Source organism: Hyalella azteca, unplaced genomic scaffold (assembly GCF_000764305.2).
Source record: "Hyalella azteca isolate HAZT.00-mixed unplaced genomic scaffold, Hazt_2.0.2 contig5366, whole genome shotgun sequence".
Classification (NCBI taxonomy): domain Eukaryota; kingdom Metazoa; phylum Arthropoda; class Malacostraca; order Amphipoda; family Hyalellidae; genus Hyalella; species Hyalella azteca.
In genome coordinates, this window is record NW_025935560.1 from 923836 (window position 1) to 1068014 (window position 144179).

General features: G+C 38.4%; 1 protein-coding gene across 1 annotated transcript; it reads left to right on the forward strand.

The window, feature by feature from the left end:
* Positions 1-32881: 32881 nt before the first annotated feature.
* Positions 32882-111660, forward strand: LOC108681145 (neural-cadherin). Its single transcript, XM_018170140.2, has 30 exons — positions 32882-32939; positions 66305-66427; positions 68285-68400; positions 71278-71442; positions 73225-73362; positions 73619-73784; positions 74139-75467; positions 75659-75783; positions 78559-78667; positions 80132-80307; positions 80891-81235; positions 83311-83487; positions 88323-88610; positions 89024-89150; positions 92814-92896; positions 94698-94817; positions 95446-95609; positions 96042-96210; positions 96415-96858; positions 97722-97862; positions 98621-98805; positions 101248-101659; positions 101950-102219; positions 102363-102710; positions 103009-103363; positions 103692-103881; positions 105857-106464; positions 107207-107569; positions 109025-109180; positions 110330-111660. Exons 1-30 carry the CDS (start codon positions 32882-32884, stop codon positions 110659-110661), a joined length of 7782 nt encoding a protein of 2593 aa, XP_018025629.2. The 3' UTR covers positions 110662-111660.
* The last annotated feature ends 32519 nt before the right edge of the window (positions 111661-144179 follow it).

Here is a 144179-nt window from a genome sequence, read left to right on the forward strand (position 1 = left end):
TAGGACGTTTTCGACGAATAATTTTACTCAACCTTCATCTCGAACTTTATCGCCTGGAATATACTTAAATTTTCCTGAGATTCACGTTACTCGTGAGCATTTAACGCAAGCCCAAGAGGTCGACTTTAAAAGTGAAGCGCCGTAAGGCTCTTTACTTACGGTCTCGCTGACGCTCACGAGCCGCTATTTTACCACGAGCTAAAAGAAAACCCTCGCGTCGAAGAGAATTAACACCCGACGTCAGAGTGTTGTGCTTGCTGTCGAATATTCCGGACTAAAATGAACTGCATATTTTATATTTCCGGATTTTCCCATCCCTCTAGGATGATTATTAGTACAGCGTTTCCTAGAATTTTTTATCGCATGCACATTTTAGTTCGACGTCTTTCATTCCAAGTAGCTTTTTTTTCTGTTAGCGTCTCCAATTTGTGTGCTTGCAGAAGTTTCTGTTGAATGACTGCTAATGCCTTGGTGGTTATTCTTTTAACTGCGCTTGCATTCGCGGCCCACGTCCAGGTTGTTGACAAATGACAAGTTGTTATTTGGCTTCTTTGATGGATTCCGCAGCCTTGAAATCATCTTAAGGGTATTGACCTTGGTAAAAATTTGTATTTTAGCCTCTGAAATGAAACTTCCATATTTGCCCCAGCTTTTGTGTTTCGTAGTTTTAATGATGCATATCAAAGCATAAATTTAATATGTTGAATTTAATTTGAGAATGAAAACATTAGGATAATTTTAAAATATAATTTTTCGGTGATCAAAATTTATTTGTTCAAGTAATAACTCAAGACAGTCTGACCACAATTTCCCTTTTATTGGGACCCTGAGAGCATCGCAAGCATCCAAGGAACTTGCCGCCAAAAAGATATCTTCAAACTTCCTATAAACGAATTTTTTGTCATTGTTTGAGTGCATCCCAGCTTCTAAATCCACGGTTTAAACACGCCGGGTTTTTCTTAATTACCACCGAAACTGCAGACATAGAAGTTGGATAAAATTTCTAGACTTTTGGTTTATCTTCAGTGCTATCTTGTCTAATTTCTCGCTTGAGTTTTGAAAGCCGCCACCGTATCATCAAATATTCAAAGACACTTTAAAGATTCCATGCACTTCGGCTTGCCTATCAAACTAGAGATAATCACAGGAAAAAAATAGATCAAATTAAGAAAGTTTTGTGGTGAAGCGAGCCTCGTTGGCGTGGCTTTAAGGCGAGTCCGTGCCTCTCAAGTGCCGTTAGAACAACGTGAGGTTCGCATCTTGACCTAGGCAGCTAAGCCTGCTTGCTCTATCCTTGATGAAATTAATCCGCGTAAATAAGATAACGGCTTTTTCGCTTAATTAACTTTTACCTACTTATTTAGACCATATTTTATTGATAACCTTTAACTATCCCCTGAATCAGTCTACACAATTATGATAAATCTTATAATTAAAGAACACGCAGTCATAAGGTCGATGAAGCTGAAGCGAGCGCATGCATTGCCCCGACTTCCTCGTCTCTAACATGTTGATCCCGAAGTATGTAAAGACGGTGAAGCTTTCTGAGCTCGAATTATCCGCCTCTTTGAAACAGTTGTAAAATTCTATACATATAATCTAAAAACACGGTTAGGTTGGCTGGCAGTATTAGTATGCGATAATGGGTGCTACAAGTGAAATGTCGAATTCTCAATGTGCTGCGCTCAAAACTTATTCGTTTGCGCATACTTATCCCGCTGATATAATAATTTATATTTTGCGGGAACAGTTTATGTCATCGTTTTCTGTTAAATTTATTCGTAAAATCTCACGGCAAACAATATTCAAAGAACAACAATTTTACTAACTTTCATCGCACACATGTTATAGTTATTGCTGATTTAAAATCAAGTAATCAACGCCAAACCAAGAAACATGTCACTCGAGTTGTAGCTTCGAATAAAGTGAAAGTATAATAAGTAATACTCATTATTATTCTAACCTTTGGATCGACGTTTATCAGAAAGTACGCTCGCCATCTATAACTTCCAAAAGCTCCTGATAAAATCCCCGTTAATCATCAAGGTTTCAATTTTATCTCGTGTAAGATTCTCATCAGTCAATATTGACCTCGTGTGAGAAATTAATTGATGTTCCAGGCAATCTGTTGGACCTTGCCAGGGTCGATGGCGTCTCAGAACAGCCTTCACGGGACCCGGCAAGAGGCCCAGCGTGGGCGTCAATGGACTTGCTACCGTTGAAAAATGGACACGAACGCTCATAGTTTCCACCTGAGCACTTCTTTTGAACGCCTCACTCCAAATCGCGCCTTCCAAGAGCACAGCTCAACAATGGCCGGTTCCAAGGGAGAGGAAATTTTCCTGGCTGATAACTCACTCCCAGCGAGCGTTGCCTCGGTAGACGTACAATAAAAACAATATAATGTTTAACAGTTTTTTCTTGTACTATTTAGATGTTATGAATTTCGTTGACTTTTTTAGGCTTAAACCATTTGAAATGAAGTTTTACCCGGGTATATAATTTCTGATGCTCTAACATGCGCTGTTAAATATGCCACACTTAGTTTAATATCCACGTACAGCGTTGCATTTCGACGAACTGTCGATACCTCTTTCGGATTGCCGGGACATTTGCTATTCTTTCCTGGTAGGGAATTTCGGGGACCATAACGAATGGTTATATTGAAGTTCTAGCTTCCTCTCACCAGTCAGTTGCTAATTAATGAATTTCCTGGTCGTTCGTGTTGCCAATATGCTTATAGTTTGAGATACTCATTAGCGCAACACGGCTCGAATTAAGGTGCGCGTTCTGCAATGTCGGCGGCACTCCTGAGTCCTGCCGCAATACCAACTCCATCATCCATGACACCATACAAGCTCTGAAAAGACTCGCTGAACCTAATGTTCAGTAAAAAATACGAATGAAATTTTATAGTGCACGAGCGCATAGAATTAATGCAATTCTTTAGTTATAAAATCTTATAATTTTAAGTAATATTTACTGAAGGGGATTTTTTGACTATCAGGATGTAAAATCAAAGGTATCATTTGTATCATCTACATCCGACTGAGCTTTCTCGTACAACATAAATCATTTTCAACTCATTTTTGCACGAAGCCTTGTTGTGTTGTTCAATTGTATCTGCGTGAGGCTCCCTTCAGGTTGGTGACCGCGCATGCCTGAAAAAGTTCAATGTCAAATAACTTCTTTCGTCCAGCAGCTGGAGTAAATTTCCAACAAAGAATAATTTTTAGTGCATTTGCTATTTTTAAAGTAAGAATGTTAAATGGAGAGAATGGAATGAGTTCTCAAATCGGTGTATGTCTAAATCGTATAATCAATCCAGACTTAGTAATCGTTTGACTTGAATACAAAATTTTCGTTAACTTCTAAAGTCTTGTTCAATGGCTACAAGCACGCGACCCCAACAAATTTATTTCGGTTGTGATGATCTCAACTTCTGGTAATTAATTCTTATAATCAGCGTCCCGTCTATGTCTATCTCTAAATTTGAAATTGCAATTCCTTCAAGAATTTAAAATTCTCTATCGTCTGAACTAAATGAGCTAACATAGTGATACTTTTAACTCCCTTGTCCCTCATACAGTCACTTCAGTGCAATATATAAGAGAGTGTCTATCACTTGAAGCTTGAAGGAATTTTTCAAAACTTCGGCCTCGTGTGTCAATAGAGCCTATAATTAATGACTCTGCAGGGATCTTGACAATGAATTGAATTTTCTGCGGGAAGCTTTTTACGTGAGCTTTCATTTTAAAGTGCAAGGGAACTTGATTTGCTTTCATCACTTTTATTTCCGAAAATTCATAACGATTGTTTTCGAATGCATTGTATGATGGCAGATAAGTGATAAGGTTCTACAATTTTGGAACTAAATTGCTTCTACAGAATTTGAAGTTTCTGGTTTGCTTATGAATTTTATTAACGAATTAAATAGTGTGAAATATTTTTCACGGTTACGATATCATGAGTGAAGAAGTCGTACCAAAAGTAACATTGCTTCTCTACGAAAGTGTTTTGCACGAGTCAAATATTTCAATAAAAAATTGAAATGTTTCTTAATTACAAGCTGCCATTTGCTCCTATAGGCTGTATAATTTTTGAAAGGAGTGTACCGGCCTTTTTCATCTTTAAAAATATAGAAATGAAATTCTTTTACTACCATCACAAGTTTCACACGAGCTTCATGTTCGCCGTGCTCGGATTTTCTGAAGAGACCATAACTGAGTTAACGTCCAGAAAACTAGAGCAACGACGTGAAAGATTACCCGGGCCGTTCACCGGACGAGAACTTTTCCTTAATTTGCCGCTTTCCACTTTATAACTCAAGCTATCTGCCGACGAGCACAACACTTCTATAATATGAGCCAATTTTTTATTCTTTAAAGAAGCTATACTGAAAATAATAGTGTTTTAATCTGTGTTATTGAAACACTCGCATTAATGAATTATATCATTTCACGTCTACGCAGCATGAGCCCGTGCATTACGGAGGTCCCTATAATACTGTCAGAGAAGGGCGTTGAACCGAAAGAAATGTGAGTTACGTATAACTGCACCTTAAGCTGAACGTTTTTTGTATCCGTAGGAAATGAACTGAAATTGATTCAGTATGCCAAAAATATTAAAATTTATGTTTTTGAGGAAAAATTTCGCATCACTTAGTCCACTTACCTGGCAAATTGCTACTTTATGATGCAGTAGTAGTAGTTCGTCCAGTGAAAATTTACCAATAATTCATGTTTTTTGAAGAATATATATTGAATAAAAACGTTGATATTGTATAAAAACCTGTTCCCTGCAAAAAACGATATGTATTTTAGGGATGATCATTTCAAAAATTTAAAGAACACGATTTACATATTATTAACTTTTACTTTTTTTAAATTTTCACGCATTTTATTGTACATACATAAGGTAATTTTTAAAACCTGACCTAATATTCTCAATCCAATGATCATGATCAAAATAAAACTAAATTTCCCTGCACTACTATCATAATTTTAGCTTCTTTGTTTTAAATTTTCATCAGCGGTAATTTTCATCCCTCAGTGATGAATGAATTTTTTATTCTCTTTCCCAAAACACGCACTCAGCAAGCCAGAAAGTTAAGCGCTAGTTCCATCGTTAAAATTCGACCTTCTGGTCAAGTGCTCCATGAACTCTGAATTGTTGTATAACTTTCAAGGATGCGCAGCCAAATGACTTGGCCGCGGGGGCTATATGCAAACGTCTGAGGTTAAGTGTCTCGGGGCTTCGGAACACTGGTCCTTCACTGAGAGCATTTGAGCAACGACCGGGCAACTCTACGCCGCCTCAAGAGGTTTTTCCAACAAAAATGTCGCTTAGAGCAACTTTTTCTCCACTTTACAAAGCATTAAAGTCTTCGAGCGAGTTGCGTTTCAGAGATTTATTTGACCTGATGCAAGTGCTTGCGTCAGCCGTCGTGCTACGATGCATGCGCTTTTGAGTGACACAAGATGAAGGAACAAGTGTCATTAAGTTGTGAACCGCAACCTAACCTAGTCCTAAAAATAAGCTCGTAAAATACAAGGGGAATGAGTGGCATGGCAGCCATTTTTCTAAACGGGCGATGCTGGTACCATGATGACTAAACGCATGCCGTATGAGAGCATCAATCTTGAACAATGACAGAATATAGCGTATCTTGTAAAGAAAGCTTCTATCCCTCAAATTGGTAGCATTTAATCAAAGCCTGGCGGTTTTCCGTCGATGCTCTATTGCAGAGTGGCTGCCTCAAGCGCTTGTTTCTGTGTATACAGATTAATTTCTGAGTACCCATGCACTTTTATAATGCCTGCCTGCCTGTATGCACATTTCATGACGACAGCCTGCATGCACGTTTCTTAACGTTGGCCAGCATAGACGTTTAGCAACGTGGCATTCAAGTCGAGTTGGCGTTCACCCGGCGTCGCTTAATATCGCTGCTCAGCTAATTGAAGTCATCTATCCTCGTCTCACGATGGCTCCACCGTCGCTCGTTTTCTCCTTCTAATCAAAAGCCACTTGAAATATCCTGGCGTTCGATGAGCCGCGCCGTGATGAAGCTTGGCAGACTTCGGCTCCCCTCAGCCGGACGGTAACTACTTCAGGCATCGTCGGATGACAGCGCATTTTGCTGAGTTTTATCAAATCCGCTGTGATGAGTTGCAGGAATAAAATGAATAATCTTATAGAATTGTTCTAAAAATCCTTCGATTTCTAGTTTTGATTGGATAGTCGCATCGAGTTTTTCAGCTGTGATGAACACTACTGATCAAGAGATTTATGCAAAGACGCCTTTCGGATATGTAGGCTTTCAGTGTCATGCACTCATGAAGTACTTATTCACGAATGGTACTCATAAGCTCGTTTAATGATACTCACACAATCGTTGAGTGGGACTCATAAATGAATGGTGCTCATACATCTGCAAACAAACTAATAATCTTGTTCATTATTTAACAATTAACTAGTTGACATGTATGTTGGACAATGCTTCCATATCGATAAAGATAACCAGCTTCCACGCGGTCCTCAACCAAGTACAAATTTAAAGCGTTGCCTTAGAAATAAAAATGAACTCGTTTGCTGGCAAATAATCAGCTTCCTGAAACGATAAATTTTCACTCTTACAGCAGAACATTTAATCAATCTAGATGCCAGGTCGAAAAATTGATTAATTTTTCAGAATATAATTGACTACTAAAAGAATGCTTCGATTATATTTGAATTGTGTTAAAAATTGTAGGTGGTGACGATGTGAATGCAGCAGCGCCCACCAAGGTATTGGCAGGAGTTCGTAAATCTTGATGAAAATAGGCAATGCTGATATCGAGTATGTTCTTCGGGGCTCTCCGGACTTTGGCCGTTACTTAGAAACGAAGGGGAAACTTTGAGCTCTGCCTGAATGGCGCGCAACGGAAGCGGTGAGAAGAAATCTGATCCGAGTGTTTATGGATGAGGCGGCGACTGCGCTTTTGATCGGGCAGGCCTTGTGGCTTTGGCAGCTCTGAATTGCATTGCCTGTGCTTAGTATTCGCCGCCAGGCTCACCATAAGAACTCGGTAAAAGCCCAGATTTCGTGGGTCGCTCAAGGTAAATCTCAGCGTCCCAACAAGAGTACAGAAATATTTCGTCTAAATTCCTATTCATAGTTTTTTTGCAGGAATAGCATAGTTTTTGTTTCAGGATTTTATTGAGTATCAGTATAAATATACTTTTTTCGTAGTGAATCGCGATACGAAATTCGGCTCTTTTAAAGTCTCTTAACACCCAATCAATTCTTCGTAATGAGCTGAAGTTTCTTAAATTTGAGGAAACAAATTTCGTGCTAGCGGCGCTTGTTTTTAATCTGACAGGAATAATGCAGTTTCCTCCGGACCCCGTCCTCCATCAACAGGACGTCTTTACTTTTGTCTGTCCATCCGTGATTTCCGAGAGGTGCTGTTAGGCGCCGCAGAAGAAAAGAATTTCAGTTGTTCAGGGGGACAGCATGTAATTTTTCTGATGACGTCAGCATAACGTCAATCGTAGATGAGTTTGAAGTTTGTTCATTGTTTCGCAATTACTGACGGTTGTCAAATAATATTTTTTTTTGTTTTTTTTTCTGAGCCCGATAGCGTTCGTAGAAAACATTCATTTTTGCCTAACCTTGTCGCCAATTACGGTGATAATTCGGTATTAATTATTCTTATTAGTACTTAAAATTTCCACTATAAAGAAGAAACGTAAAGTGAACGAGATCTACAGATCTCTGAACTTTGCATATAGATCACAATCGATTAACGATCTAACGATATATTGGAAACCAGTGGAATCTCCGAAAAAATTTTATATTATCGATTGAAAGATTTCTCATAAGGTTCAAATTTTTTACTGCAGTCTCAGAGTATTCATTAGAGCAGCTTCTAAATAACCGCCCTGCTGCAGCTAACGAACGCAAATAAAACATATGCGATCTAAAATCTAGGTCTTTATGATTGCTTGCGGCTGGATGGCGCTTCTGAAAGAAAATGATATCGAGAAAACAATTTGTTCAGGAAGACCCAAAATGAATTTTGCAGTAAATCTGTTGCCAATATCGATAATGCCTTACAAACAGCTTCATGAGACCAAACCATGTGACTGCTGCATGGCCTCTAACTTTCCATGGCCCTCCTCCAATAATTATTTATTAATAAAAAGTCTATTTTTTTAGGCAGCGAGATACCAGCTAACTTTGCGAGAATATTAGTACGGATTCTAAATTTGTCCAGAATGAGACCAACTGCAAATTAGGAATTAGCGCGAGAAACACCGAGCTCGTGGCGAATGTGATCGTGGCTTTACTGTCTAATGGAGTAACCCTGCACTCACGGTCGCAAAGGATTCAATTTAATCTTATTATACAGGGCGATTCTCACGGAAATTCACTGTTGTGTATTTTGCGCCAAGCAGCTAGATATTTTATGAATAGGTCTTGCAGTATTTCTTTTGAAAGATAATGTCATGAAGACTTGTGTCGCGCCTAGTCAGTTGACAATATGCATTGGACAAGTGAGCAGCGTGCGTTTATTGTCGAGGTGTACGTTTCTAATGGCCGTTCCATTATCGCTACTCAACCAGCATTTCGTACCAAAGTTTAACAAAAATTTATGTAATGTTTTTTTCGATAAAGTTTATATTGTAATGATATCTTCACTAGTTCTTTTCTGGTTTAGCTTTCAAATTAGAAAGTTTTCGTGAATCATCTTGTGCATACCATCTTAATTTAAATGAATAGTGACTTATTCAATTCATCATTTTAGTCATGAGTTTTATTTATTTATGTTCAGATAATGAAGTGTTTCAATCAGACTATTGACGAATGACAGGTAGAAGTGAAAGCAATCCGGTTACGGTTACTAGGACCTGAAGCAGACTAGCAAGCAGAACTACGGCAGGCTGGCCAGTCAGAGCAACAGATGACTGGTGAGCCAGATTTGCAGTAGGCTGTTGAGTGTTGAGTCGTACCTGCATCTGGCTGTTGATTTGAGCCTCCAAAATGCTGGCAAGTCGGACCTACGACAGGCAGGCTAGTCGGAGTTATAGCTGACTGGCGACTCGGTTTGTGAAGCAATGTCACCTTTAAATGGGTGAACGCTTAATTGTGGCCAGAGTTTTTCAACTCATGTCTTGAAACTTCGTTAATTTGATTTCATTCCGTATTTTTTGGAAGGCTCGGTATGCTCCAATGTCCGCTTCACTGTCATCGGAGCCGTCCGATCGAGAACAAATATATAAAATGACGCTTTAATGGCCTTGATCATAGTACAGCAAACTTATTTGACATTGAATGAAAGTACAAACAAAATTTTACAAGTAATGGGAATAATAATGAAGAAAATTTTATGTAAAATATCGGTGTGTTCGCATCGACAGAATCACTAAGAAATTTTGCTTCTTATCAGCGCGAATCTTGTGATGCTTTCTGATTCCAGTTTGGTGGCAGCAGATATCTAGCAATGCAGGATACGACATGGAATGCACAATACCAAGAAATTGAGTAAAAAAGTCACTAGATTGCTTTAATCGCAGATTCACTAGAAATTTAAAAGCGAAGAAAACACCACAAAAATTTAGCATATCTCTATTGAAAACGTTTCGGAGACCAGCTCCATCGTCAGTTCGATAAATCTAGAACACTGATAAAGGCAGAAAATTAGTTTGGAGGTAATAAAAAAACACAGAAGTTAAAAACCTAAATTTACAGACAAAGGGCATAATAATAAAGTAAGTACCTATCTATTCATAATTTCTAATTGATAAGAACTATAGGCAGCATTTAAACTAGTCTTCTCTTTAAAAATATACAATGATTCCAAAATACGCAGATCGGAAGCACCAGAACTATAAGCTAAAACCTTAAAGTCTGTGTCGGACACTGGAACGCTGCACTGTTCGGCGTAAGTGCGCACAGCCGAATGAGGGGGGCGCGATAGTAACTGCTCAGTCCTATAACTCCTATATAACTTGCAATATAATTCTATTAAATTTACCATGGAACCTGAATCGAACAATAGTTTGTCCTTTCTAGACTGCAATATTACTAAATCTAATGGCCGCTTTCAAACACCTGTTTACAGAAAACCAACTTTCTCCGGCCTAAGCACCAGCTTTTTTAGTCTTTGTTCTTTTAGAATCAAGTTAAACGGGCTTCAAACAACATTACACCGCGGCTTTCGTATATGCTCGACTTTCCATTCCATGCATTCTGAATTTGAATTTTTGCTCAATATCTTCTCGCTTAATGGATTTCCTTCTGGCTTGGTGTTTACCCAGATTAAGAAATTCATGTCTAAGCGATACAGTTGTTCCAGAGCCTGATAGTAGAAGCGTTGTTTACTGTTCTCTTCCATACTTCGGCCATGCTTCCGAAGTTATGTCAAGATAATTAAAAGTTTTGTTTATGAAATACTTCCCGGACATTAATCTTCGTATATTACTGGTGAATAATTTCAAAATAGGTTCCTTTTTTAGGTACAAAGATATCCTTACTTCTCATATGCGATCGTCCCTAGTTTATAAATTTAGTTGTGTACGATGTGCATCTGCGTACGTTGGGATGACGGCACGCAACTTTTACACTAGGGTCGCTGAGCATAGAGGGAGGAGTTATAGGACTGGGCAGTTACTATCGCGCCCCTCTCATTCGGCTGTGCGCACTCACGCCGAACAGTGCAGCGTTCCGGTGTCCGACACAGACTTTAAGGTTTTAGCTTATAGTTCTGGTGCTTCCGATCTGCGTATTTTGGAATCATTGTATATTTTTAAAGAGAAGCCTAGTTTAAATGCTGCCTATAGTTTCTATCCATTAGAAATTGTGAATAGATAGTTACTTACTTTATTATTCTGCCCTTTGTCTGCAAATTTAGGTTTTTAACTTCTGTGTTTTTTTATTAACTCCTAACTGATTTTGTGCCTTTATCTGTGTTCTAGATTTATCGAACTGACGCTGGAGCTGGTCTCCGAAACGTTTTCAATAGAGATATGCTAAATTTTTGTGGTGTTTTCTTCGCATTTAAATTTCTAAAGAAATTGAGAATCAATGTGACTAACAATTAATTTTTTTCGATCACAACGTTAGTGGCTCCGCAGGCGCTGCCTATGACATATTTTAATGTCTTATTTATAAATATTATATCTTGTAAAGTGATTGAATTCTTCTTTCTACTCTAAAAACAGCTCATTGGAAAATAATGTCATTCGTGAATTTCATATTAAGAATGAACCAATATCGACTAATCTTCGCTCTTCCTTGAAACTCGCTTCTTGAGCCGCTAAGTCACGACATTGACCTTTTACATTTGCATCCAAGCCGAGGGCGACAGAATATTCAATGCGTGAAGTTTCACGTTTGGCATTAATGTGGTGTAAACTTTCGATGTTGATTGCTACGCCTCCGCAGTGCCATGATAGTTTCAGGCTTGTTTTGTCTCCTTTCGTAGGTACTCAAGGAAAGCATTATTATCATTCTAACGTCACTGACAATATGTTTCCTTACAGAGTGTGGGTCTGCTTCGCTCCTTTATATAAGGACATGATAAATGGCTCATTTCTAGGCATTGGAAATTTATATCGAAACAGCGGCTAGCACTCGATAAATTTTTGAATCTGGGCTACCGGAGAAGGCAATTTCGCCCTCGATCTCGGGCCGAGGCCGGAAAATCTTTGATGATAGGCGCTTCAATGTTTCTTCGGTGTTGTTTGAACAGTTCTAATGGTTCAGTCATCCTTGTTCTTTCCGGGTCTCTCCGATGCTGTTTGAATAGTTCCAATAGTTTTCCCTTCCTTGTCCTTTGCATAAGACTACCAAAGCTCAATGGCTGAACCCGATAAAGCCAGCCAAAATGAAACAATAGATTTCGCACTTGCCGGTGTTTCATCTAGAAAAAAGCCGTGAATTTGGAAGTACGAAATGACTTTAAAGAGCCTATTCTTTCTTAATGATAAATTCATTCAATTAACTGACATGAAGGTATTGCAATCCGCCTTTAAATTGCTGACGTAGGCTCTGATGACATTTTAGTGGATTATTACTTTGTCCTTGATGAACATGAATGTCAACATGAAAGTCCACTTATAATTAAGGAGAAGTTTATGCATTGCAGTATTTCTTAAAGTTAAAATTGACAAGGTTATCACGAGTAATCACTTGCCACGTGTAATATAGAACTTTACGAGAATTTTCAAAACATTGTAATTTATTAAAACAATTATAATTAAGTACTACTCCTCTAAAAGCAATTCTGCTAATCAATCAATTTTGCACCATTCAACAAATATTTCTATCAGAATCATCTATCAGTAGATTTGTGATTATCATTTATCAGTAAATATATAATTCCTCCTGTACGTGCGTGAATACAACATGTTAAGCCTCACTTGCATGTTTGCTCACAGCGCCGACCGCTCGGTCGCCGGACGTGAGGTCGCCCCGGTGACCGGAGGCCGCGCCGATCTTGCCGTGGTGGCAGCAAATCTTTCGTTATTGCCTCATTATTGGCAAGTCGCCTTCTTAGAGACCCTCTTGAGCCTTCCAAATGCTTGCGCCTGCAGCAGTATCATTGATATTCCTCCGTCTCCGAGGTGCCTACTGCCATCTCTCTAGACTTCTCGATCTTTACTTAATTATATATTTTATTGGCTGCCATTCTATTTCATCTTCGCTATGGAATTCGAAAATTTTGTTCATAGAATAGCCAAATTCAGAGTATCATACAAGAGGTCTTCAGATTCCAATTTCACACACATTTTTTGTTAATTTACTTTGCATTATTTTTTGTGTGTTATTTTCACTGTTATTTAATTTGTAATGAATATTTGGAAGTGAATACCAACATTGTTTATTCACCAGCAATAAATCTTGGTTTAATCAAGAAATCTAATTATCTAATTAAGCCTTTCTGATGATCTTATTTACTTTACTTGAAAAGACAGCTAGAGATTGGACCTCTTTACACACACGAGACGTCGGGCAAGCTGCTCACGTCGCACCCAACGTCTGCAGACAGAACTGATTTACAGATACGATGGCTCTGCGAAAGCTCATTTTCATTTCTGTAGTACATTGCTGTTGCTTTGTCTTACTCTACAATTTTTTTATTTAATTTTTATTTTTTTCCTTGTTGCACTGGGTAAACTGATTTGTATGCTAAATATTATGGCCCGTCACTTGTTTCATAGGCTTTCATGAAATGAATTATAAATAAATTGAGCGGTCTCGCCAGTTAAAAAAGCGTGTATGCATCATGCTTCTAACTCTCTGAACATAATTTGTCTGAGTTACAATGTTGTTTAAATGACAAACAATATTCAATACAGATACTTTATAATGATATTATGTATCAAGATTCCAAAAAAATGTGTTTACTGGAAATTTTTCCTTCCGGTTATTTTTTAACGCGCGAATTTAATTCTAAATTTTCAAATTTCTAGGCCGTTACCTAAGTGCATTAGAAATTAATACAAAATTATAATGATTGCTCTGTTCATTCTTATAATAGTTATTTTGTTTTGTGTCGATCGTGTCTGAGACGCCCATCGCAATAATCATCCCTGATACTCCTCCTAATTAAATATATATATTTTCTTTTCCATCCTGGCACCTGGCAAATATGGCCTTTCATTCTCGGGATATTGAGCAGAGAAGAATAATAAGTTACGATTAATAAGAAGAAGAATAATGGTAATAATAAGAATGATATGTTAGGATTGAAAAAAAATATATGAAGAAATTTTCATTTTAACGGAGATATTTTGTTTCTCATTGAAAAATAAATTTTTGGATTTCAGCTCATGCGATAAAAGTGATCTCCTGATTGCTTTATCAAAAGCCGCTTTGGAAGTCGAAAGCCATTTTTTCATCAACTTTCATTATGAGTCCAACTTGTAACACTCTTACTATGATAATTTATAAAAATATATTAGATAACTCAATTGTTTTGTTATAGGATTTTAATACTTGCGGTATTAATAGGTCACGTGTCACGAGAAAATAATTTCAGAAACTTGAATTTACAATATTATTTTATAACACAATACCAAAGAGACGGCTAGAAGTTAATGGTCCCTCAAGTGATAATCGTGAGTAAGCAGAGCATCGCAAGTGTTGGAACATTTTCATACTTCACATCCATCATCCACAAGCATTCGTATTTTTTTTAGATCATTTACTTCAACAAGACGAACGCCATTTAGATTAATTATAAATGGGCGTAATTTTAGAACTAAGATTATGCCTGCAATTGATGTGGGTTGTTGGGATGATATTACCGCGAATTATGCTACCATATGACGGGCGCTGCAGTGAGTGTGTATCAAAGACAGTAGTTACTCCTGGCGCAGTGCAAGACATAGCGCAATATAGACCAGCAACACGAGCGCTACACGACCCTTAATTCTGCTAACACGCGGGCTATCCGTTAGCTGCTGGCAGTGCCGGCCAATGTTGCTCTAAGAGCCTCTTCCTTCGACACAAAAACCTCCTCACAAGATACTTGAGTGTTACACAAGCTTCTTAAGAGACTATAATACAGCCTACTGTTCTCTAATTCTTACGACCCCCTCTCATACTATACTTTACGAGGAATTTCCCTGACGGCATCTGTCGAAATATCTTGAACAGTATCATTCAAATTTGCTAGTATGAAAATGTACCAAGCGATGCGGAGCTTTGTTATTTGTATATATGATAAAAAATTGCACTGTATCTACTATAGTCGTATTATGACATCCACTTGAAGAGACTTCCGCATGAAAATTTGGCAGAAATTGAAACAATCGCCTTCTATTTGCTACAAACTTCTTCTTGAGAGCGCTAGCCTATTGGCGCGCTAACTTTTGCGCTTGGCTTCCCGTTCCTTGCAAATTTCTTGGCCTCTTCCATGCAAACTGATATTGGATGCCTTGCCTGGAGTAGACGCTCCTCGAGGTGACTTCTCCTACGATCTGCTAAGGTGTGAGATCAGGAGGTGGCTAGTCAGAAATGTAGCTCTACCTAGACTACGGTCATGTTGTGTTCAAATTAAAATATCTACTTGAATTGAGAGTGTGAATTTCCACAAGAGACACTAAGAGTAGAATATAAATTAAGAAACTATAACTATTACTCAGAACCACTAGCGGTCAGTTGGCTGCATTGACCAAGTTTGTGTATCGTGATCAAGTATTGTGAATCGACATGGATTTTCTGTTGTATTTCGGAGGTACTCATCGTTGTGGTTCTGTATGAAATTATATTGTGCTGTTTCTGCTTTCACACATGGGTCCAGTAATTCTGGGTGTCAAAATTAAGTTATGCACGATTCGTCGAATTATTTCAAGTTCATGTCGGATAATCAGTTGAACAATTTGCCGTCAGCTATTACAGTAAAACAAAAGGGCACAGTTTTTTTAGAATGTTCGCAGTATTTTTCCGGTAATGATGTTAAATTTTCCGCAATTTAATAATATTTGACGTGTTTTACGTGCATACCCTACAAATTACGTATTTTCGCTATGAGGGAATTTGTGTTGGTCGTGTTGTTTCATGTTTGTTCTCAACAAACCCAGAAGTCCTACCAAAAATACCAGCAACTAGAAATTTTGTGAGGAAAACATTTTGTGCCCAGTTTTTGGAGCCTTTATTGCTCTGGAGAAGAAATGCAATTCGAATTCTACTTTGGTTTACGGCGCTCACGTTTCAACGCTGAACTTGGGTGAGGTAGCATTTTTTCACTGAACCCGGCAAACGAAAAATTTTACTCAACGTTTGATTGTAACTTCTTTTATAATTTATAGACCCATCGAGACCCAATAAACGATTGATTATTCACTGGCCTGGAATTTTGTTAGAGACTGTTATCATGAAATGTTAAAGTGTTTGACGTTTTTATTCTTAGAATTGAAAAAGATTTTTTCAGTCGTCTCCATTATAGCTGCATGTCCGAAGATTGACAACTTCGTAGTGTTCGAAACATGCTTCTACTTCGCCAGAGGTATACTGCGCTATGATGATTCCCTGTAAAATAATGGTTTCCGTACTATATTCACAAAATACGTTGGCAATGCCTCAAAAATTCTACTGAGATTTATTTTGCTTAGAAGTATAGTTTTCCAACTGTCTTCAAGAATTAAAAAAGATTGGGTTAAGGGGCGATTGTAATTTTTGAGCAGCATAAATCCTTGAATTTTTGTTGAAAACCCACAACCTTGAATATCAGGAGCATCTCATTCAGTTTCCGGAGTTCCACTAAATGATAAAAGAAGCGGCATTGTTTGTACTGCATTTGATCATTGCTAATGATATGCTACAGACTCAAAGCTTTTTGATGCTTATTGTTATGCTGTTGAATACATTTCAATGTATTGTCGTTAATCTAGTTGAAACAATGTCTGAGTAGTCTGGAAATCCGGAAGTGCTAAGTGAAATTTCCTAGCTTGTCGACATTCACGGATGTGACGTCTCTAATTCGCCTCGCATGCTATCCTGATTCTCGAGCTTGTGACTGTAGATCGTATCTCTCGTGGTGCTAAGGTCGTTAATTTTGTCCAGGGGCGCCGTACCTCCGCCGCTCACGCCCCGCCTGATGAAGATCATGTCCGTGCCCAGCGCCCGTTACACCGGCAGCTCCCCAATTCGCCCGGGCAGAAGCAAACTAATGACCGAATTGAAGACTTTCCGAACATTTTCTGAACATTTTCCCCTTGTTTAGAACGATTTTCTCAACAATATTGACTCTCACAAGCCCTCATAAGCAGAACTTTGCCACGGTGCTCACTGCTTACGCAAAGTAGCAGTCGGTCGGTTTGGGAGACCATTGAATTCCGCTCGTTCAAGCAGATTGAAGAATTAATGATAGCGAACGAATTATGTAGAAACTAATGCACCTGCGTTCATCTATATTGTATTAATTAGTCTAATTTTGCCAGTCAATATCAATCAAAAATGGGCATTACTGCTACAAGACTGTCAATTCCAAATAAATCATTCTCTTTTACTCCTCATATATATAATGAAGCTCGCCCAGTCGTATTTTCAGTTTTTCGTAGTAATGCAATTTTTGCCAAAACGAAGTTAAAATGTTCTTCCTTGCCGCGAGTAGAAAGAGCTTCTACTTGTTGGATGTGTGATTGGATTGCTTTTCAATTTGGTTGGGTCTAAGTGAGTTGTAAAAGACTGTTCGTCAGCGCTGCCAAGTCACGCTCTTGGCCGCTTCACGGAAACTTCAAACTGTGTGCCTTCAGCAACTTTTTCTATCAGGCTTTGCTGATTTGCTATGCTAACGATGAAGGAAGACTTCCTTGCTCTGGTCTAGCCACATGAGCTTCCTCACGAAGTTTACTTATCTCATCTAGAAAGCAAAAACTCACAAGTACTGCCCACGTCCAGGATAAAACTCGCCTAGCTGTGGTCTTATTACTCGATCTAGAAAATTCTTGAGCTAATTATTTTATAATGTAACTTTTTGTTAAGATTAGTGTTACTGGCATCTTTTGTCGTTTTAGACAACGTAGCAGCTAAAATTTTATTTCTAGTGTAAAGTAATAACTGGGCTCTTCCATGTATGGTGTCCAAAAATTTTTTGTCCTGCATCGCATGTTGTTGCATAAATCATGTTGTTCTTCATCTCATTATATTGCAAAGCCAATAATCTTTTTCTGAAAAAAAATGAATGATCAAAAATGAAACCTGATCCAAAAAATCAAATTTAACCGCAGGCACCGTGAAAATAAACGTAGCTGAAATGGGCGCTTAGAAATCGTGTCAAAGGAGCACAGCGTAACATGTCGATGTGATCTTTACGGTCGCCTTTACGATACATTTTATGGGGACTGAGCGAGGCCAAGTCGTCGCAAAGCCTGCCTGCTTCTCAGTTGTTAATCCATGTATGGCGTTTAGAAGCACTTGAGAGCCGCTTGGTGTGTGAGCATCTGCTAGGTCTGGGCTATCAACAAGAATTGCAGGAGGTTGATCCTCTTGCATCTACCATCAAAATGCACCAAGCTAGACTCCCAGGATCTCGTTTGCTGTGAAGAACACTGAAATCCTACTGAGCATTATTAGAATAAATCTGTGTGAACAGACGAACTGAAGAACAGATGGAACTAAAAATATTTTAATATCTCTAATGTCTCAATGGTCTTGAAGAATAATTCTTCGGTGAACTAGGCCTCGTTATTTGATATTTTAGTAGCGTTGTCCAAAACATTTTCTTGATAATATGCTCTTTTAGACAATAGCTGCGTGACTTTTCGTTAATATGTTGAGCTTGACGAGTAGCGCTTACTGTATGAATTTTATCACACCTTCTTGATTGCGGCGCATTTTTGTACCTCTCCGTTATAATGAAACTTCCTTACGACGAAATAAAATTTAATTTTATAAGAAACTAGCAGGACTAACATTCATGTAAAGCTCTTAACGGCCTCTCGTTCTGAAGCTATAATGACTTTCCACAGAGAATATTATTGCGTTAAATCATAACGACCTCTGTAAAATGATACTTTAACATCTAATTGCTGCTCAAAGTTTAATATGTGTGGGAAATTTCCCATCGTTCATTAAATTTCTACTCTTTAAACTGAATTTAGTTATAATTTATGTTGGGGTAATATTAAGATAAGTCTAGGGTAAGTTTTAAGCCACACCAAATTACATTATTTCCAACCATTCAATATCTCTTGGCTTTACCTTATTGGCACAATTGAAACCGACCCGGCTCCAAGAATTCGATATTGAAGATTTCAAGCTTAGTCAATGTTCAGACTACTAAATTCAACAAATTTACTTGAATTTATTTATGCTTCACTACCTTGAATAAAGATACGATTGTATGAAATTATTCATATGTGAAGATGAAGACTTTTTTAATTTTTGATTCTTATTTCTATTAGCCATTATTTCTCATGAAATCATTAATATATTTATTTCGATGCAATTTTCAATTGCACTCGATATTTATTTCCTTTCGAATTATTATTACTTTACTTCTTATATATTTTAAAATACTTCAGCTGAATATTCATCTATATAATAATATTCATCTTCAGGAAACACAGACTGACATTTATATTCTACTGAAAAATTCACATTCTCGTCTGCAGTCACATGCTTAGAAGAGATCGAATGTTAATTTTGATACCGGAAAGACCCTCTTTTAGCAATTGTTTGTGAAGCGCATTGCAAGGCGTTGAGAGACTTAATTTTTCAACTGTGATGCTAATTCCACTTGGAGAAATGTTTGAAAAAATTTGCTAAAAAGTTTTAAAAAAATGTGAAAAAAGTTTTGAAAAAAGTTTTGAAATATACCCAAGCATTTAAAATTTCTTCGAACTGAGTTTTCCAATCATTTCCATGCGACTTATTGCCTATATATAATGATCTAATCATTATCTGTGATGTAGGAATTAATCTCGATAGTTAATTTCTTGTCACATCATGATTTATTCAATTTATAAAAACACATGCGCTTGTCCCAGGCTAGTATTATATTATTCAAAATATCAGCATGCAGCTCACATACTCCATGTATATTCCATGCGTGCATGAATGTTGTTCAATAGGACAGCTCCTTTAGCTGCAACGTGCACCGAGTCTCGATGTTCGCGTTAATATTTGATAGCGCCTAAGAACCTCAGGATGGCTTGTGCTACGGTTTTATACTCCGTTTCTTTGCTCTCTGGTAGCGCCTGAGTCTCTTCAGTGGTGCAAATAGCGCGTGTACTGCAAGATTTATGGCGCATAGGATTGCATGATTGCATGCAAGCGTTTTCGCATTCTTTCTGTCGCGTAAATTCGCAATTCATGTGAAGAATTCATACGACTTACTGGGATGAATGACAAGCTTGTAATTGTCAATCATGATCAAATCGACTATTTTTTTATTCATTTTATCGTTTAGAAAAAATTTTGATCTCCACCTTACAAAAAGCTCTTTGGTTGGGCCCATTTTATTTCTTTTCCACCAGCGAATTTAACTTTCAAACAATTTTGGCTGCAATATAGAGCACCGTACGTGTTTCAGTTAAATTTTTACCTGACATTCTATTTTCCTGCATTATTTCGGTGAAATTTCCTGTAAAACATTCAAAGATTTGTAATATGGCAAATATTTTCTTTAAGAACACTATAAGACGAACCATTAGAACTCGGGAGTGTTAAGTGAGCGTCTCGTGAACAGAGACGATCTTTGGTCGTGTTTGACAAGCAGTCGCGTCCACTGCAGGCTCGTAAAGTCCGACTCTTCATATTTGATCAGCGGACGAGATTTAGAGGCTGGCAAGCGTCTTAACTGCCATGCGGGCCCCGCTCGATACAAAGTAGTTAAGTATCCTCGGGACCCCTCGTACGTTCGCTGTCCATCGTCGCATATGGAAAGGTGCACATTTTTGTCGCGGCGCAGTTTTTGTTGCGCTGCACCTTTCGTGGTTTGATCATGATTAAAATCAAGATATTAATGTTGTGTATTTTATCTGAAATTGAATGTGATTATTGTACGGATTCGTTTTTTCGACTACGATTATATATATATCGTTTTTTGTTGAAAAATTCTGCATGAATCTAAAGTTTGAACTAATGTCCCAATTCAGATCTTAATTCAGCTCAGCTAATTTGTATCTTTAAGCCGATTCAGGCTATGTAGTAAATTTTCATCCTCTCTAATGTTGGGATCTCGGCTGAGTAATTAGAAGAGACTATGCATAAATCACTTAGAGAATAACTGCTGTGTTCAACTTCGTTCGTTACCGCTGCTCTCACTGCAATTAATTATTCAGCTCTGATCTTCCCGAATAAAAAGCTAAATGTTCGCAAAATTTTGTGAAGACCTCTACTTATTTATCGCGCGACTCATGATTTATGGGCGTTCAAAATTACCCTGGTGGCGGTTTTTTGCGACTGCAAAAAATGCAATATCTACGATATCACTGAAGTACCGTAATTGATGACAATTAATTCAACGCTGAAATTGTTACAGTGCATCAAACTACAAGTTACGGTCTTCAATGAATAATTCAATCTACTTCGAGGATATATATCCTCGGGAGAATATTATAAAAATTCAATATAATTTACGTTATAACTACTTGGCATTTCTGAAACAAACGTCATCAGAAGGACAAAATATGTTGTTTTCGTATGTAAGCTGACTATGGACCGACTTAAGCATGCAGTTTTCTCTATGCTCCGCGTTGAAGAGGAAAGGATTGACATTCGTTTCTTTTAATTCAGGAAGTATTTTATATTAAAATTCCTTTCTACGTAAACTGACGTCCATGTTGCTCCACCAACGTATCACGGAGGCGATTTTCATTCATTGGTCGAAGATTCCAAACCCGCCACCCGGCGCACAAGTCGTGTAAGTTTTTCCAGCATTGGTGCCTCCAGAGAGAGTGTAGAAGAACAGCCCTCACCGAGAGAGATCATGAGCGAAAGTTTTTGCACAATAGTGCTGAGGGACGCTGCAAGTTGGCAAAGTTGTGCAGGCCGCCGCTCTCAGGAGTGTGGTCGAATTTATTGAAGTTTCGGACTTGTCTCAGCATTGTCCCTCGCCCGGACTTCATCGGAACTTTCTAGCCTGAGGTCATTAAAGAACTCTGCTTTATAGGACGCTGACGAAGACTAAGCGTAATTAGAAACATGCCTTGCGTAACTTAGTTTTATTTCTATGTGAAATTTAGATCGGTTTCAGATGCTCAGATTCATGACTAGCTAAGCATACGTATAATTGCTTTGGCTTATTCAGATGTTAAATACTTTACTGATTTTGTTCCTGCTTCTAGACCCGTTTGCCGATAACGCTGTTTTTAAAAAATTTCTACAGTAATAAGAACCACTTTTTTCGTATTGGTTCTTTCTTTGAATGACTCTTTCCTGTGGTAAAATTGTGAATGCAGTTCCGAAACATTATTGTATGTAATTATTAATTATAAAATGCGGAAAAAGTTTCAAAAATTTTCGTTGTATAAAAATAGTACTTCCATTCATCTTTTTTACCGGTTTTTGAAAGTTTCTTTCTACAATTTTCTTCCTGAAAATTAATCAATTTTCTTGTTTTCATTAGTCATCAGCATCAATGTCAAGTTTGAGCAACCATATTCATCTCTGGAAAATAATTTCAATTTATTCTGTAGTAAATATTATCTATCATGCACTGGCTCGGAAAACAAGCCGGTATCCTATGAATAAATTCTTCTCTGTGGCGTGGTCTGCTGGGGTCTACGACGTGCAGCTCGTGAATAGCGAGCCATGAGATGTCGCGTATATCGCTCGCATGTGGACGCGGGCCTTGGTTCTGTGACATGGCGAGACTCGCGGGGCCTTGGTTCTGTGACATGGCCAGACTCGCGGGCCTTGGTTCTGTGACATGGCGAGACTCGCGGGCCTTGGTTCTGTGACATGGCGAGACTCGCGGGCCTATGTTCTGTGACATGGCGAGAATCGCGGGCCTTGGTTCTGTGACATGGCGAGACTCGCGGGCCCATGTTCTGTGACATGGCGAGACTCGCGGGCCTTGGTTCTGTGACATGGCGAGACTCAGCGTCACGACGCCAACAGCGGCCGACATAACAACCATGGTGGCGTAACCATGTATGAAGGCGGCTCAGGCATGAAAATTAACTGCCGTATCAACATCCTCGTCGCGTTGTCTGAGGCTAAAGTATTACTGACGGTCACACATTTATTTATACGCATGAGCTTTTAATGTACTAAAGGTGATCGAAATTGTTGAGGTCGCAAAATAATCAGCTGTCATACATCCTAAAGTTCTGTGCAGAGAAAAATGGGGATTATTATTTGCATCTATTTCGTTTGTTGGTTTTGCAATTTCTAGCATATCATGTGTCTAATTTGTTACTGACAAAACTCAAAAGTCAAAAAAACACAACTCCATATATCTGTTCTGTACGCCATCACCCACGAATCACTCAACGAGCGATGAACAAGCTTCATCATTTGATTGTGTTTTACTTATTTCCCGCTCTCTAAGTGATGACGAAGTGATACTGAAAACGTAACTGCTTGAAATACGCGAGTTCTGCGCACTCATTCAACTAAGCAAATACAACTTTTTTACTAGCGCGACAAGGCGGAAACGAGATAAAACTAAGAAAAATTCAGCTTCCAGGCACAAAGTCATTGTGAGGAGAGGCTCAGCCATATAACTGTGGAAATAAAAATACATTTCATTGGATGCTGCCTTTGTGCTGAAAGACTGGTCGTTTATTTATATCCGCTGAACGATTCAGTTGATAGTTTGCAGACGATCGGGGTAACTGTTTGGAGCAAAATAAATCCCTTGTGATGGTCCGGCATTCTTGGCAACGTCATAAAAATGTGAAAAGTCAAGGATTGGCCTACGAACCAATCTTGTTTGAATCCCGCTGCAGATTGTCTGATTTTGGAACTCAAATGAAAACTCAAGTATTTTTCTTCTTGCATTTATTTAGAACTAGTCGATTTTTTATTTAGTAAATGTACTGAATGTAAATAATAATTAGGATCTTACGGATTCATATCATACTGACTTTACAGTGAGAATTATTTAACCCCTAATTAAAACTACGGTAACAACCATTGTCAATGCAATTCTCACTACGCACAAGTGCTCTAAACTTATAGCAGTAAGCGATTTCTTCGTTTCTTTCCACCAGAGATGATAAAAGTCCAGCTTAAAAACCTGCCTCCTCCCCAATAATTGTACTTGATCCACATTAATGACGATTCTCTCTATATTTTCTACCGTAATTTGGTGTATTAACATATAAGTCACCTCCTAAACACTGAATTCGTAACAGTTCACGACTGAGATGAACTTCAATATAATAGAGAATTTTCACTAGACTTTTAATGCAACAAGCGCATCATCACTCGCGTGATCTAAAATGTATCGTGCATCAATTTCTTGTTGGAGGTCAGCATTTTTTCCACATTCTTCGGAGGCCGCCGAAGGAACGATATTTATGGTCTTCAGCGACCGCTTCTCCTTAAAGCGCTCGACTTTCTGCAGGTGGAGATTTATGGCTTCGGCGTCCAGAGCCCAATGCCCAGCGGTGATTTTATAGCTTAGCGATTCCATCAGAGATTCGAGGTGTGGAGTCCCTGACAATTTGTTCTCTGACAGCTTCTATTGACTTACTTTGGAGGACTCAAGTGTCACTAGCGTTATGATTTCTCTCTTTAGATTTAGTCTACGACTGAGTTACTTTCTTTTTTCGCTACGTCTCCGAAGGACGGAAGAACATGCATTAAAATGATTTCAGATAGAATTAAAATGTATGGATTCCGGTTCAAATTCATCAGTTGTATACAAGTGAATCATGCAGTTTATATTCTTCTTTGTTAACTGATGCTTTATTTTAGACTTGGATTAAACATTGCACTTTTTACTCCGAACACGCTTAATAATTGTAGTCTGTTTTGTTCATCAAAATTGTAAGTTCATATAAGCATTTTTTCAAAATCTTTCATTTCAAAGCAGCAGATATTTATCATGTCAGTGATGCGCATTACGCCGTACGTTTCTACATTGTTGAAAATACAATTAATGACAAATGAACTGAACGAGTGCGTATGTTTTCTTTCATGTCACGGCTCTGTCGTCGGGTTTTCTGGAGAAATTTGTGTCGTTCTGGCATTCGAAAGTTTCTAAATGAGGTCGAACTAGTGAAGTTTACGAACATTTATTGAGGTCAGAATATTGTGGTCAACAGTGGGGCCAAAATTTTCGGTCCGTATGTGATCTCCGACGCAATATTTGCCACCGCCAAGATATTGTTGTGCAGATGCTGACAATTTGGCTAACTTTTCAACTCTACTGCGTATCTCTATATATATTACGCTCTATTTTTTTCTACCACCAGATAGGCTTCTATTGAGATTCTTCACTCATGCTTCACTGTCTGGTGCAGAATGGACTCGAGCTTCTTCTCTCATCTCTACCGTGTGGGATAATTTTGATGCTACTTTGATTTTCACTTTCACTTCTTTGATACTTTGATTTTCAATTTACCTTGTATTATTCTCTATTGAATTATTTTGTACTCACCTAACTTATGCAAACACTGAGTGTGTCTTTCAAGCTTTCAAAAACAACATTTACCTGCAGGTTTATATCAATTTGTGTGATGAACAATGTGTTTTCTTATAATCATCTTAAAATTGTATTTTTTTAAGGTTGTATAATGTCCTCGTCCGAATATTCAAATAATATCGTTTTAAAACCTGCCGATTAATATTATATCTTCCTTGAATTATGTTAGTGAGTTATGGTACGTAAAGTACAGAATTTTTCTAGGAATATCAAATATCTCTAGATTACTATCATTTCCTAGAACTCCTCTAGAAATTCTGAGCATCCTTTCTGTCATTGTTCGGGATTGTCTCCCGGGATAGCTGCGATTGCTGGCATGGACTCAGGTGTATAGGACGCGAGGGTAGCTCATTTGTTCTCTTGTTTAACTTTAACGTGGTTCTTGTGTCGCAATACTCCGTAGACGAGGATGACGTTGCCGTTGACGATGGTAGACGGCTGCATTACTCCGGAGACGAGGATGACTTTGGTCTTAACGATGGTAGGAAGTTTCTCATCGTGTTCCTTGCTCTCACGCGTCGTGGTGCTTAGTCCGTTCAACTGTATAATGTCGTTCTCTCTATATCGGCATGGACATCATTTCTGTTTTTGACAGTATTGTTCACTTGACGTGCCAAAATACTGCAGCATTGAATTTTTTATTGAAAGCCCGGTGGTCAATCATTTTGTATTTCTTAGAGAAAATTCTGTGTAGTTATTAAACTATCTATAGCAGCTGCACAAATGATCATTATTAATTTCGTTGGAGAATTAAAAGTATTTTTCAATCGCGGTTACTGTGATTTCAAATCAATTACTGCAAAAGTAGAACTATCATAAATCTTAATTAACCTCTTTTTCAAAGTCAATGCGCGTGTGATTATCTGTAAAAATGCTGCATTCCTGCCGCTACTTTTCATCTGTGGTTGTGGATCAGCAGCTTTGACTGTGTGGAGGAGGGATCACTGTGCGGCAAGGCAAGAAAAATCATTGACCGTCGATGATGGCGCTGGAATTAAGAATACTCTGCCTGACTCTAGCTGATATGATTATTGCTGGTTGAAGTCATGGTTACCGTGTCTTTACATTACTGTCTTCTTTTCATCTGAAGTATTGAAATATGAAATTGTCATTGAAGAATGATTGGGTATCAATATAATAATATGCTAATATCAAATTTATGATCCATGGTCACTGTTGCAATGGTATAGTATAGTATTTTATAGTATAGTATCCTCGGCATTGAAGAATAAGCCTTGTTAGGCCTGTCGCCGATTCATGTACTTTTCTTGACTAGTTCGCAGAACTAAATGACTGGCCATTTGATCAAATCTTTTCAACGGACGTTAGGTTTAAAGTCGTTTCTAGATTTCAGTTGTTCCGTAGGATGCTTGGCATTTCAAGACTAAACATATGCTCCTGCATGGCCTTGTCTAGTCTGTTCTTGAACGCGTTCATACTCGGAGCGTCAACAATATCTTCAGGGAGGCTGTTCCACATGTCGGTGACTCGAAGCGAGAAGAAATGTTGTCGCATGGATGACTTTCACCGCAGGTTTTTTAAGTTATAGCTGTGGCCCTTGATGTTGGTTCTTGTTTCAAATTCTCGTAATCCTTCTGGGACCTTGTACAAACCATATGTATACTTGTATATATACTTCAATGAGGTCACCACGCAGGCGACGACAACAATATGAAGACTGGGACGCTACATGATCTTCAATCTTTCTTCATAAGATTTGCTCTTTAAGCCTGGAATTTCCCTTGTTGCAAGTCTTTGAACAAAACTAAACTAAACTTTGAACTAAATTTTTGTCCTTTTCAAGTCTCAGTGACCAAACAACGTTTCCAAACTCTAGGTTACTCTAGGTCCGGGCGCACGACAGAGGTGAACAACAGCTTCATCATTTCTACATCTAGGTACACGTAGGAGCGTCTGATCAGCCCAAGCAGTTTAATGGATGTATTAACTTTCGTTTCAGTATGCCTAGAAAATTGTAAAACTCTTTCCACGCAAGACTTCTCAATCATAACCCTCTCGTTGCAACCATGTCTTCTCATGCTGTAAGCTTGCTGTTCATTGTTCTTGCCGAGGTGAAGTACTTTACACTTGTCAGCATTGAAACGCAGCTGCCACGCATCAGCCCAGTCAACTAAACTATCAAGATCATTTTGCAGTTGCATTTTATTTGTCGCATCCTTAACTGCATTATAAACTTTTGCATCATCTCCTCTGACTAGACCATGCATGCTGCTAATACTTTAGAATTGATAAAAAAATACCGGTGGGTAATACTTTTGTATCATTAAAGAATACAGGCAGCTAATAATGTGGTATTATTGCTTCAGAAAAGCAGGCAGAGCAACTTTGACAACTCCATCTATCCACATAATTTAATGAACTCTATGTAATCGTGCCAAATGGCAAGGATCATTCTCCATGTCGTGAGTACTCTTATGGGAGGGCATCTGTTTCTGAGCGCTGACACTCAATCCTCTGGCAAAGTGCATTGCAATTCCGTCTCGATTTTCTGTTCGTAAACGTAACGACTTGAGGAACAGCGTCAGATAAAAGTAGGCGTTTTTTAGATGTAAGTTTGTGACTTGAGAGAACTCTGATGCATACCTATCTATATTCACTATCTCAAAAAGAAATAAAATTTTATAGAAATTCTAATTTATACGAATGTTTCTTATTTACTTCTTCTAAAATCGAAGAAATCAGCTGGGACTATCAGGGAGAATTTTACTCATGGCTGTAATATACTCGTAACATGTTTAGTCACAGTTCTCTATATAAATAAAAAATTACCCTGAAATTGAAAAAATCTAGGAAGGCGCCTCAACTTTTCTTTCAATATACAGATTGCTAAATTTAATTTCTTTTCCTGTAGATTCTATTTCTGATAGCTAAAGACGCTTGACGCTTTCCTCGGGGAATTTCTCTTTCAGCTCGCGCGTTAAGTGTCGCACGAAGTGTCCGTATACAATCTTCTGAAAGATGGTAGATACAATATTTTTGTTGTACGGAAATTTTGCTCATATTTATTCCAATTTAAAAAAAAAAACAGTTCCTCACGATACGATACTGCATATCACTACATGTGATACACCTCGTATTCAGGAGATGTTAATTTTTTTTAGTTTCGGCGTTAACTCTAAAAGCACCTTCTAAAAACATTATAAACATCATTGCTTCACACGAATCATTCCCCAAATTACACGTGTTTCCGATAATAATCAAGACACTACCATTTGAAACGTGTTCAGTATGTAAAACCAATATGTAACTTAATGTTCTTGTCCGTCCACGCCGCGTGACGCAAACACGAACATTCTTGTAGCGACGTCTCGTCATCTGACTAGTCAAGTCGCCGCCCCTCAGCCAGACGCAAAAATCCAGTCTCTAGTTTCCTGTCTCGTCGTGCACAATGACCTGATGAGCGCAGGCCTCTGACGACGTTATGTTGACGAAGCTTAAATAATATAGCGCACAATTTTCACCAGGAATGACTGGGGTCTTGATTGCGTTGCTGGCAAATCTCGTCCTGATCGTCGCCGTCGAGTCGCATAACGACAATAGTGTTGTAAGCGCGTTCATAACATTATTTCTAAGGTAAATAAATTCCAAAAATTATTGCCAAATGAACAACTACTACTGAACAACCTGTATGCTTGAATTTTCAGTTGTCAAATCGTTTTATTCGTAATTTTTTTAGTTGCATTGAGATTTTTGATTTTAGAATTCAAATGTGATATTTTCGATAAATTATCAATCAAATAAAATGTGTTGCGTAATGCTTTTCGTTCATAACTTTCCAACAAAAATTGTCGTTCTGTCTTAATTGAACAGACTGATATACTTTTAAAACTCACGCAATTAAGTATGATGGTTTGATTTTTAGGCCAATAAAACATGCGTGCGCGTTTAACCTGAAAACCACCCAACGTTGATTTGAAGGCCATTTTTATTATTAATGCTCGTTAGATCCTCATTCCGGGCATTGTGTGCATGCACGCTTAAGGAGGCGCATCCTAGCACGTCCGTAAATCACGTTAAGTTGCGCATGCTGAAGCGTTTGTCAGCACTGAGGCCGAGGCACATTAGTTTCTTTTAACGGCCCGCAGAGCATTACTGAAATGCTCCCTAAACAATGACGCCATTACCAACAAGGCAGCAAACTCCGCTCATTGTGGCTGCCTCCGCCTTTTACATTTCAAAGTTAGGTGATCGGCAGCTTACTTGGAACATCATTTGTTTCGATGCAATGGAAACATAGGATGCGCATGAAATACATTTCGATATATTGCAGTCGACAGGACTGCTTGTAACGACGAGAAAGTGTAACACGGAGGATACAATAAATTGCGAACAAAAATTTCTTGTGCTTCCGGTTTCTGTGAAATAAGACATTTGCCTTACAATAACTGGAGAAACTTCGGAATTTGATAAAGATTCGTTGAAATGGATGGAGTAAAGTTCAGCCGGGATCGGTAGAAGTACATGGTATACATTTGGCCACAAATATATTCTAAAACAACCCATGACAAAGTATTTATTATTCTATTGTTTTTTTCTTATCTTGTGGCCAAGCGATTATTGTCCAGACGATTTTTTTAATATGCGAATCAACTGAGCAAATGTAGTAAAACTCAAAAGTCATTCTCCTGATTGTTCTAAATGCCTTTTGTTTGTTGCAGTTTTTGAACTAATGTTTTGTGGGATTAGTCGAGCGTTTTCTTGACGACGCAACATATCTGCTGGTGTTGCTTGAGCTGAAGCCTCATTACTCGGCGCGATGAAGGTGGCCTCGCAGCGTCCGCAATTTGCTCGGCTCCTCTTGGCGCCGCCGTCCAAACAATTCCTGGCAGGACGAGACGCACTCGAGCTTGAAATGATTGCATTGGATTTTGTTTGTGTGTTGGAGGTGCGCGATGGGCGTCCGTGATTGCTATTGAGACGTTTTATCTCATCCAGATGAGCTGCCATTACCTTTAAACGTTTATTTTTACGGCTGCTTTGTTTTTCTCTATGGGATTGGGATCTGGATGATTCAAAATTATGGGAGCCTTCTGAGCGCTGTTTTATTTTATTACATTTTACAATAAATTTCAGAAGATTTTAGCCACTTTTCGCCCATAGCCCATTCTGTGACTTACTTACGACACATGTAACCGAATTATCAATGTTTCAAGAACATTTTTTTTACTCCATCAAGAATTTGATCTCATGAGATTGTCGATTAGTATTTGAAACTTTTTACAGATCAATTTTTTCGTGGTCGATTCATGTTTATTATTATTTTAAAAAGAACTCATTCAGGTCCAAACATTTTCCGGAAAATACATACATTAAATCACATATCAATTGGGTATATTTTTACGCTGCTGCCATGAGCAATTTCTACTACAGAAGCAAACCTCGTGCTACAGAAAACAATTTTTTCAGGCAAAGGAGCACGGCCCTCCATACGTCCGGCTCAGCGATTACGCTGAATTCCTGCAGCCTCGGAGTACTTGGAGTTTTTGGTAATGGCCAAACTAATCAGTTTTTCCGGCCTGGGTTTGGGTGGCGGAGGCGTCTTGTAATTCTTATGAAAACGTCTTCGTGCATTACTAGAAAGAACTGTTGTTTCTTGAAGCTGTTTCTGTCGTCTTGTACGTGGGAAATGTTCTATTCTTAGGAAATGTTTTAATGTTGTTCTATTTGGTTAGCTAGAAAAAGCACTTTTGAAAACATTTGCTCGTGCGGTCGTGCCGTTGAAGTAACCAAAATATTAACGAATTCACTTTCGTAATCATTACAAATTAAATCTTAAAAGCCCATATATCAAAACATATTTTTGGTTGTGCAGCATTTACATGAACATGGAAATTCGCAGCTTATGCTTGTGTATGGTCTTGTCCGATTCCGATGCGAGTCGTTTGTCCAAATAACTTGATAGGTTTTGTTATTGCGGAAGCAATTGGCTCCTAGGACCAGATTGGCGTCCTCGGCTGCCTCAATATCGCGCCGTGTAGCCAAGTCTGAACACCCATGCAAATCAGCGGCATGGCTGGCATGCAGACCGCTATACAAAGGCTTTAGTTGTCGGCTGCTGATTGTGATGACCAAAGCGACTTACTACTCGGCTGACAATTCAATGAATCCCGTCACGGCTGATTGCGCAGACCAAACCACTGACATCTTTTGATCATTCTTGTCATCATAACGAGGATGGTGTGTGAACTGACAAAACAATAGTTCCACAAATGGTTGATTGTTCTGAGCTTTCTAAATTTTAGAGTGATATTTCAATCAGAGATAATATGAACTATTGTCCCCATAATATCTATATTTTGACCATAATATCTCTGAACTATTTCAATCAGAGATATTATGGGCTGAGTTCGTGATAGACTACGAGACTCTAGACTTGCTCAAATCGATGACCTAACAACGAAGCTTTGAGCCGCTGCAGTCTCGCCGACGGTATTGCCTTCGTCTAACCCGTCTATGTGACGGTATTGTCTGTCTATTCAGACGCGTGTGACAGCATTGTCAATGTAACCCGTCACATCAATCGCCCTTATCTGCTCTTCGGCATCTGTAGGTAGGCTTCTCAAGAGCACAATCCTGGTCTCAGAGAAATGCTGCAGACGCCGTAAGTAACGCACACAAAGTCCTGCCAATCCATCGCCTCACGTGGAGCAGCAACGCCACGTCAAGGCTGATCTGCAGATAACCTGCGCCTTCGACGAATCCAAGACTTAGGGCCTGATCGCTGTGAAAATCTTTCCATTCTGAGAGATATAATCATGGTGGAGTTATTTCTATTATTCATCTACTAATTTCGTCGGAATAATATCACATTAAAACAAAACTTTAAGACTCATCGAATGACAAGTCTCGTCAAATTTCAAGAATCAGATTTAATTTTAACATGCATTGAAATTAAATTCTCTACTTCTTTGTTGGATGTCATTATTATTCGAAACATGTTGATGTCGGGGTAGCATGATATTTAAGTTTGTCGCTTAATGCATGCGATGTGCCCCTTTAATAGAGCAATTTTAGGACCCGCCTGCGCTGGTAGATGCACCGAGCCTCGACGTCCCTGATTCCACCAGACAAAGTTCAGAGGGAAGCGGCGTGGCGCGCGCCGACCCTTGCATACTTCACGCCGCCCCAACTGTAGAGGGAATTACTCCAAACTACATGAGCTTTCAAACTATTTCGCCTTTATCGGGGACGCTTTTTCATCGTTTTCCGTTTTGCTGTAAATTTATTATACACGTAATCCTGGCTCTCTTGCATCTATGAGTCATTTTAATTATTTGTTCGGGAGACTTTCTAACATAATATATTATTTCACTATTAGGCTACACTTGCTATATTTAAAATGTTGAATATTGACTGGAGTTAGCAAGTAGCTGCATTCAAACTTGAGTTATATGTACATATATATAACTCGGGTATAACTTGAGTATATAACTCAACTCATATATGCTTTTTTAATGTTATAACTATAGCATTGACGTGAGAAAAAATAGTCGAAAAATCAGAACAGGATGAACATCTTAAAATCATGTTAAGAGATTCATATCCACGAAAGTTGCTCCTAAAAGTATCCTGCTCTATTTTATTGGCGTATTTGCTCATCCACACATAATTGTGTATTTCTTATAGCACCTAATCTTTCCAGTAACCTCAGTCCTGTCGCCTGCAGACTGAACTTCAAAGAGCCTCTATAGCGTTACCGAAGCCTCGGTCAAGTCTGCGGAGGCCCCTGCCTCTGTGGCTGCTGCGACGCACGGCAGGCTGACAGCATGGCTCTCAATGTGGTCATCCCGCTGCTCATCCCGCTCGAGGAGAACATCCACAACGGTGAGAACATCGATCTACACTTTACATAGTAGATAGATGTTATTGTGACAAATGCTATAATATCTCTGCTCATACTGCTCGAGAAAGTCCTAAACGGAGAAACATCTACACTTAATACGGTCTATAAATGTTAAAATCGTAAATGTGATCGTCCCATTGGGCATTTGCTTGAACTAAACATCCTCGACGGCGATAACATCCACGTACCGCTTTCATTGCATTTATTATTACCCTAACCCTCCTCATCAACTACTTTAAGATAGTCCATATTAAACCTGTTATGCACATGTTAGTGCCTTGGCATGTTGCCATCCACGTACGACGCGCCATGCATTTTTACTGTCATGAATGTCGTCGTGAACGACGTCGGGAACGACTTGCGATACGCACCTGGTGGTCTCATAATAGCGTATCGCCGTCATTTGATTTCTGCGTGATGTAGAGTCATGAGATTAATTTTTGATGTTTCGATATGCAGCCAAAAATTTTACTGCAAATATAAAAAGTAACGACGCTGCATTTTAATGGCTCACCTGTTTGTTAGCAAATATTCTAAATTAAACAAATGTCAGTTCATCTTTGAATGTTGCGGCTTTTCCATTGAATTTCCTCACCAAATTTTCACAACAGGCTTCGGTACATCATTGGATATTTAGTAGATTTTCTCTACAGCTCTGTTAACTACAGCGTTTTGATATCGAGCTATGAGTTGGATGAGTCCATTGCTACATCCCCAGTTTTGGTTCTCTCGCCAGTACAAAAAGTTTGAGTTCGATCTATTTTGATTATTCTAACAATTACACTAATTCCTCTTTCTCAGGTAATGCTCTTCCAAGTTTCCCATGTGTTCTTCGTAAATGTAAGGCAAAAGACTCTAGGTAATTTATTTAATTAATTAAATTTATCATCACGAAACACGCAAGCCAGTTTATCTATTTATTACGGAAGACGCAATATTAAATTGTGTCTATTTATTTTTCCACCTGGTGACTGATGATCTTTCGAAAATAACTGGATTAAGTGTTTCTAAATCTGGTTTTTAGGTAGCATACTTGATTATAAATCCTTTGATTGTTCAGCTTACATGTTGACTGTGGCGCTTAGCTGCGCAAGTCCACTCATGACGTCCATAACTATAATGAGACGTAATAGTTAATGTTTTAACATACCCGAGTAAAACCTCCGAGAATACAATTGAACATTAAGGCTAATCTATATAATCCCAATCTTCTGAACACTTTCAATAAATTGTGTATCATAGTATATATAAGTTTTGTAAACGCAGTTAAAACTTTAACTCAATATGCATGTATGTTGCAATTATACTAAGTTAGGCAGGAGAACCTGCGAATTTTGGGCAGGAACTGTGCGGGTCCCGGAGGAGACTCATAGGCTAGGTTGTATTCTACAGGTTAGGCTCATACAATTCATTTATCAATGATGAGTTTGACCAGTGAACATAATGGGTTTGTTCTTTAAGCTATGCGGCGCGGTAAGCGCCGCAACAATTATTGCAGCAATTATTGCAGCAGGGTGCATTCCTTCGAGGAATGCACCTGTAACAGTACGTGTTATGATTTTGTCATGTATTTATTTTAGTTTGGTCTATATATCTGAAGCGATTACACCCATATTGAAACTAAAATCACTTGACAGACCTTACGGTTAGTACGTTAGAAAAATTGAAAGCATGGAAGAGAGTTGCAATTCAGTATTCACTAATGCAACCTGTTCGCAAGCATGACATGGTGCTAGGGATGTCAGATCTAAGCCTAAGTAAAATTCTGCATGCCAGTTCAAAACTGCATCTTTAGTTTACAAAATTGATGTTGGCTCAGGAATTAAGTAATCGAGAGCCTGTCCTGATTTCCGCCGTGCTGCTTGAGATGAACTAACTTCCGGGAACGTTTATAGAACCTTATTGCTAAAGATGCCGGCCTTCCTTTTTCGATTCTTTCATGCTTTTATACCCTAACAAAATTCGAGGCAGCTCAATGTCCCAATCACATAACTGCATTATACGCTACACAATTGTCTCACTTATGCATCGTTGCTGTCTTTGCACGAGGTCTATGGTTTAGAATACTACATTTTTATAGAATATAGATCTATACCTACACCCAATATTATGAAACATCAATATTCAGATACAAGCGATTCCAGTTTGAAAACGTTGAGTCTCCATCTTGAATTTTATTTTTCTTCTCAAGTTTGTTCTTATCCTTGCATAAAAGGGAACCAAGCCATCCGAACGCAATCTAGACGATCAGGCTACCCAATTTTTACCGCTAAGTTTATCTCTCCTCGCATTATAAAGAAAACTTTTAGCCCCTGCGTTCAATAAGCCACTCCACAAAGTTCGGTGCTTCAACGACGTTGATATTTTTGCAAGTTTCTTTTTTGCAAGAGGCCTTTTGCTAAGTTGTAATAAATTATCCTTTGATGTTGCTATCACAGGATAAAAATTTCACTGAATGTCTTCGTTGCCAGCGCTTATGAGTCGTCTGGTAATTTAAGTCAAGATACGATTCCCGTCACATGCTGTGACTCATGCTTGTACCGTGCAGTTGAATGACCAGGAAATATTTTGTCATCCAGCACCGCAAATACCGCGTGCATTCTTGCAATATAAAAAATGAACATACATGCATTGGAAATCGTACAATAATAACGTCGATATTATGTGCGCACGAAAAAAATAATAATGAATTGTGAACGGCGAAGAAAATTGACCTTTTATTTCAAAGACGACTGGTCCAAATCTTGAGAAAGCAGGCGCATTCTCAGAATATTGAGGATAGAACAAAGTCCCACAAATTAACGCTTGGTAGCGGTTTCGTAACAGGTTATCGATGTTATACCGACGAATAAACCCGGCCCAACATGACTGTAGAAGCAAGAAGTACCCTTTAAATTTTACAATTCTGCATTACAGCAATAATATTCCAATGTCGCATTAAGTTTCAATAAATACATTCACAGAAGCCAATTTAACACACTATGACAAACTGAAGGCTCTGTATATCGAAAATTGTGTCGCACCAGAAAGTCCTCAAAAAATCGAAGGTTGTTTCCCACCAGATCCGCAGTTATTCTATCGAATAAAAGAAACAAATAGCTGTAAGATAATTGATAACCAAAATTAAAGCTCTAAGAGCATAAATGTAAGACGCACTGTGTCAATATATTAACAGCCTCGGACCAACCTTGAAATCTTTAGCCACCAAGCGGTTAAGCTGTAACTCTATGAGGCAAGTAAAGAGGCTATGTAAAGAGAAATAACGAAAGTAGAAGAAAGAGAGGGCATACTCCTGAATTGACAAGTAAGTTTAGCTTAGGAAAGCACCGAGCTTTCCCAATAGGTTAGGAACAAATATTAAAGTTATTAGAGTAACAAGCCGAAGCTCAAAGTTAAGGTGGTCGAGCCACAAGAAAAGGCCAAGCCCAAATTTAGCACTGGAGTCCGCCCTTTCCTAATCAAAGAAAGCGCAAACATGCATTATCAACGTAAATAAATGAAACGAAAAACAAAGAGTAATCACTCAAAATAATAAATAGCAATTAAGAAGGAATGGCTTTATACACTCTTAACGGAGCAACATTAATGGGATTTTCTCACCACTAAGTCTTACTGCCAACTCTTTCTATTTACAAATTCATACCAACAATAGGTATGAAGAAAAAGAAACTTAGAACCTAAGGAATGGGGAAATTTCTAACATACTAAAACCATGCATCAACGCCACCTACCGTGTCGGCCACCACGCTCATCGCAAGTCAATTTATTTGGACTGTCGCGATATGAAAATCTTCCTTTCATTTAAAAAATCGCATTTACTCCTAACTGGAAACTTTCAAATTACAATAAAAAATTAAAATTGGCTGCCCATGTGGAAATGAGATTGTGAATTTAAAATTAACATTTCGCTTGAGTTGAAACTTTGATCGTTGACTCTCGATTCCGGTCTTTGTCATAGAGTTTTATGGAATAAGACACACAAACTTATTTAATATTCACGAAAATCGGTGCTTCAGTTTTTTGTGCTTTTTATCGTGCCAATTCTTTTTGTTTATGTTTCAGCGCAAACGTATCTGAATGCTAGTGACGAAAATCTGATGTAAATCTGAAATCAGTTCCTGCCATTCCACTGACGAGTCTATATAGTCTTATCCTTCACTTGCGCTTTTGGTTGTCATAAGATAGACAACGCGGTAAGAAACTCCCACAATTCTGGCTTTTCTTACATAGACACAGCATATGCGCTCCTGAAAATACTTCCAATCTCACGCTAATGAGGGATCCTGAGATCTGGGATTACGTTTTTGTTCCTCTCACATGGTCGTTGTAAAAAAAGCAGTTTTCATTGCAGTGGGAGTAAAAATGTGAAAAACTCTGTGTGTGTTATGGGAAAATGAAAGTTTTGAGGCTTTGAGATAGGGTAGACTCCCATGGTTGTTATATGAAATGGGTTAACTTTTCCATAAGTAGCACGCTCGGGGAAACTTTCTCCCTTTCTAAATTTTTCAGAAGTTGGCAACGTGAGGTGAATGTGGAAGGGATCGGGCAACGGAAATGCTTTGAAATGTTTAGGGGTTCGTCCAATAAACGAAATTTCTCTCTCATCATACAGGGGATTTAGAGATTTAACTCAAATAATATGCACGCAACGTAATGAAATCCCAACACGAACTTCATGAATAATTTCCTCTGTTAACGCAGAAACTCCCTTGTATAATTAAAAGGAACAATATGACCGCGTATTGCTCTTGTAATATTCAAGCTCACTGTCGGCCGGATGATGGATGCGCAGCAAGATTATTTATATGTTGAGATTATGAGTCATTTGCTGCCGTGTCGTGCCTTGAAGATTTGCCGCCTCCTAGACACCTGAGTCTCGGAGCTCGCTTCATTTCTACAAACGATGTACAAAACAAAACATGTTCTTTTATGCATAATTAATTTTCTGAATTTGCGGATTAGGAGCAAATGTCCATGTAAATACGTTTCATATCTTAAACTCCTATTTGCATTATGTTGTGCAGCGCAAGTTACAATCAAAGAATGCAAATCAAATTGCCTTGATAATTTCATTTTAGGATGTGAAAAAATTATATCCCATAAGTTAGTGGAGCGCCACTTAAGTTGTGGTTTATGAGTGTCTTTAAATTTTAATTCAGTTAAATTGAACGTTTTGAAGTCAATTCCTGAACTATTTTGTGGTACTAAATATGTGTCAGGGTAAGGGTTGGTTTCGGGGTCCAAGATAAGTAGACGCGACTCTAGTGTAAGAGACATGCGAACATATGAGTAATCAATACCACGTAATATGCAGTGCTACGCGCAGCAATACCTAGCTGTATGAAATTAACAACGCGAACTGCACAGAGGGATGAGTAACTCTTTTGTGTGTTCCGTGGCGTTTGTTACTTTTTCCATTGTTTTAACTGGCTTAGATAGCGCTTCTCTCTGTATTAAGTGACATGATTGTATTTTTCCTGTAACTTCAGTGGGAAAGGTTACGCTACTCAGAGTGTGTTATCGGTGGTAAAAGTACCTTGAACAGTGGCAATAGTAACGCCTGTTCTTGCGTCGCGATGTAGTTGCTGTCGGGATCAGTATAGCATAAGTAATGTGCAGACTATTGGCAGTTTATTGTCCTGGCTTAGAGTGGCTCGGTAATATCTGCCGGCGCTGCAGTGCAGACTGCACACGTGAAAAATAGGTTGCCTGCTACAGTAGCAGGTTGCTAGGGAGCCTACCTCGCCGCCAAGATGAATGGAGGAAGCCCGGCCTGCACCAGCATCAGCCTATCATGCACGCGAGTCTACCTCCCGCCATGATGAATGGAGGAAGCCCAGCCTGCACCAGCATCAGCCTACACGCGAGCCTACCTCGCCGCCATGATGGATGGAAGAAGTCCGGCCTGCACCAGTAGCAGCCTGCACGCGAGCCTACCTCGCCGCCATGATGGATGCTTTGTCGTCTGCCTTCATAACATCCCGCAATATAATCTCGGCTCAAAGGGATTATACTGCGGTGTATTTCACTATTAAATGTTCCATTTTATAGCAAAATAACGTCTGAATAATATCAGAACCGAGGTGGGAAAAAAATTATCGTGCGTCAGATGATTATTAAGTACAATAAAATTCGCTCAAGAAATTAGTACATGCAATAGGTTATTTGCCTCAAAAATGGTATTTTTTAGTTTAATTTCTATTTTACGTTATACCGTCCCTGATCTTATGGATTTGCACAAAAAAGCTAACGTCAACATTATTATTTTTTAATACCCAACTGTAAATTTCAGACGTGAGACGCCATTAAAATAAATAACTTTCGTGGACAACCTTCCTTTTGCAGCCAATAAGCCTTCATTGGTGTGTTTGGGATGGCTGCCCAGGGCCTCGTATGTCTAGACCGTAAACAATTTTTTACAGAAAACTATTTGTACAGTTTTTTCGGCTGTTTATTCGTTTGTTCGTGAACACTAAAATCCATTAATTGCTTGACCTTGATCTTATTTGTACTTTTTTGGCCGGGTAACAGATTTTGTAATGATTGCGACCTTGTCGTTAGATCAGTGCACCTTAAGGATGTAATTTAATATTATTTATGACTGTCGACATCTCATTAGTGATGTAATTGCGTGCGCGCACTATTAATTTCATAATAATATGATTTCATATGACTCGTAAAATAAGGCAAGGATTCACCGAGTCAACAACGATTGATGTAATAAAGCAAGAATTAAACAGTCAAATCCCGAGTTAAAATCCTTTAATTAGATGTCAACCAGCCATTGGACTAAATTTTCCTGTCGCGCAAAAAAATCTTGATGGACTGCGCCGTCTGCCACACTCTTTCCTCACCAACCTTCCTGCCTTGGTTGCCACGCGACGTCTTCCTCTGCAAAATTCCACATTAGGTGGACAATGGCCCTCAATTTCTATTTTTTGCTTCTGTGGCGCCTTGTAATTCTCGGTGTAAATGGCGGTCGCTGGATCCGAGCAGAGGATATTTTTTCTTCTAAGCGCCTATAGAAAGATTAACTTCATAAATCCAGTGGTTTTGGGAGCCTTGGCAACGCAAATACTAAACTTATTAGATTAGAGGACGTAAAAACAAGCGGGTTTTCTCGTGTTGTTCCAGGCAAAAGATTAGGGCGACCTGAGAGCGAGGTCAAATTAGCAAGCTTTTCGTAACTTCGTCCGGAAAAGTCTTAGCAGAAAATGTAAGCAATGTAATAATTGTTTGGAACACAAATTCAGTAATGAGACTCATGGTAATTAGAACTCGGTGCTCTTTAAATATCAGCAAGTTACTCATGCACCTCATGCGACTTAGGGAAAATAATTTTCTTCTTTTTTTCAACTGCTATACGTTTTTTGTTTTTCCTAAGTTCATTTCTTGAACTTGTATGCAAATTCCTAGAATATCAGGAACACGACGTAGCAACGTAATCATTGATATTCTCCTCCACTGTTGAAAAAGAATCCTCCTTTGAAACATTTTTTCTTGCCATCCTAATCAAGTGTTTTCAATGCATTTTTTAGGATCGGTCGAAAATTAGTTGGAAATTTGTTAAAAGTCAGTTGATACAAAAAAGTAGTTATATTATAAAAGGAACACAACATTTTATATGCTGTATTTGATTTCAGTTACTACACCCGAGGGTGAGCCACTAGCTTAGACTACGTTACTATTCATTTTTCATGTCTAATAATTCTTAATTTTCCTCATTCATGCATGTTGCGACACTGGATTTAAACAGCATGATCTGTTCATGGGATCTCCGGCTTTAGTTGTGTCACCCATAAAATCGATTGCTCGCAGCGAAAATAATACACTTCTCTAAAGAAAACGTTATTACCAGGTACTATTTTATTTTGAAGACTGATGGAAACTTTATCAAAACTGCTGTTAACAAAACAATCAGACCCCTATATCCGTTTAATTTCTCTCATTTTAACATATGATCAAGATCAGCTAATTATATCAGAATTTTTCGTTGCGTTATGTTAATTAATTCATAGAACTTCGTTATCAATGTCAGGTCTAAATAAATAATGAAAATTTATCGTCGAGCATTTGAACGTTGATTGCCATGCTGAAGTCTAAACTATGTATATATATGCAAGGCCACATTTGAAATTGTACATGGTCCAACCAATTCCAAAAAGAAATATTTTTTAGTCATTTTAGGGGAAGAATCACGAAAATAATCCACTCATAGGTTAGCCAAGCTCTGCTCAAGCCTCAAAGTCGTTTCTCAAGCCTTTTAGCACCACAAATAAATAGAGTATTAGAGCGCGTCTTCACATCGCCTGGCGAGTTTTTATATTCCATCGAGCTGAAATTTGATCTTATTTGGGAATACTCGTATTAAAGAGTAGCTAATGGGAATGGGTGATATGAATATACAGGGTGTTTCAGAATTAAGTAACCCTTTTAATTTGTTAATAAATAAAAAACTAAGAACGTTATGAAGTTGAAACTTGTTTTATTTAAAAGAAGAACATTTTTATGGTAATATTGTATCCTAGTTTTTAAATATAATATCTTTTAAATGCCCACCACAATTGTTTGACAAAATAGGGCTCTTCTCTTCGTTGCTTTCATAACCTTCATTAGTGTTTCTGACAAGAGTGCAAATTTTTGATATCCGCAAATTTTCGATAAAGATATTTAAATGTGTTTTTTGAAGGATCCTTGTTTTGAAATGGATCCTGTAATCACGTTGAACTTCTGTTATTGACATCGTTATTGACTGTAGCGATAATTTTTGTTCTTTCTTCTTTGCTGTAGCGAATCATGATGAAAATTTAAGGCTTGATAATTAAACACAAATTTAGCAAGCTATACAGGATAATGACGTAACTATGATGCAATATTACCATGAAAATGTTCTTCTTTTAAATAAAACAAGTTTCAACTTCATAACGTTCTTAGTTTTTTATTTATTAACAAATTAAAAGGGTTACTTAATTCTGAAACACCCTGTATAAAGTTAAATTCAATTTCTAATGTGTCACGTTCAATTTTTCTTTAAGTGTAAAATTTCAATTCCTACCAATGCCGGACTGGGCGTCATATGAGTTCCATGCTAAGTTTTGATGGGAACTGGTCTTTCTTTGACGTGTCATGAGTCCCAAAATTATTAACTGGCGTGGCGATGACGAGATTCGTGATGACGTAATTCAGCCTAACGGGACCGTCCAATTTCAAGGATCATCTATTCCAGACAACGCTGGGTTATCCTGATGTAACTGTGAACTAATATACACATACATATATAGATATATAGCCTATGTAAAAACAGTAAATTAAGTCCGTTTTTTAAAGCAGGTTTTTACGTTTTATTGTGCGGACGCACTCATTTCAATGAATTTGATTTTCAAAAAGCATTTCGAATTAAATCTATTTCACTCGTTTTAACCAATACTTTTCACGATGAGTTTTGATTTGGCGTGCCGGGCAGTCGGCTGCGTTCGGTGCCGGCATTGCGGTGGATCCTGGCGATATTAATCATGACGGTTTTCTCTCATAGGAATTTATTTGACTCAGGACGCCTGGGCAACTTGATGCGTGATTTCCAGTACACAATAGAACGCTTCAAACTAAAAAAAAAATACTCGACACTTGTACTGACAAATTTTGCATTCGAAGTATAAAAAGCTATCCAGCATTATGAATATTTTACGTGTATACTTCTACCTTGATCGAGGCTTAGTGTATATTTTGGAAATATGATAAATAGTCTATGCGCTTATTTAAAACTGTAATTACAGTCGCGACGAAGGAATAATGAAAATATGAGTACGCAGTTTTCGTCAGTATGTGGAAATTAAGTAAAAAAGAAGGTTGTTCACTTATTCCAACTCCAGTGGTAATTTTATACAATACACTAACTTATCCTCTCGCTACGCATTTCGGCCGAGATTTTAAATAAATTTGGAATATAAGGTATATAAAAATTTCATGATTACCAATATTGTTTTCAATAATAAATTGATAAATGCATAAATAAATAATATATGCAACAAATTGATAAAAGCATTTTTGATTGATTTCAAGACTTAATATGAAAGTGTGAGAAATTAAACACATAAGACCGGACGTAACCAGTGACTTAAAGGCTCATTTTTATTTTTACCAACCAATACTGTGAGGTCATAATTCAAACCCGTTCCTGGTCCACAACCTCATAAAAACTATAAAAAAAATATATTAAAGCCCGGTTTCTTGCATTGCGTGTTCCAAAACAGAGTTGATGTCATCATTTGGAATCAGATTTTTGTGCTCTTAGTAAGTAAACATGAAATGATTACGTCTGGATCCACGCTTTTCTCTTTGATAATATCCGGGCTCTAGCAATAGCGCTTAGCCGAACCTCGAAAGCTTTCCTCTTTGTGACAGGTTCAAAGCCTGCGTCAGAATCGCTCGTTAGAGGACCTGATCCTATATCTAAGCTAGACACAAAGTTCGATAATGACCAGCGTTGACGACATATCTCGGCGTCAAGCCGCGTGCAAATATTAGAAAATAATGACATCAATAGCTTCCGCAGCACTTGAAAATCTTTTTTGCTAGCGGCCCAATGGGTACAATGGTAAAAGAAACTTGGCTTGTTTACTGGCAGTTTTGAGACACGCGTGTTTTTCGACTATGGCTAGCACAAAATTATCGAAAATTACTGCACGAAACTGAATCCATTTGAGTTGATTTTTTGTAGCGATCAGTACCTGTTCGTATTTGAGTAATAATTAATTTGACAATTTTGGATTTAAAAACCTTGAGCTGATCTGAACATCGTTAATGTGTTGTTATTTTAACTAAAATTGATGCGCCGTCCTTTGATTCAAATTCACTCGCAAACGAAGGCAGGTTTATTGGTTATCATTTATTCCAAATATAATGGAAATTTATTAATGCTCTTTAGCATTATCAGTCACTGTCACGAGTCACGAATTTCGATTCCGCTAAAAATTCAATCTAACCGAACTTATCGTTGATATTCGCTCAACTTTAAAACTTTAAACTCCCATCCAATCGTTTCCTTTTCTTCGATAATTCATTACCTAGAAATACTATATTATAAATTCTAGAAAATTGCAAATTAATAACAGAAACTTGTTCGTAATTTTTAGAATCTTCAATATTGCGCTGACAAGAGACATTAAATCTCAATTCTGCTAAAAACTCATTTAACTGGAATTATCATTCATACTCCCTGAACGTTGAAAATTTTTAATCCTTTTAAACTTTTTTTTTTTGCAGTTAATGAGCTATGAATATTCAGTTGCTTATTACGTAGGCAGCAAACTCTCCCCGTGGCGTAGCGTGCAGCTTGAACTGTATTGAGTGGCGGGCCATTCCATCATTTTTGTCGGCCCCACCGACTCCGCTCTACGCAACTGAATTTCGAGAATAAAAAAAAACCTAACGACTATATCCTCCATCCTTCGAATTAAATTTCAGTATTGTGTCCGTTTGCCTCTTTTATTCTTCATTCGCTGATAATTTCATTCGGCAACTGTTGTTCAAAAATCACCAGTGTAAGACGAAAACCATCGATCGCATAAATAAATATTTTCAATAAAAAGAAGTAGGTAATCTTTTTGTTTTGTAGTAATATTGATATGGAAAATGAAAAGAATCTAAAAAATTCAAAAATTTTATCCAAGAAAAAATTCATTTTTATACCCTTCATGTCATAAATTTATTCGCTCGTCAGTTTCTAGAGCGCGAGTGGAAAAGTTAGCTACAACTTACAAGTTATAACCTCGTAGGATATCATAGAACCTATATATATATTAGCTACAAGTTATAATTTCGCAGGATATCATAGGACCTATATAAATATAGTGTGGCCTTGGCACACACGTGCAGCGGCAGACAAAATCACGCTCCATGGATAATAAGGCACGCAGCAATCCATCTCACTTGACTGACGGAATTGCAGGGATTGCAGGATAAAAGGAACCAAGAAGCCGCTGATTGCTTTACATGACACATGCCCTAATGCCGGCTTGAAGTCCAGCGTTATGAAATGACGTTGTAAAATTAAATGCCTCTTACCACTTTGTTTTTCAATTTTGTGAGCTCTTCCTTGTTTGCGTACCGCAGCAATTCAATTTGTTAGCATCAATTAATGCCTAAACTGCCCATATTAGTTCCTAACATTTATAAAATTTCAGAAAATAATCGATTTCACTGAATTCCATTCTATTATAAATTTAAAAATATAAAATTTTTGAGTGATCCCCCATCGTGATTATGTACACAGTTCTTGTACGAAAATCAAAATCGGACTTAATACTCGATATCCGTCTACTCTGGTTAGTGAAATATTCGCTCAATATTCCGTAGTCTTTTCGAAACCTTTCCATCAAGCATTTTCACCATCGAAACAAGTGTATAAGCTTGGATTTAGTGGAAAAATTGAAACATGAGTATATAATACAAATTTCACGTCCATAAATCCACTTACAATTAAATTTCTTATTTATTTGCGTTTGATATAATTTTCTTCACATTTCTTTTCATCGTTTATCACAATGGATTTATCGTCAAGTTTCATTTTCACCTATGCTTTGGCAGTTCTGCATTTAAAAGTTCTCTTCTACTGATCGGAATGCCAGTAACTGTGAAATATTATGAATATGCATTCAAATTAGAAGACTACAAAATGTGTGGTTGAGAAATCGCTAACAAAATATTGGACATTTGTCAGAAAGTCACAATTTCGCTTCAGTAAAGGCAGTAGAACAATACTACGCGCTGACTCTCGCTTCAGTGAAGGCCCGTCCAAAAATATTCTGCGCGCACTACTTCGCTTCAGTACAGTAAATTCCTTACACATTACTCATTCCTCACTCTTTCGCTTCAATAAAGTCCTTACAACAATACTCTACACTAACTCATCCGCTTCAGTAAAGGCAGTAGAACAATACTACGCGCTAACTCTTTCGCTTCAGTAAAGGCAGTAGAACAATACTACGCGCTAACTCTTTCGCTTCAGTAAAGGCAGTAGAACAATACTACGCGCTAACTCTCGCTTCAGTAAAGGCAGTAGAACAATTACGCGCTAACTCTTTCGCTTCAGTAAAGGCAGTAGAACAATACTACGCGCTAACTCTCGCTTCAGTAAAGGCAGTAGAACAATACTACGCGCTAGCTCTCGCTTCAGTAAAGACCGTCCAACAATTACTCGATGTTCCGTAACTCCGCGTATCCAGGCTGGATCATTTCGCCATTACGGCAGCGCGCCGCTGATATGCGCCAACTATTCACCGCAAATCTCTGCTTCATCAGAAGTGTCGGAGCTGATGTGGTGCAGGCAATGTTATCACTGCTCGATATTCTTACCAATGCGGGTGAGGGCCCTGATCTTTCAGATTACCTCGATCGAGAAATGAATTCTCTGTCTGATCGATGGAATACGGAAGACGAAGAATTGTAGGATTCCATTTTTTTTAGTAATTATTATGTTTGCATTTTTCAATGCTAGTGCAATATTTTTGTACTTAGGAATACTACCAGATTAAAAGGGAATTGAGGTTTTTTCTTGCCCAAGAAGCTGGCATGTATCGGAAGATCCTAGTATGAATTGTCTCAGAAATTTTTTCTGTCACTACTGACAAAACACTAGTGTTCGCGTATTTTTTATTACAATTATTATTATCAATTTATTTTAAATTGCTGTATTATTTTAAAAATATTTTTCTTCTAGTTTGCTTTTGGGTTTCTACCATACAGCCAATTTTGTCCTCCTATGTTTCATCTGTAATCGTTTTGTTCAGTTCGAATTTCGAGAAACGGACCTTTGAATGTCCATTTTAACAACGATCTGATGCTCTCAACCCCACGATGTTTCGAAATGATCTCCATGAGCTTCGAATGCGTCACTCGTACTAATTGTGACGCATCATCACAGATTCCTGCTTGCATTTGATAAGTTTGACTGATGGTGCGATGACGCTTCTGATGGATGAGGACCAATGGCGGCTGTGTGGTCTGCGTCGCGTCAGTGCTGCCCTGGCTACGCTGTGGTGAGGTTACGTCCGCGCACCACACGAGTTTTACTGGAGCTTTTAGCCGGCGGTTCTTCTTTCTGGATCACATTTGTTCGTAATGGAAATTATGAATTTAATTGGCTCGTTGGAAAAAGCTGGATCTCTTTAACAAAGATTTTATGGACGTATAAGATTGAATATAATAATATTGAAATTTTTATTTCTCATATACTTTTTGCGTAATTAGACGAAAGAGGAGGAAAATATTCTATTTTTCTATGAGGCATAACATAATAAAAGGTTTCGTTTAATTTAGTTTCAGTTTGTGTCAAATTCATCCAAAGAAAATCTGATTAGAATAAAAAAATATTATCGGGAAAATAGTTCGGGACAAGTGCATTGATTTCATTTGAAAAACATTTATACAGAAAAAGAATATGAGAACATTTCTTCATGCTACATAAAAGATATTTAGGAGATTTTAAAGGAAATTATCTCATAATTCATTCCTCCATGTTTTATAATTATAAAAGATCGCAAAATGGGCGCTGCTTTTCTAATTTTTAATAAATATTGTAAGATCTTCATATCCATGAACTTCATCGGCACGAATGATCCATGTATGATTCTTTTTTATTGTATTTAGCTCAGTGCAGCATATTTGAATGATGGACAAAGTACGAGTGTTAGTCAAAATAAAAATATATTTTACACCCTTACTTTCATGCAAAATCTATTCCAAATCTTGAATAATGTCAATTGATGTAATGCTGCGAATTGTATTAATCTATCGTTAAAATATTCCGGTTACCATGGGAATAAATAGATATACAAAGTAATAGTTTCCAATGAAGGTCTATTCCAATCAGCATTTGCCAGGACATAAAGAAAAAGCGTTCGTTGTTAAAACTTTGCTTCAGCCCCACGGCAATGTCTGCAATTTGGAAGGCTAAATTTCTGGAATATGTGATGCTTGTGATGCTTGAAGCTTTTATCAGACGGGTTGGATGATGTTAATTTGATGATTATGAATTGTTTTTGCTGTACTTTTATGTAATTTGTGGAGTCAACAACAGCGCATTCATTATGATCCTTGCTGGAATTTAGCTGATGCGACGTGAAAGACAAGTTTCAGTTACGCGTTTATTGTGAGAGCTATTTATTTCATTGTTAATCTATTCAAGCGACTTATAAATGAGTAAAAAATTTAAAATTTTAGAGGCAACTCATAATTTAACTAAACTAAATTTATGATTATTGTTTTATGAGAAGAGTATTGTGAAGCATTAACTTTACTGGAACTGTAAATTTCTGTGATTATGAGGAAATTTACTAGCCATTATTGGCAATGAAGGAAAATTGTAGCTGAAATTCCAGTTAATCTCGTGGCAGCCATGGATCCTGGGCAGCTCCTGCGTATCATCACGAACAGCACTTTGCTTGGTGAGTTAATTTTTTGCATCTATTTATTTCTTCTTGAAACTATTCAGCGAAACGGAGGACTTCAAGATATAATTAACGCAAAACAAATTTTGAATAATTTTATTCATATTCATTAAAGGACATGCAGCTTCAACTTACAGCAAACATATGCGTGAAGCGGGGAAAGAACGATATCACGATAGATGATGATATAAATTTAATCAATTTTTGAAGGTTTTTTGTGCTATCATTTAACACTGCAATATTTACAGTACTGAAATCGGTCAACTGGCTTTTTGAAGAGAAATGTGTTTACTGTCTGGCGTCGCTGCTATGAAAGAATCCTTTAACAAAGGAACGTTTTATGGGATTGTCGGACCCGTCCACTTTCCGTTTGAAATTGGATAGAAGCACCACAAGTCAAAATGTTTTTCATTTTTATCGGTGATGTCTTGCCCGTAGCAATAGCTTGCAGCTGTCATTCTTGACTCGCCTTAGTGTTTTGCCGTTGACAATAAAAGGCAAGTCATGGCCGCTGTGGCACTGCCGGGCCAAGGCAATGACTGCGGCCGTAGCAATGCAACCGGGGCGTTCACTTCAACAATAGTAATAATAAGCTAAAGCGGGCCTTACCTCGAACTTGCTGCCCTTAATTATCGCCTTATTGTACTTTACGCCTGTTTTTGTTTATCAATAAGCTCGACCCTATGTAAGTTTTGTCATTACCATTATTGCTATTACTACTTTGTAATTGCTATTATTACTATTACTATTACTACTTTGTCATCAATCTTATCACTATTACTATTACTACTTTGTCATTAGTAATTAGTATTACTATGTTTGCCCTCATTTTTGCAATATGTTGATCAACATATTGCATCACAAATTTACTATCGTTATGTGTATCCTAGAAATATTTTCGCGATTTGTACAGCTTTCAATTGATGAAAAGCAACATTACGAAAGGCTTGATTTTTTCTTCGAGTTATAACTTCTCACAGCAGTTTCCGCTATGTATATAGGCGCGTGCTGAATACTTCTAATTGCATTTCAATCACAGATGTTGAGCGTTAAATCGTTTCAGATTAATTTTCTAAAAAAAGAACATTAATTAAAGATTTACTACGACTCATATCTTCCTCCGGCCCAAGAAATTAGCGGGAATCCCTGAGCAGCGCCAGTAATTACCGCGCGCTTGAATGCCTCGTCGGTCCTCGGCTCGACCGGCCCGCGATTTCTTTAGAGGAAGGATTTGTGCTCACCGAATTAATGAATCGCACCGACTAATGCCCGTTAAAGTCACTGTATTATTCCACCCGTTTTGCACAGTTGACCTTTTTTCGCCAACGAATGGATTTTGCACGGAGGCTCAAAAAGTTTCCACTGGCGTTTATATCAAGAACAATTGTATAGTTAACGACAAAGTTATTCGTGCACTCTTTATTTTCAATGTTTTCTTTAATAACTCGCAAATTGGAGAATGTATGAGCCTGATATTGATTGGACTAAGCAATATGTAATGTACTCGTTTAGGTAAAATGTCACTCGTTTTCAGAACAAAATGTAATTTCAAAACGTTTTGACATGCAAAAATTCTGTAACACCTTCAGACAAATACTAACATACTTGCAATAATAATAATCAACGGCATGTCCTTTCATCTTGACTACCTTCAGAATTCTCTTTCTATAGTTTTTGATGAGATTGGAAGTGGCATCCGGATTGATATTATACCGTAGGACATTATTATCGGTGACGTCATTCCAGAGGTGTCGGTTCCTGACATTTGACTGCAAACTTCTAGATGGGCAATTAAGATGAAGGAATTCAGTGTGCATTTGAAAGGTAAATTATTGACTTACACAAATCTGGCAATGGCTATGGGTGCATCTTGAAACGCCTCTATATTACAAACTACACCGTATTGTCGGTGATAAAGACAATAATGGAGTTTGGTAATGCACACATGTTGCCTGGATGAGGACGGAAGCCGAAACTATCTGAACGATCAGTTGTAAAACGGTGTCGTTAGGTAAATATGAATTCAAGAGTGGTGTTGAAGAACATTGCCAATATAGTCAGTGAGGGAACATGCATGAGTCAGCGCACCATACAGGCGTCGTCTCAACAATAATGGCCTGCATGGACGCAGACCTCGACCAGTTCCACTTCATACACGACGTCATGTTGCTGCTCGTTTGACATTCGCAAGCTCTTATGTAGACAAAGAGGAAAGCTTTTGAGATCAAGTATTATGGAGGGACGAGACGATAATGAGCTATTTGAAATAAATAAAACAAATAATATTGGGCTCAAAATTTTAAGGGCTTTCCTTCCGAAGAAGTCGAAGTCGTGCCTGGGATTTGATCGCTGATACTTAGGGTTTTTTACTCAAGTGGCACCGGAAGTTAATTCAAATTGATGGAATAATGAACTCAGATGTTTACATATTGATTTTGAATGAAAACCTGCAAACATCCGCTCGGGCATTGGTTTTGGACGACTATGGATATTTCAGCAAGATAATGATGCGGATCATAACTCGAAAACTATACGGCTTAATAAAACGAAGGTCACTGTTCTAACATGGCCAGCAAATAGCCCCGACTTGAACCCGATGAAGAATTTATAGCAAGAATTGAAAGTTATAATCAATAATCGGGCTGCAAAGAATCGCCAGGAATCAAAACAAGTCGCAATTGAAGATTGGTATAATGTCAAACCGGATGCCACTGCGAATCTCATCAAGAACTATACAAAGAGACTGTTTGAGGTTATCAAGATGAGAAGACATGCCATTGATTATTATTAATGCAACTATGTTAGTATTTTCCAACTGTACGAATAACTGTGTCAGAGGATGTCGGGGAATTTTTGCATGTTGGAACATAATAAAATTACATTTTGTTCTGGAAACGTAGCGCTCTTTATTACAACACTTCCCTTTAACTTCACTTCTTGTTTGTTTGTTTGTTTATCTGCTGCAAATCTTACAATCGATATTTAACACACTTCTACCTGTCCAATCGATCTAAAATTTTGCACACTTGCGTAAAGTCGGAGAAAATGCTTGAATCAATTGACAGAGTAAATAATTTAAAAAATCATAAATTTTTTTTCAATATAAAATTTTTTTATGATTTTATTTATATTAAAAAAATTGGACAAAATATTTTTTAATATTTAAAATTAAATTAGAAATTTATTGTACCTGTGTAACATTGGAGACACTGGCTTCTTTAGAAGTGTTGCCATGTAAAACGTACTTTCTACCCGCATATTATCATATTACATACTGATTAGTTTAATCAAATGTTAGTTAAAGGCGCCTGCTTGCATTTGTTGGTCGTGAGGCTGCGAAATTCAACGTCACGACGTTTATCTAATTATAATTTTTTCTTATGTAACGAATCCATTATTTGAATGATGAAAGATACTAGAATTTAATTTGCTTTCGGTTGTACCATCTGCTCTGGTGATCATCTGGATCGTTATCCTCCAATTTTTAACTAAAAAACATTCAAGTTATTAGATTAGAATGTGACTAAGTTGAGATATCATCAATTTATTTATGTGGCTTTAATTTTTACATCTTTCATTTTACTTAATTTATTTTTCACGATTGCATTTTTCGATGCGGAGTTTGTTTTGAGTAATTGCATGCATATTGCACGTGCTCCATGAAGCTAGAAAATTGTCATATATTTTCATAAAAAAGCAGCCTATGCAAGCACAAAGCGTTCGGTTTTATCATGCGTAAATTTATCATATGTATTTTATTCTTGATTTTTTTTAAGAATCATGTATTAAATTGTAGTGAACTCTGAAAGACTTTGTTTTCCATATTTTTTACGTGTTAATCAAATTTGTTCTGCTGAAATTGCCCCCAACACTGCATAATTTAAAGGAGCGAGGATGAGCGGAGTGACTTGTGACGAGATTGTTGCCAATATTGCTGTTTTTGGGTAACTCGACGGTAATGCTGTCTCTCTCTTTACTTGACGGTAATGCTGTCTCTCTCTTTACTTGACGGTAATGCTGTCTCTCTCTTTACTTGACGGTAATGCTGTCTCTCTCTTCACTTGACGGTAATGCTGTCTCTCTCTTTGCTCGACAGTAATGCTGTCTCTTGCGTGGCAATTCTAGCTCGTGACAAGAAATACTGGAACCAACATGTCGATGCCTTAGCTTCTGATATTTCAAGAAGAATTTCTTAGTAATCTACAGAAATTGTCGATCAATATTAACAGGTTATTTCGTAACCTTGTTAGTACATTACTGGCCAGTATATAGATTTCAGTGAGTCAGTTTAGTGAACATATTTCCAGTTGTCACTACGTAAATTTTCCTTATAATTGCAAAAATTTAGTTTCAAAATGAAAATTCAATAATTACTTGCTGTTGAATTTAAATTTCCGTGGCTTAAGAGCACATGCAAGTCACATATGTTGCGCGTGGCTAAATTGCCTCGGAAATTCACTAGCCGAGTTTGCCCCCTGAATCTTTCTTCACAAATTCCTCTAGTGTTCCGCCGCTAATGACGTTAAAGCCTTCAAATTCGGCACGTAATGGCGCTGAGAAACAGAAGAGCCCACGGGAAATCATCGAAAATTATGTTGTTGCAATGACGCAGTAGAACTTGCGCTTTTCGATCCTTCCTGAGTTCGCTTTTATTTTTCGCATTGCAGTCCCGTTGCATGAGCAATTATCCACAGCGATGAGAGGCGCGAGAATTTGTGTTTTTATATCAGAAGTACTTTATTGTTTACTTATGTTTTTCATGCTCATTATGTGCTTTAGTGTTTATTTATTATTCTTTGTATTGATAGTTTTACTTCTGAATAAACAAATACCCAGTTTCTTTATTTGTTTATTCTAACTTTGCATTGTCTCTTGTGAGGCGTAATCATACAGCGAAGACAGTTTAATGAAGACAGACTTTAAAATAAGTAATAATCTGTCTTACGCGCCGTCCAAGTTCCCATCAGTCCCGTGTTGTTGAACTTGTGCAAATATTCGCTGTCAAGTCGTAATGACAAAGCCATCTTTGACGGCCCGTACGAGGTCACGCAAGCTCTGCAATGTCACTGAAATGCACATCTGTCATTACGCTAACATTGAACTACACAACCCGAGTTACATAACAATTGATGAATGTAGCCAATTTAAATTTGCGTTTATTTTGCTTTAATAAAATTTATTGTGTTGGATGCAACGATGAAAATAACGAGCATGGTTAAATATATGTACCAATACCACCTCGTTCTATTGTACTTTTTATTAGACGTTCATCATTCCCTCGATATCATAGATTGCGATGCTCTAAATACTATTCCATGTTTAAAGGTGATTTATATCAATGATTCAAATCATAATCGTACAAGACAGCTTAATATTGAAATTACTAGCTTTAATATTTCTCTCTTCTTGTATTTGTAATAGTCAGTTGGAGTTGAACACGTGGCGCTGAATCATTTACATGCAGAGATAAATCATAGCCGAGCGCTGCTGCGAATGAAATATTTATGCAGCTGGAGCATCATTTCATGGGATGAATTCGCGCTATGGTTATGGACTATGCACGATTCATTAACAGCTTTGCGCATTTTTCCTCGTAATTTTATGGCTTGAAATAAAAAACTTCTTTCCCTTGCCCTGACAATCACGCAGTATTCGCCATTCATTTCATTCTACGTTCTCATTCTTTAGATAAATCCGACGCTTGCATAGAGAACAAGACTCTGTGTCACGCATGCATCGCGTGTCAGCTATCCAGCCATCTCTGAGCAGAGGCACATTACAAAAAGTGCCTCTACTTAAAATCACAAATGATAACCGCTACCCTAATGCTTAAAAGCACACGAACCAGAATCTTTTCAGAGGTTATTATGGTACACAATTGAAAAATTATATGCTTTCAGCATTCATTGAAGAAACTGAACAAGATCGTGTCTTTTTAGAGTTAGTGGCATGTCTGAATATGAACATGATCCCTTGCTTTTAATTCTACTGAAATTTCTGAATATTCTAACCAGTTTTTGGATGAACTAGACAAGAAGTTAAGTTTCTTTCTTACAAGAAAAAAGTTTCTTACAATTTTTTTTGTCGATGCGCTGACAGGGCAGTCGTATTAGCATTGTAATCTTTGCTGTCGCTTGGCCGGCCACGAATGTTCATCTAACCAGCAGGTGTCCTGAGGCAGCTCACCTGTGATCGTATCGAGCTGTCACCGTCAGTTTAATGACTCCAACGATTCCTTTAGATTAGACTTCTGTAAATTGTGCCTACGTCTTGAAATGAGTGAGTTTTCTTGCTGTAATGGGCCTCTGACTGACCTCGTCGAGCTTGCTGTAATGGGCCTCTGACTGGCCTCATCGAGCTTGCTGTAATGGGCCTCTGACTGACCTCATCGAGCTTGCTGTAATGGGCCTCTGACTGGCTATTGAAATGTGTGCCCCATGCATAAACCAAAATTAGACTTTCATTGAACCCGGAATTATAAAATTGTCAGACTATCGACCTCCAGAACTCCACAGCAGTAAAAATGTTAAAAGTGTAATGAAAATGTTGTCAATATGAGAATAATTTATTTTCATTTGGTGAAGGGTTTTTCCATGCTAAATAGCGTAAATTTCAAAATGAATAATTAGGCATAACTAAATGATTAAATTCTTCTAGAACGTTTTGATTTACCTGCCCCGTGATGTTGGAAGCAGATTTAATGGACACGCTAGGTGCGGAGTATCAGAGTTAGCCGGCAGTTCTATAATTGATTCCGCAGACAAATAGTGGGCAGTTCGAATTGATTCGCAACAACGGATGTAAGTTCATTGAATGATCATAATTAAAATTGCGTTCAACAAACCTTGAGCTCGTTTCGGGATGAGCTGCAATTCAAATGAAATTTCAGTAGACCGAGTTTGATAAGAGAGACTGTTCAGATTGAAAAATAAGCACTACCATTCTATCTAATAATCTATTACAATGAAAATCTTCTCGCCTAATTATTGTTGAGCTTTAAATAGATGAACTGCAATCATTCGGATTATTGCTGCAATTTTCGAGTTCGTCAAAGAGTCATTCTTGTACCGGCAGAATTCGTGGGAAAACGATAGAAATGGGATATTTTTTTTTGTTCGACGAGGCATTCAAGCATTTCACCATGAATTTGATATATGTGAGTTTTCTCTTATTATAGAAATAGTGATAACACCGCAATTATTTACAGTTGCGAAAAACATGTATTGACTGTATTGACCCAAAAGCACTTTTTTATTTTATGCAGTTTATAGTTTGGACGAACGTAGTCGCCTGCTGAGGATTTTAGAAGCTGCGACAGCCAACTTGTCGCCGCGACTGCAAAAGAATCCTTGCTGGAACTAAATCCTTGAATCTCAACGACGCCGTTCATCCGAACTTCTGCCATTGCATCCATTATTGATGCTCACTTACGGCATTGTGGTCACTTTTGAATGACGCTCTCGAATCTTTCGGATTTGGAAAGCAATTGGAATAGTCACTAGACTGGACAACTTTTTCGTCGCTTCTAGAATTCCCCATAAATATTTTTCTTTGCTTCCCTGAATGGCTCGGCATTGCGTTTGGACTTTATTGCAATTTCAGGTCCTTGTCTAAAAGACAATGGTCAATGCATAGAAACGCTGCTACTTTCAAGTTGTTTTCTAACTTTTACGATTGAAATGTTGATAATATAGTTTGATATTCTTTCCTTCGATTTTTTCTCTTGAATTACTTCATCTGAATTTGTCCCAGTGGTCATACTCGTACATGAAAATTCGTATGTTTACTTCTCTCCTACACACAATCATTTCTACGGACGAACAGAAGTATTTATTGCAGGGTTGCCTTCCATGGGGCTCATAAATTTCGTTCTCCGTCGTCACACTCGTTAATCTCCACTAGCAAAAATTGCGAGAAAAAACTGAGATCATTTTATAAACCTCGAAACTTCGCTTTCTGTTCCATAACAGTTCAGAATAGACATTCATACGCTTAAAATTTCAGCCGCTCACATTCACACTGTTTAGTTTATCGAAGCCCTACGTTTTCATTCATATAGTTCTGTTTACAATCAAGGCATAGCTCGTACTCATTCATAAATTATTTCTTTGTTGTAAACTCCTTCACGCTTAACTCCTTCACACTAAACTTCTGCACGCTTAACTCCTTCACGCTTAACTCCTTCACACTTAACTCCTTCACACTTAACTCTTCCCCCTTAACTCCTTCACGCTAACTCCTTCACGCTTAACTCCTTCACGCTTAACTCCTTCACACTTAACTCCTTCACACTTAACTCTTCCCCCTTAACTCCCTCACACTTAACTCCTTCACGCTTAACTGCTTCACACTTAACTCCTTCACACTTAACTCCTTCACGCTTAACTCCTTCACGCTTAACTCCTTCATAAAGTTATTTAAGGCTTATTTTGACCGCCTCTGCGGTCATTTTCCACTTGAGCGACCGCCTGCCATAAGTTGTAGCGTGCAATTTTGCAATACATGAGCAGAGCTCATCGTCCGTTTCCGTTCGGCACAGGAGCTCTGAGCCGGAGCCCGCAGTGTCAAATTTGTTGATGTTTTGTGGTGCATGAGCCCAATACGTGAACTCGTAGTCATTTTTCTGTTTTTTTTTTTTTGGTCCTCAGGTGAGTGAGCCGGTACCTGAGCTCGTAGTCTTGTACTTTTCCCGTTATGGAGCTCGTGGTCACTCTCGGTTGCCTGTCGTGGTAGTAGACGCGGTGTTTAAGCTCGTAGTCCTTATGGCATGACAGTTGCACGCAAGTGCCCCGTGCCTGAGCTCGTCGTCACTTTCTGCTGTTTTTTGTGGAGCAAGAGTCGAGCATCTGAGCTCGTATAAAACTTCCGAGGCCATATTTTCAAAACTCGCTAAGTGAACGCAAATACTTACGCTCTATTTTCTTGTCTATGATTGGTGGATTTGGCTTGAAAGGCCGTCAATGATTGGCTGATGAACTTACGATCTCTTAACTTTTTTTGAAAGTATGGTCCCTGGTCTCTTTTTATAGTTCATCTCACTCGAATTATCTGACCTCATATTATCTGACCTCATATTATCTGACCTCGTATTATCTGACCTCATATTATCTGACCTCATATTATCTGACCTCATATTATCTGACCGCATATTATCTGACCTCATATTATCTGACCGCATATTACCTCATATTATCTGACCGCATATTATCTGACCTCATATTATCTGACCTCATATTATCTGACCGCATATTATCTGACCTCATATTATCTGACCTCACATTATCTGACCTCGTAGTCATTTTCTGTTGTCTCTTACAACCTTTGAGTCCAGTAGCTGAGCTGACCCCCCTCCCCGCCACTTTGTTTCTGTCGTCTTTTTATCTGGCCAGAGACTGGGAGGTTCCACGCTGAGATAAATTGTTAAGATTTGTCGGCTGCTGCAGTTCAGACAATGATTGCTTTAGCAATCGCTGTGCATTTTACTCCACTGTCCTCCCCGGTATGTGCTTTACTTGTTTCGTGTCTACGTTAAACTTTGTAGACTAACTAACTGGTTCTGAATAGCATTTGGTAATGAGCGTGGTTTATATATTATATCTGTTGTAAGACCGAGTTGGTTAATTTGGTTTTGATCTATATATATGGGACTATTTGCGTCTTATTTCCGATTGGAAACTTCTTGGATATCCTAAACTGCAGTTGTAAAGAATTTTTACTGAACATAATTCTCGCGTGTTCATAAGGTTGGGACCTTTTAGGCAGGACCAGAGTTGATGAGCTCAGGCTAAATTCAGTTTTAACCAAACTTGCCCCAGATTGTTCAGCAATTTGGTACGTTATCATTTACTCATGTTATGTTTATTTTTTGTGATTTTTTCTAATGTGACTAAAATGTTTGCAAGTATTTTATCGTTGCAAGAACCCTAAATATATCAAAATTTTTGTTATTCCAGATATTGCAACGGCTTATTCACAATGATGTTGGTAATTGCGTACGATCGAAATTCTCCCGTTTTAAGAAAGATTTTTTAATCGGGTATCTGCGCAAAAATGTTTTCCTCTCCGTTTCTTTCGCTAGGAGATATGCTGTTTATTACAATGCGCGGGTTGGATCATCTAAAAAACTATTCCGCCTGCTAAACAGACCAAAATCTTTTAATCTTGAATCCAGCGCATAATTGGCAGGACGTTTTCTCCGATGCATACGATATTTATATTATTTTCCTTACTATCATAATTTGAAGTTGAGGCGACATTAATTTGTTGTCGGCCATTCGATGACTGCGGACGAGTGGCAGTTTATTGTATCGTCTTAGGACATATAAAGAATGCGAGCCTGCGATGAGTTTCGCTGTCCCTGCTTTTTCCGCCGGCATGTAGCGATAAGAACCAATATCGGAGCCACCGAAATATTCGTGATATATGTGCGCTTATAGATTGCTATGCTAGCCAATACATTCTTTCGCTATATTGACCAATGCTATTAGAATATATGGAGCTTCGCGCGAGCGCTGGTTTGTTGCTCGAGAAATAAATTTGTATTTTGTGTATTATTACACAAACTACTATTATTCTCTAATTTAAATATTTTTTGTTTCTCAATTCAAACAATGATTTTTGAAAATCGTTGATTTTGTTTGCTTCTGCAAGTCGTGATAGGACGGCTGGAACTTTGGTGATTTACAGGCAGATATTTTAAAGAGTTTTCCTCTACGGAAATTGTATGTCTTTTCTTCATAAACAAATGCGAATTTATCACGAAACTGATCTCGTATCCATCTTCTAGCTGGTTACTGTATTCTCTTTTCTTCTTATATAATTAGAAAGGCGCTTTCTGACTTCTGACTGAAATTAAACATATGTAAATGAGTTAATAGATTCAGTGATATACTTCACAACTTATCACATCTGCAATCATGCTCCAATACATTATTACAGAGAACATCATCAGTTAACTTGTTCCCGACCTCTGTAATGTGCTGAAAATGTTATGTTCTTATAATTTGTTAGACTCGTTATTTGGACTCGCAAAGAGCGATCTTGCAACTCCTGAAATTTCTTTGTTTGTCTCTGTCTGATTAATGACGAGTCCTACGACATTATTTAATAACAAATATTTAAGCAGCAATTGCTAGGATCGTCAGATATTATACGGTATTTAATTGGGATTTCAATAATTCACTGCGTACAAAAATGGTTACCCGAAGTAGCTTCTTCTTGATCATGCATAGACTGTTGTAATACTTCTCGGTTGGTTCCCCACGTCAGCTATATATAACAAATCTATAAGGAATAAATCATGCACTACCATAAATTACTTTATTAAAGTGGCAGCAATCCATATGTACACGTAAGATATAGATCAGAAGGAGACGTCCGACGAGGATGGGAGCTTGGAGTCAACAACCCTACTGCAAATAATAACTAGTCAGTCTTAAGCTCCGATCCCCAAAACAGTTGCTACCGTAATGTTGGAATCCCCGCTATTTTGTCGTAACAAATTCCTTACAGCTGGTAATTTTCAACGACAACGCTATGTAGAAATTGCTGCAATCTTCTCCGTTTTCAGTAGCGAGCTTCCTTTTTAAAATCTCTTGATTTTATTTTGTTGTGATATCCTTTATTTCTCCTTCTAGACATTGTTGAGGAGGAAACCTGTTATCTCTGCAATCCAATTAGATTTTACTCTCGCTATTTATCATTAATTAAATGAACTCTAAAAAGATGACGATAGTTGACCAGCGTCTCTATAGCACTCCGCGTATTTAACGCAGGCTGAGCTGACTGAAAGTCTCACTAAAATGCAATTAGATGAAAACTTCCTCATAAACTGCTCAAAATTGCCCATTGACTGCAGATGACCTCTTCAAAACGGCAACTGCTCAGTCCCGGAGAAGATACCGCAGTTGTATCAGCTTTCAATGGAGCTGAGCTCGAGTTGGGAGATTTAGGAGTCATCTCTGTTTTTGCTCCAAAAAATGGCAGAACTCGGATGAAAATGCTCGAGATCTTCCGGACGCGCAATTAAGTTGGTCCGCGCTTCTTCTGCGGAGGAGTTTTTGTCAAGAGATTTTCTCCCAAGACGAAGCGTTAAGAGACATTAATTTTCCCTTGACTAATGTGCCATTTGTGTCGCCGTTAATTCTACAACATTTGTCACTAATCGCACTGGTTTGCGCCTCATCCGAACGCTACGTCTTGGGCTCAACTGGAATGTGCACAGCAGCAGCATTGGCAAGATTTACGGTGCATGCTTTGGTGGAAGATATATGAGGCTTGACAAATTGTGATGCCACTGTTAGGCTGTAGCATAAATGGCCTTCGAATATAAGATGAAGATCGAGTGCACCTAACTCCCATTTCTATTTCTAATTGATGCATGGTAGCTTGCTTGCAAAAAGTGATGTCTTGGAATACAGAATTGAAAATGTTCTCTAGTTAATTTATTCTCCTCTGAAAGTTAAGAACAATTCAAACTTTTATTGAGTAATCATTAATATTCAGGCGTTTTACATGAGTAATACGAGCTGCATGAAGAAAAAGATCATTCACAGCACGAGTCTGAGTAATGTGAGCTTTCGCGATCAAGTAAAGCATTTCGCACGATCAAGTGCGAAACATCGATTAAGGCTTAATTAGCAATGAAGACGGGACTTATTTGGATACGAGGAGACTCGCTCAGCTTAGTCAAAGTTGTTGCAGTGGAGATAAGGCAAGTTGTATCATAGTTTGAGTATGAATGGTTTTAGTATGAATACCTTGTAGTGGTGATAGATTCTGGATCGCCTTTCAACCAAATAAAAATCATCCAACGACGAGTTTTGCCTAACTGAAATGATTTTTACGATGCCATGCCGTTTTACAATTCGCAGACAAGTAGATGCAAACTGTTGTTGAGTTTTCGAGGGGGAATTTTAGTTGTACGTACGCAATTTGTTTCGTTTCAAATCTTGTCAATTTTGTATTGTACTCGGTTCAAATTGCATGGACTCAATTCAAACTTTGTTGAAACTGCAGAGCCAAGGAATTTGCATATTATTTCCTCTTACCATTCTTTTGTCTTCCAAAGCCGACGTCTCTTTTGTGGAACCTGCACCGACTCCTGTGACCGCACAGCACCGATTCAATTTAATTCCTTAGATTTAAAGCTGGAGCAAGACAGGCATGTGGGGCGGCACTAGCCACTGATTCATAATCTAATGTTATCTGCAGAGTGTCTACTGCAGGAGCGACGAAGCAACCACTGGCGAGCGGTCGCATTCCACTGAAAAATTTCACCTCAGCAACGCGACAGCCGCTACTCGCGAGGCTCCGTAGACTTAGTTTTTCACGTAACTGAATGGCTGACCTTCGAAAACATTTCGAATTAGACTCGTTTGAATTCTTAATTCAATAAAGGTTCTTTCAAATCTTCGAAAATAGGCAACAGTGTCCGGAAAACTTGGAATGAAGGCGTCTGCAAATTGAAATATGCAAATTTTCATACACATCTCTAACAAATTTATCAAATGTACGGTATCAAAATTTCTCCTATTTGTTGCTTAATTTTGTAAAATATTATTTACATGCGTATTTTATTATGTATCAGATTTGTTTCATATCGTCACATCCCAAAGCTTAAACGAATCTATCGCTGACATTCACGAATTTGCGATCGCGCTCCGGGCTTGAGCACAAATCCTCATCTTTCCTCTAAAGTGAAGCGGCTTCTGCAGCCCAACATTGCAAATACCGAACAAAATACGTCGTATTGTTGTTTATATTCGTTTTACTAAGATTAATTTGATTGCTTGCTTTCCCACCACCATTTTTATACGCCTCTAGAGCGATGGCATTTAAGAAATTGAAGTGCACCGCATTCGATGCCATCAGCTGAACGACGTGCTTCAAGTCCACAACGACTTCAAAATAAGACTCGCGGGTGCGTTTCTCTGCTCAGAGTCATTCGCCGCAGTCAAACGCTGAGGCTGTAGGGCAAATTCTCGACAGATGTAAACACGCGCTCCAAACAAGATGTTTAGCATAAAATTACGCAAAACTGCGTCTGGAACAATCTGCTTCGTCTTCTTTTGTTTTGATTTTCACCCGAGTTAACATTGAATTCTGATGATTTCGTATCTGACACAGAATAAAATGTCCCACAATACGCATGGAAGATTTAAACGCTACAGCTCTCGTCTCGCCAAGTGATGTCGAGGCACACGACTCGTGAGCAGATCGTAAAATATTTTAAAGATCGCACCTAGAACTAGCAACTTTAAAATCCTTGTTATATGAGTTGCTCCACGTGTCAGATAATTCCTTCTTTATTATCGGGCAAAACATTTTCGTGATGCCTCTATGGAGATGTTCTTTTAATTATCGCGAGCGATTTATTCTTTTATGAACTCTGTAGGCAGTTCGCAGTATATATGCAATATCAGCAGAGTCATATCGCTCAATCCCTCGTCAGGTAGTAACAGACATAAAATCTATAAGAAATTCATACAGATACCGATCGCGCTTCTGCTCTGCGAATGTATAACCTTCGTTAATGCCGACTCCCTCAATTATGCCGGTCGTAAGTGCACAATAAAGTTTGAAAGAGTCTCTAGCGCAAGTGTTACAGAATTCAACGTAACTGCGAAGGTCATTGCCATTGTTGCCAAGTGGCTTCATCCAAGCAATTCCGGCCTGTTTGCACGCAATTCGACTGCAATAAGAAGGCTCATTGCAGATAGCTAAAAAAAACTAGTTCAAAGATTATGACGAACATAAAATGCGTAGAATTAAGTAGTGAAGATTGCACTGTAAGATGACTTTTCAGCAGATTAAGAAAATTGTTAATCATATCGAGACAATTTTTATGAATTGAGGAGCATGTTTGCGAAATTATTTGAAATTGTTTAAAAGTGTGAGTCTAAATTAATTTTGGTTTATTATTGTTATTATCGTATATTTTAGATAAATGCGTACAGGAACACCGGGTCGCACTGGATCGCCTGATAAAGTAGAAAAAACCCTGCCTTTCATACGAATAATTTAATTTCATATGTCAAAAATTAATATAATTTTTTTAAAACACGTTTTTCTGGTTTTTACAAAACTAAAAATAGTGAAATAAAACAAATAAAAAAACTTTTAAAAACCACGTTTTCTTAATGGACAAAAAAGAAAAACCTTTTACTCTTACATAACATTTAAGTTGTGTAAAATGTTATGTAGGAGTAAATGTTTTTCTTTTTTGTCCGTTAAGAAAACGTGGTTTTTGAGAGCTTTTTATTTTTTTTATTTCACTATTTTTAGTTTTGTAAAAACCAGAAAAACGTGGTTTTTAAAAATATTTTTTATATATATTTATTTTCTACGTTTTAGTTAGCAATTTTAGCAATTAAAATCAATTTCCAGGGTTGGCAAGTGTAGATGTTCGAGAAAAACTCAATTCCAAACCGTGAATTTTTAGTGTTTTTTTTTATTTTTTAAATAAAAAAAATTTTTATTATTATTTTTGATGATCAAATATTAAATTGTTAGGCAGCATAAGAATGCATGCCAAATTTCAACTTACTAGGGTGTTTAGAAGTGCTCTAAATTAAGGTTTGAATTTTTGATGACAGACAGACATACGCGATGAAGTGTACCTAAATGGCTTCACAGTACGCTAAAAATCTTATTTATGTATTATTATGTTAGGCTTGATACAAACACAAGAAACGAACTGAACTTTTATTTTAAAACTTCATCCCATATAGACGACCGGTCCAAAGCTTGGGAAAGCAGACACATAAAGAAATAAGGAACGAGACCAAGTTCCTGAAATTAAGCTTCGTAGCCTGGTAGCCTGCATCTTAGCGGCATCATTATAGGTTCGCCGACTTTAAAGACGAATGAACATAACTCGAGAAATATAACCCGGCCCAACATAACTGTCCAGAAATAACAAAAACCTTGGTAGTAATAACTTAAAACGTATACTAAGGCATAGCCAAAAAACTATCAAAAATTTTAGTAATTGGCAAATTAATACAAAATTATGAAGCAAGAATTTTACACTCTCCATAATAAGAAGAATCTCTTAATTGCTCATTTTGAGTCGCCGAAAGCCGCCCCCCAACCCCCTCAAAAAAAACAATTGACCGAAGTGTCCCGCCAGATTTGCAGATATTCTATAGAAACGAAATTGAACTAGCTGTTGAATAACTAGGTAACAAAATAATAACTCGACGAGCCTAAAGTTTTGTCTCACCATTTCAGTATTTTAACAGCCTCGCACCCACTTAACATATTTTATCACCAAGCGATTAAGCATCAATTTTGCGAGCCAGTGATGGTCGTAGAACTACCAGTGGCATTAGTGCCCGAAAAGACTGACCTATCACCCCCTCCATAGTCGCCACTACCAGGATGGGCAATTACAACAACAATAAGCGTCAATTTTAAGAGGCAAAACTGGGGCCATATAAAGGGAAATCATGAAAGTTGAAGTAAAGGCAGACTCCAATAGAAATAAGTCAGTTGATCATTGAAAAGAAATAAGCCTCTCCATAACGTTCGGAACATTAAATTCAAATAGGAACAAAAGCTCAAAAGTTGCGCCTTCGCCACAATAAAGGTCTAAGCCTAAGATTTGATCTGGAGTTGGCCTTCTTCTAATTAAAGAAGAGCGAAAATGCACTTACGAAAAATTAGAAAAAACAAAAATCAAAAAGTGATTAATCCATATTAGAAATTGAATTTAGGAAGGAATGGCTTTATACACTCCCACGGAGCAACATTAATATTGGATGTTGTCATCACTGAGTCTTCCTGTTGACAACAACCCTATTTACAAACCCAAACCTATCAATAGGCATGGAAAAATATAACTCAAAATTCACAGCCTAAGATATTCGGAAATTTCCAACAATTTTGAAGGATATCTGATATTTCTGATGTTAATTACTTCATGAACAAGCCTGTCGGCCATTTACAGAGGTCGATTCATCAAGCCTCAGGGCTCAAGTAATTAGCTGGCGGGTCAAGGCTCCCTCCGTGCCATGACTTACCGACGAGACTTTGCGATATTTTATACTGAGCAGCTGAGATTGCTTTCCGCCACATTCTGATTGGCGTGATTTTTTTGATTTTCCGAAAAATCGCAGATTTTTGCTTTTTCAGGATAAAACGGGTCGCGGACGAGATGTTGAAATTTTATGATTAAAATATGATTATGATAATAAAGTCTCAATCTATAAGTGCCATTAATATGGCGCGTAGTGACTCGCCTATCCTGTTTTTCATTTGAGAATAATTGGTTTCTTTCTTGAATATACTGAATGAGCAATTTATTTTCTGTCAATTTATTCGCTATAGTATCGAAACGCTTCCCTATTATGTCGGTTCATCTCACTTCTTTGGTAAATTCGTTGAAACTCGCAAATTTTTATGCCAACAGAATTTTTTCCCCTGCCATAAAATCTCAATTAAGGACCTAATTTCTTAATGGAGATTCGGCTTTTTTTGCCACTCGACATTAATGAAATCTTCTAAGAAAATCGAGTGGAGTTCGACGAAAAGTATCGTAAATCTATAGCTCAAACGCTCACTTCAGCCCTGAATTCGTTATCCGTTCCTGCTACTACGACTGAGATGAGCTCGTATTTTAGGGAAGATCTGAAGCCCCGCATCCGGATCTATTGTGATGGACTGCAAAAGAATCTTTTGTACCTTATAGTTGAAGTAGAAAAGGAAAACTAGGCAAAATACTTGAGAATGTCTGATTTTAATATGCTAGGAGAGTTCACAACAGTTTACCAATTCTCTTCTCCATCAAAAGGAATTCCCGTACGAGTCCCGTGTTTGTTCATAATCAAATCTCATTTAAGTCTTCAACAGTACAATTATTAATTTATTCCTAACGTTCATTTCCCTCCGTTTGCCAGCAACGCGGCTGTTCTCAGAGGACGGCCCTGTGGTCTTCGCAGAACCTGAGTATTGCGCCCTCGTGTCTGAAGACTCACCAGTGAACACGACAGTCACCACCGTCACGGCGAGTCACCTGAAAGGTGAGTGGATAACTTAGTCCTCGTGTCTGCAGACTCACCTTCAGTCATTAACGATGATCTGATCGAAAAGAGGACTGTGAAGTGAGAGGGAATAGACGATTTACGATTTCGTCCTTAGCCAAAAAGTTTCCTGCTGTCTCAAGAAGTGTTATTTATGAAAGTGTCTTATTGGGTTGTAAGCTTCTTCGAAGATGTCATATATATGCTACTCCCACTGCTTTCAAGGCAATAAATTATGTATGACAAATATTATTGTATTTTTTATGTCAAAACGGTACTTACATTTAAAGCACTTTTCGCACTTTAGATAGCGAGCTTTCCCTCGCATTCAAAGAGTGTCCGCGACAAGAAACGTGTTTGGTTCGAACTTACGGCGCAAGGTCTTTTTGTATCCCGAGACTTCAAATCCCGAGATTTGAGTCTTCCTATTTTGCCATCCAATTTGATCTTCTTTGACTCGACTTATTGGGGAAAAGATGAAAGGATGATGATGTCTTATATAGCTATAAAGTATAAACTCTGTTTTAACGTTATTTGCTCGGTCGCCTCGTAGTCTCCGTCGCAGACTTTGGGAATGCGAAAAGTCTGGATTTAAAACAAATGGCATTTTCGCTCGTAGAAACGTTCCCTGTTGCTTTCGGACACTTGTGATGGCCAACTTTCATCCCTATATAATAGCATATCAACGATGCAGCGTGAGATTGGTTTCATTCAGATTGAATTGACCAGTTCTTAATGACACGGCAAGATTACTTCAATTCCGCAATAGCAATCATTATAATCCTATTACAGTGACCGCAACTCAGGCCATTTTTGTCAAACTATAATACGATTTTTTCACTTTCAAAATTGTTTCTGAAATAGTAAAAAGCGTCGAACTTGTATAAATGAAAGGCATTAAGTTTTTTGTCCATTCACATTTATATTGCAACGCGTACGAATAATGCCCAGAGAATGCGTTATATTCCAATTTTCAGGTAATCAAAAATAATCTTCGGATGACGTTAACATATCAAAAGGCAGGTCTCAGCAAGGCGGGTCATCTGAAGAATTTTCGATTTCCTGAAAATTCGAATATATTGCATTCTCTGGTCATTATTCATACGCGTTGCAATAAGAATATTCTGCCATCTAATGCTAATTTATATTTATGTGTACCTTCTGAAATTTCGCCCGTTGAACCAGTTAAATTAAATATTAAGAGGCCAGCTATCTCTATCGTCGCTGAATCTTAATTCTAAAGCGAGGGGGAATTTCAGCGGACTCAGCAAACTCTCATTCATCTTGCTTCGTCCGACTAGTAATCACCCTAAACTAAGGTGGCTCTGAACGCGGGAAGCTTCAAAGACCGCGATAAACATCCTTACATTTTGTTAGAACAAATTTTAATGGACTTTTCATCCTCATTAGGCCTGCTAATATGCGCTCAATTAGTTCCATTAGATAGCTTTTTGTCTCGTGCTGTAGCAGCAATTATGCACTTCCTGTGATGGAGCTGGTACCTCAAATTGAAGTAAGGTAAAATGATACACCGACTCATTCTGTGAGCATAATTTCATTTTCAGCCTAAGGTTGCCATTGTATTTTATCTTCACCTATAAACCACGACATTGCTACAGTTATTACTTTTAGCCATATTAATAAAACTTTTGATGAAATGAATTCTGGAATCCACACTTGCTTCTTTTTACTATTATTGTGTGCGAGAGATGTGCATATCCCCGCAGTAATAACCGTCTAACTTACTAATATATTTACATATACATTTATTTTCTGTGTAGCACTCATCTTATTTTCCATCTATTGAAACTACCAGCATTTCAATTCAAGACGAATTTTGTGTGGCTGGTACGACAGGGTGGCGCGTGAGCTACAGCATCGTGTCGGGCAACGACAGAAGACAGTTCGAGATCAACAGCAGTACGGGGGCCGTTAGCCTGGCCGCTGCGCTGGACAGAGAGCAGCAGGGTCTGGTGAGCGATCTTGTGCTTTTTTCCTCGCTTCTTTTACAAATAACTTTTTTCAGCTCAGGAAGTCTGTTTTTGAAACAAGTCAGGCTGCAGATAATTATTATTTACACATAGATAGTTGACATGAAGATATGTGGAAACAAACTAATTAATTCTGTGTTTCGAGTGCTTCTTAATGCATGCCATGCCTTCCGTGTCTGTCAATACGTCTAACTTCTGTTGCCGGCACAAATTTGTTCCGATGACAGAGCAGGATCACATGAAATAGAGAGCACCAAATTTCCAACGCAGAATGGATTTTGGCAATGATTAAGTAATTTTCGCAACTAATGAATAATTCCCTAATCGAGAACTAGTACAAAAAATCATGAAATTAATCAGAATTCAAGAATTTTTCTGTAAATCATACCCCAGGTATAAAATAGTAACACATCCCTGAAATTTTCACATAGTATCCGTTTGTACCAGGAATGTAAATTCTTGGTTAGGAAGTAATTAATGTATCATGTCGATTTTCATTAATTTATTTAACGTCCTTCATCAATGCTTATTGCCAAAAATATTCACATCAAACTGCTTTCCTTGAACGATTGCCGCATAAAGTCGACAACCTTCTCATGTCATTCGAATTATTGAATCGAAATAATTAATCTTATCTTTCCAAGCGCTAATTGGACTAACGAATGATTTAAATAAGAGAAGACTGACATGAAAATATTGAGCGGCTCATGACGCCTGATCGCTTTTCGGAATTGGTTCGCGTTAAGCCATCAGTCACGTCTGAATATCGCGCTTGCATTGCGATTCCGATAGGCTGTTCATCCACCGGAAAATTAATCAGCACCAGTAACGATTATTTAAAATGGAATATATCTCGTTGAAGATGAAATTTTATGAGCTTTGATCAATTTTTTCCAGATTTTTACGCGTCTTTGGCTAGATTTGTAATTTTCATTGAAACTTCCTTGAGGTACATCTGCCGAAACTCTTATTTCAACAACAGGCGCGGAATCAAGAGAAAACTCGGTAAATAACTGAAATTATTTTCAATAACACTACTAATTAATTTATTTATTTTAATTCGTCTATCACTTCTAAAACACCAGCAAATAAAAAAATAAAACTAATCAGTACAAATATTACTCTATGAGAGACTTATTATTATCTATTAGTGTAGGTTACAATGAAATTCAAACATGTTCCGTACAACATTTTCTGCTATTCATAAATTCAATTGCAACGATAAACCGCCGCACTCCCAAGGCAATTTGTACAAACAATTTGACTGGCAGAAATGGCTACACGAGCCATCAGCGGTGCAATTCAAATGGCATCAGTTGATTGTACTAAGTTGAAGGTCGTGACTATATTCCAAAATAATTTTAGATGAAGAAGACTATTATGATTTGATGGCTAGTGCGTCGCGGCTGTCAGGACGAGCTGTTGACCGTGTTCAAGGCTCGTAGTGAGATCATTAAATAAAATAACAAAATGATAATCTTTTGAAAGCGATAGCCTAACAAAATTTAGAGTCGCCCCAGCTTCTGGTAATCCAAATCAGAAACTGACGCGTCTGTAAATTTTCACTGGGTAGCAGTGTGGCTTGGAAAACAGGCACTTCATACATAAATTTAATTCGTTTCTAGATTAAAATTATGAGAGAAAAAATCTGAATAACATTATTCACATCGAAATAATTTTCATCTGTCGCATTAAGTTTTATTTTAATAAATCGTCAATAATGGCATAATATCGAACTGACAATTTGCCTGCTTTTTATATTTCCTATCTATGAGAGCAAACTGCACTAAAAAATTACCTATTTCCGTTTTTTAGTGCTACGATGTTTGACAATTCGACTTTTATATGTCAAAAGATTTGAAATTATTTTGCAAAAAAATACAGTCGGTAATACATCTAAATCATTAAAATATGAATATATTACTGCAAGACATACAATTTCATTGAAAATAGTAGCGCATTCATGGTACTCACTTGGTTCTCAGTATATTTCCGTAGACGCAAAGCAGAATTCATTATTTTTTGGCTTCATTATTAGTAGTCATTAGCTACAGGTTCCTATTATAATTTAACGTTTTTAAAATAAGGTTTTCACCTCTTTTGTAATATTTTCAAGTCAAAACGTTCAGAAATTCTGTCATCATTTTCTCAAAAAATTCATGAACATTTTCTGATAATGAGAGCACATTATTAGAAACATTATAAATAGGAAAATACTGTCAATCTTGCAAAGATATGTTGAGTCGCCTACGCAATGTCGAGGGAACTTTTATCCCAATTTATTGCAGATTATATCTATTCTTGTACTACAGTGCAGCTGCGAAGAATTCGTTGCATCGTCATAGATTTATAAATTTTCTCATTTCGCGCTTTATTTATAGACATATGATATTACAATAAAATTTATATAAATATAAGTTCCTTCCAACATTTACGAGATTCACTGGAGAAGATAAGAGAGGTTTATAGAAAATCTTCAATCATCGCTGACTATTACTCTATAATTTACGCTTAAGCTAGCAATATGAAAGAGCAATAAATGGTGGCTGTGTTTGAGGAGTGCTGGGGAACTGTCCGCTCCAGTTGTTTCGAATATTATTTTGAACGTCTGACCGTTGTGTTGAAACTATCAGCTTTGATTTTCAGTTAGATGTTAGTATTGGGACCGTATGAACGAACTTGCATTCATAGATTCAGGAAGCTCTTGTATTACTATCAGCACCAACTAACGTCCATACCTTCTCACGTATTATGAGCAAATGCTAACAATAAAGCTTCCGTGAGACGATATACATTTTACATTTCATCACAACCTGAAGGGGAGATTTAAATAAATTGTTTGTTCCCTGCATATGTCAGCACGAGCTGACGCTGCGAGCTGACGGCGGAGGGTCCAGCGCGCACTGTCAGCTGCTGGTGACGGTGGGCGACGTCAACGACAACGCGCCCGTCTTCGCCCAGCCGCGCTCTGTCTATACCGTCATCGAGGAGGACGACAGGGACCTACCGCTCACCCTAGCCACGGTCAGACCCTCACCCTAGTCACGGTCAGACCCGCACCCTAGCCACGGTCAGACCCTCACCCTAGCCACGGTCAGATCCTCACCCTAGACACGGTCAGACCCTCACCCTAGCCACGGTCAGACCATTCACCCTAGCCACGGTCAGACCCTCACCCTAGTCACGTCAGTCCTTCACCCTAGCCACGGTCAGACCCTCACCCTAGCCACGTCAGACCTTCACCCTAGCCCCGGTCAGACCCTCACCCTAGAAACGGTCAGACCCTTACCCTAGCCACGGTCAGACCTTCACCCTAGCCACTGTCAGACCCTTACCGTATACCAGTGCAGCTCAAGTCCCTGTGCAGCTCAAACTTGACCAAACGTTGCTATATATCAACGAGTGAATTAAGTATAATGCTGCTACGCATGCAATCGTTGAGTTCTCTTGTGATGCGTCAGCCTTTTGCTTGCATTGCCTATACGTGAACTTGCTGGTCTCAGGGAACCGGTGCGCAAACTTGCCGTGATCACATCTCGGTCTGATCAGTAACTCGGAGCCGATAAGCCCTTCTTAAGGCCCAGGCTCCCTGACTCGCATCGTTTTAGGATCCTGAACATACCAATAGATGTCCGTGTAAGGCACAGCTTATGCATTTATCCTGATTGCTTTCTTTTTATTCTGACCTTCCAAAGGACCAGCTCTTGCAATACCATAACAGGTTATGGGTGATCATCGTGCCCACGACCGCCCCGATTTCCTTTCTCTTGAGGAGGATTCACGATGTATTTCCTATGCAATAAATGTTTTCGTTGAGCATTTACGCTTCTCTGAGCTCATGATGACTTTAGTACAGACACTGCAATTTGTTCACACAGAGTATTCTGAGCCATGCATAGGCGGAGGACGCAGTCAGATTATAAGTATAGGAGTAGAGCTGAAAATAGTATAACTTCGTCAGAGTATAAGTAGAGTAGAGTGAAGTTGAGTAGAGTAGAGTTAAGTAGAGTAGAATTAAGTAGAGTAGAGTATAACTCTGTCAAAATATGATTAGAGTAGATTTTAGATGAGTGGAGTAGAGGATAACTCCGTCAGAACATAATTAGTTTAGATTTAAGTAGAGTATAACTTCGGTGTTGGTACGTGACAATCCTGATGCACTAATACGACTTTAATCTGCCTCACTCTTTCTAGCGCGAGAAAGTTCAGTAGAAATATAGTGAATACTTTCTGTACCAAGTAATAAATCATCTAACGCATAAAATTTTGGTTTATGAGTGCCAACGCCCATTTACTGACCGAAATTTTTTAACTACTAATTCAGACATGAAGAAGACCAGCTATCCGAACTCATCCCAAGCACAATTAACGTGCATTATATAAGCGAAAATATATATAAATATACGTAATTTCTCAGTCCTGCTCTGTAAAGTACCAACATGATAAACGATTTCTCAATATTTCCGTGTTTTTACCAACACAACCGGATAAACTCTTGTTATAATAATGTTATACACATGTTTGATCACATTCATTAGCATATGTTACAGTTGTGATAGCAGTGCTTACTAGACCGCGTAAGACATTTAGACTCAAGCATTTCATACAGGAGCATTGCAATTAATGATTGGCAGAAGCTATGTGTTGGTTATACACATCGCAAGCTAAGATGAATATTATTTTTAAACACATCGCGGGCATGGTACGAATTTACAATTGCAAATTTCGCTCGCATAATTATGTGCGTGGGAATATGTCATGCACATAATTGTATGCCTGTTGTTATACTGTCTACTGGACGTGTAGGTGGCAGCGACGGACGTGGACTGGATAGACAGAGAAGGACTCCTGTACACGCTCACCGGAGACGGGGTAGACGGGCTGGCTCCGGAGGACGCTTTCTTCTCTGTCAACTCGGCGACGGGGGACCTGACGCAGCTCAGGGTCAGAGATCAATTTTAAGCTTGCAATGTATCGAGATGAAATAAGATAGTGAAAGATTTTGGTGATAAGATAGCATTGGGTATGTTGAATTAGGTCTGAAATATATATATATATACATAGTATGATGTCCATAGAACAGAGAGCCCTGTGATTATAATTCTTCGTCGTTGAGTAGATTTAATCTGTAATTAACACCTCGTTGATTGAGGTAGCGCATTATTCATAACCTTGATATTGTATTTCTTAACTTCTGCAGCCGCTGGACCGCGACCCGCCACACGGTCGAGCAGTGTGGAAGCTGCGCGTAGGCGTCAGTGATGGACAGAAGCGCTGGCGGCCAGTGCACGCGGCTGTCCTCCATGCCGTGCCTGGCGCTGCTCCAAACCTGCGCCACGATTCCACAAATTCGGCTTCCATGCACCGTGCGCCATCACAGATCCAAGAACAGCGCGATGCAACGGAAGCTACACTCATTGTCCGTACAAAAACTGATGCTATTCCTCAGTTGAGTTCCAAGAAATCCCGTGGCATACGACGCTCGTATACCAAAGCAGCAAAAAAGTATCCACAATTGCCTGGGGAAAAACGGGAAGCTGTAAAATTGACGCCCAGGCAACTATCCTTTGATCAGTTGAATTCTAAGCTCAACAAGCAGCACAGCTCTGGAGAAAACTTCCATTCTCATCACTATTCATCTGAAGTTCAACAAGAAGAGCCACTTTATTCGAAGTCTCAAAATTCTAATGCGCCATTTGGGACCCCTATTGATGTTGTAGGTTCGTATCAGCATTCATCGCAGTTTGTCTCTTCTTTCGATCCTAGAGCTCAGTTAAAGAAATCAGCCAACACATCCCTGAACTGGAGTTCAGCATCTCTATCACTTTCTCCATACAAGGGAAATAAGAAATTCGACAGTAACTGGCAAGCAAATCAACAAGGAGGAACAAATGCGGAGCAACAAATACCTTCCAGTCTCCGGTTCCAACAACATAACTTGGATTCGCACCAAAGAATTCCTACAGTTCCTGCAGGAACCAGAATTTCCTTGCCTGAATTTGTGAAAAGTAAAAGTAGGAATAAACATCTATACCGTAGACTAAAATATCCGTCATTTCAACGGCGATTAGTTGAACTGAGAAAAAATGTGCCTTACCTCTTCAAAAGACGCAAGCGAGATGAAGGTGACAAATATTTTCCTGTTTTCGATCCAACAGTTTTCAAATTTCGCAAAGAATCTAACGACGCTTTCGAGGATTTGCAGTTTGACAATCAAACCTCATGGACTCACTTGAAGGCGATTTCGTCGGAAAGTTCTTCTGCTCAGTCATCGAAAATTTTTCTTAATAAAAGTCAGTTCGATAATTTGCGTCGACAAATCTTTGAATCATTTCACGAAATTGAACGTTCTAATTCCAGTGTAGTCGCATTACCCACTTTCGAAACAGAAATTTTACGAGTTAATCAAATCAGTAATTCCAGTACAGTCAGATTCATTCGTTCTCCAAAACTGAAAAGCAATTTTAACGTAGAAGCTATAAATTTTTTCAATTCCGGATTTACGGCCTCTACAAAGAATCATAATATTTTTATGCAATCGAACCAACCCTTGGAAAAATCCCTGCTCCGGTCGCGGACATCCTGTGTTGCTCATAAGTCAAATAACTCGATGTGCTCCTCTCATTCCGGCGAAGACGAAACGCCCAGCAAGTCGCCTCTTGACGATGTTCCTCGAGAATATATTACCTCGTCTCAATCTTGGCCGACTTATGGCATGTATTCTCTACGGCGTCGTCGATCACTTGATGGGAGCCCTTCAGCGGGCGTTCTTCTGACCAGCGGCGGATGCCTCAAAACACCTTCGCTTGTGGCCAACAACAGCGGCATGAGTGGCGCCTCCAGCACCTCCACAAAATACGATGATGAGTCCCAGCATCTTGAGCAATATCAGCGTCTGCTGTGGACGTCAGAGATTGAGAGGGGCGTTTGGAGGAGAATTCATGTAGTCGAGGCCGAGGTGATCATCATAGTCAAAGACATCAACGACAACAGTCCTGTCTTCGCACAGCCTCTAATTTATGGGGACGTGCAAGAAAATGGGCCTATCGGTAAGTGCACTAATAATTATCTTTATTATAGCTCTTCTTTAAAATTTATGAAACTATGTAAAATTTTATCAGCATCTATATAATTTTATAAACAGTTTAGAAATATATACAATTTAATGCATTTTTTTCTTCCTAAGTACCATTTTCAATTACAGTAGAATTTGAAAGTGAGAAAAAATGTGTTCCTTTAGATTTGTCTGTGGTTATCGTCAAGGCGAATGACGCCGATGATTCAACCGAAGGTAGCAACGCACGCCTCCTATACGCAATCGAGAAAAACGTTCTTGACGAGAAAACCGGGGCCCCCATGTTTCAAGTAAGATCTGAATTAGAGTTCTCTTCATGAACATTTAGTTGCGGCAGACCATAATTTAAGTTTTGGTCCAAATTTTGAATGTCCGAATTTTGAATGTCTTGCCAATTTTCCGAATTTAGATCGGTATTTTTTAAGATTTTCAAATCTCATCTGCTGAAAAAATGTCTGCAAATATTGCCCTACAATTGAAATCAACGGCTAATTATACTCCACTTATAATTATGTTATTAACTGAACCGTTAAACCCAAAAATTAGCGACAAAATTCACAGTAAAATAATCGTTTCAATAGTTTCAGCCACCGGAATATTTTAATCAGAGAGCGCAATTTCCTTAATCTCTCTTCTAATGCCTCCTTGATTTCGACCTGTAGAAACTTCGCGTTCATTAAACGGACTAAATTATGTCGGCCTCTGACCATCAGCTTATATTGTGGCTGATGTTTGGAGCTCATTGAGCCGCGCTAGCACAGCAAGGCTTCCATAACTTGTTCGAGGCCAAATAGCCTAGCCTTGCCGAAACTCTGCATCCTACATAGCGTATCCTCTAAGTAAATCCATTCATATATCAATAATGAGAGTCCTAATTTGCTCCTACATTGTTACTGCAGGCCACAATAAAATGCATGTCCTTCTTCTACAAAATGAGCTCGCGATGGACGAAAGCTCGGAAATTGTTTCACTACGTAATGTCGTATTTTTATGCCTCGAGGATTCAGGATAAAATTTAATTATAGTTGGGATTTGACAATTTTTTGCATCGGCATGTAAAAACTTATTTTGTCCTGACTTATTTATTTATTTTGTCCTGACCAAAAACTTATTTTGTCTCCAACTTCCTCTCACCGACTGGTCAAAGTAAGCTCAATTCAACGAAATTGTATACATCACCCACGCATAAATAACGAATTGATTAAGCAGAGATAACTATCATTGACTCCAATGTTTAATTTTCATAGCACCAAAGCACAGCAAATGTAAATTAACGTACAACAAATATTATTCATATTAATGTTTATGCGGCAGTTACACCCCCTTGATAAAACTACCGAGAAGAATACAAATCATTCCTGGATGAGATGAGAAATGCATCGCACAAAGTTAGCGCTGAAGTGCACAAGTTAGCAGTCGTGACAGCCCAAGTTTTAGACAGCGCAAGTTATGCAGCGGTTGCTTATATTTTTTACGATGCAAGCAGAGAAAAGCCAGCGGCTTTCGTGTCTGCAGATCTCAGCGCCTCAACCCCAGCATAAGCGCTCATAGTCTACACTCAACAGAATACGAGTGACAAGACAAACTCTGGAACCGAGCGTTCAAAACTCAAATAATTGAAATTGCAACGCAAATTTTTTAAACGACCGGTCATAGAATCAATTACTTCTAATCGTATTAAAGCTTAGAACGTTTCAATTTAGGTGATTGCTCGAACGACTTTTGGACTTATTATTAAATAAAATTATTCTCATTTAGCCACATTCCTCAGAAGTAGACTAAAAGTAGTCATTTTACGTCATGAAATATTATATGCTGATCGACTTTGTTTTCTCTTTGTGACATGAACTTCTTGAGCATTAATTCATGAGATTTTTCATCAATCCCAGACACCGAACATTCTTTTTTGTTGGCCCAACTTGTAGCTTGTACGCTTCTCTGAGTTGCAGATAGTTTTGTTGATTACACGACACCGTCAAAAGTTCGAGCTCGGCAGACTTTGAGGAGCGAAGAAACCTTTTCTCACTGCTAGAGTTTACGTTTCGTGATTAAAACTCGCCGTTATACTGCTTGTCAGAGCACCTTAAACTAAAACTTCGCTTCGAACTGCTGCAGATTAACTTGACTCTCTTTGTTTGTCGTCGGCAAAGCTGCACATGTTCTTGGATACTATTTCCTCCGTGTGAAACTTAGCCCTCTTTCTCTCCAGAATTAGACGTGCTGTACAGTTTGGCTTGCGGGTCTCGACGAGACTTGCATAACCCTTTAATTTTTGTTATACACGTGTCCGTTGGAGTCCTTTTTCATACTGTTGATATTTTTTATTCTATCTAACTTGCTTAATCCTTAAATTTGTTTTACATGTGTCCGTTGGAGTCCTTTGTCATACTGTTGACATTTATTATTCTACCTAAAGGCATGTGTCGAAGAGTTATAAACGTTATAATATGAAGATTTCTATAGGACTTCTTGACGACTTCCCATCAACGCGATATCATTTCATGCGACACTTGTCAGTTTTCTCCACTTCATAAAATTTGTTCGGAAAAATATAAATTGATTTCATAATTTACACTACTGAGAAGGAATAATGGAGCGTATAAACATGTGATTCTCTGGAAATTACTGATGACTGCTTCTAAAACTTCTGTGTTGTTGGGAATAATTTTTGATAATGTTCCTGGTGCTTAGGGAAACTCGGGTTTTTAAAAGTAACGGATGACCAAGAAAATTCACCGAATTTTCCTAGAAATGTTTCAGAGACCAATTTACTATTAATATCCTACTAATAATAATAAGAATACCAATAATAATAATAATAATACCAATACCAATGATAATAATAATTGTTACCTCTATGATTATAACTATTATTCCTTCTTAATTTATCAAAGTACAATTAAAACCAATTCATACGACCATAAATACGAAAAAATGTTCTAAACTCAGTTTGGCAATTGAAAACAAAATCAAAGTTGCTTTAATTAATCATTAATGCAGCAACGGCGACAATTATTTCGCGTGTTCTTATCTGTGAACGCGTCTCTGGGTCTGCATGTGGCCAGGTTGACCCCGACACCGGCGTGGTGTCGACGGCGCTGTGTTGCCTGGACCGCGAGACCACGCCAGAGTACCAGCTGCAGGTTGTCGCTACTGACGGTGGCGGACTTAAAGGTAAGATAATTTATTACAATTGTTCTTATTAGTCTCATACACGACCTGAAATTTTTATACTCGTTGGCACGACCTAACATCTTTAGCATAGTTAGCATAACCTAACATCTTTAGGCTCGTTGACACAACCTAACATTTTTAGGCTCGTTGACACAACCTAACATCTATGGGCTCGTTGGCACGACCTAACATCTTTAGCTTCGTTGACACAATCTAACATTTTTAGGAATGTCCATGGGATGTCAAAAACTTTCTTCAAAATATTTGAGGGCACGCATTTATATTGATATTTTTATAATAATATTTGGGTGCACGAGCAGGATCGATATTTTTCGGGTACGTTTCCACAAAAGTACATATAACGACATGCAAAATAAAAGTTCGGAGTTCTAGTTAATCAATTCTCTCCAATAATGCCTGCCACACTATGGAATGCTATGTTGAGTATTAATCGGGTTTTAAAGCTTTCCACTTGTTTTTATGTAAAAGTTGCGCGTTTTAAATTGGATGAATAGATATGTAAGATAGTTTTAGAAACAATTGGAACCTTTTTGGATTCGGTCGTGCAGACCGGATATCAGTAGGTATGGTATGCGAAAAAAAGAGATGACAGAGCCTGTGTATTTTGCGCTGAACTATTTTCACTCAGATTATCCAATATTAAGTTTTACGCGGTGAAATATACGTGGACTGGCTAGTTATGTTTATGACTTCTTCATGGATTTGACTATTAAATTTTGTCTCGACTGCCGGCGGCTTTCATAACCATAAACAGTTCATGCAAACCCCATTACGATGCAAAATCGCATTCGGCAAAAAATAAGAATAGATCTAGACTCCATTTTTTATTTTCTTTAGAACACAGCTTCTTCAACTTCGACATCGTCAGCTTGTCGAGCCCTCGACGGCGACGCAAAGCAGCTGTCTCGTAAATAGGATTGCAGCCGCTCCACATAATATTGTGTTGAATCTGCAGATGGAGTACTCGATTGTGGCGCTATTTTCTCCTTCCTTTCTTGACATGCATTACCATGGGATGCTTCAAGCAACTTTATTTACATAAGATTTGATATTTATGCTTCAGAAAACTTTCTTATGCGTTTTTTATATAATATCGCGCCGAACTCGCCATGAGACATGTCGTTGAATCTCCCGACGCCTGCAGTGCTATTTTTCAGCGATGTATCATGTCGGTCCTCGTGATGCAGCTTCTCTTCTGACTTCTATCGTATTTATACTTTCATTTATTTATTATGTTGATCCTTATGGCGTCGTGCTGCAAGATTCAGGACACGTTAGGTATTAATCCTATGATAGTGTCGTTCGTATTCTCGTGTCGCCGTGCTGCGTGCCGCGTGACTTGCCTCGTACCTTCCAATGATTGGGTTACACGTCCTCACGAATAATCGTGCCGTGGTCGTAATGACACCTAACATTTCGTAACATATTCCGTGATCGTGCCAGGCACCGGGACGGTGATCGTACGTCTAACCGACGTAAACGACAACCCACCACATCTCTCGAGGGCTCAATACGACGTCGAGATCGCGGAGACGTGGGGCCGCGGCCCGCCCTCCGACACGCCAATCCTCGACCTCGTCGTCACTGACGCTGACGTCAGCAACTATTTCTTCTATGAGGTCCTCATTTCCTAGTACCGTACTATTCTCTTTTGATATACATTATTTGTTGATTAACTCAGCCGTAGCACTAGTTGCTCAAAATAGTTTTTGTAAATTTCTTAGTTGTTACGTTGCTTACAAAGTCCATTTTAGAGTTCTGCAATTTTTATGCCTTCGGGTTATTACAATGAAATCAAGAAATGAGGTTTCATTTTTCTTTTAATTCAGCTCAGACACCTGTGCTTTGTTTTGAGTTTATACTTTAGAACATTACTAGAACAGAATAGGAGTGTCGGCATTGAAGAAATAGGCCCATAATCACGGCATTGAAGAAATACTGTTTTTGTAACTTTCGATGTATTCCTTTCAGTAGCTAACAATACTTTAGGTCATAGAATTATACCAAACCCTTGCCTTCATTCACTCGACATTGACAGTTATAATTTGTGCCACTCAATTCCAGTGTTGATATTTTGCACTTTAACATTATTTTGCTGATTTTTTAGCATTAGGTATCAAGTCATGCAATTTTATCACATACTGCAGATTATAACTAGATTATACTAATATTTTACGAGTATTCCTTCCGATCACCAACCAGATAGTCGAAGAGAGCGGCTGGGGTTGGGACTTATTCACGATGAAGACCACCGAGTCTCCCGTACCTGACAGCAACTCGAGCTCGACTGACTTGATTGACGTGAAGGAGGCCCAGACAGTGAGCGATATTCTGTCTGCATACGACCGCGACCTCTCCGTCTACACCAGAGATAATTTCCAGCGCCTGGCGGAGCTCGACGACCAACTGAGCAGGGAAACGAGCGCACGGCCTGGCCGAGTGCCGCCCCCGTCCGTTCAGGGAAAACTTTTCGTGGCCAAGACGCTTGATTACGAGAACGAGACGCACAGGCGCGGATTCCGCTTCTTGGTCCGCGTCACTGACAAGGTAAGGCTTAGTTTTCATATGAGTACTAGCTATAACATTTCATATTAGTTATTATATTTTTGGCTGTGTATCAAAATTTATGGTTTTTATCATATATTTTTTTTTAAACTCAGTTCTTACATGATGATTTATGGTACGGTGTCGTGTCGTGTGCTGTTCTTTCTTCGGCAAGTCTGTTAGGCGTGAATATTCGCAATGATCTTCAACTTATAAAATTTTATTTCCCTAATATGCTGCAAAATTGTTATTTATTAATTTTTCAGTATTTCGAGGTTTAAAAGTATTCGCTCCATACCTGAGAGCTTCATACTAATATAATGCACATTTGATTTCATTGTTTATAAATACAATATATACCCACCACCGTATCTTTCAGCATCTGTTTGGATATCTACTTCAGAGATTGAAATTGTAAACGCACTAAATTAAATTTGTGCTCAGTGAAGCGCTTCCTAAGAAGCAGTTGCTTGATCTTAAATTTCCACGCGCCTGGATCTAAGCATTTTAGTGATGAGAACTAAGGCGACAGTTGCAATTCTTCCACACTCACAAGACCTCGCAACTCGTGAACAGCGCTTGGTTCTTGAGCCAGTATTGCGTCTGTAACTGATGGGCTTGAGCACGTTTCTCTGTATCCATTTAACTTGGACGCAACTTGCACACTTCTCTGGATGTCTTCCATCAATGTCACGCGATTCCTGAGAGCGCTATCCGACTTCTCTAAGCCACGACACTTCATATCAACTCTATTTTAGCAATCCTCTAATTTTCTATTGCCTTTTGAGTGTCAACTGCACTTTGCTTAAAGTTGCTTTAACAAAAGCAACCCGCGTGCTGCAGACCCAAATGAGATCATTTTAAAATGAGTTACATAATCATTGCAAAAGTAAGTGTAGATCGCGAGCTCTCGTTAAACTAATGAGGCCGCCCAAATGGCTAGCGTAAGAGCCTCTGAAGCGTTGGCCCTCTATGGCTTCTCCGCGATGCCGCTCATAGCTTAGCCTCTTAATACTCCTTTTTTCTCTTAGTATTTTTTGTTATTATTCACTTTGAGGAATAAGTTAGGCTTGAGGATAATGATTATATTATATGAGAGTTCACTGCCCAAGTTCTGAACTTCTTAAGTGCTGTAAACTCACGAAGTTGTCCGTTGAATGCTATTAAATTCAACAATATATATGCATGTTATAAATATCGTCCGAGAACTCTCACCAATAAAGTAACACTCGCTTTGTTCATAAACAATAAGTTGTCATGTGTTCAGATATGGTTTTGCGTCTGAGCTCGTTATTATATTTGAATCAGTGAGTGATTTGGACATCCATGTTTGGTGGCAAAGAACATTATTCTTATTTCTTGGTTGTGAAAACAAAATTCTTGGGTACAGAATTTTTCCTGAATTACAATCAACGAACTTTCAATACCTTGCACCTTATAATGAAGAGACATTTGAAATCAACGTTCCAAAACTGATTTGCGACGAATTGATACGCATCGAGACCAACGATCGCCAGCAACTCATCTAGGCACGCTCGCTATAATTCTTTTAATTTCAAAAGCGCGAGGCTCACGGTCCGAAAAAATGATCTAGTATAATAATTACCGTTGTATATAAAATTCTGTATATCGTCATTTACACGCATGTGTACCATTAAATTCAGCTAAAGAAGGCTGAGAGAGCAGACTTTATCGTGAACAATCATGGACTCCAGTTGTCGGGGATAAAAGCGTATAATAAAAAATTTACTGGCGTTTGACGATGAGGTCGCACGTCAATTTTGCAATCCTAATTGAATAACATTTGTGCTTAAAAATGCTCTGGATACTATAAATTTCAAATTTCAACTGCCGGTAAATCAAACTTTGAATAACATTCTTTATTATTTTTTTAAACTAAACTCAAATGTGAACTTGCTTAAACGAGATGCCTTTCTCTCTGAATTTTTTTCATCGTTGTAATGCTCTGCAAATAATGTCTAAATATGTTTGGTACAATTGATCCGTATTGGTAAGACATTCAAAAATCTTTCAGTTTTTCTGCACGTTTCTGTTCTTAAATTTGTGGGCATCTGAAGGGTCCTGGGGGCTGGTCAGACCCTCGTCACGTGGCGCAGACGTGGGTGAGTGTCACCCTTAAGGACGTGAACGACAACCACCCGCAGTTCCAGCGTCACGAGGCCTTCGTCACCGTCAAGGAAGACGTCGTCCCAGGCACCCTCCTCGTCTCCATGCCTGCACATGACGAGGACGAGGTGTGTTCTTATAAAGGACGACGAGGTGTGTTTTACATCACACATTTGTGTCCCTTAATGTTTACTGCCCTGACCCGGCAGTGTCTAACCCTGCACTTAATTATTTTTAAGTTTAAAGGACTTTTGTCTCTGAAATAAATGTCAATTTGGAGTACAATATAATTTCCAACATTTCATATTGGAAAGATTTCAAATTTCTTGAATCTCATTTACGTAGTCTTGCGTATTTTTCTTTTACCCGAGTTCCTAATTCTTCAGACTTAATGGAAAAGTCAACATATTAAATCTAACGACACGTCGCAAATACCTTGCTTGGTTACCTTGGCTAGTTTGTTTGCTGTGATGAACAATTATTCAGTTCGTCACAGTAAAAATCCTCGTTTATTTAGCATTGAAGTTTCACTTGCATTCTCGTCAGAATCAACTTTAACCTTCTTGCATTCGGACCTAATTAAATTTCATGTCAACACTTTATTTTATTTTTTTAAATTTGTCAACGGAATCATTTGCGAGCGAGATTTCATATACCTTGACCGCTCATATATGATGAAAAAATATTATTTTTCAATTGCAAGTCTATATTACAGGCTCGCGTGAAAGCCTCTTATGAAGGCGCGGGACGAAAATATCCAGAAGTGGTCTTTTTGGTTACGCTTTCTAAAAGAAATCGTTTCAGCGCGGCTTCCATATTATCTCGTTAGAGATGCTTGAAATAACTCGATCACCATGAAAATATATCGGAATATTCTAAAGGCTCTATTTTATCATGGTCGTTTTTATAGAATACGCTTCTATTACCTCTAACTCCATAAAAATGAACTCATTGCAACTACTGATGTTTTGGGGCACGGAAGGAATATATATTTTATGAAGTTCCTAAAGAACCCCTTTCCTCGTTCAATTTTTTATAATCTAATGCGATCAAAACTTCAGGAATAGTTTTAGGCGAAGAGTAATCGGATTGTAATTGACTCTCTTTCAGGTCTCTTTAATTTTCAATCTACTATTTTCTTAACTCGTCCTGCCTCGTCGACGAGAAAATAGAAGTAGACTCTTCCTCGATGCCCGAACTTATCTTCTCACTCAACATTTCTCAAAGGTCGAACTGCGGTTCAAAATAATGAATGAATTATTAGAGCTCGAGGGAATTCTCACAGGAAAGTACGTGCCCTCAGTGTCACCCTTGAGTTACTAGTCGTGCCGTGCATTTGTTCCGGCCGTCGTCGATGTCGTCCTACGCATTTCGAAATTTCTTCGGAAATTCAGGCGGCTTGTAAATTTTCTCTTTATTCTCGAGGTTGCCGAATAAACCGTCCCGATGCTTCCTTGGTGCATCATATTGCTCATGAAATGCAGCCACGTAAAATTCTGGGACAATATAAAATAACAAAATGAACTTGAACGAAAACTTATGGGACGCTACGAATAGTCGTCATGGTTGTAGTATATGTTGATACTAGTAAATACATGTAGGAAATTTCTGCACATTTCTTTTCTTGTTATGAATTTTCATTTATTTGTGTTCAAGCTCTAAATTTTTCTGATTTTGGCGAGTAAGAATCTTTAGTGTATCAAACGGCTATTCTTTGCTGAAATGACGTTTCTGTTAATAATGCAGTTCAAGCTTATGCCTTCCTGTTTAGTTTTGTGTTTGCTAATCCTTCCCTATCTACTGTTCGCACCAACTCTTGTTCCTGTTACTAGTTCAGGAACACCAAATTGTTCAGGCAGCGTGATGGTAGAACTTCTGTAGGACTTCGTCACTTTTAACGGAGTGAGGGAAGAACTTCCGTGTGACTTCCTCACTTTTAACGGAGAGAGGGAAGAACTTCCGTGTGACTTCTGCACTTTTAACGGATTGAGGGAAGAACTATGAGGGAAGAACTTCCGGGTGACTTCCTCACTTTTAACGGAGTGAGGGAAGAACTTCCGTGTGACTTCCTCACTTTTAACGGAGTGAGGGAAGAACTTCCGGGTGACTTCCTCACTTTTAACGGAGTGAGGGAAGAACTTTCGTAGGAATTCCTCACTTTCAACTAATTAAAGGAAGAAAATTCCTTTGTTTGAATATCACGCTCTCCCTCTCCAAGCAATTACGAATCATTTCCGAGGAACAAACGATAAAATTTCTGATTGAAAACAATTACAATTTTTAACACTTATTTCATTGTCGATTTTATCTTACACATATATTTCCACATTTTCTTCTTGAATAAATCGTGTGAAAATATTTTATCTTCATCTTCTTAAATTTACCTTGTGTAATGCCTCAGTTAATCTAGAAAATTTTCGCTGAGCATTCATCGCCTTATCTCTTGCTCATTCACGCCATTTGACATAATGGGTTGAAAGTTGGCATGTGAATGAGAGTGAGCGCCACTATGACAATGATACTCACTCTCAACCTGAGCTTGATTTTATGATGTGACTGACGACTGCAGCAGCGTGACTTATTTATGCATGTAGGCGCTTATATAGGCTTGCAGTTTTTGCGAAGGTTCGCACTGTGTTATGCCTCCGAATAAAGCTTTGTCTTAATTGTTTTGCTTTGAAAAAGAACGACAGCTAGTGATGTAATGTCTGTTGTTGGGTTGCTTTTATTCTGGAAACACTCGTGATGTATCGCGGATTTTAATCAAGTTTCGTTTTATCGAAATCATAAACAAATGAAAGATTTGGCGTTCGTATCTGGCTACTCAGTGTAACTATTCATCATTGAACTCTCTTCATAAAATTTGCAAAGATTATTTCATAATCTGTTTATTTTTGCAGTACAAAATACATGCACGAGTAGACCGATGAATATCCATGCAGAGAGAATGTAATTAATACGTGTCACGATGGCAGAACACTCCCATTCCGTGACACTGCGTTTCAGTCTAATCCGCGTTCCGTTTTTTACCTGCGTTGCAACTAATGTACTACGTACGCTTGCGTCTTGGAGGTTCATTAAATTCTTTCAACTCCGAGGTGCTTTTGCAATTCACTTTTTTATCTTCCTTAACCTAGTGTGGATCACAGGATTGCGTCAACTTTCATCAGCTATTAACGAACTTGTTCCGCATGGCCTACTTCTGCCTGCAATTATTCTATATATATAGTGTCATTTTGTCATTTACAATTCTTTAGAGCCAGTTCAATTAGCCCACTTGCTGTACTTGTTCAATTGGCCCCCTCTTGTGTTCAATTGGCTCACTTGCTGATTAGAGGCAGAATCAGGATTTCAGGTATTATGAAAAATTTCAAGTCAACAAAATGAAATTTAGTGTGCTGGTTATTACGTGTGTAGGAGTAGGCATGTATCATAGTGTCAAATAAGACTCCCACTCCGATCATCGGTGATTTTTTTCTTTGCTAAAAGTATGGATTGCAGATAAGAACGTATAACAAAATTTGTCTGCTATGTGCAATTTTTCTTATTTAAAAATACTCTCGGCCTTTAAAAACATATTCTACTGCGCATCATTACTTTTTCTGAATTAAGATATTTACGCTTTGTCTTATCCGTAAAAAGTTGCGTTGCAATTCCCTACGATATCAGAAGCACTTGTAATTTTCGTTTTCTCCGAGACCTATAAAAATTGCTTTAAAATTTTTTGTGTATTTCTGATCTAATCGTAACATGTCTGCTTCAGGTTCGCATATCATGACTTTCCCAACTAGAAACCGCGATGAATTTTTCAATTCATGGCATAAATTTCTGCCAGTTTGAGGTTGAAATTCGCCAAGCCGAAATTCCTATGTTTGTGTGCATGTTATCGAAGAATATATTCCGGACGTACGTGGTGATCCGTTCCTCTGTCCGCATTTCATCCTAATGCTCGTGCGACGAGGATTTTTCTTGAAACGGAGCCACTAATAAAATGTTCATTTTTGCTTTGAGTGACGTTAAATTACTGAGCAAGTAGCGATGATAAATAAAATCAGAAAAATGTTACATTTATTTTCACAATTTCCAACATGTAAAAATGCATAGGATAAATACTGACATACATCCCCCGACTGATTTGTAGTTTTGTGATCGAGCTTTGCTTGATTAGAATATTAAGCCTATTTTGTGTATTTAATGATTATTCCAGGCCGGTGGACGTGAGTACCAGATTTACCTTCTATCTCGAGGATCAGGGCTTTTCGAGTACAGCTCCTTGAAATTCCCTCTGTAATGGTCCCTAATGGAAGATTTGAAACAAATGAATTTCACATTTGGATGAAACCTAGTTCGTGGAATCAGGGAGCTCTCGTTTGCCGCGAATGAACGCGTAAACTCATTTTTCAACGTGTAATGGTTTCGCAGTGGGTTATCGGTAAGTTTTTTGTATTAGACTTAGGGGTGTCCGGTAAGAAGGGCTTGTTGCTGTACACCTGTTAGCATGTCATGTCTGTAGGGGCTAATGATTTTGCTGGCGAGCAAGTTGTGTGTGTTTTTTTTGAAGATCCCAATTAAGCTTTGTACCTATAGTTTCTGAGACGTTTCTCCTTATCACTATCGCCTCCACAATTGATGGATAGCCGATATGTTTGGGAAGCTCTCCACAATAACGATTTCGTCTTTCCTCATCATCATCCAGGAGGGCACGCAGAAGATCAACTATACCGCCTGGACGAAACGAGATTCAGCGGTTTGGCTTGACGATAATCCATTTTTAGCGCATTTTCTCATTTATTGAAAAAATGCCCTATTGTGCTCGTCATGTCCGTCTGTCTGTCCGTCTGTCTGACCGTCCATCTGTCCGTGATTTCACGTTTACGTCGACGAGAAAAAGCGCTCTCTGTCACTCACCGCAGTAAGTACTGAGTTATATTTTTTAACAATTTCGTCATTATTTCTCATCCAGGTTGGCACGCAGAAGATCGACTATCACCTGGACGATAAGTGGAACAATTTTCTGCTGGTGGACAAAAGCGGCACAGTGCGCGTGGTGTCTCAGCTGGACAGGGAGGCCGACCATGTGTCCGCCACAGGTGTGACCACCATTAAAGTCATCGCGGTGGACAGGGGAGTTCCTCCTCTCTCTGCCACGGCCACCGTCACCCTCACACTCACAGACGTCAACGACTGTCCGCCGGAAGTGGTGGTCATGCCTGCGTTCATGCGCGTCACGGAAGAGAGTCAGGCAACCAAGGTAAGAAATCTATAAAATAATCAAATATTTATGATTTATTTAGCCAAGAATGTCAATTGTGAACTGTTCATAATAAAGCGGTAACAACCAGTTGCAATAGTTTTCAGTTTTTTATTGTCACTGCATATGACAATTTTGTGATACACATCCATCAGCTGAGCCAATTTACTAATGTTTCAAATATTGGGCAATAAGCATGAGGTTTGTTCACATAACTGTAGATCAAATACTTTCTGTACATACTGCCTATAACTGCAAAACAATAAGACAATATGTATGTTGCTATAATTATCGAATGAATATTATGAATCTAGTTTCTCACTCAGTGATCTCCAGTTAGTTTAGTCGTAAGTTCGAGTGATCATAAGATAACATTAGCACCTTCCCTCCCCCCCCCGCCACTCGCCCCTCAGGTCGGGGTGCTGAAGGCCACCGACAGAGACGTGTGGGCGCTGGGCCACGGCCCTCCGTTCAACTTCAGCCTCGCGCCCAACAATCCAGCTCACGTCCTCCAGCTGGTCCAGCTCAAGCAGCTGCCAAGTCAGTGCTAAGATATTAGACTAATAATTACAAAAGCTGCCTCAGTCAGTGCTAAGATATTAGAATAATATTTACATAAGCTGCCTCAGTCAGTGCTAAGATATTAGAATAATATTTACATAAGCTGCCTCAGTCAGTGCTAAGATAAGAGAATAATACTTAGATAAGCTGCATCAGTCAGAGCTAAGATAACAGAATATTTACACAAGCTGCCTCAGTCAGTGCTAAGATAATAGAATATTTACACAAGCTGCCTCAGTCAGTGCTAAGATAATAGAATATTTACACAAGCTGCCTCAGTCAGTGCTAAGATAATAGAATAGTTACACACTAAGCAGCCTAGTATGTGCTAAGATAATAGAGCAGTCTTTATATTTAGCACGAAAAAATCGACTTCTTGTTCTATTGGTGATCTCTTATTTTTTCTTCCTTTCACTATTAATAAATTTCTCCTTCGAACTGAAATCAGCCATATAAGTTAGGAATTATTGATTCGAACTTGTTCAGGCAGCTCCTATTTTTACTATTTCTCGGCCTGCATCAGTTGACGTAAGTTGGCCCGGCTTTCGCGATGTGGAGTTTCAGTCAAGAAATTGCAAAACTAGTCATTGTCGGAACGCTGGGTGCATGTAACAAGAGTTTTTATCGGAACGCTTGTGAAACACAAGTGTTTATCGGAACGCTGGTGTATCACAAGTGTTTGTCGGAACGTTGGAGTAACGCAAGTACGTCTTTGTCAGAACGCTGGAGTAACACAAGTGCTTGTCTGAACGCTTGTGAAACACAAGTGTTTATAGGAACGCTGGTGTAACACAAGTGTTTTTCGGAACCTTGGAGTAACGCAAGTCTTTGTCAGAACGCTGAAGTAACACAAGTGTTTGTCTGAACGCTGGTAAAACGCAAATGTTTGTCGGGACGCTGGTGTATCACAAGTGTTTGTCGGAAAGCTCGTCTAACACGATTGCCATTGATCGTGGCCCTGAAGTTGACGCAGTGAACTTCTTGTCGCGATTGCATTGTGCGCATCGCAGAAAAGTGGCGTTCCTTCTAAAAATTGCACGCCTTAACTTACTTGATTTGTACAGCGTGATGTTCTGAAGCACAATCCTCTTTGCTTGGGCGTTTGTTTATAGCTGAGTAAATCAAAAATGTTCTTGGGTTTTTTGTGGTTATGTTGTACGAAGAATAGGTGAGCGATAGAACTGTCTCCCTTTTTAAAGTTTGTAAGTTAGCTTGGTTAAATACAATAATTTTATTAAATTAAGTCGCCAATAAGGAAGAAAATAATTGACTAACCGTTTTCTTGTTTATTAATAAAACAATGTTTTTGTTGTTCTTTGATATTTACCTGTCGGTATCTCTTGATCTAAATCACGGGGGGATTTTATCTCGGTTCATCTGGGCTTTCTAACCTTTTTACTAAATACTTTCACAATTATTATAACCCCAAATGCGGATCAATAACAAATTTTCAGACACTGTCCAACTGCTAATGTAGACTTAGATTCATGAGCCCTGATCACTGATTGGGACTAGTTTTTCTAGAGCATTTTTAATGAGTTTCTAATCTTCGATGGCCATCATCTTTGTTGTCCGCCTCCGGCTCCATGCCTCCAACGCCCACGATGCGGACGGCAGAGCTATCGCGCGTCCCGCGATCTGCAATCGCTTGAAGGCAATCATTGCGCTCACTCGGCCTCGCCCAAACGGTTTCCGATGATCGTCCATTGAAAGTTTACCTCAATCTTGGTCGGGGCCTGTGCTATCTCGCCCACAGATGCGCTCGTGCCTCCGCTGAACTATTGCACGATTTTTGACCGGATAATTTTTCACCAAAAGCCAAGTTCTTTGAATGTAATAGCCACATTAATCAACATTATCTCTGTTTTTAACAACGCTAGTAACGCTTACTATAGTGATCTCCACAAAGAGAGAGTCTAAAATTTATTTTTTATCTGGACTATCTATCCGCAGTATTCTAGTTAACGAGTAACATTGGCAGGACCGCATATATTAATGAAAATTCAGAATTCTCCACGAACAATTTTTATACTACAGGTATATACTTCTTTGTGTCTAATCATGCCCACATTTTCAGTCCAAAAGAAAAATTATAGTCCAATCAAATTATTATCCCAATACGCAGTAGAAATATTCAAATACCATTTAACTTTTCTCCGTTGTAATTCGCTTTAAACGTCCTTTACGTCAACTGTGTTGATGCCAGTTTATGTTACCTTTTCGTGCTGCTCATAATTTTATTAATATTAATGCGTGATGCCTATATTAAAACTGTCATATAGAAATATTAGGAACAACTGACTTCAGAGCAATGTTTTAATTATTAAAATTCTGCTGCGAATCCCCTGATGTTGTATGAAGTTTGACGCGTAATAAGCTCGGACATTTGCCTCACTTTTCACAATATTTTATTCATTTATTTATCTATCGCAAAACGTGCTATTATTTTTCTTCTAAATGATTAACGGTACACTTCCATTGTTCTCAACTTCATTGATGATCTTAGCTATAAAAACATATATCATTGGAATAAATTTACTTCTCAATCTTCATTGCATGGCCAATCGACTCGTTAAAAGCGCGTTTTATGTTATCAAACGAGGTCGTAATTAGGAAAATTTTTCATCCTCAATTCTAATTTAAGTTGCACCAGTTTGTGTGAGGGACTAAAGGAGGGAGCATCTGTATTATTCATATTATTTTTGGTCGTTTTGCTCTCTTGATGATGCATTTTTGAACTTTGGTTCAAACTCAAACATTTTTCAGAACTTTATATTACACGCAATTTTTAGACAATTTATTCTGCTGGCCAAACAAGTTCCAAGTCTATTAACTTAACTAGAACTGTCGTCGATGTTGTTATTGTCATTATATATGACATTATTTTAGCGTTTCGCCTGTTTTAGACCAAATGAGTAATGAAAACTCTCTGGCACATTTTCAACGATACATTTTTTTATCTAGTTAATCCTAATGAACAAAAAGGGGTTAACATTTGTGCATTCCCTTAGCTCGCTGGAACGAACAATCTCTGACATTTTAGATATCGTGTCTTGTAATAAAAGTTCTCTCTTGTCCGTGTTCTTCATCTTCTAATTAGCCCCTTAGTGCTTGTTTTGGTTGCGGTAAATAAGTGATAATCATACCGTTTTGAATCGCTAACTTGCATGGAATCGGAAGTTTATTGATGTATATCGGAAATTGATTATGATTGAATCTGTACATCTTACCAGGCAATGGAAGGATAAGAATTTTATGTTATCGTTGCATTAGCTGCAATATAATGCATTTTGTTTTCAATGTGACTTTCGACCACGAGAGTGAGCGATGAAGAGCCCGACATCAAGTAGAAAATTGCTCTGGAGAAATTGATTCATTCACTTGTTTTTGATGTCATATTCATCATAATGAATCTATTGAATGCTGTTTAATCGCTTTCGTTGTTTTGACCATATATTTTCGCTCACTCACATTCCTGCATTTGCCAATAAAATAATAAATTATAGTGCATAACAAATTTATAGTGATTAAACATACGTATGTTTAAATGTAGAGTTTTTGGGGGAAATTTTTAACTATTAAATGTAACGACTGATTAATAACGTTATTACATGCATTTATGATGTTCTTTGTATGGATCAGTGTTTGACCACGGACGTGGTGGCGCAGAGCTCTGGACCGCTGGACCCATCGACAGGGAGAGCCACAAGACCGTCGTCGTGCAGGTGCGTGAGCCCCGCGACGTAAAGAATAATGCATGCGTATAATGGAAATGTTTGGCGTCAAGTAAAATGAACACCTAATAATATAAAATAACTTTTTCTTGCGGGTCTGTGTGCCAATTGAAGTCGGATTCAAATAAAAGGAAAAAGTACGCATCAGTAATGCAATATTTCATACCTGTGCTATAGGAATATAAGAAGTGTTGAATGGATCTGAAGTAATAGATTAACGAGCAGAATGAATTCGACAATATGAGTTCAGGCATAGAATTTTCAGAATGAAATAATATTTTCGGTACAGCCCGCTGATGCAGTTTTCCTTCCTATTTTCACACCGGTTTAGATGTAGTTTTGCAAATTATTGAGTTTCTAGCATGATATGTTACAGTCCTAGTAGAAGAAGAGGCGTTTCATCAGTTATCTGGGGGATCACTTAAACAATAACAAAATCCATGACATGCCCCCGTGTAGAGCAGTGTTAAATGTACTGTTATGCAAAATTGAAGATTTTATTTCTAATGGATTTTGTTCTCTCTTTCTCGCTTGCAATTTATTTTAAATTGTAGGAGCTAGACTATTCCATCCTTGTTCAAGATCAAATGTTGAGGAATGCGCAAGCATGCTTTATTAAAGGTTGACTAAAAGCCCTCAATAAGGGAATTGACTCGAGCTTCAAATTGAGAATAACTTTACCGATGACGTTTCTATGCAAGAATTAATTAATAATGAAAATCTCAACAAGCCAACAGCGCAGTGGTATTCGATGGCTGACTTTCAACAAACATCGATTTCAAATGCTGACATATTAGTTTGAAATACATGCCAGCAAATCACGTGTGCACCATATCAAGTTGAGGAGAGTACAGGCAAGTGAATTCAAATGAAGTACAATGAAGTTGCTTTGTGCCAAATCTAAGGCAATGCATATTGTATGCGTATATAATCTGCTCGAAAGGATCTTGGTCCTGAAACTGGGGACGAAACGAGCTCACGTCGCAATATCGAAGACGTATTTGAAGTATAAATTGACATTCGAGCAAGATTTTCTCTATAAGGTTCAACATTGTGTTTTACGAGCATTTACATTTAATGACAAAGTACTGCGCTTTGTCAAAGTAAATTAAATCTTTTATAAAGGAAAATAAAATCACTTCCTTAGATTAAATAAAAGTTACACTTGGGAAATAGATTTATTCATCAAGTGAGTTTATAGCTTACATCGATTTGTTTTACCGTTTTCCAAACAAGTTAAAAGAATTGTACTGCAATGTGCATTCATTGGAATCTTTGCTTATTCTCATAAAGTTGTTCATCAAAAATTGTTTAATACTCATAAGATAGAACGCTTCATAGTTCCTTCTTTCGTTGTTTTAGTCTTTATAATCAAAATCTGGAAGCAACATGCACAGCAAGCAAACATTGTTTTATCCTAGGTACTAGCTTTCGGTTTCCATAAGTGCCTGGGTGAATCTTTTTATTTTGCCTCACAGAAGATTATTATAACTACGTCTTAGTTCTCTCGATCTGTTCTATTATCTCATATGCTATGTTTCTCAATCTTATTCCATATCCTGGAAAGATTGATACTTTTATATATCATGAGTATTAAACATACTGAGAGACTGATTGTGCCTTGTCAGAGCTTCTATAAATTTTCGATCCTTTCGTATGATTGCTTTCACTGGTTTTCGACTGAAATCATCCGTGTTTATTCACATTCTGTACTACAATGAAATGTACTCAAACTATTTTGCCTAGTCAAACTATTACTCAAACTATTTTGCCGAATGTTGTCGCAACTCAGGTTCTGGTGAGAGATGCTGGAGGGTTGTCCGCAGTACACCCGCTGGTGCTTCATGTTGATGACACAAACGACAACCCCATGCTGCCTGCCACCAAGACCGTCCACCTCTGGATACCGCGGGTGAGAACTTCTTCTTGTTATGTGCCCGCTGAGTGAACTTAGAAGCCTCAGGTTGACCTTGAGTGCGGGTGAGAGCGCCTCAAGTTATGTCTCCCATTCACAGACACGAACGATTCATTGTTCCCCTTGTAACTACTATAAGAATGTGGCTGGAAAAGTAGCACCAAAATTGTTTATTAACATACATTTGAGGAGTATTGCTTATAGGAGTATTTTATTTTCTCATTTAAGTATCTACCACTTAAAAGTAATAAAAATTAATTAACATTTGTCAGTACCTTATAATTACATTTCGATCTTGATTTTACTAGAATTTTTGTTGGTCTTGGCTAAAGATCATTCATGGGCTTGAAGCCCTCAATTTTCAACTCGTCTGCCAGCCGCTAATTCTCACCTACCTATCATCCTATACAAGACTTACATTTCTTCAAGCAGTCGTCACTCAAATGACTCATCTGTTCACCTCTTCATTTAGTCGTCTCCCAAATGACTCATCTGTTCGCCTCTTCATTTAGTCGTCTCCCAAATGCCACATCTGTTCACCTCTTCATTTAGTCGCCACTCAAATGCCACATCATGCAGTTCCCACTATCACTTAATCGCCATGCAACTGACATGCCCTGGTCAGGGAGGCAGTGGCGAAGCATCCCTCGGGCGCGTGTACGTTGACGACCCCGACGACTACGACCTTAGGGACAAGAGCTTCTCGTGGCGCGGCGCCCCCCATCCTCTCTTCAGCCTCGACAACTCCACAGGGCAGCTGTACTCCTCCGCCCACGTCAGGGAAGGACGGTCAGCATTGTTTTTTCAAGCCCATCGTCATTTGCTCTTTTTGTTCACAAAAATGTTGATGTCACCTTGCAATCACAAGTATATATACCGATTCACTCATCAAAACACCTTTGCAAGAAATGCAGGCACATGCTCCTACATTATTTTGTTCTTCGTCTCTAATGTAATTGCGATGCACACACGTTGCCTCTATCCAAATAATCTCTTCTACTAATTACTGATGATGTACGAGCTTCAATTTTTATTTTACCGTCACCAACAGACATTATCGAGATCAATCTTGCGTTTTGCAAATACTGGTTGCCGAATTTGTGCACCTTTTATTTACGTTAAGGCGTTTAAATGTGTCGTGCTCGGCCTAATCTTCATACATTTTGCGTGTCATTTAATTTTTCAGGCACGGTCATAAGGTTGTTTGATCATGTATCGCAGGTATGAATTGTTCCTGAGCGTATCTGACTCGCTGTGGCAGCAGCACAACGTAGCCGCGAACGTGTCTGTGCTGGTCCGTGAGCTGGACCAGACCGCCCTCACACACGCCGTCCAGCTGACGCTGTACCCCGTCACTGCACAGCAACTCACTGCCCACTGGACTCCTTCCGTGAGTTATGATACCTTAGCTTCACGCAGTGTTGCTTGTCTTGTAACTTTTGGTACTTATTGTACCCAGCCCAAGCATGTTACTTAGCATTTCACCCTGAGTAAAATATAACGAATACATTACATTAAAAAATTACCTCATAGATACTGAAGATTATAATCAGTGTAATTCCAGTGGTTTAACGCGCGGATTTTCATTCATAAGCTGGGCGGTGGTATGCTGGGCACGTTGTTGGATGCAGTGAATCAGCACCTCAAGGAGTTCATCATATCTGTGGAGGTTGTCAGTCTTTCTGACGACAGCAAGGGTATGCAAGACGTCGAACCACATTTGTCTAACAAATACACAGCCAAGTACCAGACTGAAGACTACTCGGGGACCAACGTGAACCAGGTTGCCGACCACATTAACCAGCAAGAAATCCCATCAAATCCCATTGACCAGTCCCAGTCCACCACATCAAATTTTGACAACTCTCAAAACCGAGGAAATATTTTTAAAAATGGGTCTAAGGGGAGCGACGATGCATCGTGGTCTGGGTACGATAACCAACCGTCGACGCGACTTTGGCTCTCGGCGAAATTGGACGATGGCACATACATGGACGCCATTAAACTGCAAGGTCTCATCGGTCTACATATAAACGAAGTGAGTAACTATTCCTTATTCATTAAGTACTTATTTTGCATGGGTTTTTACAGCTTTACTATAAATTTCTGTTCGATTTGATGGAAATGTGTCTTTAATCTTTTTAACCTTGCGTCAGTACGTGCATCGTCCAAAAATGCAAGCGCTTTTTTCTGCGCTGCTTGCATGCCAGGGCCTATACTTTCAAAAAAAATACAACTCAGTACTCACTGCAGTGAGTGAAAGAGAGCGCATTTTCTCGTCGACGAAAACTTGAAGTCACGGACGGACAGACAGACGAACAGACGGACGGACGGACATGGCGAGCACGGCAAGCACAATAGGGCATTTTTTCCATAAATTAGAAAATGGGCTAAAAAGTTAAGAGATCGTATGTTCATGAACCAACCATTGACGGCCTTTTAAGCAAAATCCACCAATCATGGACAAGAAATAGAGCGTAAGTACTTACGTTCACTTACTGCTGCGATTTTTGAAAGTATGGCCTCAGGCCTGCGAGCGTCTAAATACTCCACTTCTCCCGAGTAAAGATGACAAGAAATATTTTATGTTCAGTCAGCGTCTAGTATCTTGGTGTAAAGACATACAGAGACATCACAAATGATCTCGATTCCCGCCTAACTGAACCAGTCTATAGCCACTATATAAAAAACATCACTAACGGACAATAACGAACCACAAATCTCATGCATTTTTACGCAATGAGCATCAACCAACCTTCGCTCGCTAAAAGCGGCGAACGAAGAGGCAGTGACATAAATTTCTGCTAAAGCCATGTCGTAAACATAATTGTTTATATGTCGAATGATTAATTAAATTGAACACTCATTGCCACATTGCGTGTTTTTTTTTCTTCGGAACAGATCGAAGACGCAACGAATAAAAATGTCTTTTTAGACGACGAGGCTCAGGTTTTCCCATCGCACTTCTCCTTCAGTTCGCCGCCTGTTACATGGACTTCATCGTCAGCAACGTCTCTAGCGTCCACGACCGTTCCGCTGCAGGTACGTCCACAACCGTTCCGCTGCAGGTACGTCTACAACCGTTCCGCTGCAGGTACGTCCACAACCGTTCCGCTGCAGGTACGTCCACAACCGTTCCGCTGCAGGTACGTCCACAACCGTTCCGCTGCAGGTACGTCCACAACCGGTCCGCTGCAGGCACTTCACACGTCCTCAGAACTTAACCCTGCCAATTAAGTCGTTGGTGTCCGAAAGTTGTTCGTCGTCATGACATCCTGAGTCGCAATCACCTCTAGACGGGCTCGTCTTCATTGTTCATCGCCTGCCGGCCTTCAGCCGATAGGTCCGGTCATCCAATCAAGGACAACCTCCCATCCCTTTACAATAAATAAGGCTTAGTCTAGTTCCAATCCTCTGATTCAGGTGACGTCATTCTTCTGATCTAAGCAAAATCAAATTTTTTTTTCGTCAGCAGTCTAGAAGCGACTGTAATTTTTGTTAAACTTGAGAGAGGAAGTCTATCGACAAATTTAATCTATTTTTCTCGCAATTTGTCTTCTTCCGAGGTAAATTACCAGCTCAAGTGCACCTTGAAATTATCAGCGAAATTTTACTGTCAGGTTTATCATTATTTGATTAACAAATTTCGCTAATATTGTTGGAAAATCATCTTAGAAAATACACAGAAAATCAGAAAAATCTTCCACATTTTTTCATTTTTTCACAGCGCTGATATTCTTTCATATTCTTCAACTGAATTACGATAGAATATTTATCGATTAGTTTTTTTTTCCGCTCAGGTTGTTGACAATAACAACAGTGCCCTAGTGACACCTCGCCTGTCACGCCCCCTCGTCTGCCACCTGCACTCACCGTCAGGGAGCGTGACGATGTCGTCGTCTCTGGGCTCGCCTCCTACAGGAACCTGCGGCCCCGACGCCTGCCTCAACGGCGGCCGCTGCGGCACATTCCAGCGAGGACAACGGTGAGTTTTAAATTAAAATTTATGCTACTTTTTGTACCATATGCAACATTTTTAGAAAATGCCTATGAAGGGTCCAATCATGAAAATAAAATGCAATCATAAAAAGATTTTTAATATAAATCGCATCCAAGATTGGATCCAAGCATGGATCCAATCGAAAAAAGGATCGAGCCATGAAATAATTCATTTCTTCATTTCCTGTTAATTGCAGCTCAAACTCTGAGAAAAGTGCTCTAAACTATAATTGTTTCGAAATCACGATTTACCCGCGTCATTATTAACCAGGGCATTAATAATTAAGCCGTTAATTACTGCAAGGAGCTTATTCATCATGCAGTGGCCACTTTTTTCGACTCATTAAAACAGACTTTGTTCCGCTCTTTGCTCTGAACCTCATTAAGCATAAAGATAATCACTCTCATCAATTGTTAATTTGTTCATTTGCGCTACTTATTTAAATCGTTCAGCTGGAAAATGATTTCACTAGGATCATTTATCCTGCGTAAAGTTAATTGATGTTTATTAGCCATGCACTTCTAAGTTTTGACATATCCAAATTTTATTATATCCGCGAAACTTATGCAGCCATACTAAACTATTCCTTCGTGTCCTAGTAACAGAAAAATAATTTTGCACAAGTTTGTTGTTATTAAAATGACTTGTTGCAGCCAAGTAAAGAGTAAGTAAGCATTTCCTTTTATTAGCAATGTGTTATGATTGTTATGTTATCCTAGGAAACAATCAGGAATTCATTATGGCATTTTAAATCTGAATGAAATGTGTGAAGTTATTTAATTAAATAGCCGCTCCAAAATTGGGTAAAATGACTGCTTAATTACTATGATTATAAGAATGTCAAGCTTATGGTTGACTTCCTCTGTATAAATCGTATGACCGATATCCACATGACCGTGTGCCCGATATCCACATGACCGTGTGCCCGATATCCAAATGACCGTGTGCCCGATATCCAAATGACCGTGTGCCCGATATCCACATGACTGCGTGTCCGATATCCACATGACCGTGTGCCCGATATGTACATGACTGCGTGTCCGATATCCACATGACAGTGTGCTCGATATCCACATGACCGTGTGCCCGATATCCACATGATCGTGCGCCCGATATTCACATGACCGTGTGCCCGATATCCACATGACCGTGTGCCCGTTATCCACATGACCGTGTGCCCGATATCCACATGACCGTGTGCCCGATATCCACTTGAGAGTGTGCCCGATATCCACATGACCATGTGCCCAATATCCACATGACCGTGTGCCCGATATCCAAATGACCGTGTGCCCGATATCCACATAACCGTGTGCCCGATATCCACATGACCAAGTGCCCGATATCCACTTGACCGTGTACCCGATATCCACATGACCGTGTGCCCGATATCCACTTGACCGTGTGCCCGATATCCGCATGACCAAGTGCCCGATATCCACTTGACCGTGTGCCCGATATCCACATGACCAAGTTCCCGATATCCACATGACCGTGTGCCCGGTATCCACTTGACCGTGTGCCCGATATCCACATGACCGTGTGCCCGATATCCACTTGACCGTGTGCCCGATATCCACATGACCAAGTGCCCGATATCCACATGACCAAGTGCCCGATATCCACATGACCGTGTGCCCGATATCCTCTTGACCGTGTGCCCGATATCCACATGACCGTGTGCCCGATATCCACTTGACCGTGTGCCCGATATCCACATGACCAAGTGCCCGATATCCACTTGATCGTGTGCCCGATATCCACATGACCAAGTGCCCGATATCCACATGACCGTGTGCCCGATATCCTCTTGATCGTATGCCCGATATCCACATGACCGTTACACCGTTGCTCTGCGTATTTGCGGTTTTAAAATTTTTTCCATTTTTCGTTAATCCTTCTACTCATCACGCTTAATGTACAATTGTGTGGTGATGCAGCTTTAACTTCGGTATTTAATTATTCATCTAGGCTTAAAACGTTCTTTGTTACGCAAAATTTTGCTAGATGAAAAGTTTACAAAAGGTGCGTTAATGCAGGTTTTATTTTGACAGACACGTAAGACTTTTGGTTAATTTAAAAATTTAATGAAATCAATTTACCCATGAATATGACAGTTTTAAGTATGAAAATCAATCACAATGAGAAGACGCAGTTGCTACTTGAATTTATACCCAAATTATTTTGATGATTAATTAAAGATCACTAGTGCCCCAGAAAAAGATCGTTTCTTTGACAGAATGTAATGCATTGTGATGAAGGGAATGTTTTAGTCAAATACTGAGCCCCGTGTATGCTTATATACATTAAAGATCTATATGAAGCTTTGTTTGAAAAAACTATAGATCTTCGTCCAACGTCCGATGAGCTTTTGGACTCCCACTGAATTTCAATAATTATACCAGTCTTTTCGTTAAATAATTCCAGATGCGTTTGTCCTGGACACACAATAGGACCGTTCTGCAAAATTGCGACCCGTTCCTTTTCTGGGTCTGGCTGGGCTTGGTTGTCCCCCATGCATCCGTGCCCTCCCAGTCTCATCAGCTTGAGCTTCCTGACGACACAAGACACCGGCATGATCTTGTACTCGGGCTCGTTGGCGAGGAGAAACTCGGTCCTGCCTGAGCCCTTGAGCCGCAGTGACAACGATGACGTGACGTCTGCACGAAGCTCTGTACGTCGTCGGCAGAGAGCCGCCCTCGCCGTCCAACTCGTGCAGGGGCGGCTGCAAGCCATCATTGTGGGACCAAATGGGAAAAAAATTGTTGCTGCTGTCAATTCCACAAAAGTTCTTAGCGATGGGAAGTGGCATGAAGTTCACCTTCAGCTGAAAGAAGAGGTAAAGTCAACAAAGAGGTTTTAAGGCAACTCAAATGTTGTATGAATATAGCTGGAAAAATGCTTTTTTCTTTCCGTCTGATAAAGCTGTATTTATATTATTCTCTTATGTAACCCTTGAATTGTCGATTTTATATCAAGTCATTTGCTCGTTGTCATTTATACTACCCTTTTAATTTCGTCGAATTGTTTTTCCCTCACTTACACGTGTAAGGTTTCACATAGAAAATTCTGGCGTTAATTTTTTTCAAAAAAGTATGTTTAATCAATATTTTGTGATTTTCGTGCCAGGGGTTGTCAGTTATGGTGGACCGCTGTGCCAGAGGCTGGCAGAATCAAGACCAGGAAGCTGGGCAACACTGCGTGGCCCATGCCAAGTGGGACCCGCATGACGTCTTTTTCTGGGCCCATTCAGGCGTTTTACAGCTCGGTGGCCGGGCTCAGGCGTCCCCTGAGGCCCGAAATAAGCCCAAGACATCTGGGTCAGATTCACTGGATTCAGATGGTGTCACTAGCACCGGCTTTAAAGGCTGCATCTCCCACCTGCGTCTAAATGGCAACGTAAGTTACTGACCTTCTTTCAAGCAATCTAATACCTTAATACGTAATCATTAAAGAAAAAAATTCTATACTTTTAATAAACATCCACCAGATAATATGCAACGTATGAAATAGTTTCAATTCCGCTCGTTTTTGTCCAAAAGTTGATGGACTTAGGCCACGTTTCGCACGGCTGGCAGACGTCACCAGGCTGCCAGATTCAAGACAACGCCTGTGTGGATAAAAAAATCGACTGTGGGGCCCGTGGCCGCTGCGTGGGGGGCATCAAGAGCCAAGTCTCTTGCTCATGTGCCCCGGGCTTCGAAGGCCCGCGATGTGAGCAGACGACCCGGCAAGTGTCCCTCGAGCGCGGCAGTTACGCAAAGCTGGCCGTGTCCTTCACGCCGGACCCAATGGCCACCAGCCTGCAGCTCCGGGTCCGCACCCGCAGGAAAACCGGACTCCTTCTGCAGCTCTCTGCGCATCATCAAACTGCAGCATTTCTCTTGAAGGTTGTTTATGTTTTTGTAGAAAAATTTCACTTAACATTTTCATCTGATGTTGTCCCCAATATTACAATAAGTTTTTTTTTGTTTAGCAAATGCATTCCCGGCAATGACGCAAGTTTGAAATTAATCCATTATTTGTGCTTTTTTGGCTCAAGTTTGATCATTTTGTGAACTATTTCACTTATTTTTACGAACTATTGTTTTAAATTAATCCATTATTTGTGCTTTTTAGGCCCAAATTTAATCATTTTGTAAACTATTTTACTTATTCTTACGAATTATTGTTCCTTTTGCATGTCAGTTCGAGGGAGGAAAGCTGTGCGCCTTCATCAAGGGAGTGGCGGCCTACAAAGCCGCTGCCCGAGGCTCTCCCATAAGCCCTGTGTCCGAGGCATGTCTGACGTCAGATCTCGTCAGCGATGGTCAGTGGCATACGGTGTCAGCTCACAGGTTTGGCCATGAGCTCCTGCTCGAGGTTGACGCAGCTGACGACGCACGTCAGCGCAACGAAAGTCTTCTGATGTTGACAACGTCAGCCCAGCGCCTGACGTCTCCCCACAACCTCCTTGTGGACAAGCAGGACGGCATCTGCATGGGCGGCCTGCCTTCCTTCGCCGGCATCAACGTCCTCAGCATCGAGGAGGACTTCTATCAAAGTGAGAATTTATTATTTATTTTGCTAATGTGCGTGTTTAAATCACGGTTCATGATATGCCGTATGTTCGAAAATTTATGCCATTAAATTGTGATATTTAAATTATATTTTCAAAATGCAACGCGCTCTCCTGAAAGATGATTGACTCTCCTGATGACTAGCAGCAGCATGGAGACATCATGAGTAATTGCAGAACTATCATCAGGCTCTAAATTTGCTAATTATTCTTTAAATATCGTATTTATTTTACCTAATTTTAGCTATGTAGTTTTTTTAATGCAGGTTATTAGTTTTGTGGCGCTGCATGTGTCAGTCCCTGTTTCTGTTAGGCTGCATTTCGGACGTGCGTGTGGACGGTCACCAGCTGCCGCTACCACCTGAGCTCAACGGCACGAGGTGGGGCCAAGTGACCACCTGGCAGAACATGTCCTCCTCCTGCCGGGCCCCGCCGTCCTGCAGTCCTGCTGCCTGCGGGGCGCCTCTCCTGTGCGTCGATACATGGCGATCCTACACCTGCGGGTCAGACATCCTTCTTCTAATTACTATATAATTTTATAATTATGATTATAATAACATGATTATGATTATAATAACAAAACATTGATTATAATTACATTAGAATGGTGCTCCTACACCTGCGGGTAAGACATCCTTCTTCTAATTATTATATATTTTTATGATTATGAGAACATAACGGTGATTATTACATTAGAATGGTGCTCCTACACCTGCAGGGCAGATTATCTCCATTGATTATACTATAGTTTTATTCCTATAAATATTAATTATAATTTCATCACAATGGAACTCCTATAAATGCTGGTCAGATCACCCTACTGATTATAATAGTTTTATTCTAAAAAATCAGGTCATTACTAGATACGAATAGGACTTCTTCATCTGCGGGTCAGATCACCTACAGTGATTGTAATGTTTTTATGGACATGTATATCATTATCCTTCTTTGTATTTTTATTGTAATTATTATTTGTGTTGTTTTATGTATGCATGCGCAACTGTTTTTAGTATTATTATTCCTGTTACAGAAATATTATTGAAATAGAATACTAATTGCAGGAAGAGTTGTACTTGTGCCGTCACAACATAAATTTCATAGTAGCTAGTCTAGTCATATTCAATAATTTCAAGGCGGAAATTAATGGTTAAATCCATTGTAAATTTGAATAAAATAGAGAGTTGAAAAGTAAGTTAAAAAAAACTGTAGAAAATTGTAAGTTAAAAAGATCCTTTGATGCTGTTCTTCCACGTTCGTCGTTCAAGGTAAAAAAAGGCGAACTCAAGCCAACCAATCCCGTAGGGAATGGGAATTTCATTTTGTTAAAAAATCATTAAATTCCTCGTGAACTCGATAATTCTAAGAAAACCCTTGTACAATGCAATCTTTCTGTTTCTTTCATTTAATATGAATAAACCTTGCACCATTTGCGTACATGCACTCTTGCATCATTGCGGTACCATTTGGGTACATGCTCTCCGTCATCATTGTGCCCTCCTTTCAGTACATGCATCATTGTGTCCCCCTTTTAGTACATGCAATCTCTCATCATTGCGGTACCATTTGGATACATGCACTCCGGCATCATTGTGTCCCCCTTTTAGTACATGCATCATTGTGTCCCCCTTTTAGTACATGCACTCTTGCATCATTGCGGTACCATTTGGGTACATGCACTCCGGCATCATTGTGTCCCCCTTTTAATACATGCACTCGTGCATCATTGTAGATGCACGTCGTTCGGTGTCAGGCTCATTCTGTCGTCTCCGCGTTTCTGCTTTTGATGCCACGTCACTGCATCGGGAGTGAATACATCAAAGAACTTCTATGGTGCTTTCTCTTTGCCTCTTGCGAAGTCTGCATGGCAGCCAGAGTGCAAATTTGGAAGGGAAAGATAATCCCTTGAACGCTCACTTTCGGTTTAAAAGCTCTAGAAAGCCATGTGATCTTTGAAGAAGAACGCAAAAAGTCTAAATTACAGCGTCTAAAATATAAACCAGTCTTACTTTTGCTGCAATTTCCTGATTGATGATCCGTAGTTCATGTTCTAATTCGATTCATATATATATTGTCTATAATATAATTAGCCCAACCTTTTGTTTGTGAATCTGTTGGATCAATCAACTGGGTCAAAGAAATAAATATTTGATCAAACTAAATGACATTTTGTCATATCGAACAAATATTTATGGAGAATTTTTTCGAGATTCCTTTTATGTGTATTTGACCAATTCATTTTTACTGATGTATTCGTCATCCGAGGTACTTTAATTTTTTACCAATTATTGAAATGGGAATTACAAAAAAAGGAGCTGTGTTCATATAAATGCATTTTAGTTTTACTATTTTCCAATTATTTGCAATCAACCGATCATGAAATAGAACATCATTTTATACTTGGCCATGGATTTTTCCATATTCTTCTGAATTTCCTCTGTTCCATTTCTTTTCAATAGCGGATATGTTATTTCTCCACAGATGTCCAGCTGGCCATCGTCTTGGATCAGGCAAATGCCAACCCGTGGATCCCTGCGTGTCTGCTCCCTGCCTGCACGGAGGCTCTTGCGTGCCCGTCCCTCTGGCCACTCCCTCACATCGGACCGAGGAAGCGCCCTCGTTCCCCACACTCAAACGAACACTGCGATCGACCAAATTCCCGTCGCGGAGCCTCACACCAAGATCATCCGGAGACGCTGGCCGAAGAAGAAAAATACTTTATGCGAGGAATTTTGTTCGATTTCCCATGAAATTTTCCGAATACCGTGAACATGAAAGACATATAAACAACAAATTGGACCTCAAGCGGCAACTAAGATCATCAGGAGACGATGACAGTGAATTACAAACACCAGAGAAAATTATCTTGCCGCCTGATATGCCTTACTTGACGAACGGGACCGTGGCACCAGTTTTGGACTCGTCTTTCAGTTGGGCCGAAGAACTGGACGGGGAGGTTGGCTTTCGCTGCGCCTGCAGGTCCTGGAGTAGCGGCCGCTACTGCGAATGGACGACGCCTCGGCAGATGGCAAGCGAGCACGTCAGTCCGCTGCTCTTGCTCGGGCTACTGGTGTCACTGGCTCTACTTTGTGAGTATATCATGTGTCGCTTAAATAGATTTTTCTCATAGATAACCACGAATATCTTCAAGAAAACTTTCAAAACTGCCTCCTGCAAGAACATCTTCCTTGCTGTGAAAAATTTGCTGCGTTTTGCCGGTTTACCATTCACTTGCAACATCATGCAGCATAGCACGAGTATGTCCTCATGAGCCTCGAAGACGAATTATTCTTTTTCCTTGAATTGCGTGGCATGGCACGCAGATAAATAAAACGAAGTTTTAACTGGACTACTGGCCGGCCGCGTATGAGACTCCAAGAAAACTTTAATTAAGGTTACTGCCCGTGCTGGTGGCCAACGGCCGAATCTTCCATCAAATGGCTTGACAGCTCAGCTAAGTTACGTCATAGAGCAGCTCTAAGCTGAAAGCCGTGCAAAAACTGCAACGGTCGTAAGTGGTAACTGGCAAAAATTTTATTTTATTGTGTCCCCTATTTTTTATTACAACTTCCAAACACGTGGTGAGATCTGTGTAGATTTTAGCATCGGATGATTTCGTAATTCGTGGAACTCGGCAGGATCGAGTGGAAGCGGTCGTTTTTAATGTCTGCACTTGACTGCTTTTACATTCTCGAGGAACAAGAGTCACATTTTCCCCTTGATAAATACCGCGATAGTTAAATATTTAGGAACACACAACTTGAAATATTATAAAAAAAGTCAAATTGTAATTTAAATATTTAGACAAATTGAATTTCCCTCTTATTTCAGTCTCGTTGGGAGCCATGGGAATATTTTTGTTGGTTTTAAAGCATCGACGAAAGCGCAAGAAAGTTTGTGAAGATATCCAACTCTCGAAATGTTCGTACCACAAGAAAGACTTTGTCGATGATACAGCGCTTTCGGCATCAGAATTAGTTATCTCAGTGCCATCCCCTGCACATCAATGCCTCCATTTGACCACGACCTCCAGCAACACCAAACTCCAAATCGTCAAACTTGATCCTGCGAAGCCTACCGCCAAAATAAAGCAGACTTGCCTGCTGCATAATTGCGGAGGCGACGCTGGGGCTGAAGGTGAAGGAACGATATGCAGCATCTCGCAGGGGGTGGCCGACGTCGGCGCTACTTCAGGTCCGGTTGGTTTCCCCTCTTCATATTAACTTAAAATATGTCCTTGTTTATTTCGACCAACTGTGGCGTAACTGAACGGAAATCTATTGGAATAAGTAATCGGAATGATAGTTTATACATATTTTTTCTTCATGATTAATTAAGTTATTATCGTAGTATTATTTTAGTTTAGTCCGCAGAGTCATTATTTGGAATCAGTATACGAGGAGCATAATCATAAGTTAAATAAGTAGCTTTCAATTTTTGCGCAATATTACAGACACAAATTACATTTGTGTTTTTATTTCAGCATTTAGCATTTTTATTGTTAAATACTGCTCCGTTATTTCAGATCGTATTACTCCGACGCTTTTCTGTTACTTGTTTACATTAAATTTTAGTTCTTATTCTATTGCTGATAGGATTATTATTCTTTCGTCGCGCCAACACTAGATTGTTAGATTTAAACCTGATTAAAAAGATACGTGGCTGTCTTTGGAATAAAGTCGTCGCGATGAAATTAAACGATACCCCATCAAGTTTAGTTCGATTCCTGAGTAAAATAATGCGGGACGATTTAAAAATGTATAACTGTTATTGATCTTTACAACATTTACTGTGGTGAATTTTAAGAAATAATCAATACTTAATTTATAATAACAATTTCTCACACGTGGTCATGACAGTGTCAGGGCAGAGCTGATATTTGGCTCCATTATTCTAGCTTATTAGTCGAATTTAGCTTACATTGTCGCACAGACAAGAAATTTCACTCCAATCAAATTTGTCATACTATATTAATGTAATTGAGGCGCATTGAAAGATTTCCATTCAAAGTTCTATACGTTGTTCGATGATATTATTTGAATGCGTTTTCAAATAGACTTACTCCACGCATTTTGTTTATTTTTTCAAGGATTTACTCAATGCATCTTGTAATATATAAAAAACTTTCAGCATAACGGCTCCACGGTTAGAGTAGGAAGAAACGCAACATAAATACGATATGAAGCTGTCTCTACGGCTGCGAGCTGCTTTCTTTTATCACAATTTTCGATGTCACGTGCATTTCAACGCGAGTTTCATAGCAATTCAGAACTGCCAACGCTTGAGTGGATGCACGAATTCGAAAACAGAAGTTTCATAATCTCTTTAAAATAAAGTCCAATATGCTACTTGCGTAAGTCAACAATAAAATCCGTCCATAAGGAACTTTTTTCAATTTTCTCTTAAAATTTCAATGCTGACCGCAAACTCCAAGTCAAGATGTCGGCAGTATTTTCTCTCGTCAAGCGGGAAATTTTTTTTAATAGTAAACATAAGCTTTGAATTCAATCCCGAGGACAGCGCTCCGAGGAGCGGTAGAATTTCCATCATTAGTTGCTAAGGTTTAGTTAGTCTCGAACTTTGCGCAAAAAAGTGTTGTCGAATTTTCACGGGGAAACGCATAACAAATTTGTGGGACTGACGTTGCAGTAAAGCATCGTAACGACACCGTTCAGGGCCTCCTGCGTCGGTGCTCGAGCGCCTGCACCAGTCCCGCTGAGCAGACGACCGCGCCGGACGACCTCCGCGCCTACGCCTACGAGGGCGAGGGATCCTCGGGCAGCTCCTGGGCCTCTACGACCTCCGGTGAGGCGGCTGCGTGGATTTCGAGTAAAAAATTTGTATTGGTTCAGGTTTTCCGATTTTCAAGTTAAATATTGAAATGGGTCCAAATTTTGTAGATTTCAATTTAACAAATTGGAATTGGTTCAGGTTCTGCTGTTGTCGAGTAAAAAATTAGAAAGGGTTCAGGTTCTTCGGTTTTCGAGGTAAAAAATTAAAATGGGTCAAGTTTTTGTGGTTTTCGATTTAAGAAATTAGAATTTGTTCAGGTTCGCTGGTTTTCGAGTAAATAAATTAGAAATGGTCCATGTTCTGTGGTTTTCGAGTAAAAAAAATAATGGTTCGTGTTCTGAGGTTTTGAAGTACAAAAAAGAGTGAATGGGTATTCCTGTCTAATCGCTTGATTCTGACTGAGAACTCAAACGTATCTAATGATTAATTTCTTTTGCTCGCTAGGGTTCCAACTCAAAGAAGATCGTGCATTTTATTTTTGAAATTTTCATTATTAGCCCCGCCATGGGAATGTTTACGGTTCTTGCCATAAAAGATTTAATTTCTAAAATCATCACAACCAGATGTTTGAACTCATCCAACATCAAACCTATTAAATATTTTGAGTTAAGTTAGATCGTGTTTTTTCCGCTTCGGCATTGCATGAGATCTCGAATAAAATTAGCTCCGGAGGCTGAATGGAAGCCAATTAGGCCCGCCGATCTGCATATTCGGCCCTGCATATTTGCATATTTCCCTGACTTTATCTTTATTCTGCTAGTTGTTGCAAACAAATATTTCAATCAAGCGGTAACAAAACTGTCACTCACATTAATGTCTTAATCATCTATTTCAAAAAATTTCATAAATTCATTGGTCATCATTGGCAAAATTTGATAAAGTAAGCGAAAAATTTTAGTTGTGCATGCCGTTACACCTGATTTTTTTCTTTCAAAATTCACATGTGAAAATGCGCCAGATTTAACAATATTACTTGAAAACTTGAATTTTCTGTGATCAATATATTTTATTCCTAGCATATGCAAGACGATGTTCTTGGAAAAAATGCATAAGATCCGTCAACGTGAGTCCGTACGTATCTTCAACTCGAGATTGAGTATCTAATTTAAACTTAACGTGCAAGGCGTGGTCGTAAGCGTTGCTCTGTTTCTTGACGTGCAGGTTTCCCAAGTGATGGCAGCAACGATGACGAGGCCTGCAAAAGTCAACTTGTGCCGGAGTTTTCACAAGTGATGGACCTCCTCAAAAACCTGCCTGATTCTTTCAGCAGGAGATGCCAGGAAGTGACGACCAAGAGAGACCCGTCTTCATTGGCTCACATCATGAATATTTCTGAGTCTCAACAGAAAAGCTACAGCGAACGCTTGAATAAATGTCAAAAAGGAGGCACCCTGCCTCCCAGCTCTGCATCTTATAAAGAGACGCTTGTGCTCAATGTAGATTTACGGCACAATTCCTTGCCGCGCTGCCGTCAACTGCAGCCTCTGGACTGAGTTCATCACAGCTGTGATGTTGCTGCGGTCAACGGAAGTAAATGCTTGGAACTTGAAAAATGTTATAAATGCCCTTGTAGTGAAATTACTAATCTCAATAAAAGTAAATTGATTTAAAATAATTACTTAAATTAATTGAGTATTTGTTCGAAAACACGCGCTAAGCAAGTTGATCATTTATTGGCGACCAGAACATAGGCGACGGTATACGCTACATCTTTAGGTAATAAGATAGGCCTCTGCAGCTTTGATGGTCAGATAATTTACTTCATTTGTCCTGCAACATCTTGGTAGTTGTTGTCAAGACGTTACCAAGAACGTCGCCGCCTATGTGTTATAAGACAATCTTGTACGAGTTATCGAACGTGATCTTGTGAAGCATTTGTGATGAAGTCGTCAAAAGTACAGAACGACTCATGACTAATTTGCTAATTAGTGGTTTTGGAAAAATTAGTGCTTATTCTAAGAAAGTTATATGTATGTTAATTGGTGATTTTTATCCAACTGCCTACTTATTATTAACAAATTTTAATCGAAAAACTGTTATCCCTTTGAAGTTGAAAGTAAGACCTGCTTCACCGAAAACTATTATCTTGAACGCTTCTAGGATTCATTTAATGCAATAGTAGCCAAATAAGCCAATAAAATAATTAAATCAGATTACAGGTTTATTGATAAATTCATTTAGTCTAATTTGTGCCAACTATCATCATTCGCTCAAATGATCAAGCAAGTTTCAGTGAATTGCTGCTTCGAGACAAGGCATCGCTGTAACTTTTCCAACCTAATGTGTAGCACTTATTCTATATTGAATTCCCTTTAAAAAACTGACCATTGATTCTATCGAAATAAACTCCTACCAGATGCCTATGTATCCTGTCAATATCCTAGTTGTCTTACGTGCCCGATGCATATACTTTTATCTACTAATTAATGTAAAGGGAAGAGATTAAAAGTTTGTGTGTTATTATCAACAAAGTCAAATATTTTACGTAAAAGATGTTGTAATATTTTATAGTTTCATAAACAATTATGAACGACGCATTCGTTTTTTTGCCCTATTGGATACTATAATATTATAGGCCAATATTCGAATATTGAGACGTGCATCGGTTTGCCTGGTGTATCAATAGATCTTCCGTTCTGTGACTCACACGGCTATCTTGCGAGCAGTCCAAGTCGGCACATATACGCTGGAAGTTTTCGAAGATTTCCTTCCTTTTTCACGGTCGACGACGACGTTTCTTTGATAAGGAATTCGCAACCTTATATTGATGCCGAGGCCTGACGAAGGCGGTAGCCGCAAGTTGTGCTCAACTTTTGTAGTCAAACTTCTTGTTCAAGCCGCACGAGCAGCAGCGGCCGAAAATAAAGAGCGTATACAAGATATTTGAGATTTAACTTTATATTAGCGATACAAAGGGCCTGTGTCAGAAATTTACAAATTGTCAGCTGATACCAAATCTCTTATTTGAAATTTTTTCACTTGTTGCATGTGGTTTTTCCTTTCCTGAATTCAGAAAATTTTACATAAAGGTATCACAGACTTGATTAGAAAATTCCTTTTTTATTAGCATTCCGGTGGGCGACCGCCAAGTCCACATTTGCTGAAAAATTATTCTACTGCATTATTATATTTCGCGAAAAGCAGCCCAAAATAAAAAATTGTGGCCGTGCTCTAGATTTCCTTCAATGGCGGTGAGGATAGGTCTCGATTTTTCAATAGGTTTGCAATAGATCATTTATGCTGCATTATGCTGCAGCTGAATGGAGGGTGTGACACCTCATCAAACATTGAGAGAAATGTGAATTATTTCGCGAGCGGCCGAGTCAACTTCGTCATCATGAAGTCATCTTAATTGTCGGATTTATTTAGTTGTCAAAATAACATAACAACAAGAACCCTGACGTAAATTAGAATCTTGATCGTTTAATTACGCTCAATGGCAGTGTAAACTCAAGTCATGAGCTGGTACAAATTTCTCCCAGTCATTTGCTTTAAGCTTTTTAATGTTGCAACCAATATTTCTGAACATCGACGCTGTTTACATAATTTTTCGGTTCTCATATTGATGATGGGATCGTCGGCGTAATTCTCTCCACAAGCGGCAAGGCGCATTAAATCCGATGAATAGGATATAAATCCTCTTACTCGACGATGTTTGGCAGCTTCTGCAGCAAAAAAAATAGATTTGAAACTAGCGCTTCATTTTAGCGTCTAAAATTGATGAAAAAAAAAAATTTAACAAAAGACCAAAAGGAAAAAGTACGAGAAATCATTCGTGAATGTCATCGTGTTTCGACGAGATCCGCTTTTTCGCGTTTTTAATTGTTTAATCGTTTATTCCACCCACTATAATTACATATAGATTCTTATTTCAATAGCAACATTCTCTAACAACATTTACACGTACAAAACTCTTTTGCCTCGAAAAGGCCGCATCTGCCCCCTGATCTCTTCCCCAATAAAGCGCTTAGCAGTACAAAGCCCTACTGAATAGTAATAGCTGCTACTCGTATTAGCATTCCCCATCATCCCGGCAATTACCTCAATTATTTAGGATACTGGATGCCAATGCCCTGTTTCCCTTCGGCATGACAATGAGCTCCTGCAGCGTCCACGTGAGGGCCTACATCGATGTAGATGTGCCAAACGTTCACATGTATCCTACATCGAAGTAGACAATATTGGCTTGCATGAGTATGTAATTATAAGGTCTTAATTACAAAAGGCAATAGCGCACAGCGCTTGATTTCGCACCTAATATTTATGCTATTGATGACGCTCTGACATACATTGGCATTTTAGTCAAATAATTAACTATTCTTCTCTGAGATTTTTGAGATATTGTTCTCAACGAAACGATATGAATTTTATTATCAGGCTATTCTTTGATTTGAATATGTTTTACAATTTACAAACGCATAGTTTGAATTTTATGTTTCAAACGGAGGTTGCAAAATAATAAATAAATGAGCAAAACAAACGGTATTAATTCATTTTCTTGATGTGGAAAAAAAGGAAAAATTACGCTGATTGCTCAAAGAATTGTGGTCATTTTCTTTGACACATATTCCCTAACATTTCTTTTGTGATATTTTTTATGCGGACTTTGCAGTTTAAAGAAAGGACATTCGAACATATGACAAGCAAACAAAAAATCTGCAATCGGTTCCATGAGCAAGTTTAATTCGATTAATTTTTGCGTGCGTTGTATTATTTTTAATGAAGTTAGTATTTCCCATATTTATTTTTAATTATATTAATGTTTTTATTCTGAATTAATTTCACTTATTGAAATTCGACCCTAAATTGAACATGCATGTAGATTTTGCAACGTACATGTGATCAGATTTTTCTATTCGATGACCCGCATATTTTATCTTAACTCTTTTATTTTGTACCCAAGTTAGTTTATTCATTCAGTCTAGTAACTCTTCCATTCAGTTTATTCCCAACGTAATAAACTGAATGCCGCATGTACCCGCGTGCATGCTATTTATTCGACTTAACTTGGTTATTTGGGGGGCCATAGCTAGCTCCTGAAACGTAATCCTACCCACAAAAGAGAAGCTGCAATGCATCGTAAAACATCGAAGTAATGAGCGAAATCGTGTAACGAAGTTTCCTGGAAGAACTGGAGTTCACAGAAGAAAAAAATTCACTGAAGAAAAAACATTTCTTTCCATATCTAATTTACGAGATCATCGTTGAGGAGTAACTCAAAAAATTTGCTTGAATATTTTTCTGTAAAAACATATCGTTTTACAGCAATAGATATATGTACCGAAGTAATTTGTAAGTTTTTCTCAGGACCAAATCTCATATCTTGGCAAATTCTAAGACATCAACTAATTTCTACAATGGAATATATTTGAATAGTGCAGCTTATCACGGCATCACAGGCGGAATGCGCACAGTAGTCGAGTTACCGTGCCAGTTATAACATTAGTAACAGCTGTCATTTGGAACCTGTTTATCACCAGTCTGTTAGACTGGTGTTTCATCATTAATTGGAACCTGTGTCACATCAGGAAATTGGGCCCCGCGTCTCCCTTAATAATTGAAACCTGCATGTGTCTACTGGAATCTGTTTAATATAACATCCGTCAATTGGAAACTGTGAGTTGTTAAAATACCACCTCAGATTTAAAATCTCTCATTAAAATTATACTCAGGATGGTAGACAAGCCACATATTTAAAATTTCACGTGAGGAATTAAATTAAAAAAGAAAAATTTATTGCACCTCTGAATATTTCAGCCGAAATTCGGGCAAGGTATAAATTATATTACTTATTTGTTCGTCGTTCATCGGATGCAATTTCCCGGTCAACATTTATTAGTTAGCGTTCAAAATTATATGAAGTATTCATCATCGCGGAGTCGAATCCTTCGCTCGGGAAATAAGAAGCTTAGCGGTTTATTCCCACCATAATTGTTTTCACTTCATAATTACCTAACACGGTATCTAGACCGGCACAAATTGCGTACCAGACCAGAACACGTGCGGTTAATTGCCGCGCTCCATAAACAAAAGTTTTTTCTTTTACTTCATAAAATTGGTTCCGGTAGTTATTTGCGAGGTCAAAGCCATGTTTCGAATGAAAAATGAATTTTCATCATCTAGTATTATTTTTTCATATGATTGATTATAACTTTATAATTTTATCATATGGTCAATAATCATTCAATTACATTATAATCTGACGATCGTTCTTGATTTATTTTTATATTATTGTGTATACATGCTTCTGTCTACTATATACTCTTCTTACGAATCCTAGAAACAAACAAAATTAAAGCAAGATCTCCTCCGTGTGATCCTTGAAAACTAAACCTGAATAAATATAAATGGAAATCCTGTGTCAATGCATTGTGGGAAAATGCATGCACACTTCATTTCATTTTTATGTTTTGATCAAATTGTAATGTACAGCAAACGAAATCTGATACCATTACACGATATTAATTAACACGTTGACTACGATTGGTTCATCTTGTACTTTTGTTTCGTTTTTCTAGTAGGGTAACATGGGGCAGCGAGCCCACTGCGGGTCACGGGCCCATAGCGGGTTTCTCGCTAAGTATGGCAGATATTGGTCCGTGTTCTCTACCGCCGGTCGACAGTTTCACTGGGATGAAGTGTACGGATTTACGTAAAAGAACCACCTCGTATCAATTAAAACTTCATCAAAAATTTAGTTTAAAAAAAGTGGGGGGCGCGCTGCCCCACGTTACCCTACTATTATGGAACAGGGTTGCCAGACTTTCTCTTTTTACCGGACAAATTCCGCGATTTAGTTTTTTCAATTTAGGTGGTCGGCTAAAATTTATGATAGGGGTCGTAAGAGGCACTTCCTAATTAACTAAAAAAATTGAATTTTTACACCGGAACCTACAAAATAATATACTAGTATAGATTGAGTTATAGGCCTTTTTGTTCACGGACTTAATTGGCCGTTTATTGGGCCATCTGGCAACCCCGAATTATGTACCAGGAGAAATACATTTCGTGATACGCATATGTACCAATACGTAGTCAACGTGATAAGGACTCCTCTTTTGTCGGAGATTCGAGTCGATTGATTTTTCTTCCGCAACCAAAATAATATTGACCAAAGAACGACGTTTGAAGACAAAAATTTACCATAGCTTGTCGAACTCCTCGTGAATCTAAAACATGTACAATGTTTTATATATGTGTAAAGTTCAGGTAAAGGACGACTCCAAGTAGATTCGACAATTAACCCTAAACTGCCACCGATCTTAACAAAGGAGAAATGAAAGCATACTAAACAATTATTTATTGAACAAAGCACGTAAATTGAACACTAATAAATGAAAGGTTGAAAACATCCTAATAACTAACGCACAACAGTGATAGTACACGACAATGATAGTACACAGCAAAAATAGTTCACAGCAAAAATAGTTCACAGCAAAGGTAATGCACGGCACAGGTAAGGCCGGCAAAGGTAATGCACCACTAAGGTAATGCTCAGCAAAGGTAATGCTCAGCAAAGGTAATGCTCAGCAAAGGTAATGCTCAGCAAAGGTAATGCTCAGCAAAGGTAATGCTCAGTAAAGGTAATACTTAGCAAAGGTAATGCACCACTAAGGTAATGCTCAGCAAAGGTAATGCTCAGCAAAGGTAATGCTTAGCAAAGGTAATACTTAGCAAAGGTAATACTTAGCAAAGGTAATGCTTAGCAAAGGTAATGCACAGCATGACAGCAACGATACTAGTTCACAGCCATGGTAATCCACAGCAAAGGTGGTTCACAGCAAAGGTGGTTCACAAATTCACAGCAAAGGTGATTCACAGCAAAGGTGGTTCACAGCAAAGTTGGTTCACAGCAAAGGTGGTTCACAGCAAAGGTGTTCACAACATGGGCTAGTGAACTGGGTTGAGACTGGACGGGTGCAGGTACTGGAGTTGAGAAGTACCGTCTAGGTCGGCCTAACTAGGAGCCGCATTTGCTGGCCGAGCGAAGAGTCGGTCCTGCCGAACAATGATGGTCAGCAAGACTATAACTAACGACATTACACTATTGAACAATTTCAGTTAACACAACATATGAATACATTCAAAGAATTCAAACACTATACCGGTATTCAAAACTCGAACATTAAAGTAGAGAGCAAATGCACTAACACCCACCTAATAGGGACGCTACAGGTGCACTCGAAAATAGTGACCGTAGGTACGCTCCGACCAAGTTACAGCAATCGAATGAGACGAACTAACCCGGGCTTCAGGACGGTAACGCCACGTCATCAAATAGCATGGTTGCCAACCCTACGAGTAGCCGTAAAACTTACGACACAAAATAAATTTAAGTAACTGAAATCAAAAAGGGTGAATTTCCCTTACAATATGCGATCAAGTTGTATGTAATAATACTAAGAATGTCATTGCAACAATTACTGTCGTTGGCTATCGAACACAGTGATGAACTTTGCAAATTCAAATATCAAATTTAGCAGAGCATGTTACTTGCGCAACTGTTTTTTAGGTAGACAATTGTTCTACTGGATGGACTGAGCAATCATGCTACAGTTTAGAGCAGACAAACATGCTGCTGTTTGTAGTATATAATCACGCAGCATTTAATTGAGTAATACTGCTACAGTTTAATTGTGCAGTCATGGGACAACACCTACATAATGGCCATAGAATTTATCTTGTAGCACAAAGTTGCTTTCAGTTACTTTTCTGGAATCCTTGCATGTGATACTTTAAATTCATCCCATTTTTTCTCTCTATTGTACAACTTTCTCTTGAAACAATGCAAAATATTTCATTAGAGGGCATTTCAATGAGCTGAAATGTGAAGGCATAACTCCATTGGAGGCCAAAGGAAATCTGACCGTAAGCAGCAAAGCCGAAATCCGAGCAAAGGAATCCCTTAATGAATGAGGTCAGGCGGTGGCGTCTGGCAGCGCTCCAGCGGCGCAGGCTGCTGGCCTGCCGGGAGAGTCGTCGCGTGGGCTCCTCTAATGTGTATTATTGTTATAGTTACGTTCTATTTCAAGCCTCAAGCTATATTATTATTTTATTTTGTTTTTGTCTCGCTGATAATGACACTTCGTTTTTTCTTACTTAGCAGTCAATTCAGAGCCTCTCTAAGAAAAAGATGAGCTCAATTTCTTCTTAAACTGTTTTGTGTGTGCGTTAATTCTACCATGTTATTTTTAAATTAAAATTTTTATGATTGAAATTTTTCGAGCTGATTTAGGCGTATCTATTTACCACTTAGATTTTTTTCACATGCTATACTATTAATACAGCAGTGATTACTACATATTTAATAACCTAATTAAAACAAAGACATAATTTTCATCTAAAACAAAAAGGTTGTCACTTATTCGTTATTTTGATTTCTACCCTAAAAATTCGGAGCACTGTTTGCAGTCAAAAAATGTGCCAACAAGTCGTTACTCTCGTGATAAAAATTCATTATTTTTTCAAATGCCCAATACACTTCCGAAAGGAGAGATCATGGGGGGACTGAAATAGTGAATAAAAAACTCGGCAATTATTTTAATTATTCAGAAACTTTGCAGTGTTAAGCTAGATATTTACAAGAGCAAGAAGCTCTTTCTTCTCAGCAATCAAGGCTTTTGAAGCAGCAATTACTGATCCTTTATTGTAACGTAAGTTTAGGAAGTGTTTTCATCTCCATGACAAAAATAATAACGATCTTCATCACGTAATCGAACCAAGCTGCACTGCACCATTCAAGCCCTTGGGCTGCTCACTGCTACAGTCTTAAACTCAGTGCACTGCATCAAACTAGTCCTTAGGCTGTTCACCTTTACAGTCCTAAATTCAGTACACTGCATCAAACCAGAACCAGTCCTTATGCTGTTCACAGTTACAGTCCTAAACTCAGTCCACTGCATCAAGCTAGTCCTTAGGCTGTTCACCTTTACAGTCCTAAAATCAGTGCACTGCATCAAACTAGGCTGTTCACCTTTATAGTCCTAAACTCAGTGCACTGCATCAAGGTAGTCCTTCATTTTAGGCTGTTCACCTTTACAGTCCTAAACTCAGTGCACTGCATCAAACTAGTTCTTAGGCTGTTCACCTTTACAGTCCTAAACTCAGTGAGTTTCTTGGGAATTAAGGAAGTGAAGTTGTATTTTTTTACTCTGATAACTTCGTAGCTAATGGTTTTTGCTGTCGGAGGTCATTTCAGAGCCTCTCAACTGGGCCACATGAGAGCTGCTCAAACTTTTACCAAGAAGGCAGCAAGCGATGCAAGTGCTGCGGCCACTGCAAATGTATTCCCTAACACATGCAGTTAGGCCGCTTTAAATTGCCTCTCATGAGCTGCCCGAATGATTTTATGGACTGGCAGACCGCATTGTCCAAGACGCCTCGAGAGGCGCTTTCCATTTTAATTCAATGTGAGCGGTATTGTGCATCGCCATTATCGGTCTCCGGGCTTAACGCTAAGTTTTCGTAGCTCACGCCGTGATGCAACTGCTGTTAAAACCCTTTAAGAATAGAAAAGAAGAATAGAATAGAAGTGTCGGCACTGAAGAAATAGGCCCATTGCCTGTTGCCGATTCTTGTACTTTTCGTGACTTGATTCACAAGGGAGCCGAGCGAGCGTTTGGAACCCGGTCTTTCCATAAATGACGATTGATTGAGATAGCTGCTATACTTATTGCCTGGTCCGTAAGTTGCTAGGCATTTTAAGACTGAACATATGCTCCTGCATAGCTTCGTCTATTCTGTTCTTGAAGGCGTTCATACTCGGAGCGTCAACGATGCTATCAGGGAGGCTGTTCCACGTGTCGGTGACTCGAAGCGAGAAGAAATGTTGTCGCATGGATGTGTTACGACGCAGTTTTTTTAGTTTATAGCCGTGGCCCCTGATGTTGGTTCTTGTTTCAAATTCTAGTAATCCTTCTGGGACCTTGTATAAACCATGAGTATACTTGTATAGTTCAATTAGGTCCGCACGCAGACGTCGATAACTGAGGCTTGGAAACTTCTTAATCTTTAATCTTTCCTCATAGGACTTGCATTTCAAGCCCGGAATCATCCTTGTTGCCCGTCTTTGAACATTCTCTATTAAATTTTAAGTTTTGTGAAAACACTCTATGTTAAAAAGTTTTGTGACTCCTATGGAAGAGTTGCTTTTCAAATGTTTAAACATGTATTCAATTTGATGTGACATAAACAATAACATCGTGAGAATGTAAATTCGTAAAAATGTTTCTTAAGCATTGTGGTTCAAAAATTTTACAGGGACTGAGTATATGCGAAGCAAAGACTCTTGCACATCCACAGGTAATTCCGCGATCCTAATTTTGATTGATTTTAAATAGTAAGCTTGAATATTCAGACTATAAAACATCACAATGCACTACAATAACCCGCACATACAATGATAGTTAGCCATTTTCAATATTTCATAAAAAACTCGCATCATCAACTGCTTCATCTCTCTTAGAACTTCCTGCTTCATCTCTCTTAGCACTGAAAAATAAATCACACACGTCCCAGGCTGCGCCAAAAAGCATTTGAGACGAATTCTTTGAAAACTCCTAATCTCCATTAGCATCAAGCCACCTTTCATCATTCTTATTCGTGAATAATCTATTATAAATCACCTTGGCTTCTGCCAGGACTTTGATGAGGCACTCTCCTGAAAGAAGAAAATCTTCAGGAGAGAAATCTTCTCATTTCATTTTTCTTATTGTTGAATACTCAATCATAAATATTCCAAGAATCATATTATTCCCCTTGAATATTAAAGCAACTGCAGCGTTAACGGATCTGTAATTTGTATGCAGCGCATAATGAAGGCGGAAAGTGCGACGTTAAAGAGATTTGAAATTTGCAGTGCATAATGAAGGTGGCACTAGCGATCTGCCTGACAGAGACTCAAACAAACGAAAGGTAATAATTTCATCTGCGATCGTTAGAGATGATCCATAAAACGTACGATTGCATAATGCTTGGCATGATGACTGACGAGATGCTTGGCATGATGACTGACGAGATGCTTGGCATGATGATGGCGTGATGCTTAGCATGATGCCTAGCATGATGCTTAGCATGTAACAAGACAAGATGTTTTGGGTGATGCATTGCTTGGCGTTTGGCTAGCATCATCATAATTTTAGGTCATCAGGTCTTGCACGAACTTCCGAGTCTACTAAGCAAAAGCCTTATCAGAGACAATAAATTTGAAGTGTTCTTCAATGCAGAGCAACACATTTAATACTGATTCAAGTTTTGAATTCTAATTAGATAGAATTTTTCCATTCTCGAGAACGGCTCGTAATTCAGTAAAGCAGAAGCATAAACATTTACACGATTATTTCAGTGTTTCGTAACGCAATTATGAGCAAAACCTCAATTTCATAAGCGCGAAAATATCCATTAATATTCGAACTATACGTCTGGAATACCGATAAAAACTTGATGAAAATGAAATTATTGTATAATGTGAACTAAAACTCGATAACATTTCAAACTAAGCAGAAGATGAAGACAAAGCCCTGCTTTATCCAGCTTAAGACCAAGTCTCGTGAAGCAACGTTGTAATGGAGACGAGTGAGGGACGCTCGCATGCTGCTAGGAGTGCAGGACGCTCGCATGCTGCTGGGAGTGCGGGACGCTCGCATGCTGCTGGGAGTGCGGGACGCTCGCATGCTGCTGGGAGTGCGGGACGCTCGCATGCTGCTGGGAGTGAGGGACGCTCGCATGCTGCTGGGAGTGCGGGACGCTCGCATGCTGCTAGGAGTGCGAGACGCTCGCATGCTGCTAGGAGTGCAGGACGCTCGCATGCTGCTAGGAGTGCGCGACGCTCGCATGCTGCTAGGAGTTCAGGACGCTCGCGTGCTGCTAGGAGTGCAGGACGCTCGCATGCTGCTAGGAGTGCGGGACTCTCGTCTGCTGCGGCAAATCACGCTAGCGTGATCGCCCTCATCGAGTTTTGCTTTTTTTGTGGTCTGCTGACCAGCTCGTCAGCTCAGTCAAAACTCAGCACTCAGCTGCACGGCATGGAACAGCTGTTATGTGAAGCTCCTTTAATAATTCAAATTATGAATATTCACATGGCTACTGCTTATACATAATAAATTTCTGTGTATTTTGAGTTAGAAGGATTTGCTATCAACTGATTCGTTTCGACGTAATTTGTGAGGTAATAATAAAGAAGCTAATAATGCCCAAAGATACTCTTTAAGATACTCTTCAGGCCGTTCATTAAAAAATATTTTCTTATGGTGAGTGCATTATTATTTGGTTAAAAATTTATTTTAAAATTGTTCACAAACTGTGACGTCCGTATATTACCTTAAGAAACGCCTTCAAAAACGCTTACCTATCAGCTCGCCCATTTATTGTTTGGGAATAGAATTTAGATTCTCTGAGCCCTCAAACCCAGAGCTTCAATAATTCTCCTCGGTGTTCATGCTCCCCTAACTTCTTTGAAGTGAACCAACGAGAGTCGTCCATGGATTTTGCTTAAAACTGGTTTTGTGATATGAAACTCTACCGAGAGTGACGTGAGCGCACGTACGACTGAGTTTATTTTATTTTCTAAAGTCCTCAACGCGTAGAAATGTAAAGTCTTTGTGCTAGCCATCTCACCCCAGCCAGTGACTCGCTCAGGAAGCTATGCAAATGAGAGCATATATATCCGCCATGCCTGCAACGCTCACCGTAGGTCAATCTCACTTTTTCTATATGCGCTTCCAAGATCACCAGGAATATGAGCCAATCCTAGCGCAAGTTGAGTAAAGAATCGCGTCATTCTGTCGCCGTTTTCCTCAAAACTTCCGCTACCAGAACTTAATAAAGAGCAGCTCAGAGGCACGCATTCGTTTTTATCAACCTAGCTTTTCAGTTCAAAATTATTCGACGTTGACATGTTGTTTTTTTAAGCTTACAACGCCTTTGGGGTATATCGTACAAGCGGGCTGAAGTAATAATTAAGTTGTGAATTTACAATATTTAATGATCGTCCACCACGTACCTTAATACAAACGTCTGTGTGATAATCATCTTTGATACCAGTAGATAAAACATTCTATTAGGGTTTAATGGGCAATTTATTTGTTTCCTACTGGACATCAGCAGGATTTTTAGAATATTTAATTAGTCAGACAGCTACTACTTTAAATCCTTATTCTTGCAATTAAAATCACGTTCGAAATTCGGCTGCACCTGCTTATAAATAACAATCATCACAACGGCTTTTACGATGCTACACTGAAATATGAAAATAACTTCTTAATAAAAATATCGTTTTAGTTTCTAATTTAAGTTATTTATTAAAACATTAGGTAACTTATGCTATTGAACTCGCATATCGAACCCAGTGCTGATATGACTGATCGCGTGATGAGTTTCTGCGATGGATGGCTGCTTAGCCTACCATTAAATGCTCGGGCCGGCCATTTAATGCTTGAGTCTGCCATCAAATGCTGCTGGGGTCTGCCATTACGCTCGGTAGTATGCCATCAAATGCTGGAGTCTGACATTAAATGCTTAAGTCTGCCCTTAAGTGCTTGAGTCTGCCATTTATTGCTTGAGTCTGCCATTAAATGCTGCTGGGGTCTGCCATTACGCTCGGTAGTATGCCATCAAATTCTGGGGTCTCCCATTAAATGCACTAGTCTACCATCAAATGCTTGTCTGGCAATAAATGCACGAGTCTGCCATTAAATACTTGAGTCAGCCATTAAATGCTCGAGAGTCTGCCATTAAATGCTTGAGTCTGCCATTAAAAGCTTGAGTCTGCCAATAAATGCTTTAGTCTGTCATCAAATTCTTGAGTCTGCCATTAAATGCTTGAGTCCGCCATTAAATGCTTGAGTCTGCCAATAAATGCTCGAGTCTGCCAATATGCTCTGGGGTTGTATATTCAAGTCAGCCATTAAATGCTTGAGCCCGTCATTAAATGCCTAGGCCTGCCATTAAAAGCTTGAGTCTGCCATTAAATGCGTGGGTCTGCAATTATGCTCTGGAGCCATTATACGTCATTTGATGGAATGACATTTATAAGACTAGCTAAACTGGTGAATATCTTTGGATAATTACTGGCTTTTAACAGTTGTGCCATATTGAGGTCGTCATATGGTATATGGCGTGTGACGTGAGGCTTTTGAGACTAAGAACTACACCAATTGCAAAACATGTCATTTGTATATTTATTATACGCCTTTATTTTTTGCCTCGAGTTTTCAAAGTAAATATCTCTGGGAAACTTGTTCCCGCAGAAATGTTCATGTGTAAGTTATATATTGATTTTTCGATTAAGAAAGCAGTAAAATTTCTATGTGGCAATGAACCTCACTGCTATACGTTCTGGCACTCAAAGATCTATTAGTCATTTAATTAAAAATTATAGATTTTTAATGTTTACATCTAACAATTCTAATTTTCAAGCAGCAGCAGCTTCTTATATATAATGTTGTTCGCATTGCCAATAATGGGTTTATCACTGTAACACCTGCAGCTGTACGACGCTAATGCAACATCTGCTGCCGCTGTAAACACTGTAACAAAGCTACAGGCCAGCTGTGTAACGACCATTCTCCACCCTTTGAATTTACGCGGCAATATAGCGGATTAACTAGCTCTCAATTTTCAGATCCTGCCATACTGCCTATACAACGCAAATAATGTACTGCTTATCTCATACTTACGCAGTCAACTGACGATAATACACACATAATTTACGGCCGATTTCGTTGTTCTAGGCAGTCTAACACAGTGAATTGCTCCGAGCAATGGCAATGAGTAAGCGAGCTTCAAAAACTCTATTTTTAGCGCATTTTTTCATTTATGGAAAAAAATGCACTATTGTGCTCGCCATGTCCGTCTGTCCGTCTGTCCGTCCGTCCGTGACCTCAAGTTTTCATCGACGAGAAAATGCGCTCTCTGTCACTCAGTGCAGTGAGTACTGAATTACATTTTTTATATACTAATAAATAATAATATTATATTATTATCTGCTTGTATAACTTTTCTCATTAAATGAAGCAAATGTGCGCAAATATCGTGCTCACCGTTCACTGATCATTAAGAGAATAATGAACCTTTAGTATCTTATTAACGAACTTCGAATTACTGCACAGGCGTTCAGAATCACTAACATTTCCAATATTGACTCTTAATGAAATTTGTAGCTAGCAATCAAAATGCAGATATGTTCGTAATCGCACGAGACGCCGATGGTCTCTGGTGAATATTGTTTCTCAACGGCGATAAATATTTTGCTGATCCATTATTTACTTATTTAACATGAACACGCGTCCATGTTGAATATGTCAAGCGCATGGCCTGGACATAGAGCACTGGCATGCATATAGGAATATCGTGTTAAACATACGTGCTTATTGCTGGAAGTCTGGCAATTCGTTTATGTATTGAGTTTGTCATTACTATTTAATATTATCCAAGCCCTTTACAAAAATTCGGGATCGTAACTCGAATTTCACTGTCTAACCCTTTTTCATAAATGATTAATGAAAAATGGCCTAATATCCATTAATGATGAAAAATATATAAGTTTCCTAGAGTTGTAGAAAAACATCTAAGTCTATGGATGGCGTGTTGCTGGATAGTAAGTCAAGGAAATAATACATTCAAATGTTAAAATGGTCTCCTCATGGTAAAATTATTTGGAACTAATGTATCAGTGACTATAAACCTTCGGATTGTATCCTTCGGTTGGTATCGACTCGACTATTCCTTCATGAGCCAGCACGATTCTTAATTCTACTCTGTTGTGTTTCCGGTCACGCAATAAAAAGTTTAGATATCTTTACTTATTAATGGCAGTTTCATTCAGAAAACAATTAGTTTACCAATAACTTTTCTATTTGAAATTGGGCACTTTGACCTCAAAGAAACGAAGCCATTTAGTTACGGCCGCGAGAAAATCTTTTTTTATTTTTAGTTATATTTTAGTGAACCAACCCAAAAATTATCCAATAAAGCTCGGTGACAAGATTAGAGCAAAGGCTTTCAGAAACTCCCGCTTATATCGCGGAGAAGGGAAACTTTTAACTTATATTTGTCTTAGTGTAAAAGTTACGTCAGAAAAGCTTTATTTAAGTTAACTAGAAAAACTTAACTTAAATCGGGTACTTAAATTAATACAAATTCAGGTTTCCGTACATTGAAACGGTACCGCATTTTTACCAGGAAATTAGTGAATAAAGACATTCTCTCTTCTGATTTTTTCAAAGAGAGCATATCTTGAAGGGATAATCTGGCATATTACAAACTGTTTTAGATAAACTTCTGAGTACTCTTTACATGACTTTTATATATAGATAATATTGATGTTATTCGTGAACAATTTCAATTCAAAGCAAATGCAAAATTTATTTTCCTTTTGACAGTCGCATATACGTGTAGTGTCATAACAGCATAAGATTTAAACAAATGATCCAGCGATTAGTGATCATTAATATTCTTCGCCAATAATATACCGAACTGGTGGATTGTTGTGCCGTTTTCATGTTGAATCACACAACCTTGCATTATTATTTCCATGACAACCAAAACTCAATGCTCAATCTTCGTTAGGAACAAATTGTTCACTCAATAATCAACTCGATCCGTTACGAGGAAACAACTGAACATAAATATTCAAATTCACAGTCTTTACTCATCACTCGAACTCATACATCTGATCATTCAAGCATATTATTTCAAATATCTATGCCTTAAATAATACATTCAGATCAACTCATTCATGAATAAATTAGTGCACTATGTTATGAAAAATAAACAGACTTTTACTAATATAAATATTCGTTTAAAATTTTAAACTCTGTAGCCACTTGTGAATAAATTTACATTTCAGTTGACTTTATTCACTTGGATGACTCAACAATGAACGATTGCTTGTCGGAATTTTCAATTATTCACTCGCATTGCAATATCTGACAAATAAATAATTATAATATTTGCACTCAATCCTCTTATCCTGACAAACAATTAATTGAACAGCTCAGAGGCTTTTCCATTAAAAAAATATACGTTGCGAGCGAGATACACTAAAGAACATTTTCGATTTGCTGCTGAATCTTTCAGAAACAATTCTCTGATACTCGTCGGCGAGACTGGAAACGTCTCCTCAAGCAATCTAGTTTCCAATCGAAATTTTATTGGAAACGATTTTTCTTATTCTGGATTCTACGGAAAGTTATGAAATGCCATCACTGATGAATGGTAGAGCTATAAAAGTAATATACTGGAGAGAAGAATAACCTGTTTTCGAATCCCTCTCTACATCCAAGTTGTGATCACACCTTGAGAAAAATTTACCCGAAACAAAAAATCCAGAATGTTTCATCACCAAATGGTCACATTTCTCAGTAAAACAACAACATTTCGATCAAGGCTTCTTAATTTTTCTTTTGCGAATGTAAGGTTCTTGCAATCATACATGCTTATCGGATAGTCTCAAGTGTCAATTGGTTTTCGTTAATTTTAAAAAGGCGAATTCAAGCGAACACGTGCAATGGGAATAAATTTGAATATTGTTACGAAAATTATACGTATTTATCATAAAAATATATATATATATTTATATTTTTACCTTACTCTGAGTCCAATTGCAAGAAAACTATGACAGCCTATGCAGATTATTTAGTATAATGAGCATTTTTCACCGTACTTGAAACACATTCGTAATGAAGCTCCAAAATTTTTGAGTATTTTAATGAAATTTTAAGGGATTTCAAAACTTGAAGTTTACTCTAACTAATACTGCCTTATTAACATGATATCATGGAGACACCATTCCTAAGCAAAGGGATAAACTTGGCATGTATTCAATTCATCGCAATAATTTATTTCACTCTAGACATAATTAGTTCAGTTATGACAGATAATATCTGTTATCCCTGTACTCGGGCAAATAAATACTCAGCAGCCTCATTAAATTTCATGGCAACATAAATATTATATATAATAAAATCAGAAAAAAAAATTCCATACAGCGTCTACAATTTTTTTAGGATCAAAATGAAAGTTATATTTTTATTTTTCATTTTTTTCGTCATTTTATGATTTATTAAATGAGGAAAAGTATCAATAGTGAGCAATCTACGTCTGACAATTATTGCCAAACCTTGTCCAGGTCTAAAAATGGCAACATTTATAACGTAATAAAACTGTGTTACAATACGCAAGCGTGAATCGTATTTTCCATTGGCGTGGGTGCGGTGAACTGAATGATGTGACCACCGCTTGCCCCGAGGCCAGCCTGCCTGCAGTGGAAAGTCAATTTTCTGCTACAAGGAGACCGTGACAGCTGAGAGAGGATGACCATGAATTATCCTCACAAGCGATTGCCCTCTCGTAGCAAACGCCAGCAGAAACAATGGTAGTAGCAACATAGATGCGTTGGAAGTCCATCCACTCGTTCACCAACCTAGAGGGTGAGGCGACTGTGAAGGTTCAAAATCTAGAGGGAAACATAACGCCGGCAGCATTCCAAGTAAGCGACTTTGCCTCTATGCAATAAAAAGTTTAACTTACTCAATAGTTCAATATTTTATTGACGTTATACCGGAGTACTGATCGCAAATGAAAACAAGATGTGATAACGGTTTCACATCAGTGGTCGCCAACAAAATATTTTGTTTATGTGGCTTTTAAAACATTTCAATTTTTTGGCTCTTGATAGTAATGAATTTAAATAACAATGTATTGAATTAAATGACAATAATGAAGGAAAATATTTTTACGCTTACTGATTTCAGCTCTGTAAATATTACATCCGCCTAACTTCAGTTGAAAATTTACTGCGGTTTTTATGATGACGTAAGCTATTCGCACACGGCCTATGTCATTCAAACTATTCACGGCCAAAGGCCCTTTGAACTCAGCTTACTACAGATCATAAATATTTTCCCTTTCATGCCGTAAACTGTAGGATTCTAAGAAGCTCAAAGCGTCGGTTGCTTCCAACAGAAGCGGAAAGGAATGTTCAGTTTACAGGCACTTTTGATCAACCGTGGGCGCTCTGCGTTCGCTTTGGAGCTAAGGAAACGATAGCCGTTTATAGTTATTAGTCTACGTATGAGGAATCCTATGCATAGCAAATGATCAGTGAACTTCGAGAAGATTTATCGAGCCGCTCTTCTAATTTTTGGAGGGCTTGAACCTTCTGAATTTTGTCGGAAATTTTCTTGCTTTCATTCGCCGGTGCTACAGAGAAAGTGGCCCTTATGGACCATAGGTCTTCTGACTGTCAGTCTTTCACTTCCTTGAGATTTTCCAAGCTAAACTTGGGTCTAACAGAGAAATTTTTCTTCTCTCCGTTCATTTAGAAGTTTTTACTCGAAATTCGGGCAGACGAACTTCTCAACAAGCGTTACTTGAAATATTGTTTAAATAATATGAAAATGGCACCGAGAATATTTTAACTAAACTAAACAACAACACAATTTTTTGACAATAATTCTCTTTTCCATCTTTTTTTTAGTTTTATCTATATTCAAGGCCAGAAAACTCACGAGTTTAATTTACTGGAGGTCTAGCCTCGTCGATGAAAATTTTCTTCATTGAAAACCTCTGTAGCTGAAATGAGAACTCGTTGCTAGGGACGCACTCAACAAAATGAATAAAGCCATCTTCATCCCTGCATTGTTCGGCCTGGTGATCGAATAGGTTCTTCCGTAACCAGTGATAAAACAGTTTCTTTGGTGTCTTTATTACAAACTAAAATCATGGATAAGCACTGCATTCGTATGGCACTATAACTAAACCTTCCAAGACAAACACGGGACCGAGACTTCTAGGAAAACGGAAACTGAGACTCCTGAAATGAACAACTGAACAAAATAAATATCTAACAGAAAACCGGCCTAAATAGACAAAACAAACTAATAATATTGAAGAATACCTATTGAACACTTCATTAATATTTTGACAATTATACACAAAAGAAACCACAGCTAATTCACAATCTAGTTAACAGTCACGCATCCACGGCATTCACTATACTAACCCTGCTTACAAACTTCAGTCGAGGTCACGTCAAACTCACTCTAACAGAGAAACGAAAAAAACGCATAATCAGCGATCTGTCCCTCACATCGTAATATTTTAAAATGCTCATTTTAGAAACATTTAATTTTTTTGATTTACACTAATTGATTACAATGCAGCATAATTATATCTGTGGAAAACTTATTAGGAGCTGGCTTACGAATATCGGATATCAATAACGTACAGGCATTTTTCAACCCATAATTAAGAACAAACCAGAGATGTGATGCGGTAAGCATCATTGCTTAGGATAGCTGAGCTGAGCCTATAGTCCTGTACGCGTAACTTTGTGATGGTTCAAACTGAACTAACTTGCCCTAATGCATGCACTGCCTGAGCTCTTTGAACTTGTGTGATAAGAATTTATAATTAATTAGTGGCTGATCATGCCCCTCTGTACCATTACAACTATGGAGGTACCTTAGAAGTGGCCATCCGGGATAAGCTTCCTTGATTCTGAGTAGCAAGACAAAACGCTTCTGTTGTATCGTGTTGAATCACGGTTCCAAATTGAAGAATTTAATTGCGTACAATTTATTTGTTTTAATAATCGAAACCGTTGGGCTCGTATGATAAAATTTAATAACAAAATAAGCCTGTAAACCATTCTCCGAAATCATTTTTTTTTTTCAACTTCTACTTTCATCTTTGAGTTGTTTGCATGAAAACATTTACATGTGGAAAAAATGCGTTAAAGTTCAATAAATACGTTTACAGCGTACGAGTTCAACGCAATGTGGGCAGTTGTATCGCTATCATTAAATTAACCAGAACGAGTTTGGCCTATGAAACAACATTGCCTGCTGCAACAAATGAACCCGACCCGCGAGAGGTTACCTCGATTGGTTCGGTTTCCAATAAGTTGAACCTCAATCAAGCGTCAGTCCGTGCGAGCGAGATTGTCCTTCGTCAAAAAGCTCGATCTTGATCATCTCCCAAATTCAATTTTGCGAAATAAAATTCTATTCTGAAGTTTGAACAGATTTTTTGGGGAGGTAGTTTACGATTATTTAATTTTCAATCGCTTTTTCTATGAAAAACCATTTGATCTAATTAGCAAAAACTAATTTTTAAACCACAGCCAGGAGTTGATTACGTAGTCGAACATCGGTGCAAAAAATATTATTGAATTTAAAATCATTTCCATGTTCGCTTGTTATCCTTAATAACCTACATCTTGATCATGCTTTCTCCAGCGTATTTACTGCATGAACTCTCCTGTGTCTCATTACGCCATTATCATTTGTTTAAATTTAGCTACTCATTAAAAGCTCACCACGCAGCAATAAGAACATTAAAAATTGCATCACTGTTATTTCAATGCAGAGTGCAACCAGCTTATGAGTGAAATCAGCAGAGCAATCACCACTTTACCGAATTCAATATGCTATTTTGAATAGAATTAGGAATATATTTTCATGATATGGTTACTCAGCAAGAAAAGCTGGCTATCGTCGATTCCCTACGAAATCTTTAATAGGATCAACATTGTAAAAACTAAGTCAGCTATATCGTTGCCAAGACTTTTTAGCGGAATTCAGTCTAAATGACGGACTGATTAGTAGCTTAAACTTCAAGAAGATTGAACTTCAAGCTAAAAATAAGACGTTGATGCGAAGCTAAGTTTGCTCGCATGAGGTCCTTTGCCGCTTCGTTAAACTCAGCTCTAATTTGGTGGCGACTCGCTGCTTGCCAGCTGCAGCCTTCTGTTAATGTGTTTAAATTCTTTAAATGATAAGTATTTATAATTTGAATGCTGCCTGCAAATATTTTTCTAGCAGCTGTAACACACTAATTATGCGCACAAATTTGGAATATAGAAAAACTGAGATGCTGTTAAAGGAGCTCCCATCTCGGTTATAATTTTCATGGATGTTAGTTTTTATGTATTATAAGAGATATTAGACCAATGATGCAATTTGAACATGAATCTCATTGAGACAAAAATATAATAAACTTTAAATTCCTATGAAAACGATTAGGAAAACATCATCTTGTCTGATTTAAAAGTGTCGATGGATATAGGTTATTCCTTGTAGAAATAAAAGATATATTGGTGCTCCCCATTTGGCTACTTGCTAATTTTGCTATACCCATATATGATTCGAAATTTATGACATCATTTTTTAGAATTAAAATTTAAGAATCGGGTCCATGATAAATTTTCTGCATTTTCGACAAATTTGTGTTCTCAAGAACGCAAAAAGTAACCATCTAAAGTACGAGCATCATTTTAAAGTCCAGTCAATTTTTGACAAAGCCAGCAAAATTTTGGCAACCTCTATTCTCCTATTTTTAGGGCTCCTTTCAATTGATTCCATGAATCAAGTTCATCGAATGAAACCAGACTATAAATTACGCTCCGAATTAAACTTTTAAATTAATTTTAAATTAATTTGAATTAAACTTTTAAGTTAAACTAATTAAAATCATTAAAAACGGTGGCCTCACTTTAACCTGACACTCGATGCCACAGTTAAACGACGATCGCTTTTACCTGGACTGCGTCAGGGCGTACGTCTTTGAAGTTCCCACATCAAATGAAACCCTCTGGAAAATCCGAGGAAATTAAATCCACTAACAACTTGCCAAAACCGATTAAGGATTGAGGAATAATTTCTGCAGACATTTCACCCCGCTGAGCGAGGACATGCACAATGCACATTTTTGTCGTCTGTCATTAGTCATCAAACGACGATAACTTACCTCAAAATGCAAAATATTGAGCATGAAGTTCATGGAATTTCCTCGTTCCATTAATTGAAGAGGAGATTAGAACGTAACGAGCAATTCAAGCTCTAAGTCCCTGATGATAAAAACGAATGAAAGTTTTTCAGACGGATACTGTATCTTCATACAGCATCAAAATAAAACAAAGTTCTTGAAAACAGGAGTTCAGTAGATCTTCACTGCACAGCATATGGTTTCTGATAACATAATATTAACGTAAGGACCATTTATTTTGCAAAGCATTGAACAAATATAAGGAACATTAAAAGTTTGATTCCGCGCCATATTGAATTTGATTAAATATTCGGCACCAAAAAAATTTTCTAGGCTGAACCAAAGAGCCCACAATTTTCTATGAAGCAATCTCATATAATTACTAATTAGTGGTAAAGTAAAAAAACACTTGTGCAATATTGCGCTTAACAACTCATTAATAAGTTTTGGCTTATCTATGATGAATATTTTATAAACATGTTTAAAAACAATAGTAATAACATTGATATTTTAAAATATTTTGCCCTAATAACATCGAATTATAACTGTCATATGCTGCGCTGACATTAAATGATAAAATGAATATCCCACGGATAACATATTATTCGATTTAGCTAACTCAATAATGCCACCCCTTGTCTTCAAAAACCAAAAACTCGACATCCGCCACTTGACTATTTGAAAGTTTGAACCCTGATCTGAGTATGTGCTTAAATAAGATCTTATTTATAGAGAACGAAATTCAAAAAAGGCTCCATTTACATTTTTTCTCAATGAGTGACCGAGTTCGATTGAATCCTCCACAGAATCTTTATTTTTTGTCTTCATGTCACGTACGGCATACGATGAAAAGGAAATAGTACGTTTGAAATGCGTTGTGACAAATATGATATTGGTGATTGTGCGATCAAAAATTCATTACGCAACTATTTTAGCAGCGAAATATTCCAAATCAATGATTTAGATGAACACTGATGATCAGCTAGACATTATATTGAAGGCTGTGCGTTAACATAAAAAAATACGAAAACAGCTGCTCGTATCATCGTTTTAGAACCCAAATAAAATGAATAAAAGAACTTGAAAAAATCATATTATTATTGATTTATAAACCATATTAAGCCGGGAATAATGAAAAGATTGTTAAACAAGGGTGACGATTGATATGATCATGGTGTTTCATCATACTGTCGACACGAGCACTGTACTCAGTTGTGCTCGTGGTGTATCATCATACTCACTACACGAGCACTGTACTCAGTTGTGCTCGTGGTGTATCATCATACTCACTGCACGAGCACTGTACTCAGTTGTGCTCGTGGTGTATCATCATACTCACTGTACGAGCACTGTACTCAGTTGTGCTCGTGGTGTATCATCATACTCACTGCACGAGCACTGTACTCAGTTGTGCTCGTGGTGTATCATCATACTCACTGCACGAGCACTGTACTCAGTTGTGCTCGTGGTGCATCATCATACTCACTGCACGGGATTACTTCGAATAAATATTATTCTCTAATCGTGGCCCATAAAATATGATGAAGCAGCGAGAATCGAAGTATTTAATATGGCAGGTGGAAACCCTGTCAATTTCTCTATACATAACAAAAGATTAGTGTGCAATAATGTGACGATGCGTTGATTTGAAATAACTTACAGATGATTTTAATTTGTGCGAGATCGTGACCCGTGCAAGGCACATACTCGTTGATGGAACAATAACCTGTGGCTGTCACTTCAGTGCTACCCTCAACAGCATTTAAAAAAAACTATTAAGTCATGTGTGAGTGACCACTTCTCGTCTGTAATGCGTTCAGAAATCATCTTTTATTGATAGATGAGTTGTCATTGATTAAATTATTGTTTGAAAATGAAAACAAGACTGCTGCGATCGAGGCATTTTCCTTCACCTGGTCAAATAAGCTGAATTTTTTTGCCAGTTATAAAACCTTTTTTTTAATGGGGTGGAGGACACACAATTTCCGCGCCAGTAAAGTAATCAACCAAATATTCTGAGTAGAAATAAAAGTCAGAAGGCTTTAAATTAACATAGAAAGTAAACAATTTATGATTTCTTCAGAAATATTTACTTTAAATTTTTTTTCGGGATCGTTGTCCAATATCTGTTGTCTGTCGGAAATAATACGAGCGTATATTCAACTTATTAAAGGTATCCAATTATGCATGCATTTTTTCAATTATAAACATGAAATAATGCGGCCAGTCATCAACGGTTAACCAATTAGTCTTTATTTCAAAGGGAAATATATCAGGATTCGTTTGAACAAAGCTATACATGTTCCGCGCTCCTAAGCTCCTTAACTCGTTTTCACGATAAACTAATTAAAAATGGATCATAATTTTAAGACGAAAAAAATTATTTAGCATATTTTGTGAGTAGAACTTACAAGCACAATATCTGTTGCTCTTCCAAGTTCGAACTGGATATTTTTTGCGTCAACGGGTAATAGAAAAATCACCTCCGAAAATATTGTTTGGCTTCCAATACGATGTTCATAAGAACTCTTCATTGATGCGAAGTTCATGATATCAGAAAAAAATGAAGTTCGAGGTACGCTCAAATAGAATTTGAAATTATCAGAATTTTTCGTCCGTGTTAACAAGATAATAATTATTGGTGTTGGGGCTAATTAACCTGCTACACAACAATATGCGCTGCGAAGCGAACAATTTTTACCATTTTTGAATTTTTGGTGCAAATATTCTCATGTGCGAATAGTCGTTTTGCATGCAGCAAGAGCTAACGATGTTCGGAAAATCATTCGGTCCGTTGTTCAAATTATATATTTCTAACTTTGAAGTCAGGCTATTCACATGCTCGTCATATTAATTAATTTATTGAAGGGACTAAATCAGAGTGTAAAAGTCGAGTAACACGAAAATTCCATACATTTTAATTATATTAATAGTTAACATAAAATGGACATAAGTACCTCCTTCTGATTGTTGAATGTGCTGAACACCTCGCACTGAAGCTTTTTAGAAAGTTACACAATTATGAGCAATTGTTATGTTGCTTTGTTTCAAGCAAGAAGAGTGTGCTAGATTACACAACTATTTGTTTGTATGCAACAGAAAATTTAGGTCAAATCATACTATTAAGAAAATGGCTCTTTGTTTGGGGGATTGTTCGGAATGAAAACTCGTAGATGATTGCAACGGTTCCTGAAAACCTGAAAACAAAAAATGAACAATTTGAACTCAAAGTTGAATCATAAATAATATAGAGAAAGCGATCGAGGTACACAGACAATAAAATGGTCATAACGTAAGTAAATAATGATGGTTTTACTGGTAATAACCTGATTTAACCGGATTTAACCGGATTAAACCTTATTTAACCTGAAAAAAAATCAGGTTAAATCAATTTAACCAGTAAATAATAACGCACCAATTTGCTGAACAATCTAGGGCAAGTTCAGGTTAGAGACAGAGTTTTGCCCAAGCTCGTCGACTCTGGTCCTACCTAAGAGGTTCAAATCTTGTGTGTGCGGGAGAAATATGCTCCGTAAAACTTCTTTGTATATTCAACTAAATCATAACATACGTAATTATAATAATTATACATTAACCTCATGGAGAATGAATACTAAATCCAGGTCAAATAATACTAGTTATCCAAAAAATTGTCTTAAAACGATAATTTATTATTATCTAAACGTGCATCAAGTTCTCGTCCAGCTTCATTAGACGCTGACAGTTCGTGTTTGTGTGAATTCCTTATCTTTATCCAGGCTACCGCAGGTAACAACTTTTAATTAAAATTCACCTTGCAAAAGTCAACCACTAGCCTGTGATCATTTGTATTTACTGTAGAGAATTTACAATATCTCCTCCATCTTTACAATATATTTGCGTACGGTCTTCATGGACATCAATTTGACGTCAAATTTTCTCGCTTTAATTTTGTGCTCTGACGTACTTTTAACCTGTCACAATGTACAAAAAATCGAGGAATTATAACAACGTTAGATCAGGAACACATTTCAGTTTATTTTAGGTTCACAATTATGTATCACAATATTTCAGTATAATTCAGTATAATTGAATATGATAATTCAGTATTTATTTTTGAGTTGCAGGTAACAGAACACAAATTTCATGCCTAAGTTGAATTACAGAGACCACGGATTTATAGGAAACCAATAACTCTATTTCTATACAAAAAAATCTGAACAATTTTTTATTTAAGCCTGTACCTCAATTAAGTGATGCATTTGCAACTTATTAATTGCAGTTGAGTTGAAATCCTACTTAGTTGTTTCAGTTATTAACTAATTTTTTCATCTATAGATAAACTTTCTGATGATAGTATCTCACTATGGAGTTTTAACACAAATTTTGAATTCCAGTAGCTGACATTAGTACGGAGAACGTAATTTGTAACATCTCACTGCTGGCACACCTCGGCAGTGGTGGCCAGTAATGTAATGCATTGTACATCATCATCGGGACTGCATGTTGTGCTCGATAATTTCTGCTATAGCTGAGGCAGAACGGAAGTCCAGGCGTAGCTGGACTGCATGTTGCTGGGTAATACGATGAAGGTCAATTGGAATAATTGGAATAGCCTGAGTTCCATTAAAATTTGAAGTGCTGACGTCACTAGACAACTATTTCAATTTTGAGGGCTGCAAATCTAGTTTTTCTGTTGAAAGGTTTCATATGATGAATACTAAATTAAACATGTTTTTGACAACGTAAAGCTGCGCTTCAAAACATTGAGTTTAGGATAATTTATTTAGAATGAATTATTTTATTTAATATGCAATCGTGTCATTTATTTCATGAATGTTTCTCTAGAAAATAAGGACTGAAGTATATATCATTCCAGATTAGATTTTGACTCCGTGTCTCAGCGCAAAGAAATGAAGGTCAACCTAAAAACTACATCAACTGCAAAAAGAGGAAGATCCTTCAAAACTTTGCAGAGCGTTCAGAAGTTAGGAAGGCTGGAGACAGCCTCGTTCATTACGATGCTCCCCAGACGACACTGATTCTAAACATGACAGGCCGCTTACTTAATAGTCCGCCTACGCCGTATTTAGTCCGTTAGAGAATCTTTTTGCTTTCGCTTGTTTTTTAAGGGGAGCATATGGGTCAAAATCTTTTTTTATATTTAGGGAAGGATCATCTCCAAACTTGCTACACATATGTAAAATCGAAAATGACGACTATTTTGTTCATGTGAATATTTCGAAAAAATGAAAGAAAGCGTGATATTCATAGAAAACGACCATAAAGGGAGTACTTTAGAAAATCTATCTCCTCCTACAAATATCGTGCTACAACATCGAGACACGTATCATTCGATTTGTAAAGACAATATCTAGCGATTGTCGGCCACTTTTTCAATTTCTTTCTTGGTTCTCTTGTTATGATGATTTTTCTGAAAAATTTAGAATTTAAATTTCCCCCCCCCCTCCTTCCCCACCCCCCATTTTAAAATATATAATCCAAACTAAAACGAAATCGAAAAAATACGACGCCATGTGGGTAACTGAGGTGCAGCTCGTGCACACACTCTATTTAAGTGCTCGGCAGCTAATTTCCCCATATCTTAAATGTTAAATAACACCACCACTCCTTACCATTTTGGGATCTGTAGTGAACGCATAAATCAACGTACAGAGATAATTTTAGTAATGTTGAATGCGTCAGAAAAGCATCTTTAAGATGAGTATAAGAACTGGAGAATGTCATAATTGGCCGCTTTACGTCACACGATCCCCTTTATTGTGCCCGGCCGTGTAATTTCCGCCTTAACTTTACTGAAGGGGCCCGGACACCTCCCCCCCCCCCTTACGTGATCTGTAGTGAACGCACAAATCAAGATACAGAGATGGTTTTGGTACAGTTGGATAGGTCAGAATGTCAGCTTTAAGATAAGACTAAAACTGGAGAAGCCAAAATCCAAAATTTGGACCTACATGCTCCCCTTAATGCATGCCTATGGCTATCTTTATGGACTCGGTCTTAAAATAATTAAGAATTTCTGTATTGGTATGAAAAGAAGTAGTGTTAAATGTCATTCCATTTTTGCTCCGAATTATTTCAGAGGTAAATGGTCAATTAAATTGCAGGAGGGGCAGAATATACCTGTGATTAACCCTTTTTCGCGGAATCCAAGCAAAATACGTTAAGATTTTAGATCACTTACGAAGAAACTCAAACAACTTTTATTCGAATTAATTTGAAAATAAAAACAATTTATTCGTCACGATCAGTTTCGGGATGAAGTAAGTTTTCTTCAATATTTATTGCTTCGAAGCAATTATTTATCCTACATTTCTATCACCTTTCTTCCAAGAACAGTCATTGCAGCGGCAATGACTTTTTATTGCTATATACGCAAACCTGCAGCAGATTGTCCGCAGACTTTAGGAAAATATTTGTTTTTCTACATTTTTCTGCCGTTTTTCCCAATTTAGTTCATTTTTTAACACAGTTGAAATTATTAATTGTAATTTTTTTCGAGTAGATGCAGCAAATCGGAAAGAATGTAGCGACGAAGTAATATGAATAAATGACGAATTGGACGCTCCTGTGAAGAGTTCTGTTATTTTCATTCAAATTGTACAGTGAATTTCGTTCATACGAAACTACCAAACGCAACTTATTTAAGAAATACAACTTTTCAGACGCCATGCTTATAATTGGTTCCCTATACTAGTTTTAAAAATCCATCTAAAAAATCATTTTTTTCTCTACGTTCAAGATTTTGACGGCTCAAATTAAGGGACTTTGATGGAGCCTTTTTGGATGTGAAGGGGTGGAACTTTTCGTGTAAATTTTCGTTGAAATTCAAAGCATAGCGATTCTGTCGGCATTCTTGACTACTGAAACTGAGTTAAAATATTACAACAAAAATACAATATTGATATGTTGTGTATGAAATAATTAGGCACTTTTTGGGCTCCATTTAGTTTAAATAAACGACAAATCCCGTCACTCTCTTTATGCAAATTTTGGCTTGCCCCTATATACAGTGGGGGGAAATAAATATTCGTACACTTGAAAAATCGTATTTTAATGTATGTAAGTACACAAACTTAACAGGAAAAGTGATTTAAATTATGAAATCACTTTTCCTGTTAAGTTTGTGTACTTACATACATTAAAATACGATTTTTCAAGTGTACGAATATTTATTTCCCCCCACTGTAATAAAAAATGGCCGGCAGCGCCTTTAATGTCCAAAATTGCCACGTACGAAGCTAATGCTCTAAATTTAATAATTAGAAAAAAATTACTGTCTCTTTGTTTAGTAATCGAGATGAGATACTTTTGAAATAAACTAGCGCATACATAACTGAATGTTTCGAAGTTCGATAGTAAAAACTCTTATGACTAAAATCTATCGTATCGACTTGACTACGTTATGAAAGAGAAATTGCTAATAAAAAGAACAGTAAGGAACCCAATAATTTTTTTTGACCCCAGACATCATGAAATCCATTTACGAGTTTAAACGTGACATCAAAATGTAGTATACTTTACTCTCAAAAGTCGTCAAATAACTTCTGATGCGAACACAAAAAATTCACGTGGAAAATTATATTCAGGTATAAAATCCATGTTCTCTTGAAGGACCAGTTTTTCGTAGATTTTTACATGTCATGATCCGGTGCGTGACAAGCCCGCGTGTAATCTGATTATCGTGAATCACCGCCTCGTTCGCAGCCTGAACATGTGTCAGGCAGCTTATTACCGCGGACGCCATCATAGAAATTACGTCTGCAGTGGCTCGCGAAATCCAGCCTCATTCCAGGGAGCCAACTTGCCACCTCCGTCGTCATTTCTCTTGCGAAAAAACTGGGCTCAGCGCCGGGAAGTTTGCCCAGGGATGCCCAGCACCCTCGCCTTTCTGTCAACAGAGAGGACTGGTGCAAGAGGAAAGCTGGCATCTGACGCAACAGGGAAGCTGAAGTCCGGCGCAACAGATAAGCTGGAGTCTGGCGCAAACGAGGAGCTGGAATCTGGTGCAACAGGCGCCTGCTATTTCCCTACGCTGCGGCGAGAGGTGGAGCATCAGATCGTCCATTCCAAAACCTCATTTGGAGAGCGCTTCACTTCGCTAATTACATCCATAAGGTAAAAAATGCAGGCAGCTGCACATGCTGCCGCTGCTGGCAGCTGCACATGCTGCCACTGCTGGCAGCTGTACATGCTGCCGCTGCTGGCAGCTGTACATGCTGCCGCTGCAGGCAGCTGCACATGCTGCCGCTGCTGGCAGCTGCACGTGCATGACAATGGTTTTGCACAGAGTGGCAAAAATATGAAGGCAGTAGGACTTGACCAACGGACATGACGCCCCGTCAAAATATGTAATAAATTTGGCGCTATATGCGGGCCTCGCGTCCTGATCTCTCTCAAAAATACTTACCTTTCTCCAGCAGCTTTGAATATTCACGTCCCTTGTTTAGTGAAATTTTATTCGTCAATTTCGAATAATCCATATAATATGCTTCTTTTAAAAACTTCACTCTCTAAAATTATTCGAAATACGACTATTCAACACGACTTAATTCAACCAGTTTTATTTAAAGAAATAACAAGATTCGGAACATTTCCTCCAATAAATGTATTGCGGACCCTTAAGTTAATTAATTCGAACGCGAATAAGATATCGAGGATCCGTTTAACAATACAATTCTAAGAAGTCCGTCCAGCGTCAGGCTTCTTGCGAACTCCCTCTTTCATGAGGCGGTCTTTTATGACCCAGGTCTTCATTAAGAACATTTTCAAATTAAATGAAGATGCTTGGGCAACGAATTAAAAGGATCAATTGTTCTGTGCAGCAATGATATGAATCCTGAAGGCTCATCACGCTAATATGATTTGATTTATACACATTAAAAGTACCTGTACCTCAATGTTTTGGCTTTTAATTAAATATATCACTTATATGGATGCGACCAAACACATACACATATCACTTCTTACTGTCTTCGGCAGACTTTTCCATGCAGATAAATATTATTAAATAGCTTTATGTTAATATCTGCACGTATAGCACTGACATTTACGTATAACACTGGCATTTACGTATAACACTGGCATTTACGTATAGCACTGGAATTTACGTATAACACTGTCATTTACGTATAACACTCGCATTTACGTATAGCACTGGCATTCACGTACCGTACCTCGAGCAGTCGAAATAAATTGCCACATATGATAATAAAAATATAAATAATTATTCGATTTAAGGCGTTTGTATGGAATGTAAATAAAAAGTAAATTTCTTTATAAAAAATCACGATGTTTTTAGTAGTCAATATTTCTATTTAATAAATCATAATAGAATCAATGCACGCAATGCTTGGTATTTGGTTCATGCCGTAACGTCACTATTTGCCGTTTGATGAGCAAACATTAATTAAGTGGACAGGATAATATTTCAAGTTTGTGTCCAGCGCGGGAAAGTTAGAGGACTTTTCCATGTTGTTCTACAGTCAAAATTCCCTGTTGCTGTCACCTCTAAGAAAATGTGGGCAGTACACGGCCAAAAAAATTATTTTCTCGATCAATTTATAGAAATAAATACACACAAGGCAAAGAATACTTCTCGTAACAGCAAATACAAAAGAACCAACAAATACTAATTTAAAGAATATCACAGTTCAGTCTTACTCGTTACTTTATGGTCACATTAATTTCCAAGCATGAAATAAATTGATTATTTTTTCAGAAATGAAATTAATCCAATATTCCTGTTTAAATAATTCTGCTCGCGATTGTTACGAGCAGAGATTGGAATAGTTGTATGTTTACTACCAAGTTTTAAAAATTCTCGTCTAAAGTCAAAGTTAAAATATTTAGCGTAATTTCCTATGATAAAATTCGGTTGTGGAATCCATGAGTCTATGCTTGTATTGAAGATATTGATATTGAAGTTACTAATATTAAAATTTCCTAGTATTCAGTGTGAAAGAATTTCATTCAGTTTTGTTTCATCGTGGAGAGCTTTTTACTGAATATATTTCAAGATGGAGTGTAGATTAGAGTATCCGACAGCGGTCTCTTTAGGTTTCCTGGGCTGCAGAACGTGTCATCTTTACAGTTGGCCTATAGAACTTCCAGCTACCCAGCCTTCTCCTTATCTTAGAACTCAACCTTCGCTTGCTGTATGTCAGCAAAAACCACGTTCGTTGTCTACAGACGAGCGCTGCCAACTCAGGAACAGTTCGTCTCTAAGGGAGTCGCTATTTTCACGAATTCAAATCAATATTTTCCTCTGATGAATTTTTCACGACAGAAATGCAAGCTTTCCACTTTTGAGGTATTTGGTATTCCCTTTGGTACAGCTCAATCCTGTCTCCCTCTCGTCAGATTCTGATCGCCAAGCTAAAGCTTTTATCAGATCTACTGTGCAGTTCTCCAGCACCACTGACAGTTTCCAGGTCGATTGCATGCATGTACACGATGGTCTCTTTTGAACGCACGCATTTCATTGCAGTATTCCGTGAATTGATTAAAGGAGACTAAATGAATCTTTGAATTTATGGTTTAAATGATTTTTGAATTTAAAGTTAAGGTAATGTTTCCTAAAATAATACTTATCATTGCATACCTTCGTTATGTTAATTTGCATACTTTTTTTAATTTAGGCTAATATTTATTCAAAAATCAACGTTTTATGAGGTATCGTGACTTGCTACAAATCTGCCTCAGTGTTTTGTGCAGGAGAAAAATTTCACAAAGCCATCCACCAAATTAAATATTCGGGACAGTTCCATCGATTGTAAGTATGTATCCTCCACAAAGTTGTGAAATATGGGTTCCATTCTAACGATATTATCTCGTCGATTCCAGAAAAAAAAACAGAGTCGACTAAAGCTGAATGATCGCAAGAGAGTGATGTGAAATTCTAAAATTAAATTGGTTCTATCCGTCCTCCCTATCGACTTCTCCCTGCAAAAAAATGATTATTATTGTATAAAGAATTTAATAATTAGTCGAGCTACTTTCGTTGTTCTGTCGTAAACTGTGCAGCACGGGCGAAAAAATTTCTCGTTTTCATGAACTCCGCCAGCCACTATACACGAGCGTTCAAGCATCATCAAATGTGTGCAATAATTCATATTTTCAATATATATTCATAGGAAACCCTGCACTCTGTTTTAAGAGCGACAGTAAAGCGCTCGACCATGCAGCACGTCCATGAATTTTAATGCAGTTCATGTAGCCACGAATTTTACATCTAAAATTACAT

Coding starts and splice junctions, on each gene's coding strand:
- LOC108681145 (XM_018170140.2), top strand. CDS start 32,882: ATGGCTCTCAATGTGGTCATCCCGCTGCTCATCCCGCTCGAGGAGAAC. Junction 103,364..103,691: donor CGAGGAGGACTTCTATCAAA/GTGAGAATTTAT, acceptor TGTTTCTGTTAG/GCTGCATTTCGGACGTGCGT. Junction 107,570..109,024: donor CGACGTCGGCGCTACTTCAG/GTCCGGTTGGTT, acceptor CTGACGTTGCAG/TAAAGCATCGTAACGACACC.